General features: G+C 39.0%; 1 protein-coding gene across 1 annotated transcript; it reads left to right on the top strand.

The window, feature by feature from the left end:
- Positions 1 to 26,006: 26,006 nt before the first annotated feature.
- Positions 26,007 to 105,957, top strand: pcdh1a (protocadherin 1a). Its single transcript, XM_078266752.1, has 4 exons — positions 26,007 to 26,765; positions 27,704 to 29,890; positions 86,937 to 87,156; positions 105,587 to 105,957. Exons 1-4 carry the CDS (start codon positions 26,007 to 26,009, stop codon positions 105,955 to 105,957), a joined length of 3,537 nt encoding a protein of 1,178 aa, XP_078122878.1.
- The last annotated feature ends 38,222 nt before the right edge of the window (positions 105,958 to 144,179 follow it).

Genomic DNA, 144,179 nt, shown 5'->3' with positions numbered 1-144,179 from the left:
GAATTAAAAAAGACATACAATAAATCCTGACGAGGGTTGTCTGAACGACATTTAATGACAATCCATCCAATAGTTGCTGTAAACGGATAGAACAAATATTACGGCCTACTTAATAAATAGTGCTGGCTGCTTCAGTCATATGGCACTGGACTTGAGCTGCTGTGTAACATTAACAACCAGGAAAAACAAGCAAGAGGGAAACAAAACAGTAAAGCCTTGGGAAGAACAACAGCTTTTGTCATGTGTTGCTGTGTTAAGTGGAGAGTTCCGGTAAAGTAGCCTAACTTTGCATCTTTTAACGTATCTCTGTTGCGTGCGTTCGGACAATAGTATCTCCCTGAGCATGTGTCTGATACAACTGTGCCTCACTTTTTACACCTTTTTTTCCCTGACGTAAAATGTCAGACACAATTTCCTCTGTCGCATTGCTCAGTTTGTGTTAATAAATTAGGTGGATTGGCTATTTGTATGTATTTCCATTCCCTCTTCCTATAGTTTTTGCTTCTTTACAGGAATGCCTTAGAGTACATATTGCATCTGACCAAACACCCAATTTTCTTTGGTGCCGCCTTCCCTCTATTTCACCAGCGCAAACCCTTGGTGGTCCTTTGGTAAATAATTATAATAATAAAAACAAGACAAACACAATTTGACTGTTTATTGCCAAAATACTGTATGGGCCACACATCCTTAGAATATCTCCACATTAGTCTTGATTTTTAACTGCTTGTGGGGTTTTCATTTAATAATGTTACCGGCAATAATTATTAACCATTAAAACTTCTGTTGAAGATGGATCTTAGTCAGACCTATAATCAGTCAACCAACCATAAAGGCTGCGGAAAGGGATCTTCAGTTTCAGCTGTTACATGAGGTACTCTCAGTTTAAAGATGATTGTTGTCCAATGATATGAATATATGGCCAATGATAGAACTTGTAACACATTTTATAGTAAAATATGAAAACATAAGCATTTGTAGAATAGATGGGGAAAGGAGAATTTTATCCTCATAAAAGTGAATGTTTTGAACAGGTTCAAGCATTAAATGGGCATGTCTGATTCAATTATATTGTACATCAAGTGCTTAAAAGGGATGCTCTGGGTTGTTTTGAACGGGCATGTAGTGAATACGAGACTCTTAAAGAAAGGTTCTCATTTTATCAGTCCTTATGAGACTGGTCCTGTTAGGCAAACCTTGCTGCTCTTTCATGCCTTGCTCAAATCACCATGGCAACACACCACCCCTGCAGGCATCTGCCAAATTGACAGTGTAAAACAGAGTGCACACATCCACCCATTCATCCAACCCCCTCTTTTTTTTTAGCAGAGACACACCGGTTATATAGTTAATTAGTTTATGTATACAGATCATTTATCAATTGGTATAAACTGTCATATGTAAGCTATACAATCAATGATTGCTTTGTTCCCTTTCAAGGATTAATTTGTTGGAATTCAAGAGAAATAAATGGCAATAGATGTTACTGACCAAAAGCCTTGCAGGTTGAGATAGAATCAGGCGTAGGAGCAGGATCACAGTGTAGGAGGATTTAATAGACCCTTACCTGCAGGGTATACAGGCATTTTCAACAATTTAGCTGTGATGTTAGTAAGCTGTTAGAAAGCTGGAGATGACACACACTGTGACAGTTCACCACTGTCTCTACATAAAGACCATCCATGCACTTTCAGCACACAGCATGCGTCAATAGATATGCTTTTTACCATAACAAATCTATTATTTTTTGACATTTTTCATTTAGATGAAAGAGCAGAAAACCAAATGTGGGTAATTGACATGACTAACATACAGAATTGCATGCAAAAATACATGTCTGAAAATGTACTTTTGGATGTAATTCAGTGAACACTAAATGAAAAGTGCAAGCTTGTTTGAAGATATTTTTTTCCAGACCTGTGAACTGATAGCCTGCGACTGTGAGGTCTTTTTAATAGACACTCCCAAAGGATTATAGAAAGCCCAAATGTCCTGAGGCTATGTATGATGCACTTGTCAGTCTCGACTTGTTTTCACTGCAGCAAATGTAAGTCATTACAATAAAATGTGTTAGGCACCTATTTTAACGATCTAAGCACACGGCGTGAAGCGCATGGCGCAGGTGCGTTTAGGGCGTGTCCAAATCCACTTTTGCTAGTTTGACAGTGGAAAAAACGGTCCGTGCGCCAGGCGCATGGTTCAAAAAGATTATACTTAGTGTCTTCAGTAATTCATAGTTTTGGGCGTAACATGCAATAAACCTATCAGAGTGTCATCTCCCATTCCCTTTAAAAGCCAGGCACTTTTGTACCTTGGCACATTGCTTTTATGATGGCGGATTTGCACCGTAATATTTTTATTTGTAATTTTTTGCATGTTTGTGTGCTGCCGTGCTTCCCTGTGTGTGTGTAACAAGCAATGTGTGCGCACGCTGTGCATAAGCCTAGCCGCATTTTACTAATTTGCTGTTAAAATAACAATGAAATGCTGCGCTATTGACTTTAGACCAGGTTTTTTTGGTCAATGATGCAATCACATCCCGCTGCCTCAAGATAGCAATACGCCAAGAATGCACCTTAACACACCTTCCTGTAAGACCAGCACACCCATGGGTGCAAAGATGGGCGCAGGTGCATTTGCTATTTAAACGACGTCGGCGCTGGACGGGAAATTGACAACTGCCTCGGTCTTAAACTAGCAAAAGACACTTGTGTCGGGCTTTGCGTCGGGCTTTGCGTCGGCTTTGCGTCAGGCTTTGCACTGCGCAGCGCCGGGTACAAGATAGGGCCCGAAGATTACAAAAGATTTTCAAACTAATTTGGAATCTGACCTAAAAATTACACAGTTGAACGGCAGTTTTCTTCAAACTTCAAGTTTCATTAATCAGTCTTCTCTCCTGCATACTAAAACAGCCAGAAAATGAAATTTGACTTTAGATTTGGAATACGAAATGAACTCTCAATTCATTTAAAGTATTTGATAAAAAATAATGTGGCAAAATTAGGTTTATTGCATGTGTTTATGCACATTATTATTCTTCATAACAATTTCAATAGAAATAATCAATGACTCAACAGTGATCTATAACACATGTTCCAGTGAATAATAACAGTAGCCCAGATAGATTTCCAAATATTATTGCACACAAGGAACAAGTCATACCTTACCCAGTATACATACATATGAAAATGAGATTTCCACATATATGGTCATAAGCGGTTGGTGGGGGCCCTGCTGTGCTAAAGATTGAAATGATCTATGCTCATTAACAGTCCCTAGTGCAGTCTAATTAGCATGTAATAGGACACCAAATCCAGCACAGGAGGCTTGTTATTTAAGGATAAAGCTCATCTTTCATTTGAATGCATTTTTCATAAGCTGCTCTAATTAAGTTTCATTAGCATTATTAATTAAACATGAAAAGCTTCTCATTTCCTCTGTGCTGTCTACTTCAAAACAGCACATTGACATTTCTCATGGTAATAGCAATCTCCATCATGATATCTTATGCCTCAAAATATGATCTTGTCCAATTCTTGAATACTTGAATAGAAAAACCCTACAAAATGTTTTTTTCCAAAATACTGTATAACATCCAAAATAAGTCAATGTGTGAACTCCTTGCCGAGTGTGACTGGTGCTTGAAAACATCCTGGTATAAAGTATTACAATGGTTAGTTGAGGACTACAACAATGGATTACAAAAGCCTTCTGCTCAAAAAACTGCTAATCTGTATCCCCTAGATTCACCCAGGATAGCTCTGTGTGTTACAATTATTCATTCTTACTCAAAACCTTTTCAAAGAAGCCTCTTGAAACCATCTTAATTCTGTTTCTCTGTCGCCTGTAAATCATGTAGAGTAGAGCCCATCTGGCATACTGGTGGTAGCTGGACTTGGTTTCAGCAGGCAAACTTTTTTCTTTGCCACTTTAAATATGACTCATTTCGCAGATGATGTCAATCTTTTTTTTTATATGTCAATCTTTAATTTATATGCAAACTGTATTTTCAATTTGGCAACCAATTTGTCAAAATTATCTTAAAAGATGACATAAATCCAACATACACAAAAGTAAACGTCTGTGAAAAGTCAGAATTTTGATAATCATAATCAAAATTGAAGTATACTCTGCATTGATATCCACAAGTTATGTGCACAGTTCCACTGGTGTCATCATAAGTCGAAAGTTTCACTTTCATTTTTATGTATCGTGTCATGTATAGTATAGTATGTGTCGACGACATTTCATTTACGGGATTGCTCCGGTGCCGCCGGAGGTTCCGCCCGATGTCCCTCACCTTCCGCTTTCTTTGTGTTGGCATTCTAAACTCCGGTCGATTCGGGGAAAAAAAACATCAATGGTTTTTGGACTTGCCAGACCTTCCTCCACAGCGCTGTGGAGATAGGTCTGGCAACGCAAGACTATGTCATGTATAACAATCCTGATTCCAATAAATATGGTCTGGGCTGTTTTCATTGAGGTTCAGTGATCAAAAGCACAGTTTTTCTTCCTAATCCATTCTTTAACGTTTACAAAATGAGGCACATTCTGTATGCCCCAGTTTAGTCCTGTCAGGCTAAACTTGAGGTCAGTTTCTAGTCTAATGCCCTGGAAGTTTGGAAAATGCATTTTTTCTTTTAAAAAGCCTTTGCACAGCATTTTCAATTAAGACAGTCGGGAAGAGACAAAGGTGCTGCATTGAAATTGTAGGGGCAAATTATGAACAAGCAAGAAATGGGTAACAACATGCAAGAAGAGTAAAGAAACAGATCATTTTTCTGATTAACCGGCAACATGCTTGCATTAAGCATGTTAGCATTTTCTTTAATAAGAATGTTCTGTTAGGGATGTGAAGTATAACAGTATTTATGAGTGAAAATGTTGGAGCATTTTTTGCATGTCTATACCGTGAATGTGATAGACCAGAAATTTCCGTCACTTTACCTAAAACGAATAGGGGATTGTCACTGCCCAGTGGAAGGTAAACATGTTTAAAGTTTTAGTCCCCTTCAGTTTCAAAAAAGATGACGAGTTCATCTTCATCGCTCTTGCTCCACTTGTTTGACACAAGCAGAAATTTTTTGTTTAAATACATTTCGCATGAATACCCTGCACTGTATCGAAACAAAAATGTACTGCTTGTGTCAAACAAGTGAAGCAAGAGTGATGAACTTTTCATCTTTGTTGAAACTGAAGGGGACTAAAACTTTAAACATGTTTACCTTCCACTGGGCTGGGACAAACCTCTATTCAATTTCGGTGAAGTGACCGCAATTTCTGTTCTATCACATAGATAATCCAATAATTGTCACTTATAAATACTGTTATACTCTACTCCACATGTCTGCTAACATTAAGCTGTAATTCTTTCTTCACAAATATTTTCTCAAGTCGTCCTGGCACAATTATAAGCACTAATTACACAAACATTCCAAATCTACAATTTAATGCCTCATCTGTATTCACTGCTTTATTGCTATATCACAAATTGTGAGTGTTAAGTAAACTTACAGCTAGCATAAAGAGTATTTTTTGAAATGACGTTAAGCTATTTAGTTCAGAAAGACGTTAAAAGTTGTACGTCACAACTGTTGTTAGTTAATAGTTATTTTATCCATCTATGGATCCTTCCCATCCTGCATTTCAGAATTAATGAGGTATTGAAGAAGACTACACAGACCATACTACCTTTATTTTAGCTTCTCTGGGCTGGTTGTCTGTTTAAGTTATGTGTCTTTTGTCTCTCAGTTGGAGTTGCCGATTTTAGGTTGTACTTGCTTTAGGTTGACTTTTTAACACTCTGGTATGTCTGAGTGAAGCTGTCTCTAATCTTTTAACCTACGCTAGTGTGTATCCTGACAACCTCAGGACCCCCTTGGCCATTCTGTAGTCTAGACTAAAGACCAAAAGCATTTCAGTCTTTGCTTTCCAGGCCCTCAGGCTTTTAGAAGATCCTACCTGGGTAGCTTAAATTGGTGAGGGCAGTGCATCTTATGGTTTCTTAGTTAAATGTCTATGCAGGGAGAAAACCCCTTTATATATTATAATAATTCTTCTGTAATCTTGTCTGTTCAAAAGTGCTGTACAAAATCATCAATTTACAAATTACTCCAATCTTTAATTATTGCATTTACAGACATTCTAAAAAAAAAAACTCAAATAACGAAGCATACTATTACGTTGCAGAAAATAAAACACACACTTTGTGCACAGCTTATAAAAGAAAACATCTGATACATATAATAAGAAATGCAACTCCACTGTGTGTAATTGTATTTTATTCACATAACCTTTATTTAACCTGGTAACTTGGTCCAACTAAGATCTTCAGTCTCTTTTCAAAGAGAGACCTGCAAGGTTAATGGCAGAACATTAACAATGAAAGAGAACAATGAGACTGCAAAAAGGAACTCTCATAAATAGGAAAATAAAAATGCCTGATTATTATAGTCCGACTAAAATTGGAATTCACCTCATTTTTTGTGTAAAGAAATATGAAATACAATCATACTGCAGCTGCACCTTTTTCCATTTTTCAAAAGAAGAATTGTACGTGTTCAAATTTCTACACATTTGTGGAAACAGAGCATATTTGAGCAACCCCTACCAACCCTGCGTTGCTAAGAGACGTGCTATCCGCTCCAGTGGTCCCCTACTGACTGGAACTCGTCATCTCCCTGAATAGCCTACGAACTTTAACACCGATTCCCACTACATGTTGCTTTTCGGGTCCAGATGTGGTCACCAAAACTGACTATTACGAATAGTACTAAAACTCAACACACAATAATTAACCAATGAATTATGACATGGAGTAATGCCGGGAGTGCTCAAATCACTGATGGGAATAGCAACGGATAGCAACGTCGGCCCCCCAGCTGGTTAACTGCCTGTTGGAAATGAAGTGATATTACAAACTATTTTTAGTGCCTGCCCATAATTTTGACACCAATCAAATAACCAGTAGAAACATTTTCAGTCTAAACCAAAAATTCACTGCAATCTATGGAGATCAGAAATATAAGGGTGGATACCCCTTCAAATTAATACAATGTATATTTATTTTATTGCAATTACAATTTTGACCAAATAAGTACACAAGTCAAAATAAACAGGATATATGCTGATTTTTATATAATGATTTTTAATTTAACTTTGACTTTAAAAGTTCAGCCCATTAAGGCATCTTTAATACTTTCATGATTCACAGTCCTAATAACTGCTTTACTAAAACTTAAGTTTCAAGTCTTTCAGCAGGCTATGACACAGGGAACAGAGATAATGAAGATTTTTTTTACTGCATGTCCAAGCTTAAGTCAGCAGAAAAAAAACTCACAGGACTTTGCACTACTGAGCCGCACCATTATAACCTAAGTAGTAATGCTTACCAAGTACTTCCCTTTTAAAAAATTAAGGTATGACCTACTATGCAAGGGATCGGCTGGACAGTCTTGAAATACAATGTACAATGGTGACTGAGTGACAGCCCAACTCTTTACCCATTCAGAGCAGTGATGCAGCAGCTTTTCTCTCTGTGTGATATAAACTGACTCTAGGGTATTTGCTATAGATAACAGTGCACTTTCTGCTTGAGTTGCACTTCAGTTGAACTAGCCTTATTTGAGCATTTAAAGTCTCAAATCAAACAAACAAACTGACCAAATAACTTTGCTTGTTTATAGTGTAGCTTCAGACATCATGACAATGCCCCAAGTCCTTGTCTGTGGTTTTGGAGCAACATAGTGGACTAAAATCATTGCAACATGCATAACTGTAGCATCTGGATAATCTTTTAGAATTGCTGTATTAGATTGTTCTTGACAGTCAAAAAAGAGTTGCATGCATGGACATGAATTCCTAAGTAAATTGTCTTCCACTTTAAATGAATAGTTTATATTTTATTATTTCATTTCACATCATGTAGTCAAGTTTTCCTCAAGGAAAAGAAATACCCCAGTACATAAACTGAAAAGAAATCCCAATGGTAAGTCTAATTAAAATTTTGAGGCCAGATGTTTTGCCTTTCTCTTTTCCCCAAAGTATTCTATTGGCAGCCTCTAGCCTCTGTATTTTTCAAGAAGCTATTTGGATGCACAATAAAGCAAGAACAATTTCTTTCATTTTTAGCCAGTGGATATTCTAATACGTAGATGTCATTTGCTGAATGTTTTTCATCCAAAATGCCACATAAGACCATAGGGGTATACAGGCCTGCTCTTATATTATTTCTTTCTGCTTTATTACTACCAACATGGTCGACACAAATGAAAACACTGGATTTGTGTCTCTTCTTTTGGATATCGGCCATATTGGCTCACATTAAGGAGGGGAGAGGAAAACAGTTTCTTTAAATGGTTTAACCATTAGTGACACAAGATAGCGAAACAAGGCTTTTGTCCATTGAGCTATGGTGTTTAGCAATTAGTGAGTGAGCTGTTATGGTTCACCCATTCACAATCATAAAGATTTTAACAGCATAACGGTAAGCTCTGATTGAGCTTCTCTTCCACTTTGGAAAACAAGTGCCTAAAAAATGCCCATAGAGTCTAATCACCACCTTTCTTTAACAGGACTATATTATACCAAGATAGTGTGTGTTGCAAGGTAATTGGATTGCATTCAATTGTTACTGTTACTGTTATTGTGTCCAGCCTGAAGTTTGTGCTATAAATCAGCCATTCACAATTTGTACCAAATTATAACCTGAAACAACTAAACACATAAAGTACAACACGGGTTTAGGTAATGTATAACACTAGACTATGATGGTCTTATTTTACTGCAGGAATTACAAGCAAAATGTATTTTAAATTCCACTGAGAACTGTAATTTCCTTTTACATTGAGAAAAACTCAACACATCAGGACTTTACACAGTACTTGAATGGCATTGACAATTATGGTGGATTTGCCCCATATGGCTTCTGACAGATGGAAAAACTGTAGATGTACACCTCTTGAACTATCAGAATAAAGTACAAATAATGATTAGTTGCTAAAAGCCCTTGCACTTTGCTCTGTGTAGACATCAACTGAAGCAGTGTAGCATTGAATTTGAAAATTAATAGCAAATACAACTGAATATGTTATACCAATGACATGTTTTTTTTTTCCATTTAGAACAGATTATTTAACAAAGGTTTGGGTATCTATGGTGATACTATATGTAAGGTGTCCTTTAGACTGTCATACAATTTTAAGATTGCAGGTGATAGAATTAGGAAATAAATTAAAGGTTTTATTTTGAGGCATATTGTCTGTGGGTGTGATGTATTTTGATTGTACTTTGAATGATTAATTATAAATTGACTGTGTTGGATTTCAGTTTCAGAAAGTATGCTTCATACATTTGACTAACAATCGTTCTCATATGCACAACTGAATTTGTTTTAAAAGGCTTAAAGAAATACAAATATAAACTGAGCCTAATAATCTAACTGCTGCATTTTTGTTTAGTTCTGTGGTAGTTCATGAGTGCATGCAAATATTGCTTTTCAAGGACTACAGTGTTATCAACAAGACCTGTGGGTTTAATATTATTAAAGAAGTGAATTAAAATTCACAACTAACCTAAGTTAGCGTAAAAAAAACAGTTAGATATGAGGTGGCTTGATACAGTACACAGTACAATACTGTAAATCAAGATCAAGTTTTGAAAACCTCAAAAAATGGAAGAAAAGAAGTAATGCTGCCTTTACCTGGCTACATTGCCTTTGAATCAAGTTGCGTGGGTGAGCTTCAGAAGTCAGATAATTTATTCTCACCTCGGCCAGTATCTCGAGCTAACTAAGGCAATTAGTAGTTGTAGCATTTTTAAAACCAATGAACCAGTGAATGGGTCAACTTCTTTCATTGATGGGTGAGATCTAAGGCTGCTGTTCCTAAGGAAACACCTCATCTATTTCAGTTTTACTGCAAGCAACAGGGTATGTGTGACAGGCTGACTTTTGCACACGCACAGACGCTGCCATTTTGTTGTTATGTATCAAAATGGGAAAACATATTTCATATGTTCATTAAGTTGACTTGGGAAAAAAAAAAAAAGAGTCATTTCCTGCTTTAGCCCTTGCCCAAAGTTGTTTTGAGGCCTGAATCTGATTTTGAACATTATTAAACTCATGGAAAAGAGATCCCATTTTAACAACATCTAATAATGAAAATAACAATACTGTTAATACAGAGAAATTGTATATGTCCACTGGAGTCTTTCGCCTTCAAACCCTTTTATTTCCCAGACATTTTACATGGAATAATGGAATGGCACTTTTACACATCACATTTTCATTGTTATACTTGATTTGATGCCAGGACATGTGGAAATCCTTAATATGAAAAGCATATCATTCATATATTACTCACTTTACTCTAAAATGAAATGCATTTACCTACCTGTCTCTTGGTCGATTTTTATCATTTGGGTTGGACCAGGAATAGAAATCTGAAGGAAGATGTCAAGTCTGTTAACCCCGTGTCATACACTTGAACCTTTTTTCTTTATTCAATCGTCTTTTTAGGTTCTGCAGTTACCCGGGGAGAATCTAGCCAAGTGGATGATATTGCACTTAAAGCTCATAGCCAAAAGCTTTGAGAACTCTATTATTTTCCTACAACTACATCAACTGGGGGATACAAATCTTTAAACTTTCCCACTGCCATTACTGTAGAGTGAGTCTGTAATCAGCAGAATGGTTTGGCACAATACACAGTAAATAAAATATTAAATAAAAAAAGTAAATAAAAATGGAAAATGAGACAAAAGAACTTCGTATTCCACAGATCAATTTGGCCCCCGATACAGACTGCAAATCTAAATAAATGCTACGATTTGCTAATCCATTCCAATCTATAGAATACATATATGATTTTGTACATAATTTAATCTTTTTTAAAAGCTAGACAAAAATGCTAAGTAGCTTAATTTCTTTTTTTCTCTCTCTCACACACTCTCATTCCTGCTTTCTTTATATGGTGTACGGGTTGCAGCTTTGCTGTGCAGCAAATGACTGCAGGAGTGTTTAAAGCCTACTGTTTCACTATCAGACATGTTATTGTTGCTGCTATTGCTGCCTAACTGTCACGATCATGTGGATATAATCCCAACCCAGTGGCAAACATAAACAATGAAGAAAAAAAAGAAATGCTAAGTACTGTAGCTCCTGGCATGTTTAAACACACTGCGACCCCCCCCCCCCCCCAACCCTTTAAGAGAAATAGTGACATTCAGCTGCTGCGTATATTCTGGAATTCACTGAATATATGATAAGGAGGCATGAGTATAAGACATAGAGACATCTTTACATGGCAGTAACAGGATTACCTACCCCTACATTGCAATAAACCCATCCCGTTAGAATATTAATTTGTTTTTAAATGTTCATGGGTTGCTCATTTGAAGTCCAGTTTTGTGAAGATGAAGGATCTATTTCCACAGCACTTTATTTTCCCAAGTTCAGATATTGCATTTCCTACAAGAGATGCAGATCCTCCCACCTCTAAATACTATCTGCTTCCTGGAGAACCCATTCTGTTAATTAGCCAAACCACATGGGGCCCAACGTAAGTCCAAATGCTCTTGAGTTTTGATTTAAGTTCATTGTATACTCTCCCAGTGAGAGCATAAAGCAGTAAGAGCATAAAGCAGAGGCTGCACATAGAATAAATGCCTACATATACCTGTGTGTGGGATGCTAAGGGGAGTTGAGGGTCAGACCTTATACAGAAAGAATTATGCCAGTCTAAGTATAGCTTACCATTGTCTTCCTACTCATGCTGACGTGGTCACCTTACTGACTGTCTTCTTCTTCTCTTTTTTATTATACATATCAGTGCCTGTCTTACTTCTAAGCTCTCCACCGTCGTCATGCATAATATTGTTTGGAAAGGGTCAACAAGTGTGCATGAGGCGAAGTGATAACCGAACGGACAGTTGCTGGTGGAAATATTAGCGGGAAATTGTTCAGCCTTTGTAGCTGCCAATCAGAAACAAACACACACACACATACACACACACCGAGCTAAATCATGACAGAAATGACAGTGAGCTGTTCATGTGGTGCTGACAGCTTTATAAACACACCTCTTTTAAATCTCCTCAGATGCCAGCGCCATTAGGAAATTAGTTGTCCATTAAGACGTCTCAGCCGTAACATCATGTCAACCTTCAGAGAATGATGATTTTTCTTTTTTCTTTTTCTATTTTTCAGTGTTTTCTTATTGCCATGAAAAATGTCAGAAGATTTGTGATATTACAACGTGCAAACTTATTCTACATCTGAAACATGTTCACATCCAAAATAATAATGCAACATGAGAATAAAAGCAGGCGTTTGGTGTACTGTTAAGTATTTGAGTCTAGCACATGTCCTGTTTAAGACAATGTGATTTGTATTGTCTTCTTACTTTAGGACCTCTACAATGATAAATCAACATGTTCATTTAGAAGGTAGTCTAATGAATTTGTGATACCAAAATAAAATAGTTTCATTGTTGTATCATGCAACCATTTGCTCAGCTAATTTAAAAAAAGAGTTTTGATTATCCCATGCACAATCACATTATTAGGAAGTTACATATTGTGCACCACAAAATAGCTAAAGCAGAAGTTGGTCACATGGGCAATCCTTCTGAAATTGGGCAGTGTACAAAAGAGAGTTTGCTTTTATGATCAAACTGTTGCTGCCGATAACATAAAGTGCTAATAAATGAATTTGGCAATTAAATCTAGAAATTAAAATGGAGGAATGATGATTGGATGTGCGTCCAACAGTTCTGAAGTTTTCCTTTGTAGCATATTACCACCGGGATTGGCAGAAACTGGAGATTATAACGTTACTTTTAGCTTTTTAACAGTTAATTGCTGATGTGTGGATATTTATTTCTAATAATGTCTCATTTAAGTGTATCCATAAACTTCTTACATTTTAAGATCTGAATTTAGCATTTATGTTGCAAATTACTAGTGTTTATGGATACGGTTGTTTATGCTGCTGCACAGTATTCCCAGACTGCCATTTTAAGATAGTCTTTTAAATTTGTACTGTAACGTATTCTAACGTACTGTAATTTCAGTAGTGATTAAAACTATTCACCAAGAATATTTACAGTACATCAGTTGAAACTTTGCTTTATAAACTGCTGACTCTGTTTTGCTGTGCTTTGTCTCAGGGCTGAACAGTTCAAGAATCATAAAGTTTCCTTTCCGCTTCACTGCTCCTTCTATCCCTCTGTTGACCCATCTGTAACAGCTCCTGCTCCACAAGTGGATGTGCTACAAATTTGAATGCGCCATGTTCTTCATCTCAGTGTCTGTTTCTTTTCATAGCTGAGGATTCAGCGGACTCAGTTTTTTTTTGTTTTTTGTGGTGACATATAAAGAGTAAATCCACACCAAATATGGCAGAAAGATGATGCTGCACTGAGTGATGTCTGTGGGCTTATGCTGTTTTACGTCTAGCCACAGCCCGTGATGTCACAGTGGGTGTTTTTAAATCAGCTGTCAAAGGCAAAACCTGCTGTGACATCACTGACTGGGATGAGACCAGACATACAGCATTCACTAACATTTGTACCTATAGAAAGCAGTGCAGCAGCGTGTTGCTCCAGGTGTGGTATGTGATAAGAGAATAGATGTAAATGTATACGGATCACATTCACACGCTGTGTTGTGTGCTGCAATAGCAAACAAACCATGAGCTTAGAATTAAAACATTCTTTCTGCCTACGGAGTATTCAAGCATGCCAAGCTTCAACATTTTCACCATCGATTGACGTAAATGGAGTTGGGTCTCATAAACATATTCTTTGAGAGAAACTTGCCAAATGCTTAAGTGATGGTTGTTGAATGTGTTTATACGACTGAATCAGATTTGGAAAAATCAGTTCCTTATCAAAGTATGAGGCTGTAATATTCAGGGCACTGGCTACAGACAATGTGCTGGCCAGATACTGCATGGTGGACTCTTTTGGGGAATTTGGGAGAGTTTGAGGGCATTCTCTGCTTTTGTTCTGATGCACCGAATACCCTTGCCTTTTTCTCGTTTTACCTCTTCTTTTTTTTCAAATATGGCCACAAGGAAAAGGTGAGCGGGAATCAAAGAGGCCTGCACTCTTTAAACTGACTAATAACATCAAATGAAGCAGTATTTCAGCCCACGCAGTTAAACCTGAAACGGACAACACACTGTTGAAACATTATGGCCTCAGTCTGTCTCTACTGTTTGGTTTAAGAAATGCACAAATTTCAAAAAATGAATTCAATGCACAAATTTCAATGGGTGAAATCCATGAATGCCATGTACCTTTAACATTATTATGTTGACAATATATGTAGTCAATTTTGGTGTAATTATCTTAAAACTCGGCCTTACATTTGTCGTTTTTTGATTTGTGAGATTAACATGTTAGAAAAATGTATTAAATGACAAAAGATCTTCAAACTGCATTTCTGTTAACTGACAAGATACTTGGATTTACAGTGTTTGCAATCACATAAACCAGGCTTTAAAACATGTAACTGAAATATAATGATGGACATTGACTCACTCACTTTCCTAATTAACTGATTTTGTCTTTCATTGGTATAGATTCTGTAGAAAGTTCTGTTCCCCTTAACATTTTGTTCCCTCTCTTTCTACCTGCTCTCTTCTCATGCGACTTATGGGCCACCTGTGAAAATACTTAAACATTATTAGTATGACTGGTGAAGAGCAGCATAGGTGGCAGTGCGTGGGCGGGAGCTCTAATATGATTGGCTCAGGGACACTGTGAGCCTGAGTGGCAGCCCTTAATGGGAGCCCTGGAGAGGTAAGCCAACAGCTGTGTTTGCAGCTAATGAGAGATGGGGGAGGAGTATAGGATCACAGACTGGAAACACTCTGATAAACTCTTGCCTCAGAATGGCTGGGGAAGATAGGAAATAAGTTTTCTCCGGAGGACATTGCTTAAGGGTTTCCTTTGTGACAAAACCCAGCGTTTGACTCATTACTCCTGGAACATTGCTTATGCTTACACTATGCCTATGTAGTTATGATGGCTAGCATCAGTGTTGTGGAAGAAAGAAGAAGAATACCTGGCGTGGGATGGATTTCACTCCCTGCTGAGCCATGCTGATTTATAGCCCAGAGCAAAAGCATTGAATTTTTTTTTTTTTTTACTCTTGTGTTGACTTCGGGTCACATTGGCCCGTTTTAAATGTTTGTTTTATATCAGAAAATATTGGACGTAGAAATAAACGCTGAAAATGTGTAGAAGAAAAATGTAAAAATGTAAAACGTTGGAAAAAGCAAAAACAAATTGTGAAAAAAAAGGCGTCACAAATGTCAGAAAAAAAAGTGTTTTTTTCAAGGTTGAAGGGAATTACACTGCTGCAGTTTTAACAAATGATGTTAGACATAACTCGTTTATTCCAATGTACTCCAACAACACTTGCTTTGTCTTTACTGGCCAAAAAAAGCAACATTATGTGTATTACAACAACATCAAGCAATGTTAACATTCAATTCCCTTAATTTCCTCAGCTGATGAGGACTGTATTTCCCTTCCTTATTATAACCGCCTGAGGGTGGCGCCAAATGAATAAATAGTGGCCAACCAGCTTTCATTTTAGGCCATTCATTTTTGCTACTTGGAATGCATATCAACAAGTAAACTGTCACTGCAGGCTACCTGTTACATCAAATTTAGACAATTTGTACAATCAGTGCATTTTACATCAACAGAGGAAGCGGCCGTTTGGCAACAGGAGTGCAACACACGCACAGTAACTGCATGATACGCTTCTTCTATAAGGTGCATTCCCCCATTTGAGGTGACCCAGTTTGATGAGATCTTCTTATACTGTAGGAATCGACCAATTTCCTGGTAGGCAGCCCGGGCATAATGTGATGTTGAGTGTGAAGTTGCTGTGTGCTGCGGTGGGTTGGAGCCCCACCTCCCCCCACGCTCTGATGAGTAGAGAGAGGGAGGGAGAGAGGGGAGCAACTAACCTGCCCACAGTATCTCACCACTTGCTCTCTGGAAATGCTTCAGATGGGCTCCTTGTTAAGGACCGGTTAGCTATTCCGATTTTTACGTTGCAAAAATGACATTTATGTTGCTCTCGTTTAGACATCCAGCGCGTCATTAGAGTGCGTTCTAGGCTACTTCTATCAGGGGACGCGCTCGGGAAACTTGGACCAAAGGGATGCGCCAACGAGTGCATATCTTGGCAGGGATCAGTGATTGAGGATCGGAAATGGCACACTGTAGGCTCTCCCTATGGAATGAGACTCTTCATTTTCCAGCACTATCGTAAAACTAATTGAACACAAACAGCTCATAACTTCTAATATTTCCACGGACATACATCTGTATCTGCTCTACAAGACTGCGGGACGACGGTGGACACCGAAGCCTGCATTTTGATGCGGAAAGTTGCAAATGCTGTGAATGGATTGTGTGGCCGCTGAAGTGATTTTGATGTCAGCACTGTGGCGGAGGTTTGAGGGTTAGACGCCTGCCTCTGGGATCACCGGTGGACATATACCGTTGTCAGCTGCGGACGGATCGGCGACGCGACAAGCGCTCATAGAGAAGTCTCTGGCACAGGTATTGAAATTACTGCGAAATTACCCAAGAAAGTTGCTTTGAGTGGTCGACGATGTTGGAGATTTGCGTAGCGAAGTTTTAATTTGGAAAATATGTTTGATGTGAAGTGGTAGGCCATGGTCCAAACAGACTGTGTATAGGCTATACAACAAGTTGTCCTCGGTGCACTTAATAATAGACAAGCCGATAAAGCAGCGGCTCGGTGTTACAGGTTGATGGGACACGGTGATAGAAAGGTAACATTGCAGATATGTCACCCACAATAATGATGCGCTGCGTGATTGAAAAGAGGATGGATCGCAATTAAGACATATCCGAGTAGAGTTCTAGCCTCCGTGAGTAATGGTAGCCTATTAAGTGTTTAAGTCTGCATATCACTTCATTGCACTTCACTTACAATATAAAGTGCATACGCTATAATCTAATGTGTAGGCTACTGGCAATCCGCTAATTGCATTTTATATCATTATGATTCTGTGAAGTAGAAAATGCGATCCATCACCCCGTCCTCGTCATTTATTTTATACTAGCTGCAAACATCATACTGATTGCCTTCATTAGTGGATTTTTACTCAGGAGTAACGATGCTTTTTAAGCAAATCATTCTGACGTATATAGCCTGCCATGGTAAGAACTAATCTGCAGTTTCCCTATGGAGAGATTCGCGCATCTAATTGGAGGAGGGAAAAAAAAAAATCTTTGATCACCGCATCCGCACGGGGCATTCTCCCCAGCTCTCCAGAAAGAGTCTGGGGTGTTGTTTCTCGCCACTCCGCCGACCACCAGGCACATTTTAATAGTCTGCACTACGTAGTGATGTCGGTCTAAGTTCTCACACATACTGTAGGCTACAAGGCCGTCAAAACAGTGCAGATCAAAACAGGCCTATAACCCAGTTCTGACAAACGGTCTATAAGACATAAACCTGATGAATGTGACGATCTAAGTCAGTCGATTACGAAGCAGTTGTGAGAAATGGGACATTGGAAAAAGACAGACTTAATTATTAGTTCTACCAATAATTCTATCTATCTATCTATCTATCTATCTATCTATCTATCTATCTATCTATCTATCTATCTATCTATCTATCTATCTATCTATCTTCATATAAAGTGATGAATGAGGGGCAAAAGGACAGGCTGTTAAGTTCAATTCCCTCAATATTTTCCTTTTCATAATTTCATTTACTTGCCATAGTTGATCAATATTAAACCCATACTACACATTGTATCCACTGTACTCTGAATACTGTACAATTACATGCATATTGTCATGTAATAGAGTTGCTGAAGGAAGGGTACCTGTTTGCCATATGGTAAACATATTATATCACTGAAAGGGCGCAAGTAGGGTTTCTGACATGACTGACTTAACCAGCTATTTGAACTTGATAGTGAGAAGCTGTACAAAATAATACAAAAATGTCAAATACTTCTGCCTGGGAAATGTAGTTTTAGTCACATGCACAGACCCATCACCGTGTTTGTAATGGGATTTAATGTTGTAGGAGTGACTCTCCATCAGTGTTTTTGTGTGGGGCAGCATACATAAATAGCTGAACGCTCCTGCCCTTAGAAAGTGTTTCTAACCAAAGGCCATTGCTTTCTCATGACCAATGGCCAGAGTTTACTGTCTCTAAAAGTGTGTAGAGTAACATTTTGCAGTAAATTCCATTGGTAGATCAGCTGTAAGGAGACCTAAGTGGTGATACTAGCCATCATAAATCATGCTGGTGGGAGGGTAATGGCTTTTACCTGTTATACTATCTAAAGGTGCAGAGTCAGCCAATATATCAAATCCCCTCAGTTGAGAAAATCATTAAATCATCCGTTATCTTTCCACTCTCTAGCAAAGCAGGCAGGGGATCACATCTTATGGTAGAAATTCACAAGCTTGATTTGTACCAAGTAACAGGTGACAATTCAGGAACATAAGAACTGGTGATGCTGCTGGATCATAATCTTCATTCCTATACTCTAATGATTTTTTCCCCCGGACACAACCCTAACCCTTTGACATATTATTAATTTACAATTATACCTCGGTTGATTCTACTCATGAGTCATTTCTGCTGGACCTGTGGAGAAGGGCCAACTTAAAGAGCAAATGTCAGTCACTGAGTTGACTCAGTCAGTAGAAAATCTGTCTCTATGGTAACCAGGAAAGGCGCACATGCTCCACAAATTAAATTGTTAATTAAAATTCTTTTTTTTTTTTACTTACCTTTTTTTTTAATGTATTATGACATCCTCACATGTATGCAGCCACACACACCTTTATCTTTTCTTTTACTTCTGCTACTTCGAGCCAAATATCTGATACATCTTGTATAAAAAGCAGCTTTTAAAAGAATAAAAGAAATAATTGCAATTTATTTTACTTTACAAATAAATGGTCAAATGTTCATGTCACATGCAGGAAACAGATGATGATAGATTGATGATCTTATTCACTTTCTCCATGAATAACTGACACAGGATGGTCATTACAGACTTACACACTTTTTACCATTTGTGACTGAAGTATTGCTTTTTTTTACCAACTTTTCTTATAGTGTTCAAATGTATCTCATGCACATGATTTATGTTCATTCAAAGTCAGTCCTTTTACATCAATATTTACCATCTTATACGTTTCCTTATTAGGGCTTGGCCGATATGAAGAAAATCAGATCATATTCAATATTCTTGACCAAATACATCAATATCGATATTGCGACGATATTGTTGGGTTGACAATTGATGTATTCACAAAATATTTTTCAAGATGAAATTTTAGATAAATAATCATCAATAATGTGGTAAACAGTGTCAAGTGAAATTATAAAGAAAAAAAAATCACAATGAAAGAATTGAGTATGTGCGTAATTGTATATCACGATATCTCGATATATGATTTCATCACGTATGATTCCATACAGGGACGATAAATTATCATATTGAATTATTGCACAGCCCTATTCCTTATGATCATTAACATTACTAATTGATATAATATCAAAACAGGATCTACTGGTCTTGATTACTAATATGTGTGGCATGATAACCACACAGCTATTCATGCAAATAATATGAATGTGTTGTGCCCAGCAACTTGTTCTTCTCAAAATGAAATTCATGACACTAAGCTTAGAATGCACCAGTTAACCTTATATCCAACTTTACAGCCAACTATGAGATGTCAACATTCCCAAAGACAGTTTGATAACTACCTGTGGTGCAAAAGGTTTTTTGGCAAAACACATGTGGAGCAATTTTAGGATGATGGTTTGGATGTCAGAGCGAGTGAACAGAGGAGATTTCTGCAGTGCCCACTGACCAACAGGCAGACCGACTCCTGGTGGTGGAGGAGTGGGTTTGCTGTGTTTGTAAGCTAGGATGGTACCAATTTTTCAGAGGTCATTGTCATGGCTGGGTTCAGCACCCATGGCCTCATTAAGGCAGAGGACTGTATCCCTCTTGGGAATGAGACCAACTGTGTAGGGTCAGTGATTGTGGACATGTAGAAGTTGAACTGTTCGCTTCAACAGTGGGGTCAGCTGGGTGGTGTACTGTGTGAGGGCTCCAGGTGAGACTCAATCAGACCTTGCAGTTTGACGGATGTTTAGCGGCCAGAGAAGTCTTTCCCCTTCTCTTCTGTGAGGAGCAGAGCAGCAGCACTGGCACTGAGCCTTTAGGGAGAGGTGGAAGGATGGAGGATTGTCGGCAGTTGCTTGGAGGAATTTGGGAGTTCACTGTCATTCAAAATGGCGTTGGAGGAAATGGGTAGATCCATGAGGGGAGGGAGAGATCAGACGGAAGGCAGCCACAATATGAAGAGACATTCCCTTATTTCTGCGATGGTGAAATTCAAGTCTTCTCTCTGTTGCTTTGGTTTTTGTTGTTGAAACTATTCCAATATTCTGATTGTGAATGTTTTTTGCTCCTTGCTTTGTCCTCTTTTGCATATTTAGTTTTTTACCCAAAAAAAATCCTCTTTTCTTTCATTATTTAAAGGCTTTGGTTGTATAAACAAAGAAAATATGTATCCCTGCACTTTTTTAATGAGAGATTTGTGTATTTGTAGTGGAGAGAGGTGTGCACTGAATATACTGTATATATGTAAACATATTTTGCCTCTTTGGTATATACCTGGTTGTAAACATATATTATTTACCCTTAGGTAGAACAGTTATGTCGTCTTATGTCAATCACAACACTTGTACACTTCAGTGAAACTTTCACAGAAGCGACAACAGACTACCAGGTGACACAGTGGGCACAAGTGAGTGCACATCACTTTCCTGCTCTCAGAACCACTCGTATCTACAGTGGGGAGAACAAGTATTTGATACACTGCCGATTTTGCAGGTTTTCCCACTTACAAAGCATGTAGAGGTCTGTAATTGTTATCATAGGTACACTTCAACTGTGAGAGACGGAATCTAAAACAAAAATCCAGAAAATCACATTGTATGATTTTAAAATAATTAATTAGCATTTTATTGCATGACATAAGTATTTGATCACCTACCAACCAGTAAGAATTCCGGCTCTCACAGACCTGTTAGTTTTTCTTTAAGAAGCCCTCCTGTTCTCCACTCATTATCTGTATTAACTGCACCTGTTTGAACTCGTTACCTGTATAAAAGACACCTGTCCACACACTCAATCAAACAGACTCCAACCTCTCCACAATGGCCAAGACCAGAGAGCTGTGTAAGGACATCAGGGATAAAATTGTAGACCTGCACAAGGCTGGGAAGGGCTACAGGACAATAGGCAAGCAGCTTGGTGAGAAGGCAACAACTGTTGGTGCAATTATTAGAAAATGGAAGAAGTTCAACATGACGGTCAATCTCCCTCGGTCTGGGGCTCCATGCAAGCTCTCAAAGAAAACCATTAGTAACACACTACGCTGTCATGGATTAAAATTCTGCAGCGCACGCAAGGTCCCCCTGCTCAAGACAGCGCATGTCCAGACCCGTCTGAAGTTTGCCAATGACCATCTGGATGATCCAGAGGAGGAATGGGAGAAGGTCATGTGGTCTGATGAGACAAAAATAGAGCTTTTTGGTTTTTCTTTTCTCGCCGTTTGGAGGAAGAAGAAGGATGAGTACAACCCCAAGAACACCATCCCAACCGTGAAGCATGGAGGTGGAAACATCATTCTTTGGGGATGCTGTTCTGCGAAGGGGACAGGAGGACTGCACCGTATTGAGGGGAGGATGGATGGGGCCATGTATCACGAGATATTGGCCAACACCCTCCTTGCCTCAGTAAGAGCACTAAAGATGGGTTGTGGCTGGGTCTTCCAGCATGACAACAACCTGAAACACACAGCCAGGGCAACTAAGGAGTGGCTCCGTAAGAAGCATCTCAAGGTCCTGGAGTGACCTAGCCAGTCTCCAGACCTGAAACCAATAGAAAATCTTTGGAGGGAGTTGAAAGAACGTATTGCCCAGCGACAGCCCCGAAACCTGAAGGATCTGGAGAAGGTCTGTATGGAGGAGTGGGTCAAAATCCCTGCTGCAGTGTGTGCAAACCTGGTCAAGAACTACAGGAAACGTATGATCTCTGTAATTGCAAACAAAGGTTTCTGTACCAAATATTAAGTTCTGCTTTTCTGATGTATCAAATACTTATGTCATGCAATAAAATGCAAATTAATTACTTAAAAATCATACAATGTGATTTTCTGGATTTTTGTTTTAGATTCCGTCACTCACAGTTGAAGAGTACTTATGATAAAAATTACAGACTTCTACATGCTTTGTAAGTGGGAAATCCTGCAAAATCGACAGTGTATCAAATACTTGTTCTCCCCACTGTATATAGGTCATTGGCAGGTGAAGGGGTATGCTTGGGTGAGTTTCGCCTGCAGCTTGTGAATCTGTGGGGTGAGGGCCATGCTGAGACTGAGTCATGATACACTGACTCTGTAGTCCGGTCTGGTTCTTAGATTTGGCACCCCTACTCTGTAATGTTCCTAGGGGTCTTAAACTCCTTTGCTGAGCAGATTTGCTTCAACTATATACTTTGTTGCAACATCTTCACAGGAGATGTAGCAAATAGTAGACCTATCAGGCAGTCTTCGAAAGTCCACCACCATACTGTGGTACAGGCTGCCTATAGTTTTTCTTTATGCTAGAACCATCTGGACCATTGAATGATCACAGCGTGTGGCAATGTGCTGAATGCTGCTTCACTGGTAGAGTTAAAGTTCTCTCCCCGGTAAGACAATGGATTCCTTGTATTTGGAAAGATATTTCTTCTGATTATTTGTTGCTTCTCCATATGTATCTGTTGGTTTGTCTGTTTGTTTAGGATGCTTTTTGCAGCACACTGCACAGAATTACAGTATGAGCCCTTTAGGCCATGCAAAACCCCCTAATAGCTCTGTGTAAAGAGCTAAAGTACTGTGTGTACTGCACTCATACAACTTGTAGAACAGTAGAGGTCAGTTATAAGTTGTCCTGTGGTGTAGCTATCACAAAGTAGCTGCAGTTTTGTAGTTATAATGGGTTCTGCAGTGATTCTCTCAGTTAAATAGCACTGTGCTTCCACAGGTTTTGGGTGTTGACAGGGTAAGTTTTAATAGACAACAAGATTTCACTTTCCCAGCCTAGCACTTGCTGATGATTTAAGTATTGCGTCGCCTGATCCAGTTCTAGTATCTGCCCCACACTGGCATTGTTATTGTAGAACGCCAGCGTGATTGTAGTCCTTACAGAAGCAGTGGTTAGAGTGGTCGACCAGGATTGTAATATGACACATTTGAACACAACCCCCCCCCAATGCTGAGTTATGTATTGCGATCTGCTTGAAACAGCTCGTAGTCTTGTGGGTCTACCACACCATCTGGGATGGCAGATGATAACCAAGTTTTTTAGAGAAAAATCGCTGAGGTGCTGGAAATGTCACTCCTAGTTGTGTTCAGCAGTTCTAATTCATCCATTTTGATGCTCAGGTAGGGAACTTTGGTGAGACATGCAGTAGTCCAGTAGTGAATAATCTCAGCACAAGTTCCCCCTCGCCACCACCTCAGAGTGCTTATAGATAATAATAAAAAAAAAGATGCTGTCAAGCTTTTGATAAAATATTTGGGAGATAGCTGCGAATGTGAGATAGAAGCCCAAAGGCATGGTGTCAATAATATTCAACCGATAAGAGATTCTCACTGAGTGATGGCAAAACGCACATTTCACAAACAACATGAATTTTAATGTCAGTGTAAACAAAGAAAAAAAGAGCACCAATTCGCTGTGGCTGCTAGGCACGGTGCCATCTGGAAGACAGGCATGAGGCCAACTGGAAGACATTAAGTCATGAGTGTCATCAACCATAACAATCATGTCACTATCAAAGCACGCCTATTCACTCTACAAGGGGCTGCAATGGCAAAAGGACAGTTACAGCTAAACAAAACATTATGACATTAATTATGGTTTTCATTTTTAAACAACCATTTTTGTAAAAAGAAAGAATAAAGACGTGGGAAAAAAATGATGTCCAGAAGGCTAAACATATATCATGTGACTGTAACATTCTGGACCTGTGCGTCATATAAGGAGTCATTTTATAAGAGTATGATCATGTTATATCAAATGACTTGACATAAAAACCCAAGTGTCTTTATTTAACATGCAAGCTTTTGGGTTTAATGTAAGCAGGGACAACAGTGAAATTAAGTAATTACAATTAGTTTAGGATGGCCGTTACTTTATAAATATTTCATAAACGACGATGTTTTGATGTTAAGTCATTTGTAGGTATGAAAAATGCGTTTGGGAATGTATCCGCTGGTTATGTTTTTACTGCTGCCTGCCTTTTTTCTCCCTGTACACATGAACACACAGAATGCACACTAACCGTTCACGCCACATTGACTCGAGGCTCCCCCTGCAAATGTAAAAAGGGACACATCAATAACTGAGCAATTAGTGCATCAATAACCTGCACTTCCAGTTTTAATGTATTCAAAAGGAATTGGATTTCTCATTGGATTTCTGTATATTTGTGTGTTGCTGTCTTGCTTAATACACATTTGCTTTGCTCCTTTCTGGATCATTGTTTCATGGGAGAAGATGCAGAATGTAGTGCTTTGAACTCAGAATAACAAGATTTGACCATATTGTATATTTCTATCTTTCTTACAACCACACGAATGAAGGCTGCACTGATCTCACTTATTTTTCCCAGAGGGTTCCTCAGGGTACCAGCCGATATTGTATCCAGTACCTGTACTCTTTTTTTTCTTTTTGAAGTTATTACTATGTGTAAGGTAACAAGCTTCAATTACACATCACTTTTTAGCTGAAAGTTGATTTTGTAGACACTCACAGATGTGTCATATATACAAACATGGTAAAATGTCGCCACTACTAAGTTTTCCAGAGCACTGGACCTTGCTACTTAACCTCAACGTATACTCTCATTTCAGTTACCAATAGAAATCTACACACGCATTCGCAGAGGAAATAATTATAGTCTAAAATCATTGTAGCATGAAAAAAGCCAGTATTTTTTAGCCAGAGGGAAAACAGATCAAAGAAGACACTAAAATAATGGGTCATAATTACTGAGTTGAAAGGTTCAAAATCAAACAATGATTACAGTGTTTGAGCTAGCCAGTAGCAATGGAGCGTGGATGGAAATTTCTGCATTATGCATTGTTTCAAACTGCATGTGATAATAATGCCAAGTTGCATATTCTGCATGAGAACAAATGTCCCCATTGGCTCCACAGCCCATAGTATGCAAGCGCTTGTTGTAAGAGGCCTCTCTGGTAATGTAATAGATTAGTTTGACTTTGTCAATGGATACTATATTGGTAGATTTGTAAGGATTTATGTTTGAGGGTATATTTTATACCATATGTTACTTTTTTCAGCTACATTGCTTCACCACTCAATGTCTAGTAGTGCAATGCCCAAATAATGAGTCTCTAAGGCAATCTAATTTTGTATTACACTTTTATTTGATTACGCAGCTGGAACAATCCAATTCACACTAGCCCTCAAGTTTGTTTTGTGTGTAAGCTCACAAGATAAAATTTCTTGTTCCTACATTCTACATTATATATGGAAAGCTGAGATATTCATTGAAGCTACTGGAGTGCTGGGACAGAAAAGAAACCAAGCTAGGAAATGGTTATAATTGCACTTTAAAAAAATGCCTTTTCCCCTTTGTTGTTATTGTTTTCTAATTATTATATTGTGCTTCTTCTTGTGGATGTGAGTTCTGTTTTTTCCCTTTATTATAAGAGTTAAGCATTATTGCCTAAGGTGTTTGGTACATCTAACTGGTGTTTTATACCTAAATCTTTAAACATGATTTCCAAAAGGAAACAACATTGACACAGATACTCTGTCATTTTGCAGGCAGATCTTCTGATGACCTAATGGAACTGAAGTTACAATTAGTGCTGTTCTGGGTCATGGTGCTGCACTGTGGCTCTGCTGAAGGCAGTATCCTGTACCGGGTCCAGGAGGAGCAGCCTCCCAACACTCTTATTGGTAGCCTGGCATCAGACCAGGGCCTGCCAGACTCGGGTCATCTCTACAAGCTGGAGGTGGGTGCCCCTTACCTCCGTGTCGATGGAAAGACGGGAGACATTTTCACCACAGAGATTCCCATAGACAGAGAGACACTGAGGGACTGTCGATCCCTGGCTAAGGGTAAGCCCTGCTACCTGGAATTTGAAGTATCGGTGACAGATCTGATACAAAACCAGAGCCCACGACTCATTGAAGGACGCATTGAGGTACAGGACATCAATGACAACACTCCACAGTTTCCCTCTTCTGTGCTCACCATCTCTGTCCCAGAGAACACGATCATGGGGGCGCTGTTCTCCATACCTCTAGCTACAGACAGGGATTCAGACAGGAATGGGGTGGCGGATTATGCTCTTACTGCAGGGCCAGACGCAGCAACCCTATTTGGTTTACAGGTGGCTGACGACAGGGGGGGGAAACTCCCACAGCTCATTGTCCTGGGCAACCTAGATCGTGAGTTAAAGGATTCCTATGACCTCACCATCAAGGCAGTAGATGGAGGGAACCCACAGCGCTACAGCAGTGCTCTGCTGAGAGTGGTAGTCACTGATGCCAATGACAACTCTCCCAAGTTTGAAAGGTCCACGTATGAGGCAGAAGTGTCGGAAAACAGTCCAGTGGGGCACTCTGTGTTGCAGGTAAGATTGTGATACAAATATACTTGCTCATAAAAACTTATTTTAAATCAAATTGCAGCCGTAGCAGTAAACGGTTACATTGCAACCAATAGTTTGTGCTGCTTGATGTACTGTTTTGAATTTTATATTCAGCAACTAAGAAACACAGACTAAAAAAAAACTATTATCAAGATGTTTTTGAAAAATTAGTCTGTGCGACATGTTTGTGCAGTGCTTATTCCTTAGATAAGGTCTTAACGTGAAATCCAACTCAAACATAGATATATTTTTTTAATATTTAAAAATAGCCTTATAACTCAAAATGTAACCTCTAATGCAGAACTTTTGGGAAACCAAGGCCCCAATGTCAACTCACTTATCTTATCTTTTAAGTTTTTAAAAATTTGTTTAACAGCTGTTTAACTCCTTTTACCCTAATGTGCTTTTTCAAATTGTACTAGAATTATTCCAGCATTCTCATTTTATGCTTATGCAGGTAATTAAGCCGCTTACTGCTTTTGTTGTGCTATTGTACTTGCAGACATAGAATTAGAGGTACACAATGTCATTGTGTATAATATATATATATATATATATATATGTATATATATATATATATATATATATATATATATATATATATGTATATATATATATATATAATGTAGGATTTTCTCTGCAAACTGCTGTGAAATTGTAACGACTCTGGGGGTGGGAGAAAAAAAGGCTAGTGACATAACTATCAAAGGCAGAGAGGAAGGGCAATAATGAAATATGCCTATATAAGCTATTCACTTGCTGTGCTTTGAAGTGATCAGACATGTTGATTAATTTATTAATTCATTGATGTACCAATGGCTAGTAGAGAAAATCCTACACTGGTATCCTTTACTGTAATTATAACTCCAATTCGTTGTGCATAAATCACGCCTTTAACCACAGAATTCCTTTCATTTTAGGTCAAAGCAAATGACTCTGACATGGGCCCTAACGGAGAAATTGAGTATACCCTTCACCAAGCAGTCGACCCAGTGCCGAAACTCTTACGAATTGATCGGTCCACTGGCATTATCTATGTCAAAGGATCCCTGGACAGGGAGGAAATCAGCAGCTTGTCCTTCTATGTAGTGGCGAGAGATAAGGGTCCTCAACCTAAAAGCTCCAAGACATTTGTAACTATTGAGGTGACTGACCAGAATGACAACGCTCCTGCTGTGGAGATTCGTGGAATTGGTCTTGTGACACACAGTGAAGGAGTGGCTAACATTTCAGAGGACATGCCCGTTGGAACAGCAGTTGCTTTGGTGCAAGTGTCTGACAAGGATGAGGGAGAGAATGCTGTGGTCACTTGTGTGGTCGCAGGAGATGTGCCCTTCCAGCTCCGCCCTGCCAGCGACTCATCCAGTGACAACAAGAGGAAGTATTTCCTACAGACCACCACTCCCCTCGACTACGAAAGGATTAGGGATTACAGAGTAGAGATTGTGGCTGTGGATTCTGGAAATCCGGCACTTTCTAGTACAAATTCTCTGAAGGTGCAGGTGACTGATGTGAACGACAACTCTCCAATATTCTCGCCAACCGTGTTTGAGGTAGATTTTGCTGAAGAAAACCAACCAGGTGAGAAGGTTTTGGATGTTATAGCGTCGGATGCTGACAGTGGCACTAACGCAGAACTCCTCTATAATATTGTGGCGGACTCATCTATCAAAGGTCTGTTTGAGATTGACCCAAATACGGGCGAAGTAAGAGCCCGAAGCCCGCTTGACCGTGAGCATAAAGAACGCTACGAGTTCCGGGTCACTGCAGCAGATAAAGGGTCACCTGTTCATAAAGGTACAGCAACTGTTGTAATAAAAGTTCTTGACCGCAATGACAATGACCCCAAGTTCATGCTTAGTGGCTACAGCTTTTCAGTTTTGGAAAACATGCCTCCCCTCAGTCCAGTTGGCATGGTGACGGTCCTGGATGTAGACAAAGGTGAGAACGCCCATGTTCACCTCTCTGTAGAGCCTGATGGAGGGAAGTTTATTGTTCAAAATGGAACAGGCACCATTCTTTCAAGCATCTCATTTGACAGGGAGAAAGAGAGCAGCTATACTTTCCGTCTAAAAGCAGTGGATGAAGGAGAGCCACCTCGGTCTTCATATGTGGGCGTTACCATCAATGTACTGGATGAAAATGACAATGACCCTGTGGTCACAAAGCCCTCCAATTCCTCTTTCAGGCGATTGTCACCTCTAGCTTCCCCAGATAGCCATGTTGAGGTAGTGGAAGCTGAAGACATGGATAGTGGGCCTAACGCAGAGCTGGTCTTCAGTATTACTGGTGGAAACCCTTACCAGTTATTTCGCATTTCCCCCTCCAGTGGGGAGATCACTCTAGCAAAAGAGATGACCCGCAAACATGGTGGACTTCATCGCCTAGTGGTGCGTGTGAGTGACAGGGGGAAGCCTGCACGTCATGCCATTGCCCTGGTCCACATTTATGTCAATGAAACCATTTCAAATGTCAGCTTAGTGGAGGCCCTAGTAGGACACAGTCTTTACACTCCACTGGACAGGGACATTGCTGGTGATCCTAACAATGGTTTTGCTGCACAGCGTAGCAACATTTTGTTTGGAAGCCTTGCAGGTATGGCAGGTGTTGTCATGTTGATCTTGGTGGTGGTATTTATTCGACACCGCATCCAGAGAGAAACGAAGAGTGGGTATCAGGCTGGCAAGAAGGAAACTAAGGACTTATATGCACCCAAACAGGCACCAAAGAATGCCAAAGGCAAACGAGGAAGAAAAGGAAAACCCCAAAAGTCCCCAAAACCACTCGGTGAAGACGAGAAAGTCAGCCTTCAAAAGAGCCTCAAGTTCAACCCTGATGGAGTCAATGATAGCCCCAGGATACACCTGCCCTTAACGTATTCACCAGGAAGTCCTGATATAGGCAGACACTACCGCTCCAACTCCCCCTTACCCTCCATCCAGCTGCAGGCCCAATCCCCTTCAGCCTCTCAGAAGCATCAGGCTGTCCAGGACCTTCCTGCCGCCAACACCTTTGTAGGAACGGGAGGAGATGACAACTCTACCGGCTCAGATCAGTACTCAGATTACAGCTACAAGACCAGCCAACTCAAGTACAGCAACAAACAGGTAAAGTCGTGCCTTACAAAATGTAACTGTTGTCTAGATGGTCTGTTAGAGAGAAGTGGGTGGTTGGTGTATCGCATTATTATAGGGTATTGAAGAGAGATAATTGAATTTTAGAACTCCTATATATTATTGTTATTGTGTGCAACAGTTTAAAAACTGATCTGATGGATTAAACAACTCTCGAAGGTTTATGTTTTCAGCTACAGTAATACTTCATGATCTACTTAAAAGACAATAACTATAACTGTGATATCTAATTTTGCTGGCTTTTGTTATCTTTGTGCTATTCCTTCAAATTTTAAAAATGTAAAAAAAATGATTGCATATTTCTTACTATCAGTTCTTTGTTATTTACAATTTAATTCTATGTAGAACAATACATCATGTGTAAGATGGCATATTAAGGAGAGACAAAATGTCTACTTCCATTTGAAAAGCATATGCAAATGACATGATATTCCCCTTAATTATTGTTGCCATTAAAACAGTTCTCTAGTGACACGGACAACATCATTATGCTTTGGGAATAATGTAATTATGATATGTACAGTTTTTTGGACTCCAGTTATAGATAGAATATAGTATAAATTATTTCCCTTAATACTAAGTGCAGTGACATGCTGCTGTACTATTTGTTTTTCTCCCATGTAACTTCTCTGGAGAGTGAAATTAGATACACAAAGGAAGTTGCTGTAAAAATGATTAACTCTGAGTGTGCGTTTAAAGATTGCACTACTAGAAAACTTAGACGGCCCTTCATATCTAGTTTTTTGATGGGGTTGGCAGTAGAGTTGAGAAGGTAAGGTCCATTTCTCAGTGACTTACTTTTGCTCTTCTGCCTGACCTCTAGTGCTCTGATCTCTGCAGGTCACTTGCTCTTATCTCCCTGCTCCTTATGCTCTTATCTCCTCTTATCTGTACAACATTTGGCAAGGCTCAAATCGCCATGGAAACAGAAATATTAATAGACTCAGAGGGGATTACAAAAGGAGAAATTGTCGAGTCTAGGGATACAAAGCTATTGTGTCTCTAGGTTTCTGTGTCATGTACAAGTGTGTGAATGTGTGTCTTGGACTAGACAAGTGTTGGTGTGTGTGTGTGTGTGTGTTCAGGCGGGATCAGGCAGACTAGCATTATCCTTAAATAATATAACATTCTTATCCTATCAGTTTATTAAGATAGCTATACACAGACTATTAAAATACATCTTCCTTTTTCCAGTAATTACTGTACTGAACTTTCATTCTACGTGAGGAAAAAAAATCATCCAGGAGGTTAAAAATCGCATAACTTCAAAGAGCATCCAAATCCAAAGACTGCCTACTACAGGGGCATTTATTTTCAAACAAACGCATTGTACCCGTGAACAGCAACCTAACATGACTGATAGTTTTCGCCACCTCTGAATTAATAACTTTGTTTGTGAATCACACAATAATGACTAGCTCTATCAATGCAATATTCATGTGGTATTAAAAAATGGGCTTCATTTTCTTTATCGAAAATATTTGACAGTGATGTATACAATATTTTTTCTATCAAAGACGAGTTGACATCAACCTTAAAGACGCTTTCATATACGTATATCAAATCACAGTGTCATACATACAAAACAGTTTGACATTCTCCAAGGCTTTGCAGATAAAGTTTGACACATACAAATTAGCAAAAAATAGAAGTGGAAAATATGCCGCTGAGTTCTGAACATGTGTAGGTGACACATTTTCTGTGGAGATATCTACAGAGCCAGAATCACAGTTGGCTGGTTGGTAGTTTCAGCAGATGCTAGCTGACAGTTTAGGTGATCACAAAGCTTTGTGGGTGGAGTCAGTTTAGAGAACAGTCACCACTGTCTCCTTGATAGACAACATAAGGGACCAAAATGACTGCAAGCCACAGGGTTTGTCTGGGTATTTGTGTGTTGTGCCAATCTCTGTGGTTGTGTGTAGATTTGCTGCTTGGTAAAAAGCGTGTTAATTGTAACTGCTGCACAGATGTGAGCTCACAGCACTTGACAGTGTTTGTGGTTCTGCAATATGATAACATAAATGCGTATGAGACATTACTCAAGTGATTGACAGGTTGTGTAAAAACATGGACAGATGTTGATGCTCATGTGACATACCTCAGATGTTGTCTCATGTATGGCATCCCCTCTCACATCAGGAAGGACAGATTGACCAAAATATATAATTAAAGTAACTGCCAAGTGATGTGACAAATGTAGAGTGGTGTCCTAGCTTTAATTAACTGTGCTACACTCAACAATGGCTTTAATATTGGCAATGTGGTCAGGTGTCTAGGTTTGTACTGAACATCTTGATGTGATGTCTGAAAGTTACAGCCTGCGTGTTTACAGATTATGAGCACACTAATTAGCATTTTTAGTCAAACTGTTTTCAAAATTTCTTTTTAGAGTTTATCTCTGTAACTATCTGCAGCATTATCATTTCATTTTCTCCGCAATCATTGTTGGGTGAAATCTGTGTCATTATGTTCAACAAACTAAAGCAGCCTGATCAGGAAACTGTAAAAAGTGTGTGTGGCTCTTGTATTCATGTATTTGTGAGCACTAGTTTTAGTTTAAAGTGCTCATATTATGCTCATTTTCAGGTTCATAATTGTATTTAGAGGTTATATCAGAATAGGTTTACATGGTTTAATTTTCAAAACCATATTTTTGTTGTACTGCACATTGGTGCAGCTCCTCTTTTCACCCTGTGTGTTGAGCTCTCTGTTTTAGCAACAGAGTGAGACATCTCACTTCTGTTCCATCTTTGTTGGGAGTCGCACATGCGCAGTAGCTAGGTAAGGACTACTACCCAATCAGAAGCAGAGTATGAGGGCTAGCAGCTAGGCGAGCATTATAACGTGTGTTACAAAGTGACGAGTGTTCGTCACGGAAGTAAAGGATGGACTACAATAGAGCTGTTTGGAGCAGTTTGTGAACAGTGTTTTCTGTTGGAGCTGGTAAGTCCCTTTGGGGTGGACTTTGGGCTTTTTCACTTTTACATCCACAAAAAAGATATATAACACAATAAAGGAAAGGGGAAAAGCCAAAAAGCACTTTAAGACATTGTTAGTGAGTACATATTGGATATACATACACATATGAGGATATTTTGCCTAGTCCCAACTTCTTTAAATTACTTGTTTTTTTTAAAGTTTATGTGGAATTAGATCAGTGTGAAGGGTTGGGGTTAGACAGGAAGTCATTGGGGCTCAGGTTAAGATTAGGGACTATAAAATGCACCCACAAAGCCCACATAGAGGACCCTCTTTGATATATATGTTTGCAAATGTATGCATGTGCAAAGGTGTTAGATTTGGTAGGTTAGTGATGGATATAGATATTATTTCACTACAAATAGACATAGTAATAATAGAGACAGTGTTGTGTGGGTGTATCAATGCCCTAAAATGTATTTAGATGTACTATGTAGCCTGTTTGCTGCACCTTTTTAACTCTAGATACTGTATATTACACACATGAATAGATTTGTCTAGACAATAATAATTATTATTATATTATTCATCAGATGATATTTTCATTTTATAGAAACATTTACACCTTAAGAACAGCCTGGCAAAATAGCAGACTATTTAAATACTGTATACTCTGTGGGTGCCAAAATCCAAACAGATGTCCTAATTTGATCACAGCATTATTTAAGTTTGTGCCAGCTTTATGTGGAAAACAATATTTGCTTTGTTTTCTTCACTAGAAGCTGGTACTGCTATCAATTCAGAAACATTTTAATATTTTCCCAAGACTCTGTAGAGCATTGTCAGCCCTCTAATTGCTTTAGATTAACCCAATTTTGCACAGAATTCTTGAAATGCAGTTTCCGGGATAGCATATTACAACAGACATACTGCCTCTAAACACTTATGGGAAAAAATACCCATTGCCTCATAGCAAATTCAAAATAAATCTTTTTCTAAAATGTTTGTTCCAAAAGCAAAATGAACCAGTATAATACCAGGAATAGATGGAGACATCCGAAACCTGTAACCAACAGTTTTCATGTACTGTATGTGTCTAGAGCCAATGAAATTCAGAACCATGGACAGTGCTTTTTGCTTCTAAGTGTTCCAAAGCCTCTGTGCAGATGGAGTACCGCTGCATCATGAGTGGATAGAAAGATGGCAGGCCCGTGTGAGGCAGATATAGACATACTCCTGTCATCAGTGGTCCTTTGTCAACGCTAATTAAATGTTGATGAAGCTGTTGATGAAGATGCTAAATATATAAAAAAGCATACCAACACCTAGAAAAAAAGACCTGAGCCATTTTCTCAACTGTCTGATAAGAAAAAAACAGACCAAGAAAAAGCCTTAACAAGTGCAAATATACAAACAAACAAACCCAAAATGTTTCTACACTAGATTTAAACAAACGGAAGAGCTCTCTACATGAATGCTGGAGCTTCCCTGTGCTGAACTGAGATCCTTACAATTGCTTTCATACTGCATGCACCTGTTTGGGTAATATTATAATTAAAGTGGGGACACTGGGAATTTCCCTCAGGGTCTTGGCAAGTTAAACTACTCTCAGGTGTATGTCACACTTTTGTTATTGAGCCTGCTAGGCATTTACATACAGGAAAGTATGGATAGCTAAAAGGAATAATTATAAATATGGGAATAGTATAAATGCATGATGCACATCATGGCATGTGTAGTGTAGACAATTCCAGTAATCATTGCAGATAATAGCTATTCCTGAATTATGATTGAAATCTAACACCATTATATGAACATTACAATATATGAAAATGAAGATGCACACAAACATGCACACTCCTTTACTCATTCAAAGTTGCTGTTTGGGGATTATATTGTTTTAGAAATGTATATTTGATAATGCCTACAGGTTCAAACCTGTAAGCGATCTCTTCAAATAAATTCATATGATGTCAAGTTAATATACAGTTCTAATCATCATGGAAGATGAATGTCTCACCAAGTTGCCATCCTGCTGCACCATTGTGTATCTAGAAATGCCATTGTAAGCTTTACATTTCTAAAGCAAGGAAGCTGGATGTTTATGCGCCTTTACAAAAAAAAAACTTTGTAGTTTGTAGTTCCCCCCCTTCATCACCTTTGGATGTGTGATATTGCATAATGCTTGCTGGATAAACCAGGGACTCACATAGCCATTAAGGCTGGTAATTAGCCCTTTTGGGTAAAAGAGCTGGCACCTTTTTTCACACTTCACTTAATGAGAATCCTGCATTTGAACAAAACACAATGTTAGTGGTATGACACACTGAGAATTCTGGGTTAACTAGAAATCGTGACTTCCTACAAAGCTGTAAATTCATCCTTTATATACATCACACTAATGCTTTATTTCTAAAAAAAAAAAAAGAATTGGAGTTTTGTCTCCCTGTGGGTTACTCGTTCATCTCCTGTCTGCAGTTACCTAAAGCCAAGTGGATTCTTAGAGCAGTAAAGGGGGTAGAGTGAGTCACTGTGAGTCTTAATTAGGGGGAACCTATTGTTGTTGTTTTTTGCCTATATTATGGGGGCCAAGCAGCGAAGCTGCAAGGCACCATTAGTGATTCTACGTTTTCTTATTATTACACATCTTCCTCTGCCATGGGAGTCTATGGCAGAACCGTACAGTAAAAAGTTGTGAAATTTGGCACATTGATTCGGGACAGTCCCATAATTCATTTCACCAAGTTTTAGGTCTGCATCACAGGCAGTCTAGAGCCACCAATTGGTCATAGTTGGCGTTGCATCCATGCGATTAACTTTTGAACCGTATGCTCGCTTTTGAACATTGAGATATAGTTGGAATCCTTGGATGATGCCAAACTAAACGCACCCCATGATGTCAATATCCGCCATGTTGGACCTTCCGCCATATTGGATTTGATCAAAAACACTAAAACTTTTTCACAGGTCACAAAATTGGTCAGATTTTCACGAAACTTGGCACAGATGATCTTCAGACCATGCCTCACAAAATTTATTCCATTGCGTATTGATATTCGAAAGTGTTTGCCCGTCACAGCCAATCGAAATCGACGGTGAAGCCGCCACAGGAAGTGAACTCATATCTCGGCAAGTCTTTCACATATCAACACCAATCTTAGTATATAGGTACAGGGCCCAATTAGGAAGAGGCTCAATAAATTTGGTGACCTTAGACCTATAGAGGGCACTGTAATTAGCAAAATTACCTTTTGGCCTTAAAACGTTTGATGTGTTTGGAATTAAAACTTACTAGCAGTGTCTGTTAATACTGTGCCAATTTGTGACGTCAACCTTTTTGATCCGGCCGCCATATTGGGTTTCATCAAATACACTAAAAAGTTTTCACAAGTCACAAAATGTCTCAGATTTTCACGAAACTTGGCACATATGATCTTCAGACCAAGCCGCACAAAAGTTATTCCATTGCGTATTGATATTAAAAAGCGTTTGCCCAACACAGCTAATTGAAATCAACGGCGAAGCCGCTAAATAGGAAGTGAACTCATTCTCGGGGAGGCTTTCAAGTATCAAAACCAATCTCAATACTTGGGCTCATGACCCAGTTAGGAGGAGGCTCATGAAATGTGGTTACTTTCGACCACTATGGGGGCGCTATAATCACAGGAAGTAGGCTTATATCTCAGCAACATTTTAACGTATCGAAACCAAACTTGGTACATGGACTTGGGACCCTGTCCTGAGGAAGCACCATACATTTGGAGTCTTTTGACCACTAGGGGGGCGCTATAATCACAGGAAGTAGGCTCATAGCTCAGCAATGCTTTTACATATAGAAACCAAACTTAGTATATGGACTTGGGACTCCATTCTGAGGACACACAATACATTTGGTGACCTTCGACCACTAAGGGGGCGCTAGAGTTACAGGAAGTGAGCTCATATCTCAGCAACGTTTTGATGTATGAAGTCCAAACTTGGTACAGGGACATGGTAGCTGATTGTGAGGACGTGCAAGGAAAGTGGTGTCATTTGGCCTCTAGGGGCGCTGTAATAAAGAAAGTGAGCTCATATCTCAACAATGTTTTGATGTATGAAGTCCAAACTTGGTACAGGGACATGGTAGCTGATTGTGAGAACGCACAAGGACATTGGTGTAATTTGGCCTCTTGGGGCACTGTAACAAAGTAAATGAGCTGATATATCAGCCATTCTTTATCCAATTGCCATCAAAGTTGCTGTGAGTGCTTGCTCATGCCATGGCAACGCCATTCCTGATAGTGTACTGCTTGGCCCCCTCATTGCTGCTTGCAGCTATATTTCTTCTTCTTCTTCCTAAGAAATCCATGTTCCCATGCACGAAAACTCAACAAACTTTGCACATAAGTCCAGTCCTATGCTAAACTTAATTAGCGCAAATTGTGTGCTAATTGTCCTGATGGTGGCGCTACAACAGCCATCTCAAATTCTAAACTTTAAAAATCCATAACAAATCAGCTGTGCATGGTACAACATCACAACTTATGCCAAACTGTAGCCCCAATAGAGCAGAAACTATGCTCTGCTGTTACCTTGTAGCCATTTTAAAGTCCATTACTCTACTTTTTGCAAAAACTGCAAAACTTCTTAAACCTATCTCCTCCCACATGTTTGTTTCAATTGACACCAAATTTGGGCAACTTCATCGTCAGACTGTTCTCCACAAATGAAGGTCTTTGGTGTTTTTTGCCCCCAACGTCTCCTCCCAGGCAGCGCGGCAATGGTTATGTTTAGGGTTAGGCTTAGCTGCCTGGGAGGCGCCGTTGGAGGCAATAAACACCATCGAGCACAAATTTACCATTCAAATGTATTTATTTTTATCAAAAATTGAGCCCACAGTGCTTTAAAACATTTTACTGCATACAGTAGTATAAACAAATCCTGCAATGTCTTCCAAATTAAATGTTTGATGTTCATGGAAAAAAATCACAACATTGGAAATGTAGATTGTACAAAATTGTTGGTGTGCAAAATTTTTGAATTTTGTCTCAAAAAGTGAATTTTAATTTTTTTTTGTTGAATTGTGTCCTCATCTACGCATTGCAGTCAATAGAGCATCTTTAAACATCAGTTTCACATTTATCAATTTTTGTGAAAATAAATGACAGGCATGTCTATGTTGTCTTACCCAAGTACACAAATTCTCAGAATTTTCTAATGAGAAAATAATTTTTTACAGCAGTTAAAAATTCTGCATTTTCACACAGTCCTGCTCCTTGTCTACTAGATGTTGCGATGCCACTCTTGACATCACCCAGATAATAGCTCCCTGAGATCAGAAACTGCCTACGGCCTCAATGGTTCTGAGTTTGAGCACCTGGTGTTGCAAGATGATCATACATATATTTAATCAGGCATTGTGCTGTGGATAACCGCCCTGCATATTTTCAATGTGTGTCTGCATTAACACACCTGATTCTGATTAATAATTAGTCCAGTTCCAGTTAAGGAAAGTCATATTATTGAGTCAACCCAGGCTGACTCAATAAAATATAACCCAAATAGCTAGATGAGTCATCACCTAAATAATATCTCACTGAGATCAATGTTTTCCTTTGGAAGATTGCGAGTTCAAAGCTCAACAGTCACAATGTCACATCTTATTCAAAATCAGCCATTGTACTGGACACCTTCCCTACGAGTTTAAAATGCTCGGCCCCGACCATCACTGCAGAGCAGCTATAATTAACCTTCTTCTTTGTTAAGCAGGGCCGACACTTTGTGAACTTTAGGCATCCCTTTGAGCTTGGATTAGCCCAATTTAGCCCAGTACTGCTGTTTGAACACAGCAGTGGTGTATTACAGACGAGGCCGGAGGCAAAATTTGCAATTGTTCTGTGCAAGACTGTAACACATTATTCTCTCTTACCTGTACTCAAGACCAGTGAAACCTAGAATTCATCGAAAATATGTCATCTGCATTTCAGTGAATAGTTGAGAAGGCAAGGAGTGCAGCTGACTTATGTTCCTGATGTTTTCCTATCTCAGTTTCCAATCTGCCTTCCAGTATTTTTCAAACAGGCACGGCACACAGATACACACACACACACAGAGACACACACACACACACACACACACACACACACACACACACACACACACACACACACACACACACACACACACACTGGCTGATTACCCAGAGAAGGGAGGTAAAAAGCATTGTAGATGCTGGAATATAATAATAATTTACCCTGCCTGTACTGCCTGTGTTGCTTACTGTTTTATAGCATTAAAGTGTGAGTCAATACATTGTGGTGTACGCTGCGTTGTATTGAAAGTATTTCATATTGTTTAGTCACCAATAATGCTGCTATTTCACTTCTAAACAACACTATTTCCAAATGTTTGCCCATACTGTAGTGTGTTTGTTGGCTTGCCAAACCTACTATAATAAAAGACTGGTGACCTTCGTTCACAATACAGTATATCTAGTACTTGATGCATTTTTATAATTACAAAATATTATGTCTGAGAAATGTTGCTAGTACAGTTATATAACCTTCCTAGGAAACAATGTGTTGTAATATGTGTATATATATATATATATATATATATATATATATATATATATATATATATATATATATATATATATATATACACACCTACATACCATCAGGGTATGTTTTGTCCACAACTCAAAGACATTCAGTTTACTGTCACAGAGGCGTGAAGAAACTGGAACATATTCACATTAAGAAGCTGGAATCAGATAATGTTTTACTTTTTTTCTCCATATAACAATGACTCAAACTGATTAATCTATCAAAATAGTTGGCAATCAATTTAATGACAACTAATCTAATAATCAATTCATCTTTGCAGCTCTAGAAACAAGTACACTAGGTTGCATGAGTACAATAACCATAATGCCATAATTGATTTATTTTAACTTTAACTTTGATAAGGGGAAATTTCTGTAAACTGGAAAAACTGGAAACAAATACTGAGAGGCTGTTATAAGAGCAGAAGGCTGTAATGAATGTATGGTTCTTTAATCCAAACTTGATGGAGCCAATGCATTGCTGGATCAAACATAGTCATGAAGATGACAGGAATCGATTCTCTGGAGGATTTTAATTGGGAATCTTGCACTATTGGAGAAAGCACATAACGCAAGGGTACAACATAGTAAGTGGACTTGTTAATAACTGTCCTTCATACATATCTCTTTCCCCCCCCTTCCATAGTAAATACTGCTAGGTCTATAGTTTGGCCAAATTATACTGTCATCATTAAGTTAACTGACACATAAAGTTGGACTCAATTGCAGACACCAATGTACAGCAGAGTGGTTGAAGGGTAATTTAAGTAGAACTGGCAGATAGGCAGGGTATCAACAACTGGAAGTCAGGCGTTCAGGTTACAAGAGACATGGCTAGACTGAGGTAACATAAGCTGGCAGTGAGAAGCCCTCTAAAGTACAAATACTGGGACTAATTGCTGACGAGGAGCAGCTTGGTAGACAGGTGATAGGGTTAGTCTATCTACAGTGGAGAGGAACAGTGGGCAGGGGAGGACTGACAGATAAAGGAAGATTCCTGAATACACTGAGACAAGAGAGAGACACTGTGAGGCTGTGCCTGAACCGGAGCCTGAAAGAGAGCGACATGATGCAGGGAGCGCCAGGACTCTTGGTAAATGTGATGTCATGTGTGTGTACTCCGTGTGCTGAGCTGATATTGCAGTCTGCATAAAAAAAGTGTTTGTGAATGAGAATCAGACTCTATGAGAGATACATATTAGAAAGTGTGTATGTATGTTTAAAGGACTCAGCTGCAGGTCATATATGACAAAGTATAACATAATGTACCTTTGACTGAACAAGACATTGGTGCTTATATTGTCAGTACAACAATAAGCCGAGTGTCATCCACGTGTCTGTAAGAAAACACAAAATACAAAATTCCCTGCATACACTGTTGAATTACACTGGTATACTTTTAGGTTGTTAGTGTTTGAGCTGCTCCCATCCAGTCTTACTTTCTTTACCATTAGAAAATGAAGCCAAAGACTCCAGAGACTTTATTATTTTCTGCTGAAACATCACCTTAAAATACTGTGTGCTTCTAATTTCATTTTGTTTAGAATGGCTGAACGGGAAGACTGAACTGGCAACTTCCCCTTGGGTCTTTAATTAAGTTAAAGCATAATAAAATATACTTTACACATCCTGAAATGATGTGGGCTATTCACACACAGAAATATTCACATCAACTTTAAACACTAAATAAAATAATGAATTGATTTAAAATGTATGGCAACAACTTCTCTGTCTTTCGATTCCATGATGGCGACAGTTGCCAGCCGCGGTTGGATTCCAGAGCTGATGGCAGCCACTCTAGACAATGCTTGTACTTCTTGTGTAGAGCAGATCGAGCCGGCCAGGCTCTGTATGTGAAATATAGATATGAAATTGTTATGAGGATGAATGCATTTTTAACAACTAAAACACACCCAAAATCTTTGATCCATGTTCGTCATAACTAGACTTTTAACTTTGTCTGTAGGCTACAGCCCAACAAAGTGAGAAATAACAATACAAAAAATCAAAAATGCCACAATGCTGATTTGGACGTCGATTACCATGGCAATGCTAGAAGCTTCGAAGCATTAGGGTTAGTCCTTTCTGCTACTTTCACATTTTTATTGAGGAGGGAAGGAGGTGCACAATATGTGTTCTAAATATTGAGGGGGGACTACTATGCCTTTAATATTATATACACATACAATTATTTCAGGCTGTAATATTACGAAGACTATCGTGCATTCACACATATTTCGTTTTTTTTATTTTCACATAGGCTTACGTTATGACAGGCTTACCACAAAATGACTTGGCGATGCAGATTCCCGTAACCATAGTAACTCACTGCTGCCTGCGTGCGCATGGCGAGAGAGGAGAGGGAGGGAGAGACGATGTGCTGCTCCAATCCACTGAGCCCAAAGGGGGTGGGGTTTAAATATGTGATTGGGTCAGCCAAGTGTCAGTTCAGAAAATGCTATGCTTGTGTCAGCCCAAAAGGCATGTCGGCCCACCAGGAAAGTGCTCGGTCTGCCAGATGGCTAGTCCAGCCTCGACAAGAGTGTTTTCGCTAAATCTTTGTGGTAGTGTTCTATAGATTAGGCTTTGGGTTAGTGGCGCAGATGTCTCTAAAACAGCCTTCAATCTCCAATTGCTAAGTTGGTAAACCACACATTAATTTACAGACTGTTTATTCTACAACAATATATATTTAGCATGTCAAATAGATTTCTGTTGTTCATTTTCACAAGGTCCCTGACCTGCCCGTTGGAACTGCTGCCATAGCTGCCAAGCTGCAATACAGACAGACATGCATCTTGTTTAGACATTTAGCTCATTGACAGAAATAGCTAGCCAAGATAACAGCGGCAGAAGCAACACTGCGAAAAAAAAGTAATCCAAAACCTAGATGTACTGTATTCATTTTTTTGCAAACTCACACCCCTACCTCTGGAAATGAAACTGTCCCCTAAAATGAATGAGGAAAAAGAGTAAATGTGTATTTGAAACGTGGGAGTCTGGGAAATAATAGGTTTACAATATCAAATGATCTCCTTCTTTGTTTCTGCATAATATATACACAAGTCAAACTTACAACAGACGAGAAAGAACCAATGTGTAAGCCAAGGACCACAATGACCACATTTTAACTGACAAAATGAATACAGCCACAACAAACTGATCTGCCTTGAATATTACTTTAATTTTACTGCTCTAGTAATTCCACTGCATAAGTCGAGTGGGCACAAGCATAAAATCCTTAAACTCCACCCCTTCATATCTTCTTTGGTGTGTCTGCTCATTGCTATTAAAAACCGAGCTAGGCAGGTGGAGATTGAGGCCAAAAATATTCCCATAACATCCTCAGACATCCTTTGAAGTATCTTGCCAGGGTAGAGAGGGTGTGTGTTACCTTGAGTTACAGTAGACGGATGTCAGCTGTACGATCTGGCTCTGCACAATATAAAAGATGGCACAGCTCAATAATCAAGGCTTATGCGGAAACGCTGGGTGCACAGGCTGCCTGCTATACTCAGTCAGCACATTTACAATTTCTTGGCACCCACCTTGTATCCTTTTGATGCTGTCTTGTTTCATGTTCACTTAAAGACTAGAGTGCCTAAATATCGGGATACATCCTAATTATTCAGAGGCCAATCAGCTGTCCAATCTTGGGAGGGACAGCGTTTCATTAAGTCTTGTGACTTAACAAGTCAAATCCTACAGTATTCGATGTATGTGATGCTCATTAGCATGACGATTTATAGACCACAGGGGAAGTGCCAGACTTATTGGTGGGTTCCAGGTAGTTAAGGAGAGAAGATTAAACATTGACTTAACTCAAAGTCAGAATCCATGGAACATGATGTGAAGTTGGACACGCCAGGGTTTATGTATTCAGCACCTCAAGTACCCTCACTTATCATAGGGCTTAAAAGTGTAAATTGGGCTTGTACTAAAAATGGATTCAACACAGAAATTACTATACAAATTACTGAGATATTGAAATTACAGTAGAAATAACATTTTATGTCCCTGATTGACAATTACAATACTGGAAAGGATGGTCTGTATATATGCTGCATGTAGTTACTTACTGTTCATTCATTGTTTATTGTAGTCGTTTAAATATACAGTACTCCATGTTAAGGATTTTTTAATTTGTTTAACTCTCTTGAAGGCACAAAAGCCTTTCCAGTTTGTGTGTGGGAATGTGAGATAGGATTCCCAGACACCAAGTAACATTAGTAGCAGACTAGTACTTGAAGTAGTTGTAACAAAATACAGTAAGTCTCCTATGTAATGTCAGGTCTTTCTTATTTTTTTTAATCAATTTGAAATAAATGAACTAAAATAACAACAATTAGAAAAACAATTGTATTGTCAGAACATGTTGGAGATGAGTTGCAAACACTTGCACAGAGACACAGCAGATGATATTTAGAGATTTCCCACCACCCTAGGTAACAGAGTAGGTATTGATTCAGAATGCTCAGGATAGGAAAAGCCTCTAACGAGAGGGATGATCAACATGGTAAGGGCAAGAGAGACAGCAGAGAGGCAAATGACTTCAATTAACAGGCTTGCCCTAATGAGAGAACCATCCCTTGAACTAGGACAGAAGGATTGATTCCATTTGCACCTCACTCTTAGATCGAATGATTAGAATTGGCTCTCTGAGATTGGCTGACCCAGCCTGTGGCAGGACTGACAGGTGTAGATAACAGGCTAAGACAGGAGGGAGTAGTATTTTTCTTAGGATATAAAGCATAATTAGCATACACGTCTACTGTTATCTGTAGTCTTTTCACTCTGTTATCTGCAAAAAGCTGAAATGTGTAACTTTTTGTTCTCTGCAGTGGCAGATGTTATTTCTTCCTTTTTTTTTTAACAAAACATTGCAACACTTGGAAAAGGAAGTGTGATACCACTGTCCTTATGCTGTTGATTTTGGTGCATGAAAATATAACATAGTGTAAAACGTGTTACTTCCAGTTGGTTTGAACACCTTTTAGTTGCAACACACATCAGAAGTGTTGCGACATGGCAAGGTGATGAACATTTCAACAGCAGGGTACAGAGAGTGTCTCCAACTAAGAATTTTATCGAATCTGAATCCAGAATTAAATCCACTTGTCAAATCCAAATTCTTTAAAATCCCTCCTCAATATTAATATCAATATCATTACGTTTGGCTTACATAATTTGCAAGTAACTACATTTTCACCGATCACTGTGTGATCACCTGTTTTTGGGCTAGAAAGTTTTCATTATTAATTAATTAATCAACATTAGCATGAATTAGGCTAGCCTACACTTCCACAACCTGTAGCTGTACAACCTGAGCAGCAGAAGATATGAAATGTTGATTGTTGATTCATATTGACTGATATTGATCTGACTTGTACACCAGATCTTTCACAAGCTACTTGATCTAAATAATAGAGGAACTATAAGGTGAATTTGTGCAACATATACATATAGAATAAACGTTTACCTGGGACTCCTCTGTTTATAAAGTACAGCTATCAGCTACATTATTTCTCTAGAGAAGAGTCACCTCCACAAAAAAACGGTTCACACTGTGATGTGTTTTTTTGCTCACAAACAATCTTTGGCAGAGTACAGTCGGCGGTTGGAGAGAGCTCATTAACCAACAGACAAAAGCAACGGGCAGTGCCGGCTGTAAATGAGAAGTCTGAGAAATGCGTTACCTGCACGTTTTCAACTCCGGTCTTTGCTAATAAAGAATGACGAGGCGAGATAAAAGGGTCGCTAAGAGATTCGTTAGCATCGGAGATCGGAGTGTCTGGGTACTGTGCCAGTCGGGAACCAGATCCGAAACGCAACCCTAAACCAAGATAAATTTCCCAGTTATGTTGCCAATGACACTCCAATATACAAACCATTCCAAATATTAGCTAAAATAGGATTCCTGGTACCCATGTGAGGTTCCAGTGGTAGATTTTATTTGCCCCAACCACGATTTTTAACAGGTAATAGTCACTTTTGATGAATACTGTTTCATGTATCATGTCAGCTTTAATGTAGTGAATCTGCATTAAACATTTTTTTAATGTAACAACATATTGATTTAAGGGCTAAGGACACGTACTAAAGTCTTTCTGATGAATGGCAACTCTAACTGAACTTTCTGTGCAGCTCGCCCTGACTGCCAACCATGAGCCCCCTTGATGTCATCAAAATGCCCGGCAATGCTGACTTGCTCTTTGATGTAGAGGCAAAATAATTAAAGTGATGCTAGTGATCTATATAGGTATTAAAAAGTGATGGGCTCTCCCTATCGATCAATTCTGATGAAATGTCTGATGAAAAGCCAGTGGTTCACAATGATCTGCTCTCATTTTTCCTCAGGCGCATACGTGGTTCTGCGAGTGGCACATGGTAAGATTCCGTCTTTTATGTAAAAAAATAAAATAAAGTGAGTAACTCCTTTAGGTAAAGCTGTGTGGAGGCTCAGCTCCCTGATGGCATTGCCTTTAGCTGAGATATTATATCACCACACACCCCAGCCTCCTTACCTTCTGCCAGGCAGATTAGTGCTTTTATCAATAAGCAGCTTAGCACCAAAGTGTCCCTCAATAATATGCCATGCTATTTTTTTCTCCCGCTGCTTTAACTTCTGGGCTTCTCTTTCCGTGTCTTTTGCTCTTGCACATTCTCATAGCCTCACATTTCCCTGTTTTCACCCCCCAAAAGTCTCCACTTTCTTTAACTCTGGGTATTAACATCTGACTTAGAGAGACAGTGATACATTATGTATTCTTCTCTTCAGGTCACATTAGGAACGTAGACAGGGCCCAGGAGGACCAGAGTGCAGCATCCCCATCAGACATGCTACCCCATTAGAAGCCTGCAGTGCACCATAAAACCCATTAAGGTCCATTAGGGAAGTACTCTGGCCCGCAGACACCTTTAAGGCCAGTCAGCCACAAAGGTGCACAGTTACAGATGGTTTAAAACGTATTTGATATGTCATTCAGAGCCATGTGTCACATATTCCAACACAAAAAGCATTGGTTCATGTGTCAGGCATTTTTGCTACGTACATGGTATGACATAGCTTCAGAAATGTAATTGCAATAGCCACATGTCAGTGTTACGCATCTTTGAATTCAGTAATGTTTGGTGACAGCTGTTTGAACTGTACAGTTATCATATTATTTTTCTAGTTAGCAGATCAGCGCATAATGCAAATGACCACAATAAATATGAATTGGCATAAACGTTATTGAGCTAATTCAGATCCCAGCTGAGATTTCACTCAGTCTTTTGTAGCTGCCTGAACTCGCTCTTCAGCAAATGGCAGCTCTTTCACCCTCCTTCGATTGGAACAATTGCCTACAGCTGAGAGGTTTCGGCAAACTGCCTCTCATGCGATCAGAGCACTGCCTATTACGTTTGATTAGTCTGACCCAAATCTTCCAGTGGCAGACACATTTTTCAAAGCGAGTTTGAAATTCTAAATCCTAGATCAAGTCGAAGGTGAATCCCTGACTTGGCCATAAATTGCATTTCTGTGGGACTGTAACTTCCCATCAACCATTTGGTATTTTGGGACATTTAATAAACATCACGTCAACAGCTACAAATGTGTATACCAGGTTTTAAAGCAATACGATGTGTCACAACCACACACTCCCATCAAACCAAAGGTTTGCAACACACAGTTTGGGAACACTGCATAATGATTGTTTTTTAATTAGCTTTGGGGAAACATTTCTCTTTGTGACAAACTGTTGTGGGGTTATGATTAATTCCATGTGTGCCATGCTTTTTTTTTCTTAGTTAACAGAAGCAAGTGGGGCACTTGTATATCATTTTTTCCTGCAGCCTCACTCACAAGGACATGTTTTTGTTGTATTGCTTTATCTTAATTGCTTATAAAAGAGCCCATGATAGATGAACACATGAAAATACAATACATTTTTTGAATTGTAATCATGTACTTTACACACATGATACAACAGTGTATAACTTCTATTGCTTTAGTTTTCCATTGCATGACATCAGCTCTGAATAGAGATATAAATTTGCCGTGTAGGATTATGCTCTATATGCAGGCAGGGACCAATATATTGTGTAAAGTTCCCCCCCTGAAGAGTTACATCCAATAAATCCATTCATAATATCATATCATATATTCTGGTATTTATATGAACATTATTATTAAAAAAAAAAAAAAACAATGTGTTGAACTTCCTGACAAAATAAAGCATTTGAAACACATTGCCTGAAGTGTTCCAAGGTGCAAAAAAAATTCCACTTCAAAATACAAGTGGTAAGGCTCTCTTCAGTTCTCTTGTATTTTGCTTTCTTTTATCAATTGATCCTCTTCACACCAAATATGTCACTTACAGTATCATTTCCAGACAAAAGGTATAACTCTTGAACCTTTAAACTGCATGAATATTCATATTATAAAATAAATTATGCACATTCAAATTAATATTGATCGGCAATATTGCATTTCTAGCATTTTACAAAGGTCTTTCACAGTATGTATTATGTAACATGTAATACATAGTTGATTGGCCAAGAGCTTAAAATCCACAATGATGTGGTCTGAGACCAAGTGTGTTTGCCTTGACAATCAAAGTAAGACTAAGAATAATGAGGAATGGCTCTAAAAGGGTGTTGACAGGTTTGACTTCATAACATCTAATTCAAAAAGATCAGTACCTAAGTGTTATTATTAAGATTTTGAAATGTATTGTAAGCTAGTGAAAGCCAAATGAATGAGGCTAAGACAACAGTAGTGTGTCCCTGCCATTTATTAGAGAGCTCACTGCTCTTATGCTTTTTAACTGAAGGGACAAATACACAGGAAGAAAAAGAAAATTGTCAAAAGGAAATAATCTCATTAAGTTGGATGTGCTCAACATTTTAAATGTGACTCAAAAGGTTGCATCAAAATTTCTCACAAAAGGTTTTACTTTATTAGCGGAACAGCCAAGGTTTTCATTAACATTTCTGACATTGTAAGATAATTATAATTACGTAGAATTCTTTTAACTAGAGAACGTTTTGACACATACAACACTTACAACAGCTTTTAGGCAATCACAATCAGTTCATTTTACGTTTAAATACAACTGTAAGTGGTTCCAATCTCCTTGAGTAAATTGTAATCAGTTTTTCGCTAACAAGAACCGCCACTGCCCCTTTAAACATGCTAACAGGCTACAGCTTCTCAACTGGGAAAAGAAAAGTGTCACTTCATAACAGAGGAGGCTCTCTGAGGAATAGAAAATCGTGGTTTGTTGAGCAGCTCCGGAACGCTAGAACTATTTAATGACCTAGTAGTTACCAAAGTTATTCACATTAAGGACGCCTAAACTGACACAAGTTAGACCATGGACCCCCATTTTATATGATTTGCTTTACTTTTAGATGCTTTATTACAGAAAGTGTATGAAACCCATGACTAAAATAGTCATACATTCTGTCATTGTGTTACTTATGGATAGAGTAAACGATTCCCCTTTTTGCTGGGGACCCCCTGGAACAAGGACCGACGAACAGCTGCACAGACCACATCTATAAAAATGGGATGCATTGCAGTGTGGGATTGTAAGCAGAATGTAGCGTACACAGCGTGTACAACACTATTGCAGTATTGATCACAAAGAGAAATACACGTATGTTGATCTCCTAATCTGACTCTCGATAACCGAGCAAATATCTCAAAATTCTGTAGTACAAATTCTGTTAAATATATTTAAAATGTTGTCATTGACAAGTATATATATATATACACATATATATATATATATATATATAGCTGCAGTAAGTGTAACAGTAATTTCTTTTCAAGATTGTTAAAATAGACAGAAATGTCCGTACAGTGGAAAAATTATGAAAACAAAAAATCAAAATAACAAATGAAGGAAATGGGCAGATGATATGCAGCAGGAAAAAAAGTAATGAATAGCTTTCGTAAGACCAAGCGGGCCGGAAGGAAATACCTCTAGTAAAAGAAAAGAAAGAAATTGTATCCTTATGGAAACACTCATGACCACTGTTATCATTTGAAAACTGAATTGCTTGTCAGATAACTGCATGAGCAGCAGAAACATCCCACATTTAAGTGCGGTAATTGCAGACGTACCTACACCCCACAGACAATTCAGGTTAATTACACCCCGTGACGGATGCATAGACACATTGCCCACCGGGGACTGAACCTGCAATATGATTCCCAACTACACCACGCTTCCTGAGCCAAAGAAAGTGTTTTTTAACCTCCAACTGAGCGATTTTTACTGAGGAAGCGCCGCCACAGTACTCATTACAGGGCTCAGATTGGGGTAGACAATCAGCCAATAAAAGTTTGTTGAATTCTGCCTGTGATTCATCCAGGAGCGCTCGATCAGCATGCTGCCTCTGCTTCATTGCAGGAGGTACATACAGAGAAGACAGAGGGACCATGGTCAAACTGAGCTATACACAGCTGTTCTCTATTCCTATGTGTTCAGGCTAAATCAAACATTCATCTTCTATTTAGAATGTGAGCTTTGTAAAATACTACAATTGCATGGATATGACTGATTATTTTAGCTTTTAAAATAAATGCTAATATCATTCAGACATGCCTTTGGATCAATGATTTTACTCCAGGCTATAGGTTGCTACTGTTACTGGGACACACATTTGATTAAGCTTAGTGAGCATGTCCACGCAGGCAGACAAAATTGTGTGTGTGTGTGTGTGTGTGTGTGTGTGTGTGTGTGTGTGTGTGTGTGTGTGTGTGTGTGTGTGTGTGTGTGTGTGTGTGTGTACAGAGTGCACTGTAGCATGGGTTGCATCCTCATCTCCAGCGATTGGAGAGAGGGCAGGTGCTGGCAGAGGTTGGAGGATAGATGGTGATGGGTGGTTGGCTTAAGAATGAGGAGGATCGGGGGCTGGGTTGTGGGCCAGATCTCGTCCTTGCAGTTATGAAGGAGAAACAAACTGATCTGACAGTGACAAATGAACCATCTCCTCTTCCCCAACTGCCAGTTTTGTTCCTCTTAAACTCCTCTCTCACCGTCAGTCTCTCCCCCACTCCCCCACTAGTTTCTTTTCAAGCGCCCTCAACCCCTATCTTCTTCATTTTCACCTACCAAGCTCTTTTTTCAGCCTCACTTTCCCCCGTCCTACATTTTTTATTTTACTTTTGTTCTCCCTGTGATGCTCTTTCACTTCTCTGCCTCTCACTATTCTCTTTCTTGCTCTGCTGCTTGAGAAGTGTTGGAGGTTTTTGCGTCTGAAGAGGTCTATTATGTAGTCATATTAGTGGATTATTTAGCCTCTTTAATAGATAGACTGATTCTCGCACACGATAATTACTTCCCTGCTTCTGTTTCATGTCACCGATGCGACTAACATGCCATTTAAATACTATAAATTGCCTTGCATGTATCAGCATTTTATTGCTTTTGAGTGGAATTGTCATAACCGGGTGCCATTAAACAGGAGACATTGAAGTAGCACGAAGGATGAAGGCATAGCTCAGCAATGATTATTGTTGAGGTTTAATGACTGTCTTGCTCCTGTAATAGACCTTCTGGGGTGTTGAAATGAGATACCAGGCAGAGAAGACAATTAATTGCTTGGCTTCCTTTTGTCCCCGCCCCTGTCCCCCTGTGTATTGGACTAAAACCTGATAAGATAAAGGCTTAGGGCCACCTTAATACCTTAAGAGACTCGTGTGACAATAATGCATTTATTGTGGGTGCATTGTATAAGATAACTTGCCTTGTGTGTATTATGTGTGTTTAAGGTGTACTTTCAGGTGTAGTTTTCATTGATAACAAGCCACAAAAGGCAATAAAAAATGAAAATGCATTGAATAGTGAAAGTATACTTTCATGGACATGTTTATGGAAATATATTTTAACTTAAGCTACAGTGACATTTGCTTTAACAACAGGCTCCAATATGAATTGTTGGTTTATGTGTTTTTTCTGCTTTTCTTTCACAGTGCCCAACATAAATTATGCTCTGAATATTAATGTAGGAAGTAGCACACAAAGTGCAGGATGAATGTGTCATGCATGCTCTGTCCTTCCTTCCTTTTGCAATCTTTAAAAATGTACTTCAGTGACAGGTTATTAATACATGAATAATCAAATGGCAAGCAAAGCACCCTCTTTGGGCCATCTGTCTACATTTAAAAATGCTCAAATGCCAATTGACGTGCGACATTTTCAGTTGTATCAAAAATATTGTGCATGTCCATCCTTGAGCTTATCAGTATAATTAGAAAATGCCAAAACAATCCCTCAAGTTTTGTGCTGATTAGTATCAAAACATCAGGTCTCCAAAAATATGATAATTCACATTCTATTAATTAGAATTTTCTCTTAAAGGCAAGCTTACCACCAGATCACAGTTGCTTCATAGCTATGACCGAAGTGAGTGCAATTTAATTGCTGCAGCTCAAATTCTGGTTAAATGTATTCAGCTGATACACATTTTCATCATGATTAGTCCCATACAAAAGCAGGAGCAATTTCATACCAAGGAGTTGCTACAAATGTCACGACCATACACAGTTAAATGGTGGAGTAAACATATTCTGTGGAAGAAAATGCTACAGTACACACTCTTGTTTATGAGCATTAAAAATGCATTGGTGTTCTAAATCATTATAATGCAAATTCTGAGTCTGTAAAGCAACAATACACTGCGCACATTTGATGAGTGCAAATCCATCAGGCAGAGCTAAAAAATACTGTGTGCCAAATGTAATTGGAATAACAAATAGTAGGCTATATTATTCAACATATGGTCAATACCATACAGATTGGAGTCGAGAGTGAAATAAAAGCAAAATGTGCATGTTTGCCACACCATTTCCTTTAGGCAGGCACAATATACAGTGCCATTAAGAGAATAGTTGCCACGGGTAATGGAAAGTGTGATAAATTATACAACCTCAAATAAATACTGTCAATCAGTTAGAGGTAAAGATTAATACAAAACAAGGCCACTCTTAATGGCTTTATAGAATTTCTGTATTTTGTTTACATAGTTATATAATATGTGCATATTTAACTCGAGAAAATCCTGCAAACAACATTGATTAAAAAATCTGATTTCGGTCTCCTCCTCTTCTTCCAAGTGTCAGTACAAACAAAGCACTTAGACTGAGGACTAAAGCATTGCAGTGTGGAATTTCAGCTCTCAACATAATGACTCTCAGAGGCTGCATCAGCTCATACAGGAAAGAATTGTTTCTGGTTTGCAGTCATATGAAATGTCATCTGGAATTTGACAAGATATGAAGAAGCAATCCCCTTTGAGAGCTCCACTGAACCGCACATTTTCTTATATTGTTCTCTTGTTATAATCAAGCCCTTACGGGTGACCCGTGTCATTGTGTGATAAAACTAATTATTTGCCACAAGAATTATTGTGGGCTCTGCTGTCTCGAGGTCAGAATAACTGGCACCCTTCGTATACTATTAAACTGATTATACTGTCACCTGCCAGGAATTTGCACTGTTGTAACAGAGTTGATATCACATAGCCAACCAGATGCCATTCTCTTTTTCCTTTTTTTAACCAGGAAAAATTATATTATCATAGTTAAATATTAAGACAAACATTTTGTTACGTGTATTTGTATGATTATCCTCTGGTGTGTTTATTAATGTACATTGGCAACAAATAATTACCAAGATTATAATAACATGTTTGCAAAAAAAGCAAAGACGTTTTGTAACTGTTCGAACATGTAAATGTCATAACATAAAAATGTCAGCATAAAACATTCTTCCACTTACTTTGGGTAGACACTTTTGTTGTTGTACATCTGCACATTTGTTTACTTACATTTATCATGGGTTTGCACACATCTGGCTCATGTTTTGGATGTGCGTATTTTTAGAGCACTCCCTTAGGCGCTCCAGTGTGAATGTGGCTTTGAAAAACATAACGCAAAGTAAAAAAACTCTACAGTTTTCCGGTTACGTTAACTTTAGCTACATTCTGTATTTTGAAATTAGTTTGCCAAACCCTTTTCAAAAGAATCAGTATCTTTCACCTGTCCATTTTTATTTCTAACTTATTATCCCCTTTGTTACTGCAGGTTAGCAACAGTAAGTAGTTCAATCTAATTGGAGTTAGCTAGCAACCAGCATGGTGAGACGTATTTTTTTTTTCCCTTTGAAGTCTTGCTCACAGTTGTGCTTTACATTTGAGCATGAGCTTGAGCCCTGATTAGATCATCTCGCTCTTGCTTTGATAAATGCATCTGTAGCATTCTCTTCATAGTTCATAGACCACAGATCAATATTTTTTATTGTTCAAACCATTTCTTTGCTTTGCTTTGCTTTGTCTTTTTTTTTATTTATAATTTGTATTTAATGCATTCAAAAACTATGTTGGCTGTGCCTGAGAACACCCTGTACATACTGTACAGCACATTGGCCGGCCAAGGCTTGATTGTTGGGTTACAGCTGTTAAGAGGTTCTGTGGCACAGCTGGATTGGGTTTGCTTCTAAGGCTTCTTTTGCCCAGCACATTGATATTTCCATGGTTACACAGTTTGAGCTCCAGGGCATCCTACAGCAGGACGATTGTCCAGCTTCCACTTCAAACAATATGCATCCACTGCAGCTGCAGTCACTGTTGCGTACTAAAAGATACATTTGTGAATACTTCCATTCTAGTCATATAATTATGCATCTCATAATGTCAAATTGAGATTCTACTCACATTTCAAGCCTGTGTAGCCTGTGTTGTGTGTGTGTTTGTGTTTGTGTGTCTGGCAAATGGTTAACATGTTACTGTTTTTAACTTCAGAAGTGCAGCAAAATGTGTGAATTTACATTCCCCAAATTCAAGTTATATTGAGACTCACCAGGAGGTTCTACCAGTAAACAGCTTGCTACATCAGCAGTTGTCTGCTTCTTTCGTAATGTGCTGCAAACAATGTCCCTTTAAGCCCACACCACTCATCAGGTGAATTGAACTGAAACGCTTACCACATTTTAGGTGTTGTTTAAAACCTAGTATAGTGACTCAGTGTCAAAACATTTTTTCTCCACAATCAAGATCAATTTGATAATCACAGTCAGACAGTACTTTTGGCACATTGCATACTTGGCAATACTTTAAACACATGCATATTTTACTGTCAAGTGATATGTTTAATACTGTATCTGCCAGCATAAAGAGTGTATATTATGTTCCTATTAAAAAAGTTTACTTTTCTTTCCCCTCTGTTGCAGAATATTTATGGCCCTTGTCTCTCCCTGAACTCAGCCTATCTGGCAGTGTTTACTTTCTGTTTTGCAGATTTAACAATCTGAAAGCATCTTTTTAAGAATTAAGAACACTTGTAAAACATGTTTTTATGGGCACGGTTAAAATGCAAAACCTTTTATTATTATTATGATTTAGCTTATTTTCACTTCTACATAGTGTGTTGCATCCAGAATGCATACAATTGGGACATACCGCTTCTTCATAACACCGCGCCTTGAACTTTGACTCTTATTCATATATCAGTCGCAGTCCATATCGTGAAATTTGAAGTAAAAAGGAAAAGTATACGATTTGGAATGGGTGCTGCATTACTTAACGTTACCTTGGGGAAACAACAAAACGCAACTCACCAAGCTTGTCAGAGATGGAGGTCAACCCAGAGAGCTGTTGTTACTTTGCAATGTATGTAGTTTTATCTAAGTTATAACTGCATACATTGTAGATTTGAGCATGCAGTGGTATATTCCCGAAAGTAAAATTACATATGCAGTTTTCTTAAATTGTTATTTTCATAGTTATGTCCTTGTTGTTATTGGTTATCTTTATGATTGTTTTGGTCACTTAAACAATTCCTATTCCTATAATTACTATCTATTCGACTGGTCACCAGTAAGGCAAGGCCAGGCAGTTTAACATTTAGTTAAAAGTGCTCTAGAACAATAAGGGTTTTTAGTTTGGATTTAAAAACTGCAATGGTCGGGGCGTTCCTAAGAATGCCCCGAGTAGACATGTTACTCTGTTTCACATAAATCGTCCTGTTTCTGGCAGATGGTTTTTTGTTGTTGAATATACATTTTCCTGCAGAGATACAGCTGCTGGTAGGTTGTGTTTGTAAATAGTCACTCTTAGCGCCAGAGAGCAGAAACGTGCCTGTTCGTAAATTTGGGCGCTGTTGGAATATACCATTCGTTTATTCAGAGCACCACACTTTTAGAGTGACAGAGCGTACTCTGGGCACTCTGTCTGAGACTCGCCACTGAGACTGACGCAACTGAATTGCTAGAAACCATCCTAGCAGAATGGAACAACTGTGGACTGATTGGGTGAATTCAATGAAATAATTCAACACTCAGTCTATATCATGTTTCAGCATAATGATCTCTGACATTGTCATCCTCACTTTCAACAAGCTCTTGAGCAAGAGGCACTACATTTTGTATTATATAAATCAATAGAAACGTTTTTCTTTCATCTATTTTAACTTCACCGTTCGTTAATACATATAGAAATAGAAGACTCTTTTTCTTCGAACAACAGCGCTCTCATTTTAGTGTAGAGCGTCAGTAGATGCACCTTATGTTCTGTCTACATGTAAAGAAGCCTTACATTTAACTTAATTTTATTTGTAGTGTGACATAGACCTACTGGCCAATTCTGTTGGTCTGTAAACAGATCATTGCAGTCCTAATATGTAGTGACTTTGTAACTCAAACTGAAAATAAACCATGTATGAAATGAAGTGTACAGTAGGTGCTCTAGCACTGCCCTAACAGTGTTGGCAGGATTGAGAATAATTATGGAATATAAAACAACTAAAAGCTTACAGGCAGAATAGGATTTTACAAGAATTCAAATGAGGCTTTTGCATTACTTTGGATGCCTTTAGTTCTCATTTTCATAATCATACGTCCATGAGCTGTCAATGAGCTGTAAACAGGCTGTCATCTGTCTGTGCTTTCTCAGCATGTCAGTCAATGTGATGCATTTTCCGCTGCACAGAGGATCATGGGTCAGAATAGCCAGAAATCTGTCCTGGCTTGCATGCTGCAAAATGCAACCGGATGCAGTAATAGGACATCCTGGTATTTTTTGGCATACTGCATTTGACATACTATGTATTGGGACATACTAAGGCTGTGTCCGAAATTCACTACTCCCTATATCAGGACTTCTATGTACTATCGGACACTACAAGACTCACTTTCTTTGCACCTATAGTTAGGTCATTGCTGTCGCACAAATTAAACATCCAATACCGTGGCTATGGCAGTATATACTGTATGGCCTATAATAGTTTCCCATTTCCTTATTCTTCCAAAACAACAATCCAGCAAGAGCCAGCTACCATGCCTACAAAATGATTAATTTGCAATTGTATTTATTGATGTTCATGAATTTATGTTACTTGTTGGTTGCTTAGTGACAGAAATTTCCAATGCATTGTGATATACTGTAGTTTAAATATTGTAGTGAGCATCAATATTCTAGATATTACAGTGCATTGTAGGAAACAATAAGTGCCCTAAAATGAATGCAACAATATTGCATTACAATTCAGACACTATAGAAAAAATGTCTGACCACTTAATAGCGCCTGAAAACGTGAATAGTGACTCATTCTGGACACAGCTTAAATCTTTTCTGGCATACTAAATAGTCCGGTTGTATGGGTTTTCGAATGCACTCATAGTCTACTCAAAATGCAGTGTGCAGAGGGAGTGGCAACATTTTGTTATTTTTGTGGCTTGGGGCATGCAGCACCCCAGTATGCACATGGAAGTAGGGTTGGATTTGAGTAAATCAATTTTAATACATAATAGGTGTCTGTGTAACGGTTGTTTAGTGGCTGTAACAACTGTGGCCAATCACATTGGCTCCTTTATCCCCTTTAAAAGCAGTGCTCTCCCACCATGACTTACTGACAGTGGCAATGGAGTGGAGAGTGGGAAGCACCTTCACTTATTGTTCTCTTATAAAGGATGCAGAGTTCCAAGGGCACATACACAGCAGTCAGAATATGCTGCCAAGGGCAGATAATCCGTCTTTTTTAAGTTGAATTCACATGTGTGAACATACTGAATGCTGGCAGTCACCAGTGTTTTCATGAGTAATGACGCACTTGTATGTGGGTTGACAGTAGCTCAGGTGGTAGCGCAAGCCAACACCTGGCAAGGCAGCGCCAGCACCATTGCATGAATGCTTGTGTCTGTGGGTGCATGTAATGTAGTGCAAAGTACTGTGGGCCACTTTCTGGTTAAAGCCGCTACATTTTTACATAACTGTACCTTATTTTCCTCAAAATTGCAGTAAATAACACGGCAAAAACAATATTATATATATTTATAAATATCAAAGTCTTATTTGATGTTAAAATTCGAAAGGGTCAAATTTCACACAGGTCATATGCCCTTTGTTTAAATACAACCTTAACAATTACTTAAATAATTAAATTCGGTATTGTCTAAATGAAGGTTAAACAAGCAACAAAACAAGCCTTTACATGATTGCAATTTTTTGTTATTATTGTTTTCCAATTACACCATTATGGAACTAAGCCAATACAATCTGAACAAATATGATTGTCTTTCATGCCTGCTACAGGTCAACTTCTTCTACAGTTAAAAATGTGATGCTTAAGGTGCCCATATATCCCAAAGAAAATAGTAGAGATTGTAAAATTGAGACATGCCATGAAAAAACAAAGAAGAAAAAACAAAACTGACATGTAAAACAGAAAGCCAGGTCCTCATTTCACCAATTGCAGATGTGCAACCATTCATGTCGACTGCACTCAGACCAAACAGTAGTTATACTGAACCATTGACGGTATCACCAGTCATCAGGTATTAAGTTACAGTACCCCACCAAGGGCAGTTTCAGCACTTTGATGATTACAAAAAGTTATTGAAAGGTTCTACTACCCCTAGGAGAACACAGAAGCAGGTATTGCCGTTCTCCCCATGCGGCTTGTTGAAGCCAGAAATGCATGATAGGAGTAAATAATCTACTTTTGCCTAGAGTTGAATAAAAAAAACAAACAAGATCCATGATTACTTGGTTTGCACAGGTGATATACCCTACGTCAATAATACACACTCACCACAGCATATTTGTTATCTGACAGAAGCTCCTTATATTCTCTCTCAGTTGTGTGCTTCATTTGACTATTTCCACCTTGTTAACTGGGTAGCAGACAGTCTGCAGAGATGGATAAGCTTGAATACAATATATCAGAAACCTGAATATTTCAGGGTTTGTTTGAGAAAGCCCCAACCCAAGAATATGTTCGAAGGAGTCCATGCATTTAATAGTGTTTCTGTATCTGCTTGATAAGCATCCGTCTTGAAATCAATGTGCTGCAAGTGTGTGATAAGCCTTACATTTGACTATAGACCTCTATGAAGCCTGTGCCTTTGATCTTGTGTAAGTAAGTTGTGTATGTTTTTGATCCTTACTCTGTGTAAATGTCTTTAAGCTTATGGATTATTGTTTGTAGCAGAGTATCATGACTTTGTTTGGCACTGTGGAGGGACTTGGTTGCATTATAGACAGTACAGTTTTGTACCCTGAACCAGTCCTTGTGGTATAATATTATATCTGACCAAAGTTTTGTGAAGCAGGAAAATACTGCATCCGTATGTACTTATAATAACTGTACCTTAATTCCTAAATATTGCAGTATATGCAGTGAATAACATGGCAAAACAATACAATATCAAATATCAAATGTTTAATTTAATATTAAAATTCTGTGGCATAATATTTTATCTAACCAAAGTATTGTAAAGCAGGAAAAAACTGCATCTGTATGTACTCAGTGTGACACCTGCAATGCCTCAGAGACGATCTCTAATTGAAGGTTTTCCCATGTGAGCCATACCTTTGGCTCAGCATTGTAAACTGAATATTTTATTCTCTCAGGGGAAAGGCTAAGGTCATGATAATAACTGTTCCTTTTCCATTCTTTGTGTATTTACATCTGGTTAAGCCAAAATGTCAACTTGCTGCACAGGTGTACAAGATGTTTGGATGTGATAATAGGGTCTGGATTATTTCATTTGGTTTATGGTTAGATATTAAAAAAAAAAGTCTGATAAAAGCACAGAGATAGTTGGAGCTCAGCATGGTTTTAATGCTGTCAGGGTATGCATTTGATTATAGCCATTTGCAATTTGCTTGACTGTGAATTTGTGCATGTATCTCTCCAGCTGAGAGCTTGTTTGTGTCTTTCAGCTTGTCTGCCTCAGTGTTGGAAACAGTCATTGACTCAGAAACAATTACCCTTATGACTTGAATATAATTCAATTAATTTCCTTCATTTCACAAGTAATAACGCATAACGGAGTTACTATGAAAGACATAAGGTTCTCGCAAGAGAATATAATTTGCCGTTGGCTTCTATTTTTCTGCTTTCTTTGAGACGCAGTTCCGTGAAAGTCCTTAATCTTCTCTACTCAGATGAGATGATTTATGGGTACGTAGTGGGACCTTATTTTGTTTATCAAAATGTCCAGTAAAGAGCAGGATGACAAAAAGAGAGTCTGAGTCTTTGCGTGTGTTCGTCTTCTTCCTGCGTCTCCCCCTTTTTAAAGTGATTTTCTCCTGCCAGTCACAATAGTGATGATTGAATAGGTTGGGAAAGAGAATGTGCCTCACATATTCAGTTTAAATTTGACATGTATTTAATAATATGCCACAACCCCATTGCAGACAACTTGACACCTCTAATCTACATCTTGATGACATTTGCATTTGAACAGTCTATAAAACACTGCTATTCAGGGCTTTGTGACAGTATTTGATGTAATGCAAAAATTTCATCTGCTTTTTCTTTCCCCCTCCCTAAAATCAGCCATTTCGTCTTATCAAAATGGTACTTTGGTATGTCATTTTTTTCCTCCAGGATACAATCAGAGCTTAGGTAATGTCAGTATAATGCCCCCCAGTTTTTACAGTTTGGGTATTAAGCGTGTCGTCTTGCAGAGGATTCTGGTCTTAATTGCTCCCCTTCCTTGAGCATTGCAGGACTGATTCCAGCACTTCCTTGAGGGCTAGGCGATGTAGGGTTCTCTCACAAACATATGGATCAAGAAAGAATTACCCAAAAGTTGATCTCCCCATTTTTTTCTTAGTTGAAAGTAAAGACTTTTAGCTTCAGAGTAATATTTGACTGACTCTGGCTCAGTCTGGAAGTAGCATCTCTTTTTCCTGGATTTGATGTATGGCTGCTTCTCGTTGCCGAGCACCGAGTGCCTGCTGTATCAACACTCTTAGATGGGTCAAAGAGATATAATCTAACTAAGCTTTTCTCTGAGTACCAATTAACTGTGTATTTGCATTATTGATCAAATCTATAAAAGAGCTTTTTGGATTAAAATTGTCCTTGTTAAATCTATAATTAGTACAAGTATAATTAGACCTGGTGATTAAATTATACATCTTAATATGTAATGTTTTAATTCTTGAAACAGTCTCATTAAGGATACATAGGCTGTATTTTATGTGTGTCAGGACTGAAATGTGAGTTTATAATGACAATATCATCATATTTTAGCATTACAAATTCTTTTTGGAAGCAAAAAGTATTAGTTGTCAATTATAATAAATAATTTAAAACAACTATTGTAGGGTTTGTATAATATCCCATAGACTTAATCCATATAGCCATTTAAACCATTGTATGGCATTGACAATACATTAACCATAGTACAAACATGGCTCAGCTACCATAGAACCATCTTAATCAAATGAATAGTTTGGCATCTCCATCTATAACTTTGCCCCATACCTTCACCCCATGGTGTACAAGTTTTCAATTTGTCTTTCATTTCCACAGCACATACATTATACTCTCCCTTGAACTCCTATAGTGAGTAGATTCTCCTATAAACCAGTATTTTCCATGCATCATTCATCTGATTTATAAACAGGGTGGACACATTGAAAGAAAAGAATGCTTGTTTCCTCTCAAGGTTCACTGTAGCATGGACAGCACACTTTGTCGCTGTGGCGTTGCTGTTACCTCCACTCATAAATGTTTTTGTAACTTTAAAGCATTAAATCTTCAAAAGATACGGTCATGCGACACAACAATTGAAAGCTGAGCCTCTCATGATTCAATTAAGCCCACACACAAAAAAATAAGATGATTTATAACAGTTATACAACTGTTATAAAGTTAAAGAAAATAAAGAAATATAGCCGTAGACTGCGCAGCTGGTGTCTAGAGTCGAGAGTGCATCCATACCTTTGTCCATTTATCCACAGCGGTGAAATTTCCCCAAAAACCTTTTTTTCATACCTCGCCAACAATCCAAGGAAATGGAATATCCAAGCCATTTTATCCAAAACGAGCTGTTCGCTTCACAATCTTGAAGTTTCTGGCCGAATCACAATGGAAAAAACGGTGAACTGTTTGTCATTTCCGGATTTGATTCACGTCTCTCTCCTCACGTGAGACGTATAACGCTAAATATCGGTATCAGCGTTATTCTCTAAAGTCTAAGGAATCCAAAGAGCCATGGTATGAGCCAATACGTTCACGGGAAGCAGAGCCAGCCCTGTCTAAAGCCGAGGATCCCTCTGACGCGATCTCAGGGCCACGCGGTTTCGATCGACAGCTGCTCGGACCAGTAACACTTTGATTTTCTGTGTACTGAATTGTTTACCTAAAATAAACTTCTTTGACTTTTATGCACATCATGTCTCTTTTTAAATATTAGTTTTTCTAAAATTATACTTTAAAAAAATCCCAACATATCACCTTACGCACAGTTTCGAAATATATTGCAATATATTGAATCGTGACCCACGTATCGTGATACGTATCGTGATACGTATCGTATCGCCAGATTCTTGCCAATACACAGCCCTAGTATACATGTGTCAAAGTGTGAACAACACATAGATGCACAACCATACAGTTCATGTATAAAGCACAGTTAAAGACGAGTGCAAGAAAAAAGCAGCTGGGCAGTGAGGTTCTGTGTTTTACTATTTTATGTGTCCCTGCAAGACAAAAGGCGCAGCAATGAGTGGGTTGGGGTAAAGGTTAGGAACAAGTCTAGTTGGGGATTGGCGGTAGCTGCTCACCTGGGATTTGGGTCAGGTGCAGAGAGCAGAGACAGAGGCCAGGGAGAGGTATGTGTGAATGTTACTGTAGCCTTTGAAGTGGAGGGGGTTGCTAGGATACGTAAGATGAGATAAGATCTGGACAGAGCACACAATTTGTCAACTGGATTTGGCATTAAGAAAATTAGAGCCAGCTAGTGATTATTACTTGTTTAAGAAAAAAACTCCCAAACGTTAGCAATTTTGTGATCACAATGCCCACTGCAAAATCAGCAGTTTATCACCCAAAAACATGTACTGCATATTGTAAAGCCTTGCAAATTTGACCATCCCTGCACTTTTCACACAGAAGAATACCCCTGCAGAATACAAGTTTTAGGCCACCAACACTTGTGAATACAAGCTACAGCTATCCAATGTGACTGTAAAATCCAAGTGAATAGGTGGGTGAATGAAACAAATACAGTATTTAGCGTCTGACACAGCAGAACACTGCAATGTGTCAAAAGGAGAAATCACTACACAACCTTATCAGCTCTGTGTATGCATAATTTAAACGGGAGATGTTCAGTAATTGGCAAGGTTTAAATATCTTGAGCTATGGTAATTGAATAGTCTCCCCACTAATGGAAATGTGTCAGACATGCTCTTACACCCAGCAGACCGCAGACATTGAGTGACGGCGCACCAGGGCAAGAGAGTGAGACATGGAAAGAAGAGGAAAGGAAATTCTGTCTTATTATTTGCTTGGCTGTAGAGAAGATGTCATGATGAGAAAGAGTTGCTGGGTCATGTTGTTCGGCTACCATCAAGCTGCATGGAATTATCCCATCTCTAATATTTATCTTGTGATAAACCCACTGTTAGCTCCAGGGCTTTCTGAGTCTTGTTGGAAATGTTCTCATCATAACCCTCCTGGCTATTTAGTTAGGTCTGACTGCAGACTGAGGAAAGCCACTCGTATTCTTTCCAGTGGGAGTCATCTTTCTCAAATGAAAAGCCATTTTTTAAAGATACTTGGCTCATCTGACAGAGCTACGTGTCAATCCCCATCTAAGGCTGTGTTTTGGGAACTACAACATTGTATAATGTAGTGCTATAACTGGCAAACAAAAGCTTTGACTTAACCCCATTAGAGTCCCTCCCTCTCTTCATCATCAGCAAAATATCATAATTAATACTTTCTGTGTTCAAGTCTAGAAACGTATCATATAACATTGGTTGTCTAGCGACTGTTTGACACTGCTATTATCTGCTGCATCATATCTACAAAACAGCAGCCATACTAATCATATCTATTAAAAGAAACAAGAATTTGGAAGTAACATTGCATTTCAGAATACTTTTTTATGGTGTCTAAATCTGTTAGCAATATAGTCCATGTATTTATTTATTATATAACATAGTACAGGCCAGACTATTTTCACTATGTAAGAAAAGAGGCACAGAATGCATTGTTCTGATGGTTGTTAGCTCCAGTTTCCTGTAAGCCTTATCTCTTAAGTTTCAAATGTTAACAATGCCAGAAATGATAATGTGTAGCACGGGTGAACAACCTTGATCTTCTAAAATTTGAGATAGACTCGTGATTTGTCATGCTCTTGAGTCAAAATAGCGAGACTTGACACTGACTGTTGAACTATAAAAGGACTATGAGAGAAGAGATTATGCCACAAAATGGGATTAGAATTTAAGGGATGTGCACAGATCTGCATCTGTTTTCCTACAGATCAAAGCTACACTGTGGCACAGAATGGGTTTTCGTGAGTGTGCATGGAGCTTCACTGCAGTCATTTTGTACAACCCTTAGTAATTGCTAAATTCAATACATCTTGTTCTCTATAAATCAAATTAACACATTGATCAGCCAGGAAGCTGTCTGATAACAACAAAGATGTGGGCAAGTAGAAAATAGTGTCATCAGTCGTTAGAAGTCTGCAGCACTTACTCCTTTTATGGTTAATGAATTAGTTTTTTGGCCCTTTAGAAATCTTTTGTATTGGTAGATCTCATTGGTTAAATCCAGCATAACATACCGTAGATACCTGTATGCGTAACTGTGGGAAAATACAGGCAAAAGTAATCATAAAGTCGTACTTCTATGACAGATTTATTTACGAACAAACAAATAATCTGGTGTTGCACAAACCCACTGCACTTAAAATTTGCAGAGCTATATTAACAGATCGAGCAGAACCCTTGTTGTTATTTCTGAATATCATAAGTTGCCTAAGTATGAACTAGGGCTGGGACGATTCGTCGACGTAGTCCACATCATTGATTACGTAAATGCGTCGATGTGTCACGCATAGAAATCAAAAAAATAACATGGCTGCCTCCAGCAACAGCTCAAGTATGGCTACCTCGCAAGTTCAACAACACGTTGAGAAAAAGGCTCGCACACAGTCTTCTAAAGTGTGGGAGTATTTTACTCTTAATGCCAACAACAACGTGGTAGTCTGTAGACTTTGTAAAATGATCCCTGAGTCAGGATAACAGCTGCAAAACACCGTAAGTTCTGCTCACCTATGCCTCTCCAGCTTCTCCCGTAGCTCACCCGTATGTCCTGCACTGACTTGAGTGTGAGGTAAACTGTGCTAAAATTGTGTCTCCCCCATCTGTAGCACTGTCTTCAATAATTGCACAACCAGGCCAGATTGTTTCAGATATCTCACGAGTCCTTTATAACGTCAGTTATAACGACCCACGTATTAAAAAATTGTCGGGTTTAAATCGGGCTCTGGCTCATAATTCCCTTAGAAAGGAGAGAGAAAAATTGCACTTTTTTTACTAGGTTTTTTACTTTTACTTAAAGTTTTTTATTTGTGTATTGCTCCTGAAAGTGACTTGAAATGTTAATTTGTTATATTGTTGGATTTATTTGATACATCTGATGTGTTGCTAAAATTGCACTTTTTTACTGTAAGATTAAAGGGAGCTTGGATGTTAAACAAGAGCTTATTTTTTATTTTACCTAGTACTGTTAAAAAAAAGCAAATACAGGCTACTCTTTTTGCGCTTTTGTTGTTGGATGAACAGTGCAGTGTTAAACAATTTTAATAAATAGAGACTTGAACCTAAATTGTTAATAATTGAGCAATGGGAAAATAATCGCTAATTGAAAAATTAATCGTTAGATTAGTCGACTAATCAAAAAAATAATCGCTAGATTAAACGTTTAAAAAATAATCATTTGGGACAGCCCTAGTATGAACCAAAGATAAAATAATTCTAGTTAGAGGTCTTTGTAGAGCAATTTTTCTTTGGTGAGGTGAAATGCAAAATGTCAGCCATCTCTCCTGTCAGACTGCAGGAGTTTGCTTCAGAATCAATGTCGTAGGGACGGTTCAAACTATTTCTGTTGTGATTGACTGGCATGTCAGCAGCTAAGCAACCATCAACAGCTGCAGAAATAACCCCTCATGGGGTTATAGTTGTTTGTTTTATGGTTGGATTTTTGTGGGTCAGGATGCAGAAGGAGCATTACATAGAAAGAAATATTTAACAATCTGCCAAAACTGAATATCTGGAGACACATACTGAAACCAGGACATACTCATCTATTTCAATGATTCCTCTGGACACCTACTGTGTCACTGAAACTGGAGACATGGGCTGCATTTCAAGTTAACTGTCTACCGGTTCCAACTGTGACAAGATGTGGCATGATATTTGTCATGTAAGCCAATCAAACGAATGGGCATTCCCCATTTGATCACAAGGACAATGAAGTTTAGACAGTGAGCAAGAAAATGCCCAGATCCTGCTATACCTGGGACAAAATTAAACTTAGCCACATGAGCACCGCCAGATATTCTGTTTCATTCACTCTTTGAACCTTCAATTGCAGGACTCTGCAATAATAGGCCCACTGTTCTTTTGCCTTAGTCCTATATACGCAAGTAATGAAAGCCTATATGTGCTTAGAAAAAAAGCTAGAATTGACCGGCGGTGTCTAAATAATTACCACCAACACAAACATAATATATACTACAGTATATCATAGCTTTGCTCTACCGTAATATTCAGACCATTTGTCAGGCAGTGGACAAATAATTGTGCTTTACTCTATTAAACTAAGAAATCGGAAAGTCATTGTAGATCGAGAGCAAGAGAGAAAGGGATTTGATGGGGGTTGGGAATAACAGTCACGAAAGGAATTAATCCTCAATATCCACTGCTCCCAATGCACCTCCACAATTGCAGGCTCAGGCTGTCTAGTCCATTCATGAATCACTGGGCCTAGGAGACGCGCAGGAGAAAACCACTAGCTCTCATAAATAAAGCAAGAACCTACTACTGTAGTGCCAATGAGTCATCCAGATCTGTTCTCATTCAGTTTTGGAAGGGGGAAAGCATGACAAACCACCTCCAACACTGGTGAAAACCTGCTATGACTGTATTTACTCTAAAACTTAACCTCCCCGCCACTGCTTCCATCAGCACAGGAGCAGCGTTACCTACCGGCACAATGTGAAAACACACTTTAGTTATGAGAGAAACGCTATGAAGATTAGATAAAGAACACACATTTAATTTCCTCTTATTGATTCAGGGTGGTCATCTGGATTTTGGCTTCAGCGATCGATCTGATAGATGATACAAGGTGGTTATCGGGCGCAGAAAATTCTTTATTTGAATATATGTGCTACATTTTTTCCAACTCACCAGAGACGCTTCACATTAAAATGTCACTAGAATGCCACCAGGGAAATAGAGCTATTTTTTTCTCATATGCCTCTAATGTCTGAAGGAAGAAAACACATCTGAATTCCTGGAGTGGTTGTTCATTATCTCCATCAAATAACACGGCTATCAACCCAGCCCTATATGATGATCCACAGTGTTTGAATTCCCAAGGCAGTAAATCAGTTTAGAATCAAAGGAAAATGCAGCTTTTATTGTCTGTGTAGCTGAAGCTTTTTATAAGTAGCAGAAGTATCATGTTGCATACTATTGTGGCAGCTTCTGAGACCTATAGCAGCATGATTTGAAAACTCATATCTACCACTTAACACCAAGATAACTGTAGAGAAGCTTTTTATCCAGGGGTTGGTCCTCGTCTGATATCAAAAAGTAAAACTTGTCTGTGAAATGATCTACAAAACAGGTTTTTGTAAAGTTAAATGTCTTGGTGTTATGTTAGATTGTTATTCAGAAACATAAATGTTGAACAAGGTTGCAAAAGATAATTTAAGCACATTTATGGCCCTGTCTTGCACCCGGCACAGCGCAGTGCAAAGCCCGACGCATGTTTCTTTGCTAGTTTAAGACCGACGCAATTGTCAATTTCCCGTCCAGCGCCCGTGTCGTTTAAATAGCAAATGAACCTGTGCCCATCTTTGTGCCCATGGGCATGCTGGTCTTACAGGGAGGTGTGTTCAGGTGCATTCTTGGCGTATTGCTATCTTGAGGCAGCGGGAAGTGATCGCGCCACTGACCAACAAAAACCTGGTCTAAAGTCAATAGCGCAGCATTTCATTGTTATTTTAACAGCAAATTAGTAAAATGTGCCTAGGTTTACGCACAGCGCACGCACACTATGCTTGTTACACACACACAGGGAAGCACCGGCAGCACACAAACATGCAAAAGATTACAAATAAAAATATTACGGTGCAAATCCGCCGTCATAATATCAATGCGCCATGGTGCAAATGCGCCTGGCTTTTAAAGGGAATGGGAGATGACACTCTGATTGGTTTATTGCATGTTACGCCTCAAAACACACTTATGAATCGATGAAGACACTAAGTACAACCCTTTTAAACCATGCGCCCAATGAACGGACCCTTTTTTCTGCCGTCAAACTAGTTAAAGTGGATTTGGACACGCCCTAAACGCACCTGCGCCATGCCTTCACGCCGTGCACTTAGATCGTTGAAATAGGGCCCTCAGACTTCATCAGAAAATTTTATTAATTTTATGTTAACAGTCTTATGCATTCAATGGCTTTCCTTGCATTTCATTTAGTGTGCAAGTCAATTGTTTCAAGCATCTTCTACAATAATCAAGACTCTTAACACAATCTGTAGTCAGCAGATCACATACTATAAAGATTTCGGATGGCAAGCCAATAAGACCTCATTATTCCCATGTCCTCAAGACATTAAGCATGACACCTTCATTGACTTTGCAATGCTAAACGCACTGTATCTATAAATGTTTATGTAACTGCTCTGTGTGCTTGGCGACATGTTGCCGAGAACACAGGGTTTCTCAGGTTACTCTGGGAATTTTCTTTATTCACCGGGTAAATATATGGAACTCCTTACTACCAGGGACCATTTTAAAGCTAATTTGAAACTGTTTCTGAAGCGTGATCAGGGAACCTTCCTTAGAATTGTATGTGTTTTTCTGCTACTTTCATTGTTGTTTGTATTTTCAGTTTATAGTTTGTGTTCTGCACTGATGCATGTATTTTTCATTGCACTGTATATGCATTACTTTTTCATATAAAAGTCAAAAGAGTTGCAAGCTAGAGCCTAAAAAAATGCTACAGTGTGTGACCATACTCTTTTTAGTGAATTTTTTGTGTTCTGTATTTGTCGCATAAAAAGATAAATAAACATGAGATGGCAGCTCATGTATGGTTTCCCATCCAATTTTTTTTTTTTTTCAAAATGTAATTACCTCCTGACAAGCTAATGTGAATCTATTAAATGAACCCATAGAAATGCAGCTTTGAGCTGTGTCACTGCGTACAGTATTTATGAAGGCATATATGGAAAGATTTGTGAAGTATTTCCTGTATTCAGGCCAGATCATTTTATTTTGAAAATGCTTAAACAGGCAGTATTTTTCTGCTGTTTTGTCAAAATCAGATATATTAATGTGCATGGTGACCTGGTAGACAGCCAGTTAGGAGCCAATCCACAGTATATCTTCCCATTAGATTGTGGGGACAATAAAATAATTCTAATCAATGAAACTTCAAGGCTGATAAAACAAAAACCCACCCTTAAAAATCACTTCCATATCCATTAATTATATTCATTACAGCATTGAGAGTGTTTTCCCTCCAAGAAAACAGAACAATGACTTTAGCTCTCTGTAGGGATAAATGTCAATAAATATAAAATACTATCTTCTGCCAGATTTTATTAAACTGCAGGTTGTTTTTCTGTGCAAAAACATCTAATCTACACAGTTTATTTCTTGTTTGTATTAGTAACTTAAAAGCCTAGTGTGACACATTGGCCCAATAAAGGTCACAGGTTTCATATTACCTCAGACATACTGTAGGTTATTGGTTTCAGCACAAACAAAACGTCCATGACTAAAGGAGTGAGATCCATGCTCCTGCAATTTCTGTAATCTTGTGAAGTTAATTCCTTTCAGGTAGTACAGAAAATGTCTAGCAGATGGTGATCAGTATTGACATTTAAGGTTGTTGTTGAATGTTATGAGGGAACAGATATGGCATGCTGGCTTTTAGGATTCCTATCGATCTGTGTGAAGTACACAGATACTTCAACATATTTCAACAACAGGCTCTGCATTCTGGCTTTTTCAAACAAAAGTCTGAGAGGTAAAATCAAGGCCATGATTTTCATTTAACGGATCTAATAAAAGGTCAAATAACTGAGCGGAATTCTGGAAAACACAGGAGTCATAGTTGACTTGCCCTCAGTTGTTCCCTAGGTCTCAACAGCTGCTGCTATTATTTAGAGTCATCAATGTGTTGCACTGTGTGTGTTAGTGACAAAGCCTGGTTTGTGACTCTATGGTGTAGAAGCCATGAGCCTTTCAATGTGCTGATGGACAGGGTCAAATACCATGATCTGTATTTATCTGCGGGATGCTGCTCCTGTGCTGTAAATGTGATTTTAAAGCCTCTTTATCCTCTTTTTGAGGATTTGCAGTATAGCGGACCACATGTGAGTCTCCCTGCACTTAAGCTACACTATCAGCAGCCCAGTAGGCTCTCCATAACACACACAATCTTTCTCTTTTCATTTAGTTTTTCCTGTATTTATCAAGGAGCTACAGTATACTCATTGGATACCATTTAAAATCCTGAAGCAATCTGCTTAAGTGCATTAACGTTACTACTTAAAGATAATATCAGTGCTGTCTTTGGTGCCTACGAAGCTCATGCGTAAATCACTTGTTCACTCTAAGAAAGAGATAAGATAAGCACACCCATTTATTGATAACATTATGGTGTAGTTTGTATTGGGATAAGGTAAATATTGGGCTTTATTTTGCAAGGCTTTCAAAAAATTGTAGGCCTGCTGTAGTGTTTTATGATAATACACAGTGAGTGTGCAGTCCATTGAAAACAGATGGAGATTGCGTAGAGGGTACAGCATGTTTATTCATTTGATGTTAAAGCATCACAAAAATGGACAGTTTGTCGATAATATAAGGGGAGAACAATACTTCCTTTTTGTGGTTGTGGGTCATTAGAGTCGAAGAATTTTTCTTATTAATTTACGACTAGAAAGACTACAGCTTGGATCTCTCAAATAAAGTTAAAATCAGTATGCTGAAAGCACCGTAAAATCAAATGGAGCTCATATGCAGCACTGCGTTCTAAAGATACAGGCCTCGCATGGTAATTACAGAGCACTTTATGCTAAAGATATACTAATGAGTGTCCATTTTATTAGACCATGATCCAGTAGACCACCTGCTCATTGATGTTACAGAATGGCTTGCCAAAAAAACAAAAACATCTTTGAATTGTAAAGGTTAGATTTGAATGCATTTGATGGCGTGTTGGTTTTATGCTGATCTGGGACTCTTCATTTCAATGCCCATGAACCGGTGGTACAAAAGCAAACCTTGGATACATGTGGTTATAAATACCTGCTTATGTCAGAAGAATATGGAAATCTTATGAAATAAAGAGTTTGTTGATCAGGGCTTGTGGTTATTATTGTTACGTCTCCCAAGCCTCTAAAGCTCCTCAATAGTGTCATCTTATTGTAGAGATGGCTTTCTAACATGACATTATACAGGCTTACAAAAAGCAAAGGTAATATGTAAGTGAATCTATTTTGGCAGCATGTTCTGTTACCACCCTAACAGACTTCATAGGGAATAAAGAAAGTGGGGAAGCTGGAGGGGGAGGCAGCCAGTGAGGAATCATGGGCTGTCAGAACCGTGTCTGTCTAAGCTTCAAGAATCCAGGAAGCTAATGCTGTTTGATGTATTAACCACGATGGAGGGGGCAGTGTCTGTGTGTTCATGCACAGTCCTGTAAGGATTTGGGTACATTCTGCCTGTGTGTGCACGTGGGTGTATGCACATGTGTGTATGTATGCAAGTCTGTCTTTGTATTGTGTGTGTGTGTGTGTGTGTGTGTGTGTGTGTGTGTGTGCGTGCGTGCGTGCGTGCGTGCATGCGTGCGTGATCATTGACAAGTGGAAGAGGAAGGAAAATTGATGTTGTTTAAAGTATTAATCATGCATATGTGGGATTGAGAGGCTCTTTGGTGGGTTGCTTGGGCATTGATTCCATCTTCAATCAGAGGCTCATTTGGGTCCCTTTGTGTAAATGCTTAACATTGTTTAGCAGAAAATAAGCAGCCTGCTTATAAAACATTTGCATTTATTTATTTGTGTGTGTGTGTGTGTGTGGGGGGGGGGGGCGTTTGAGACACAGAGGAGGGGACTTGGGAGAGATTGCAAGAGTGTTTTCATACATAAAGCATACTGGAAGCATTGTTTTCCATGAAGCCATTTTTTAATGAGGTATTTATTTATCAACCAGCTTTTAGTGGTCGAATTCAGTACAAACAGGAAATGTGTTTTCAAACAGCAGCTCTGCATGTGAGTTAATCAATAATTCAGAGGAAAAAAGGTACGACACTGATCTATATGCTATCATGATTTATCAGTCTCACGTCCACCCTTGTGATATTTCATGGATTCCTGTTGAAGGCAGATGAATAACGGCGTCCATTAAGACAGACCATTTTTAAAACCTTCACAGTTAATTAGTTGTGCGTATTTTGTGCTCATTCAACCATCCATATTCAGGTACGAGGCAGTGTCGTGAAAGCTATTAAGTTGCAGAAAATTATTTGCCTTCTATCCAATTCACTTTGCCCACCTTAGCTATTGAAATCTTGTCCAAGAGGCACTCCTACTGTCTAAAATGTAATCCATGTTGCCTTTGGATTACAAATGTATTTCGTTTGACACTTAAATTCACTGCAGAGCTCTAGTTCTGTTGCCAGGCAACTCTGTTAAGGTGCACACAAAGGATCATTATAGATTTCTTGGGTGAAACTGTTAACTTGTACTTCTTTAAAAATATATTGTACCATTCTGTATCCAGATAAGGCTCATGTTTGTTGTATTTTCCTATGCTTCCAGTATCTCTGCCCCTCATGCATTCAATTCAATATGAAGCTGTCATTTTTTTAGTCAGCTAAATAGACATTCTTGCAAAATCATTCCTGCCAGTAAATTCACCAAGTCTGGGCTCAAGCTTCTGTGCAGCACTATGAAAGAATCCAGTCGATTGCCTCTTCTTATGCATCTATCAGACTCTATGTTGCTAACAGGAGACGACAGCATGGCCCACAGTATTTAAATGGTTCATGGTGCTTGTACTCTGATGGCTACGATATGACATGATGAGCCATAAATATGTCAGATATGACTCAAATGAGCTCTGAAAGGATATGGCAATAGAGTATTCATACAAGATTTTTTGCTTTGGGGCTCTGTCTAAAGCCCATTGTGGAGTACTCGCACCAAAATTTCATCAGTAGATTAATCAAATCTGTCATCAATATCATACCATATCTGTATCAACTGTGTCTAGTGTAGTGTACTCCCCCACAGTAATACAAAAGTTGCAGTGGGACTGTGACAAACATATCAAATCTGCTCATATGTTTTAAGATTTCAAAATGAGAATTCCCTACAGTATGTTTGTTTTTGTTTGTTTTTAACTGTGTGACGTTGATTGAGCTTTAGAGATATGTGCTGCAAATACATGCATGTACTGTATGCATGTTGAAGATTTAAAAGCAGCAGGGCCTCTATTATTTCTGGATGGAACTTGTAAGTCGTCTTTTGTTTGAAGCCTGCAGGAAGAACATTGCTCAGTTGCAGACTGCTGTTGCAGGAAGGGGAAAGCAGGGTGGCGGGATGCAAAAGGAGAAGCGAGTGGAGGTAGGATCTGGGAATGAGAAAGGCAGTAGGATTATGTGTGCATGTCTGGCAAATGGGCCATGAAGCAGAGGGCAGGGACTTGATACTTGTGTGTGAGTTTGTTTGCACTATGATTGAGATGCAGTAGGTGGATTACAGAGCTCTTCTCACAAAAACACGCTCACTCCTAAAAAAGCCTCAACACAGCGCAGCTCACTCAAACCGAGTAATCTCTTCATCTGATGATTTTTTATATGTTGTTTTTCTGCCTCGTTTCACTGCGCCGGGCTCTGCTCAATCCTCGGGTCTGCGGAAAGATCAATGTTGAGAACACATCCTGCTTTGGCAGTGACTGGGCGCTTGTAGCCAGAGATGAAAAAGGTCACTATGAATCTAATTAAGCATGATTTTTCAGTTCCTTGATAAGATGGAGGATCATGAGGGCTCCCCATCCAGTTGCATCGTAAGGATTACTTTGAGTGCAAGAATGAGATGCAGACACACTTCCCAAATCATCCAGCTCTCGCAGTGTATTGCCAATCGGGACATCTTGGATGCAGGGTAACAAATCAAGACAAGCGAGACCATAAGAGATGCTATTAATAGCAATGCATACATGTACATGCACACGCACACTCACGGTTAAACACTGCATCGCACCCTTTCGTGCACATATAAGAGGATGACCGGAAAACAAGTTTTAAGTATGGTTGAAGGCTTTTCCATCCCTCTCCCCAATCCAATTATGTTCCAGTTCAAACAAATGGGAGTAAATGCATGCTTCTAAGCCACATGCTACAGCAAAAGAGATATTAACTCTGAAGATGGGAAGTTTGAGAGGCAATAAAGGTACACAGCAGGGAGTAGATATTGAGGATTAATTTTTCTCATGTCTGATTCTTTACACCCCCCCACACACACACACACACACACACACACACACACACACACACAATCAACCCATCTTCTTCTCCATCTATATTTCCCTTCTGGTGTTATATACTCCTGATATGTCTTTCAGAGAGACAGTTTGATAGATGCTCTTTTTACAGTATATTACAGGAAATGGAGAAAAAAGATATATGAACAAAAAGCTAATTGGCTACAATCTTCTATGGGTATGTGATTAGAACATTTAAGTGGGAATGTGAGGTGAACCTTGTTCAATTGAGCTTACCACTCCTTGCTGACATGAGCACACTGACAAAGTGAATACTGGCCCACAGACAGCTATTAAGGTGTGGTGACTGTGCAACTTCTGCTCTGGGCTTAAAAACAGTAAATATTGATTGGTTTCACAGAACTTGAAGCAACTACTTGCAGAGTAAAACAAATGTATTGTGCACTGCAAATATCAGCCATAATGAAATTTGATAATGATTTCAGTAGACCAAATAAGTTTCTTTGACCTCTTTCTCCTTACCATCAGCATGGTGGGAAGTCTGTTGACCATACTCTTTCTTTCTGTAAAGTATTGGCATTAAATTATGCTCATCTTTACTTCAGTTTTGTTTAGGAGTGCATCTGTTGGAAATTGAATTGAAAACGTGCCCCTGGGACATTATTCATATATAACATATAGTTGCAATTGACCACTGATGCTCAGAACCCATACAGGATAAACACACACATAGATATCACAATTTGCAAAGCTGCCAAAACGTCTGCTCAGCAGCATTATAGAGCATGACCAGATGTGATCTGACTAACTTTAGGGCCAATTCCAGACATGTATCTAATATTTGATTCCTCTTGCTTTTGGCAAAATCAGGGACTTCCAACTTCAAGCCCAGATGCTGGCTCAAATTAGCAGTAGAGCTGCAAAGATTAATCGATTAATCGATTAGTTGTCAACTCTTAAATTAATCGCCAACTATTTTGCTAATCAATTAGTCGGTTTGAGTCATTTTTTTAAGACAAAAGTAAAAGATTCTTTGATTCCAACTTCTTAAATGTGAATATTTTCTAGTTTCTTCTCTCCTCTGTGACAGTAAACTGAATATCTTTGAGTTGTGGACAAAACAAGACATTTGAGGACGTCACCTTGGGCTTTTGGGACACACTGATCCACATTTTTCACCATTTTCTGACATTTTATAGACCAAACGCCCAAATAATCGAGAAAATAATCAACAGATTAATCGACTATGAAAATAATTAATTGCAGCCCTAGTTAGCAGCGTTAGATCATTTGGTTTTGACCAAAACATTTTTTAGCTGCAATAGCTGCATTACTGCAGTAATAGGGGGCCAGATTAGGATAAATTACATATCATAGTCGTGGTTAGAGCTGGCTGTTATCATAGTCAATTAAATCAACTCCTTTCACTCCTGTTAGAAGCAGTGAACTCTACACCAGTGCAGCAGTGACTGTTACTCACCAGAGGAGCTTGTGATGTTCTTGTTTTAGAGTCACACGGTGCAAATATATGCCACCTAAAATATCCTGCTGAGGTCAGACGGTGTCAGGTTTTAAGCTGAAACCACATTTCTGGAAGTATTAAAATCACTGTCACCATGTTTTTTGTATGTCGTGATGTGAATCCATAGTTATTGTGGGAGACATTGATTCTCACAACTACCTGAAATAACTTAACTACTGCTATCTTGGTAGTGTTTCCATTGTGAACGCAGTTTACAGATGTGTATCTATATATCAGTGAAACAGGCAAACATAACACGCATAAAGGAGACTGTTGCCTGTATCCTTCTACACAGAACCACAGCCCTGCCCTCACCATAACACGGACAAAGACTAGTCTGTCTACGGTAAATAGTACAGGGTTATAATCATCTATCCACTTCCTAGGGTCTTTCCTGCTTTTCACTTTCCCTGCACCCTGCTCCAAGCTAGACACTCTAATTCACAGCAGTTCTCCTCTAAATGCAACTGTTGTTATCGTTGCTGGAAATTATGCTGCAAATATACTTTTGCCTCCTAGGGAGTGATAATGTCTGGGTCTAAGGAGCAACTACAATGAACTGAGTTTTATAGAGCTTAATCACTCAAAGAGAAGCTGAGGAAACTGTAAATCTGAATGAGTCGACCCGAACATTAACCCTTTTCATTGGGGAAATAAAGCAATACACTTAACTAATATAGTGCTTCATACAGACTATTAGAGAACAAAAAAACACAGACAACAAAGAACAATTGTATAAATGTAAATTTAAGGTCACAATCCCACGACTCATCAATCAGATTTTTGTGATGAAAAAAAAACAGTATTTCAATAAATGCCGATTTGATATTTAAAACTCAAAAAGCCTGATGGTACGGAAGAGGATTAGGGCAGAATTCTGAGATTAAAGTCACAATTCTGACTTTAAAAAAAAAAATAGACTTTAAAAAAAAGTCAGAATTCTTTAAACTTTAAACTCAGAACTCAAATACATTTTTCACATGTGGTCCTAATCCTCTTCTGTATGATGGGGAGTGGATAAACATGGTTAAATATAACAGCGATTCAGTGTTTAAAAACCAAAGTTGATATTATAAAACGTTTGTTGTGCATTATTAAAACTATGTTACATTCAAGAGTCAAAAGGTGTGACTCTTGAAAGTAAAAAACAAACAAAAAACATCTTCAGTTATTTCGGACTTGCACCAAGAATAACCACCAATAAAGTTCTTCCCCAATAAAGTTCCTCCTCTGTCAAATTAATCTTATTATTTTTGTGGAATTTCACTCTACTGCTGTCTTAACTTATTTATCTGGCTATCTTCATAACATCTTTGTCTTTGGTAAAGCCTTTTCTAACTTCACCATCTAGTAGTCTTTCAGTTCTTTTCTTTTTCCTTTCTGTTATGGCAAAGAATAGCTTCTGCAGTTCCTTTCCATCTTTACTGTATGATCCTCTGACTCCCTTTTTTTCTGTTTTTCTCGACAGCATATTGTGTCTTCCATTTTTCCAATGTACTTTTTGTTTTTCTGTTGGGAGCATGTATTCCTTTCCACAGTGTCTAGAAGAATATCGCTTGTAAACCCCAAACTCTCAAAATCCTCTTCATTCTTTTGACCCTGTGAGCTCATATTAGAATATTTAGTCCCAACAGTTTAAGACAATGAGAGTGTCGGTAGAAAGACATCACCATCTAAACCCTAAACCAATCACATTTGTAATCCTGTGCCCTTCCCAATTAAGTTCTGCCACTGATCCTTTCTCTGGCTTTCCCCAAAGCTCATCCCTTCCCTCCAAATCTCTCTTGACACCAAAAGAATATTACATTTGTGTTTCCATCATTCTTCCATCAACTTATTTCATTATGTCAGAAAAAAATACCAATTAACCAAAATATATTGTGAAGTATTAATCAACTCTGGCTCACTATTTGTATTACCTTTTACATAACACCCACACAAACGTAAAGAAATGACTTTGATGGATTAATAGTAATTCAACACAAGCACACAGAAAGTGATTTGATAATGTTTAACAGTGTTAAAATAACTGCTGCGCAGTCACTATAATTAGAATGGCAGGTATTTTTTTTTTTATTTTCTTAATCTGTGTGTGTACTATCCACACACTTCATCACATCAGCTCACTGTGGCTAAAAAACGGCAGTCAAGATACCACTTTTTGGACTCGTTCATGCGGTTTGGGGTTTTGTGGTTATGTTCGTCTTCACTATGTGATGCCGTTAAACCAGCACAGAACATCTGCACATGGCGTGTGTAGACAGAGGTGATGAAAGTTCAACAATTTGTGATGCATAGACACAACTCTCACTCTCATACTCACACTGTCAGAATAAAAGATGTCATGGCATTCCCCCAAATTACCAAATGGATGCAGGCAGGGGGAACACTTTTGTTCACAACTACCCATCTTTCACAATAACCACATTTTTCAAGAAGAGTTGTGCAGTGAGAGGAAGATTACTTTTTGGACTTTGATTTGTTATTGGCACTGTGTGTTAGAAGCATTTTACGCTCTCATCATACACTAAATGAGTAATTTAGTTCAAACCAGGTCAGTGATAGTGGGAGGTTTGTGTGTAGTAGCTGTGGCAGTGGGGCAGGATCATTGCTGGATGATGCTCCGCAGCTGACAGCAGTGAACCGACCAGAATCAGTTTCATACACTGGCTTGAAATGTGTTCTATAGTGAGAGGTGTTCTTGTAATGGAAAAAAAAGACATCCATAGCTCATTGTGGGACAGAGGGGCTGACGGAGAGCTTTTTGTCGGCGGGTGATGCATTCACACCAGCACTCCCACATCCTGTCATATGGAATGGCGTGAACAGTCAGATTTGTCATTAGATGTGGCAGCTATATTCACACATGGTGGGTCTTGCAGCAGTAATACTTGGTTTTACTGTGACAACATTATGGTATTTCAAGGCCAATGCTCCCATTGAAATGAAATCCTCTATGTAGGAAAAAAGAAAACTCCAGAATAGGCGACGGCACAGACAGTGAAGAATGCGAATTCAGTCTTGCCTATCAAGACCATTAAGGCCTATGTGATTGTTTTTTAATGTATTCACTCCAGTCTTTTTTCCTCTCCATTTGCAGTATGCGGACAAAGGGACTTCTGGTCTTATCCACCCCTCACCCCCACCACTCCCCTGTCTGATCACTTTATTCTCCACGCAAACCCATGCTGACTCCTCTGCACTCTTTCCCCCTCCCCGCCTCCCGCTTATGTTCCTCCCTCCCCCTCTCTAGCGTGTCCCCTAGTTTTCTGGTAGCTGTGTCTCTTTGATAATCCAAGACTCTTTGAAGACTCCAATTCCACGCTGCTTGCCTTGGAGCTATTGCACCTACAAAAACAACTGTGTGTGTGTGTGTGTGTGTGTGTGTGTGTGTGTGTGTGTGTGTGTGTGTGTGTGTGTGTGTGTGTGTTTGTGTGCGTGTGCTTGTAGAGAAAGAGGGAGAGAAGACAGAAAGAAGACAGAAAGAAGAGAGAGCCGTAGATGGGATGAGAATGGAGGACATAATGGTGGGATGGAAAATAAAAACAGTTCCATATGCATTTCCTTTGCAACTACTTCAGTCTTTATGGTTGTATGCTTGCTGCATACACTGAGAGGTGTACTTCTTCATTGTCATATTTGTTGGTGCAGCTCATTTTTTCTCTGCCTTCAGAGGCAGCAGCTCATTGATTCCTGCATACACGCCCAAAATGCCAGAGCCAGGATGTACTCACAAAGATTGTAACTAAATGGAAATTCTAGGTCCAACTCTCGGGGAACTCTCACGGGCTATCGAAGAGTTTAGATGCACATTTTGTACCTAATGCTACATTTATAATAACATTATTTAGGTTACTAACTATATACTTAACTATATAATCTACCAGTCCGAACACTTCTTCAAAAAAAGCCGTCCATCTCAACAACAAAAAAAGCAACAATGTTTTTCTCTGCTTTTATCAGATGCTACAGAGAGGTAATTAAAGAAAATTAGTTGGCTATACATGATCAAAATGAATTATTACTGAAATTTTTTTTTCCTAACCACATCCCCTCTGCTTTGTGTTGCTGTCTTCTCACCTTTCAGAAAGTCTGGCTGCTCTCTGCGACTCTGTCTCTATTACTCCATTGTTTCAGTCTCAATCTTTAGTCCCTCTTCTTCCATCTTAGTCTCTAGCCCTACCTTTTTGTCTCTGTCGCTCTGCCTTTCTGGCAGAGGAGCTTGCCATTGGGATTCAGATGAAATTGAATTGAATTATGAAGGAATTTCTCTGCAGTACGATTGGCATCATTTCCTCCACACAACGGAACATCATTCTCATATCTTTCAATGTGGGGGAATGAAAATAGGCCGTGCACCATTCTTTCTCTCATCCTTTTAAATTGAATTTTTCATATCACAGGGGCACTGAGACATCAGCCATTTCCTTTAACATGGGCAGAAAACCCATTTTATAATATCTGAGAGACACATAGCTGTGATTCAATAGGAGAAGTCTGGCTTCCAGCTCCAGTATACACATACGATATACCTTAACTCAGGAGTGATAAACAGGGCCACATAGGTTCTCAGCAGCTTGAAATGTTGAGGGTATTCCAGTTGAGTGTACCATAGTTGTTTGGCTTCACAACCTGTTAAAAGAACTCATATTCAACATACTCAACATATTCCTCTCTCTCCACCTGTCTCTGTGTGGAACATATAGACATGCTTTAACTTCTGGCGCCTCCCATTTTACCAGTTTACCTTTATTACAAGAAAAGATACTGCAGTCAGTAACAAGGTATTTTATTTAGAGACAGTGTTGAGGGGACTCCGTTGTTTGTTTCAGCTTTTGGAAAAAAGATTTTGAAAAGATTTTCTCTTCATAGCAATTAAATATAGAGGGGCACATATATTACTGCAAATAGCACATCATCTATTTTGTTCTACTCTACAGTAGCACATGTTGTTATTTATCACCGGAGGAAAATAGATAACTGGATTGATTAAAAAAAGATTTTTCATGATTAATTCATAAAATATAATTGAATATTTGACTTTGATCCAGATCTGTTTTAGCAAGCAGTCAGAGTAGCATAAATGAAGATACAATCAAAGTGTTATAAATGGGGTATCAACCACTTTGGTTAATGCCTCTAAGATTAGATGCTTCCTCAAGCTTCAAATCTCAGGTTAGATATTAAAGGATGAACTGCTATTAAAATGCATATCAAATAGTGGTAATTTTGTAGAAGAACCATCAGAGAATTTCATCTATAATAATAATAATAATAATAATAATAATAATATTGTCTTTTGTGTGAGATGCATTAAATGTGCTTTATTATTATGTTAATATCTGGTTTTCCCACTACACTCTGGATTGTAGTCCCACCATATGTACCAACCATTAAGCCGCCACTTGCTGTAAAATACAGTACGCCAGGGAATACTTTCTACAAGGTAGTTAAATTACAGACAATGCAGGCGCCAGCTTGATCACCAAATGTTCACATCCAGATCAGTTAAAATACAAATGCAAACTTGGAAGCATGAGACAGAGATCCAAACCCTAAATCTAACTCACCGGCGACTTTGCTGGAAGTCTGCTCAAAAAGTGTCAGAGACGATGGAAAAGCTTTCCCATTTGCATAAGTACCAGCAGCCCTGTGCACTGGCAATCAGTGAGGCTTGGCTTTATGACAGGGCACCTGACAGTGGAGTGGTGTCAGGTTGCTCTAGGGCATTTCATTGGACTCTGTGCTATGGGAGAGCACAACAGCAGTGGGGTCTGCTGTCCCATCAGGGATCAGTGGTGCAAATCAGCAATGGCAATATTTGATGCTCCACAGTCACCAGAATGCTATCCTTGTTGCTTAGGCACAGCCATTTGCCCCAGGAATCCCTTTTTATTCCTCCATTCAAGCTGCAGGCAAATCATTTATTTTTTATTTCAAATCCAATCTTTAGGACAGGCTGTCCAGACTGTTATTTGCAAGTGATTAGATAGAACCGTTTACAATAACCCATCTGTGTCAGTTGCTGTGGAAACGACATAGGCGTGAGTACATTCACAAACTGGTGGTGCATTTATTCCAATACAGACACAAAACAGCAAGCTGCAGGCTGAGTGAATAATGGAGATGCATCCTCTCACTCTTCACACCATTGCAATACGTAGTCTCAGTGCAGAAGTCCTCCATCACACCACACAACATTGTGTGACATTAGTGACAGAGGTGGTTGATAAATGTTTTTTTCCCAGCAGTCACAGCTAGCTGTTAGGGCTGACAGCTCTCTGACGTCACTGTTATGTGTGATATTGCAGGTGATGTAAAGGGCAATTTTAAATTGGATATCAAACCGCCCATAAATGTGTTTTAAATCAGATTTGATGAATGAAATATTTATTTTGATGTCTCAGCCAAAAAATCTGATATGGGCTGCCAGTCCCAGCATAACTGAAAATTCCTCAAGCTTATGATTTAATGCATACAGATCATCAGTTATGAATATCTGCTACAGAATTTCACTCATAATCAGTTTAACCATAATCAGTTGTGCCATATTGTGTTGCGGTATCCAATTGTTTTCAATCATCAGATGCAACTCAGAAGTTGTAAAATTCACCAATAACTGAAGGTGGTCTTTATAATTCACCCTACTAGATGAATTCTATATGTGTGCGCCCAACTGTAGGCACACACATAGAGCCCTATAGCCCCTATACTTTATTTTGGCTTGTACAAATCAATTGGAGGATGAGAGGGAGAACTGTCTTTTCTTGTATAGGTTTGTATATTACATCAATAGTTCTGTTAATTAACAATGTGTAACCGCAGCTTACATAACCACAAACACAAGCACATCAAAAGACTTTCAATGTACCATTTCACTTCTTTTTTTAACCACTATTGTGTACCCCTGAGGTTGCAGTCAGTGTAGGTGTAGAGTGTGCTGTTTTTTTCATGTGCATTATGTACAAGACTGTGAAGCAACACAATTCTAGCTCCAAGGTGAAAGGGTAGTTGGTGTGTAGATAAATGTAAGATATATGGCATTGAATAGCATGAGGAAAAAAGGCAGACATACAGCTGCTGCCATTGTATAAAGTGAAAGTTGATGCACTTTATATGACAAAACAGTGTTCTTGATCACTTTTTATTTTACACATGACCATTACATACCTCGTCATATCATGCATACCATAATGGATCCAAGCAACAACGACATTGTTTACTAACCTGCAGCTTCTCATTCTGGCTTTTGGGCATATCACTGTATCTGTGGAGATATTCAGTATCCATGTGCGACTTGGAATTATTCTGTGGCAGTAGGTTGTATATAATATTTCTGGCAGTCTGACAGAAAAGAAAGTGTCTCCAAAGGGCTACAGGACCTCTAGGTAAGGAGTAGATGATTGCTGTTTATTGCTACTTTAAAATGTGTCTAGGTCCCCTCGTAAAGAAAGAATCCTGCTGTATCTTTCCATCTGCGTTGGGAAGGTAATACTAGGCATATAAATGAGGCCATTTTAGCCCAAACTAAATGGGGTTATGAATTCAGATGTCATCGTAAATGTCCCCCCTTTCATTCTCAGCCCCATAGCTTCTTACTCGTACCACAATGCCCAAACAATCCCCCTCTCCCGCCTCCAGTCTCCTAGAATCTAATCCTTCTGCTTGTCCCCTCCAGCCAAAGCGCCGTTTGTGTCTGCCTGACCAACTCCCAACTCCTGCTCAGCCTCCCCTTCCATCCTTCCGTCTTGCCGCATCCCTGCAGCCCCCAAGGCCTGGCAAAGGATTTGTGCTCTGACTAAAAGGAGAATCTATTTCCTATCTCTGCAGCCTTAGCTAGTTATCATACCCAGGAAACACATTGTCTCTCTGGAGTGATGCCTTAAGGAGAAGTTTAAGCAAGAATCCATATTTAAACAACTAAATGCCCCCTATCATTTAAATAGTTGTGGAGCCTCAGCGACCTCCAATCATATTTTAAGAATGCACTATTGAAGAATAGCATGTCTGGTCCAGCCATATGAGTCAATAGCAAGTTTATTGAAGTATCCCAGAAACAATAGTAGAATAACTCACTATTGTCTGGTGCGATTTCTCTATTGACACTCCCTGTTAAATAGATTCTAATTTTACACTCTGTACTGTTGTATTGTATCATCTTTGTGAGTAAGGATAAACATTGTGTTCTTACTTACTTACTGTGTATAGATGCACCAATCAAAGAGCATGTTTAATAGAAAAAAAAACAAATGTAATTTTTTGATCCCCCTTTTCAAAGAAACACTTCGCACATCCAACAATTCTTTTGTGCAGGTACGTTGAAGAAAATATCACTGACATGTAAAAAGGAAAATCCCGCACTCTGCTCTTGCTACAGCATCACCATTTATTAAAGAAACTAAGTTTCGGTCCTTCTGGACCTTCGTCAAGAGTATTTATTGTTTATTTACATTTATTTGTATCCCCCCCCCCAAACCTCTCTGCTCTTGCTTTCTTTCTCTCAGTTGCGCACCAACCATACAAATCACTATCACAAACAAAGATATTAAAAGTTGTTTTGTTTCAACAATCGTGGGGTGGATGATGCAACCCAGAACTCAAAAAAATCATCATTTAGATGAAAGACCGAAATACCTGTGAAGTGAGGAAAATGTGACTGGTTGAGATGATGGGGAGATGAACAGGTTTCTGGAAACATTTTGAAGCCCACTAACGGTATTAAGAACACAGTGTTGATAGCACTTACCTAAGCTCTAAAAGCATTTCTCAATAGCTGGTGTGTATGTACTAAAAGGCTGATGGTTCAAATGATTTCTAGCATGGATTTGTTTGCCAGAAAAGTGCCTGAATAGTAGAAAGCACAGACCCGTGGTATTGATCTGGGCTGACTCGTGCAGCAGAGTCAGGCCTGTTCTGCTGTATCAGTGCTTTCCTGACTTTTACGAGAGGTGCTCATGTGTGGGGGTGGGGGAAGAGCACAATTGCATGTGCACCGTCAAGGAGTCATCTTTCGGTTGTGGATCGGTGGTAAGTAGCCATTAGTAAACTGATCTTTGGAAGAGGAAATTTAATGGTCTCCTAACTGTATTTACAAGCCATTCAATTTGATAAAGGGTGTGATGTTGAATGAATTAGTGTGCCGCTCTGCTCCTCTTCAAGCTATCAAATTTAGGATTTCATCGGTATTTTCATTCATTCATATATTTACTCTTTCATCAAATCTCATCAGTATCTAAAAGCGAAAAGCAGATCTTATGATATATTCTAATGCACGCAAACTAGTGTCTGTCACAAACTGTATTTCCAGTGCTCTGTTTTGTTCTTTTTGTTAGCCTTATTTAGATCTTCTTGGGATTCCTTTTTAGTTAAACTGCAGAAATATTGTCTCACTTTCCACTCGGTTAAACATCAAAAGCTGTGGAAACGGGAAATATTAAAATATGGAGATAGGAAGTAGCTCACTGGGGCTACTGATTAGTGTACCAATCATTGTCATCACAATTAATTTGGCAGTGGAAGATTTAGAAAATTCAACTTTTGTCTGACTAATAATGATAACAGCAACCATAATACTTTTCACATTCTCAATGTCTGTGACACCCTCTGACACTTATTTATAATGATGGCTTTCAAGTCTGCACAAATGTATAAACATTGTTTCCAAACATAGCATTCTCGTTATATATCTCTCTACATAGACTACCTCTATCCAGTTGTATGTTCTGGGTATAATTGTATAGATTACTGACAATAATACACACTTGGAACCTGTACTTGGATATTCTTTCTGTACATCCTGTACTCCACCTCTATCTGGAGCCCTTAATAAGCTGGACAACGAATAACGGATATAAATGCACAATTCTTTACAATCTGTACCCTGGATTTATACCTATGATATTTAATATAATACTCTATGAGGTGTACATCAGTTTTATATCACATATAGTATCAACATTCCAGAAGTCTTTATTTCGTTCTTGAACCGTACATCCTCTTAATCATTATTTATGGCGCACACAAATATTTTAATCATTCTTTACATATACAGGACAGTATCATTCAGCATATTTAAACACATGCCCCATAATTGTGTATTTAAATGTTGTGGTATAGTATGGGAAATGTGTCTGTATTTTACGTCCGAAGTTATTCAGTTTCTTCTGTTGCTGCTAATTTGCACTCTCATTATTGAAGTCTGTCCACATATTTCTTCCTTATATAATCTGCAGAATAATAACAGTGCAAAAGACTGTTTAATATTTAAAAGTGTTTAATATTTAATACTATTTTCTGACTTTTGAAGAGTGAACTTTATAAGTCCAGCGCAATTCAGACGATAGTCTTGAATGTGCGAGTGTTGAGCTGGAGCTGTTACCATACAACCCTGATTAGAGCTGTAATCGGGCCTTAAAAGTTAGGCCCGACATGGCCCGAGCCCGACAGAATTCGGCCCAAGCCCGACAAGTACATTTTGATTGACAGCTTTTTAAAAGCCCGAACCCTTTTACAGTCTAACATTATTCAAATGTGCGCACGCACACAGCTCTTTTGCCTTTTGTCAAAAATGAGTCATTTATACATTTTTTAACATAATTTATTCATGACTAACGTAGGCTATAGGCCACTTGGAAGTTGGAACAAAAAAATAAAATAAGTCCTCCAGAGGCCAGCCTCCGTTTCACCTCAGCATCCATTTTCATGCTAATCGAAACGCATCACCTGACCGCTCATTTACCACGCAACCTGGAGCGCAAGCCTGAGCCCGCCCCGAGCCCGTATAAAATGATAGAAATTAAGAAAAGAGCTTCAGCTCTAACCCTGATGGGTGTCTACATGGAACCATCAAACAGGAGGAAAAGTGTAGTTGAAAAATAACTTCCTTGTTTTGAAGATGTTCATTTGTTGTATCTCTGTTTTTTCAGCATCCCCATCGGCGAGTGACCTTCTCCACCACCAACCCTGTGCAGGACCTGCAGGACGCCTCTCAGCACAGCTACTATGACAGCGGCTTGGAGGAATCTGAGACTCCCAGCAGTAAGTCATCATCTGGTCCTCGCATCGGACCCCTGACCCTGCCTGAGGACCACTATGAGAGAACCACTCCAGATGGCAGCATTGGAGAGACCGAGCACCCTGAAAACGGTATGGTGACAATGTATCTATGAATATGTATTTGAATGTAAATTACTCTAATAGGCTCTTTCATTCACATTATGCCTGTGTGTCCATGTGGGTGTATGCACATGTGTGTATGTGTGCAAGTCTGTCTGTCTTTGTGTATGTGTGTGTGTGTGTGTGTGTGTGTGTGTGTGTGTGTGTGTGTGTGTGTGTGTGCGTGCGTGCGTGCGTGCATGTGTGTGGCGTTTTATGCGATGGAGACATTTGTGGGTGATTTTTTTATTGTGCTCTGTGGCCATTTTAGAGTTGAAATGTTGTGGCACCTGTGACATTGACTCGCTGTGTTTGTCGATGACAGTGTGAAATGTTATTGGTTTTTAAGCAGATCTGTGCTTGTGTGGGAGGGTGTGTGGGCATATATAAATGTGTGTGTGTGTGTGTGTGTGTGTGTGTGTGTGTGTGTGTGTGTGTGTGTGTGTGATCAGGGCTGGAGTTAGCCGCGTCTCCATCCTACTCATCAGCAGGTCCTCTGTCAGACTTCCTTAATGACCCTCTCTCACAAGTGTGCTAATTAAAAAGCCCAACTAATGGAGCATTTGCCCTCTAAATAAATTTAAACCATGACATCTGTGCAGACAACACTGTGTTTACTCTAAGCATTTCCTTGCCGCTAGCTGGCCCCAAATTACACTGCAGCTTAGGTGTGCAGGAGGAGCCATAATTTCTAGGCACAGTAATCAATACACACACTCAACAGTGATGGTCTCAGCATAGGTCCATGTTTAAAAAAATCATAGCCACAGCTGTAACTGCTATTCTGTGAAGTGTGTATCATAATAATAATTTTGCTACTTTAAGCTGCCAAACATAATCCATTACCTGTCTTGTAACACAGTATGATAAGTGATTCCCATGGTGCATTTCCAGTCATTATAGTATTTTGCATTGCACCGCTCTCTGGATTAGACACTTTAAATGGTGATAGTTCAGCGCTCACCAAGAACATCTCGCCCTTCTCCTTATATGTGTTGTGCATATCATTAGTTTGTTGTGTTAATGTATGGTTTTATCTCAAGAGCATGTGTGGCTCTGCTTTTTTGCACAGAGTATTCATTTAAAGACAAGTAATACGTCTTTAATGCCCCATACAAAATGGGGAATGTGTCAGCAAGGACTTGATAGAGTTGTTGATCAGCATTGGCAGTCACTTTGTCACAGTGTCAGTGAAAAAGACACAGGCGTACCTTTTGTCAATGGGGCTGCATATCCTGAGTGCGGAGAGAGATTTCTGGTTTTTGTTTTGTTTTTTTTAACAAGGAAAATAAACTATTTAAATCTCAAGCACTCCCAGTTGCACAACGTTGCAGGATCAAAGGCTAAAATGTGTCACCGTCACGCCAAAACAACAGATAACAAAGTTCTATTATTAGTAGGGTAGTGATGCATTGCCTCTTCACTAGACAACCGTGTTGGATCTCATTAGCTAGCTTATTTATCTGTATTGGAAATGTTAATTGTTTATATATTTATGTCGATTAGTGACACCATTATTCAAGGGTGGGAGGGGGTGGTGGATGTGCATGAGAGGAAAAGTCCGGCCAATACCGCAGTTCCCTCTGGCCCTATAGAGATCAGAGATTGCCTAACATCCCATTTAATAGATAGATTTAGTCATATACAGGCTGGCTGTTTACAGCCCAGGAGCCAACAGTTGACTATTTTTATTGGATCTTTGCTCCTAGGATGTGTAATATGTGCATTTTCTTTTTGTTTATTGTTGTAGCTGATTATTTTGTTTCTCCCATCTGCAGAAAACACGGTTTTGTCAGACAGGGCGTTCTTTGTTGTCAGCAGCAGAAGAGCAAGATTGTGAGTGGAGATGGAGCAGTTAAAGGATGAAAAGATGGCACAAGCTGGGGCAGATGTTAGATTGTGACAGGGAGCGGGGTCTCCGGCAACGAAGCAAAGCCCATAGGCTGACCCCATAGGACAGGGGGATGCGAAGATGAAAATGCTAACCAAGGAATAGACCTAATTAAAATGTGATTCCCACTTCAGGGAGATAACAAAGAGCCCACATAAAATGAAGGATTAGACAGAAAAATCAAACGAGACAGAGGAATTCCTCCCCAGCTCCACCTGAATAGTGACGTGAAGTCTTTTTTTAAGCATCTGTGTGGCAGAGTGACAGGTTGTACTGGTGCAAAGCTTTTTTTTTCATTGCAGTCGAGATGACTGACAGGCAAAAAAATGAGGAGGTGAGCATGATGTGTCTTTCCATTTAAGTTAGATAAAACGCAATATATAAACTCTCAACTGTCAGCCTTTGCATCATTGGGCCCCGGAAATATCAACACGGATGTGTGTTTTGTTTTACATGTTCAACTTTGACAGTGGATAATCTACATTGTGAGAGAGTGTCAGGGGTCTACAGTGGAGAATGATGTAGTTCATGATCTATTTTAGAGCCACTTTTGGAAATGATGGTGTCAGTCACACCTTTACTGTCTTTGACTGGTACTAACCTGAGCTTGGTGGGCATTCCAGTGTGATTACATCCCAGTCTATACAATTTCTTTATTCAAGACATGCTCATATTAGGGATATTGATGCCAGTGATGGCTATTAGCAATAATACATTATTGAGTTTATATTAGTTGGTGAATTTTGTGTTAACGGTTCTAATGATTTATGGTTGGCGCCTTTTAAAGATTCTTGCAGACTAAAGTAATATGACCTCGGCTTATAAGGGTGGCAGATAGGAAGGAGAGTGTGTGGTCTGTAACAGTCTCTGCTTCACTGAAGTAGACATCAACATATTCCCTTATGGTTCTTGGCTTTGGAATTATGAGTAGATTCAAGTACAGTAATAACATTTCTGATATATGACATGTATGCTGCCTGATCTGCAGCAATTAATTTCTGGAGTTCCTTTTTTCGTATGCCTGAGCAGCTGCTCCCTCCTCCCATTTTTTTTCTCCAATTCTTGTCTTCAGGCTGTGTTAGAGTGCACTCCATTTCAGTTTCCCCATGTGTATTTTCCACTCTCATGTTCACGCGTGCAGCGTGCACATCGCTCAGCTTGTTGGTTATTCTAATCAAAAATGTTTATCCATCTGTTGCACGTGTGTGTGCGTGTGCACCTACAGTACATGCATGTATTTGTTTGCATTGGAGATTGTTGCATCACACCCCGTATCTCTAAATCGCTTTGATTACAGTACTGTTTTACTTGAATAGACTCTCATCATAATCACTGAGCTCTTTTATTTTCTCTTTAAATTGATCGCTTCAGACAGCATGAAAACTGCTTGTCTTGTATGTCTGGTTGCTTTCAGGATCCATTATTTGTCCTCCACAATGAAATCAGAGGAAGGCAGAGGACTGGTCTCTGTCTGTCCCATCTGTCCATCCACCGTGTCTCAGACACTGCGGATCAGATTTTGATTAGTGGTAAAATCAAAGTGATTTACAGAATTTATTACTGATTGCCTAACAGGGAGGATGCATTACTGTGGGAGTTTTCCATTTACATGACATGCATGTTTAAGTCACAATAATCAATAACTACGAATTGTATAAAATAACAAGTTACACAAGATGACATTACATTCAGTTAGCTGACGCTGATGACATCAGTCAACATTGGTTATCTTTAGTCCTTGAGCTGCTTTTGATTTTTCAATCCATGAGTTATTACAGACTATATACAGACATAACTGAAATTGTTTAACTTCCTATTGCCCAAGAAACCTGGGTATGAGTCATCTGAGAACTGTGATAGGCCTCTTCGCTCTTCTTGGGACACAAGTTTGACCAGCACTCCGGTCATGTCCAGTCCAACCTAGACTATAATCACTCTTCCGGGGATCAGTGGTTAGGCATCTTAGCTGGGATATGAGGGCTAGCACCAATAGGACACAAGTGGGTTGAAAACTGGTATCAACGTGCACACAATACACACACACACACACACACACACACACACACACACACACACACACACACACACACACACACACACACACACACACACAAACTCAATTGACCACAGATGGAGGAATTTTGATGTGGCCGGTTGCCCAGCATGAGGTCTCCCTGTGTCTTCCTCTTCCATATGGGCTATTGAGAAGGGTGAGATAAAATAGAATACATGACATTTGCATAATAATGAGGTTATTTAGTAATGCTATCTGATTTTCCTGCCTTAGATCTCTCAGATGATGCGTGGAGCGTCGTATATCCTGTCAGGGATTTTCCTCTGCTTTCAGTGCTTGCCATATCAGTATCAACCAGGGTACTACAGTTTTAGCCATTACTGCTTAAACATTCTGAGTACCCTGTGAATATCTGGTTTGTGGCTTGTTTGTGTATAAAGCATGAGTAACACTTTAAGAAAATAAAGATGTGGAGGAAGAAGTTGTGCAGACAGAGAGGCAGCTCGTCAGCCTGATGGGGCTTGTTTGTCTTATGACTGCCAGCTTGGGCCCCTTCCTGGGTGCCAATATAGCGTGCTGATGCAGGAGTGTGGGTTTCCTCCATGGATGTAACTAAGACCTGGATACAGCATTTGAGGTGGAGCCCTGTTCATTCCTATGAGAGTTGTTCAGTGGCGCATGAAGTCAAAAAAGTTAAATGTCCGTGTAAAAGACTACTGGGATGATCGGCGCTGCTTCCACACTATGTGGCTCACAGAGCAGGCCGATAGAGACCTCCACCGGCCGAGCTGGCTACTCCTGGTTTAGCCCTCCGCTAACTTGAATGGGGATTAAATGATTTAATCATACAGTTCTTCTAGACTTTCCAAATGATATCGGACCGAATGGATCAACTTCTGATAGTGAAACAAGTCATTTTGCAGGGGTTGTGACTCTAAAAAAAATGCATCCACTGATTTACAGATGTCCCTTTCGCCATGTAAGTCTATGGGAAAACGTATTTTTGGGCCCCATGGCATCACATGACGAGCACGAAAGTTGTAATTCCACTGTTTGGCCACTATGTCCAATTGGCTTCAAAGCCCAGCACACTTTCTGAGGGCCTGGTTTCCTCAGATAGATGTCATTGTGCCTTGTCAGAGTCCCTGCCTGTTAGCCAGCCACTGCTGGAACTACCACCACCCGACCAGGAACAGGTCATGGGACTGGCAGTTTTGTGGAAGCTTCTGTGGAAAAAAAGTACTTACAAGTGGTCCCCTGAGGCAAGTTGTCATGAGTAATACGCTTATAATCCCGAGCTCATTCTAGCACACGCATTATGCTCTGCTCACATCAGCTGCTGCTGTTTGTTATCCCCCAATTGTTTGTAATATTATTTTGGAGCAAATAGGTCACTGGAAGAGCCTAACTGGAGCAGAATTAAATTATCTAACCTGGATTAGGCTTTGACACCATGGACAATGGTTAACTATAGCTCTTTTACAAATGACTTAACGGGAGAATGCAGCTGAATCCAGAATGGAACTGATGATGCGTCAACATGTCATAGTTTTGAATGTGTCTAGATTTCCCTTCGCCCAATTTGAATCTGAATATGTGCTTTCGCTTGTGTGATCACTAACAATGGGACCTACACACTCATCCCAAACTTTGGCCACAGACATTACAGTGTTTGTCAAATGACCGCAGACAGGCCAGACCTTTGAACAGGGCCATGTGAGAGAAAGGACATGGTATCACAGCTCAGATCATTAACTGTAACAGAGTATGTAATTGGCTCAGTATCTTTTAAAGTGAACTGACGTATTATTTAGTGACAAAGATTGCAGCCACTTGTGAAATCTAAATGGAACCAGAAAGTCCCATTATTCCAATAAATCCCTTGCATTCAATTTCATATTGCCTTCTTTTACACATAAAAGTGATTTCTCTGTAGTTTCATCATTGTGTCCAGCTCACGGGAAGATTATATATAGTGATTTTTGTATTTGGGTATTGGCTACTGCATGTTCTAGGAAATAGAGGAGAAAGTACTGAAAAAACTGAAAAATTGTTATCTAAATGTTGTTTAAATAATAAAAAGTAGGAAAGTAAAACTCATAAGTGATTTAGTAGAAGATTTCTGGAACATTTGCTAGGGACAGAGTCCCAGTCCTCTTCATTTTAATTGAGATATGCACAAACTACTCAGCTCTTATCCACATGTATATAACATGGATGAAAACCCAGATGAGTGTTCTGAATTATGCGCAGAAAGAAAAGGACACAGATATAAGCACACATTAGGTTCCATAAATAGTGCTTTTAACACCATGCTGTCACTGAAAATGTCCGGTTTTAGCACTAAGCTTGTAAAATGAATGAGTGAGCCAGTATGCCTAAGCCAGTATCCCTAAGCTTTAGATGTGCTCATGTATTACTCTAACAAAAGTGGATGGCGCTCTGTACTTAGGCAAAAATTGGATAGCACGCTGCCTGCTCTTGCTATGCCAGTGAGTCTGGGCAACAGCATGCTGAAGCAGCAGGTTTGGAGGTGGTTATGTGTGTATGTAAACGCGGGCTTGGAAGTAGAATTTTATAAAGACACATGAAGAGATTGTTCTTAATTAGCCTGGTGTAGCTTGTGGCTATAAGAGATGCTCTTTTCAGCTGCGTGTCCACTGGCAGGTCCATGGGACACCTGAGTTGAAACTTTAAGAATACTTATGGAGGCAGAAATAGAAAGTCGTGGTAGACCTCTGTTGCTCTCAGTGGGTCTTACCCAGTCTCACCCCAGATGTGAATCATAGAGCAGGTAGAGCTTTGTGCAACAGGGAGGGGATGCTGGCTAGGGGCCAGATCCACTTCAACCTCAGTTGGTTGGGCAGCTCAAACCGGCATCAGAGAAAAGGCCCCGGGGGTCATCTCTCCATCATAGTGTGATGGGGACAGAGAGCCGCTGAACCTCCCTCTAACTAGTGTTCTGCCCTTCAATGATGGATGGCACTTGAGGGACTGGAATTGTACTGTATGGGTCTGACATGCATTTCCTTATTTCCAGGGAGTTACAGAGGAATGGAGCCGCTCTCGCTTTAAGGCTTTCTCATAGTCAGTTGAGGATATCTCAGAATTCACTGCAGTTCAAGGACCTTACAAACTCAATGAGGACTACATCCAGTAAAACTGAAAATGTCTTCTCAACACTAAATGGAAAGCAGCATTGTATATATATAATTATTTTAAAAATTGAAATATCCTCCTGGTGAAAGGATCAATTCTTAATTTGCGGGTTTGTGTTAACATGGTATATCATGCAGTCAATATTCTACATGCCTTAAGCTAAATAGAAATAACTTGAATTTGTCTTGGTTAACCTCATGACCAAGCTTGTCATTGTGTTATGCATTGTATGTGATGTAACTAACATTTCACTGCGCTATTACACAATATCATCAGAATATTTCTTCATAGATTTTCTGGCTTTCAACACTTACTTTAAAACTGGCTCGTGCTCTCACTAAGGAGCCCTTGTTCTCAAGCCAAAAGTAGAGTCATTCTGACAGAATTTTGCATGATGATGTAACTTGTTTCTGGCATTTCTGCTGGATCTCTGCTCTAATTAGAGAGTGTACTTTACTTCATTGTAAGATTGTGACAGATTTTTGCTAGTTCCAAACTACAGAGCTGTGACAGAGACACATATATATATATATTAGGGCTGTCAGCGTTAACGCGTTAATCACGATGCGATTAAGGGCTGACGCGATGCGATTAATTTTTTTAATCGCATGCCAGCATTTATTAGCTTTGCGTCGTGCCTAACAGGCTACTATTTTGACCCTTTGCAGCACCGTTACTTATCATCAAGCTGCCACTTCCTCGTAACACATCCTGCTGCTGCAGGCTGCAGGCATGATGGAGAAAGACAGCAGCAATGAAATCCTGAATGGCGCTTTTTATTTTCTAAAACTCCCGGACGGCTCGTAGACGAAGTCGAAAGCCATATGCACATTGTGTAAAGCCAAATTAAAATATCACCGAAGAACGTCAAGCTTGAGCTACCACCTACGGAGCTAAGCATAGTAGTGCAGTTAACGTGATGCTAACGCTAGCATGCTACCCACTCAGGCAAAGCACTATTTTGGAGAGTGCTACTTGCCGACCTGTGGATGAAACCAAATCCCGAAAGATTACTACAGCTCTTGCGAAAAGGGTGGCAACTAACTGCAGACCTGTCAGCATCGTAGATGACTCGGGTCTTAAAGACGTACTACGGTTGGCATGTTCTGACCCGTCTCATTGCTGTCGAGGAGGACAGTAGTTTCACGCATACACAGCCTGTATGACACGGAGAAAGCAGCCACAGTGGAACAGCTGCAAGGTGCTGCAAACGCTGTCTCATTAACCGGTGATCACTGGACGTCAGTGATCATCATTATTTAGGAGTTACTAAACACTATATTGACTCTAGTAAGGATAGAGATTTTTAGTTTTTTAGTTAGGTACTTGGAGGAATTGTGCAATAATGACAGATTCACACATTTTTCTTTTGTTTACAGTAAAAAAATAATTACAAATCTTAAAATCAAGTTAGTTAATCAAGTAACTTTCTTTGCATTCATTTGATTCCCAATCAAGATACACTGGTAAAAAATGCTTTCGATTCTTAATATGTACTTAAAAACTGTTCTGAAATGCAAAATAATAGAATTTTAATCAAGCCCCATCACATAAAATATGCGATTAATCGCGATTAACTATAGAAATTCAGCGATTAATCGTGATTAAAATAAAATAATCGTTTGACAGCCCTATATATATATATATATATATATATATATATATATATATATATATATATATATATATATATATATATATTCATGCAATTCCTTTGTCACTACCAAAGGTCCATTTTACTTAAAGAAATTATACAATATTGTTAACTTTCCCTTTGGCTAGCTCCCTCTCAGATGGTCATGTTGCAAGGTCCCAACAGTTGTCACTCATCTTGATGAGCTGTCTACTTTGAAACAGTATCTAGCCTGGAGATGAGGTACCCATCAAACATGCAGCCACAACAGGCACTGAAAAAACAGATGGCGAGTGCAGCCACTTTGATAAAAAAGCAACAGCGATGTTTACTCTTGTTGTGCATTTGCTGTATGTCTTTTTTTTCCCTTCTCTTCCTGCTTTCCCGCTTTATTGTTGTTATGGCTTCCTTGCACTTGATAGCCCCAATCTAGCCTAGCTTACCACATTATTAGAAAAAAATCTTATTGAAAAGTCTCCCCATTTCAGCCAAACATGGAGATTTAGCCAGGGTCACAAACAGACCCAGGCTAAATGACCCAATCTGCCCATCGGCTCATTACATTTTCATTTTATTATCTCATAATGTAGTGGATGTCCTGTCCATTTATGTTATTTTAATGTGACAAAACATGTATATAGCTGTTTTAATACCTCTTTAATACACAAGACAGCACTAAAGTGCAGGTGTGGTCTTTATTCAACAACCAAAATACTGGGCCTCCCAGATATGCCCAATTGTTCCTGCCTCTCCCCCACATTTACTCCCATATCTGAGCATATTAGGCCACCTATGTTATTGTGTTAGATTATTATTTTTGTTGATGGGGTCCAACAGCAAAGGACATGAACATTGGCCCTTCTTCACCATGCAGAAGCTTGTAAAAGTCAATCAAACACAAGCAGCTGAATGCAATGGATCAGTAAGGAACAACAGGGGAGGGTGGAATCCCGCTGGCCTTAAAAGCCAATATGATGACCCCCTGCTGCCTTCTGTGTTTTATGTTTTTCTGTAAGTCCATATTCCAAGATGGAAATTTGCGGTTTCCTTTAATGATTATGTCGTGTGATGTCATGTCTCTCCCCCCCTCCTTGCCTTAATCAAAGCCTTGTCAGAAAGCTATCACCTGGCAGAGGGTACAGCCGGGTAGAGCAGTATTGGGAGACTGCTGCTGTTCTTTTCTTTTTGCCTCTCTGCTACACAAAAGCCAATTTTTATATCTCATCATGTATGTGAATTGTCTTGCTTCAAACACATAGCTATATTGTTCAGACCACTGTGGGAGCAGAGCTTCCCATCTGACTGGATTAGTATTTTTGACTCTCCCAGAGAATTGTCAGTCATGCAGCAAATCTTGATCTACAGTAAACGGTCAAATAAAGCTTTACCTCTCCAGGGTTGCTATTTAGCCACTGTATGGACTGCTGACACGATTCTAAAGATCGGATTTTGTGAGATTATGTTGGTATTTGTCCATACTTGGCATTCAAATAATGCATCTCCTGTGACTGTGGTAATAATAAAAACAGATTTATGTTGATGGCCATAGGCAAGGCTATGTAGCCCACAATACATGGGAACATGTTGAGAATCACTACAGAGTAAAGACAAAAACTCTTTGAAACTGTGTTCTCTATTTCATTTCTATTTTCTATTAGCAGCTTACCTTAGCTCTCCCTAGTTAATCATGTCTTACATTGCAAAATGTGGAAATCAAAGGCAGAATTAGCAAAAAGAAAACATTTTGATCGAAAGGGGAAGGAAAACCACAAATGGATCATGGAAGACATCTGTTTTACAGGTCAATAAGATCAATGAGTGAAAGATAGTGAGCATGAAAGCGGTGCATAGGAATTAACTCCAGGGGAAAACCCTGAGAATACAATCATTCCCTCTCTGATGTTTAGAGCTGTAGATCCCATATAAGAAGGACTTTGATTTTCTCATTGATGACAAGAAAATTGCGGATGAGTTTTACCCACATTATTTGGTGTGATTTTAAACATAGAAACAGTAAAATCATGTCAACATATTGGGTGTGTGTTGGGACATGTTTCACCTCTCTCCTGGTCTAAACACAAAAGAAAGCATTTTCTACTGGAATCAAGAAAGTGAATCTGTAATGGGTTAAGTGGAGGCTCTTAGAGACAGGTTAGTATGTGGGCAGCAAACAAAGATAAAAGCACAAAAGTAACATTGTGACCTGAGTAGAAAAGCCCATTATAGAAAGTGTTCTAGAAAAATTCAGTTCAAGGAAATAAACAGCTTAAATGCATTTCAATTGTAAGACTGAATGTTTCCTTTTCTGCTATTGCCAAATCAAACATCTACCTGCCAGCATGAGGCCATGGAGCGATGCCACTGTGAAGGAAAAGGGCCATAGAGTACAAATGTGAAAGCCTAAAGCAGGAGAAAAAAAAACTTCAAAGGCATGGGACCAAGGAAGAGACATTCAGACAAGAAGAAGAAAGAACATTTGGGTGTGAGACAGGAATAGACAAGTGACTCTTCGAGTAAATGTCACACAGTAATCACAGAAGGGTTGGTCGATAAAACGGTCTGTCTAATTATCACGAGAATAGTTTTCACGAAATCATAAACTTCACAGAAACGCATTTTTGGTTTGTTTTTTTCTCAGCTCCATCTTCACTTCCAACCACAGTGCTGTCACCAATTATTAAACCAAATAAAGTCTTGGATGTTTGTTTTTGTATCAGCTATTCTGCACAAGAAACAGACTTCTGCTGCTTGTTGACACATCCACTCACAGCAGAGCTGAGCAAAGCGGAGTTCGATCAAGATGTTCAGCCAGAAATGTATTCTTAACATTGTTTAACCAATGGTTAAGCTTCCTTGACCTGTGCAGAATGAATGACGGAGTTACACTTTGTGGCACAAAAAAAGAAGCTTATTGAACATCCAGTCACAACCTCACACCACAGGGATTTAGTCTACATTTCTTTGAGCTTTTCTAATTTAATTGCACAGAAAACTGAATGGGAAATGTGAGGTTTCCTATTTCAGGAGGAAGTGGCAGAAGAAGGAGCAGTGTGGGCCTAAATGTAATTATGCAAGCAGGTTATCACTTAAATTTATGATAAGATTATACAATCTGGTAACCCTTTACAAAATCTCTTTCCCAATAAACATATGACAGCTAAAATGTCTATACAGGAATGTTCTTCCTTATTCAATCTTACATATTGTTATAATTTAAAAGTGATTATTACATTTGCATACCCATAGCTAAACGATTAATAGTGTCCATTTATGTTAAATTGTATTTACATCATACTGGACATGTATATGAAGAAGTGAGTCTGTATTTTAATCCTATTCATCATCCCTTTGTTTAGTATTATAGCCTATATCAACTGTGGCGGAGCCCTCAATAAGGATTTAAATGAGCAGCATTAATAAAATACCTGTATTGGCCTGAAGAACAAATGCAAATTTCTAAATTCAGGCACTGATGTCGAACTAATGCATTTCAAACTCAACATGCACATTCTAGTCTCCCTGTAGCCCTCTCTGCATGGATATGAGATTGAATACAGCATATTGAGTACAGCTGTTTATTATCCAACCTGACTGCACTGATAAAAGATTCAAGCAAAATGATGTAGGCATCTTTTCTCCCCAAGGCACCGTTAACTTGAGTAACAGTAGGTCTATGGTCAAGACATTCTGTGCTCTAGGTTGTGTAATGTCTAAATGTAAATGATTGGGTAGATTATCTGGACACCTCCTTTCAATTTGTTTGTTACCTTGCAGTTCCACTTACTGACTGCAAAAAACCAAACTGGTATTGTTTAAACTCAATCGAAGAATAGTCATGGAACTGGGAACTGGACTTGGACTGGATAATCATAAACCTGAATCTTTTTTGTGATAAATACTTTGTTTTTTGTTTTTGCATTGGCAGCTGCTGCAGATCAATATTGTGTTGTCAAGGTTCAGAATGCAATTTCCAGTCCGTAATTGGCCAGCAAGCCAAACATATTGTTGTGGGCAGAGGCATGAAGCTGTTCTCCTCACAAGCATTTCACAAACACCTCTGTGCACCAACAGAAAAACGATTATATTACTTACAAAACCAACTACATCATTATTTAGAACTGCTTCCTCCCTTTCCTCCAGCAATGTTTTGAATCTATTTTATCTGGAGATGCCTTGTGCGTGTCACAGTTTGACAAAGTCTTAGTATTGGTTGACATATCACACCGCAAATCAACTTCTCAATTGGAGGAGCTGGTGCATAGCGTGATCTGTCAGCAGGTGCTGAGGCTTTGTCAAATGCAGTGATACAAAAGGTAGTCTTCAAATACAGGAACTGCAAGACAAAATGGTGGATGGTGAGAGAACAGACAGGAGGTGCACCATCACCCACTGAACCAACTACAGCCGCTTCTCCTGACAGGCCTCTGGCCGACATGTCCACTCATCAGCCTTTGTCAGCAAGAGGCTCGCCGGCTGAGGAAGCCGAGGATTTAGAATCTGTGAAGGAGGCATGTGCCTAAAACTTCAACACCATTTCTTATCCTGGCATCACCATCTGTGGACAAAAGAACCAATTAAAACCAAAACATTGAATTTGTTTTTACTGAGAGACCGAACAGTGACAGAATGGTCTCCATGCCTGTGAAAAGTGACACATTCACATGCTTTTGCAATAGTTAAAAAAAATAATTTTTTCCAACAATACTGTCTACAAAAGCCGGTGATGCTGTGTACTGATTATGAACTGTTGCACACAAAGCATGCTGCAGAGTAAATGCGTACCACTCATCTACAGAATAACACCAAAGTACTAAATGGTTAACCACAGCCTTGTAACTTACTTTTTGTTTAAGTGAGGTGAAAAAAGCCTTCAAGCCTACACATTCTAATTTTGCTCGTGAGAAGTGGAAATGCATGTCTGAGGTTACAAGCTCCACCATTGTTCTTTTGTATTCCATTACAATGAGCAAGGAAAATGTGCACGTCAACACTATGTTTGTCTGCTTGTAGCAAGTTTCCCTGTTAAAAATGCTCCCCTCTGGAGGAAAACAAAAAAAGAGACTGTTTTGGTAGCTTCTGCTTACTGTGAGAAACTGTTCTGAACACCTGAATAACAAGACTTGACATGTCATAGCTAAAGAAATACAAAACCCCAGTTTTGTGTTGTTTTTCCTCACAGAGTATGACAACCACAGAATACATTCACACCCAGTTATTACACTGATAGCTAGCACCAGGCGCTAATGTCTGCTCAGATGTGGGACATTTCTTCTTTTTCCTTTTTTGTCTTGGAACTTTTCAGTCATTTACCATATAAACTGTTTGCAGGGACCACAAATATACCATTAATATCCCTCACGCACTCCCAAACAATAGTAGCTGTTTTTCCCCGTTATCCCTCCATGAGCTGTGGGTCTCTCATATTTGTTCACCATCGATCATAGCGGTGTAGCGCACACTCTGGAAAGCAGCCGGTGGGGAGAGGCAGCATTTGCAATCAAACAGAGAGTAGCAGTGTGAAATCTCAGGAAGAGGCAGCTTCCCCCATGCCCGTGGGCAGGGGATCAGACGATGAGGAAGCCTGCCTCAGACACTCCACACCTCCCACTGGCACCCTGATGCAAGCAGCATGCAAACCCACCCCTCACATGTATCTGTCAGCCGGGGGGTTAAGCTCTGTGTGTACCCCCACTCTGTAACTGCACTGTGGACTGCATGTTATGCCACTGCTGTGGAGGTGCTTTTAGAAGCTCTGCTGAGGTTGACTGTGAGTCGTTGGTGTGGTACTGAAGGTGGTAGACGGTGGAAATTACAGTTTTTCTTGTCTCTTTTTTTTCCACGATATTGCTTTAAGCAAGCAGATGGGACTGACCCAATATAAAAGGAGATGGCTACAGGTGCAATCTATCTCCAAGTCTAGAGGAAAAGAATTCTGCTGTGCAGGGAGTCAGCAATGTCATTGAGTCACTGCTCTTCAAAACCAAATCACAAGCTCTCTAAATCCAGTCAGCCAGTTCCAGCCACTGGCATAATCGCGCTGTGGTTTGCCCATCTGTCCTCCATTGTCCACCTTGGCTCTCCATCCATGACATACAAGACTATAAACTCTAAAGGGTTTATTCCAGACTGTGAGCAGATTTATTTCAGGTGTAGGTACAGGAGAAAACAGGCTTGAGTGGGTGGGAAAATTGGTATTTGGCTTTGGCCTTTGGCTGCTCCTTTCCCCCTATTGTTGACTTATGTGCTTCATCATATCCACCAAATATTCAAACAATGATCCCTTCAGCTGAGTGTGGGAGTGTGTTTTGATGTGCAGAGCAGACGGTATTCTGCCACACTGTTAGTGGGTACTACAGCTACAGATGGCTAATAGCCACAGCAAAAGGCACACGCAAAAGTATAATCATCAGTATTGATTTTTTTTTTGTAGAGATAGATTTGAGTGTGACAGAAAGGTCAGTGTAAACAAATATAAAAACTTGTGCTTTCACAGATGATACACCCTATCATAACACGCTGCCATAGCTACACCATAACCAATTCATTATTATTACATGTTTTTTGTGAGCTGACATGTGGGACTGGAAATGATATGCATTAAAGAACGCTAGCACACAGCAACAACTACTCCCAACACGACAGGTTACAGTTGAATATAGACCTCTCATGTGTTACATTTTGTATTAAGAACTGACAATGTCAGAGCTTTTTTTTATAAATAAAACCATACAACATTTTGATGAAACACTAACAGGCAGGGTAATGGCCTACTAAAATAACTGGCATTACAGCATGTATGTTCTCTGTTGATGATGTGTGATATGTGCTTTGGCACTGTTGGAAGAAAATGGCAGACTTTGGCAAGCCAGATGACACATTTAGCTGTCATTGCTGATTTTCCGCTCTTTGATGATGATGAGCACGGTTCAGAATGTGCTTTAATTCCTGTCATCGGTGTATGCCATGGTTTTACATGGCGTGTTTTCTTTTAGCTGCTTTCATTACATGAAGTCGAAATTATATTTTCTAAAAACACAGTCGACCTAAAGTCAATTACCAACCTGACAGTGGGTGAGATGTGGCAATCAGTGTTCACCTTTATGTCTTTTATCCCTTTTTTTGTGAGATTGAATAAGTTAAAAGAAAAATTATACATAAAATAAGCAAATGTGGGACATTTCTGACTTAACTGTGAGTCGGGGGCATATTTAGGATTTAAGAACATTGAGGGCTTAGCCTGGACCTCTGTAGGGGGATCACACCATAACCTCATGCAACGTGAGGTTTAGAAAATAAAATAAAACGCCACATATAATCATAGCACTTCATATTATAAATCAACAGGCAATTTCTAACTTCTTACTTTTCCTTCTGTTTTGGAAATATATATCCAAAATGGTTGAGTTGTTTTTTCCACCTGGACCTGTAGCTCTGGCATTTCTCCTCTACTCTTCCTGCTGTGACTTGTGTCACTCGGTGCTGACCGTCTTCCACCCGCACGCGCACACACTCACACACAGTTAGTTTAGAGACCTGCATTTATTTTGACATGACGCTGTTATGTTGCTAAGACTATCGCATATTCAAAAACATAAAGGTTTTTGTCGAGCTTCACAGGTGCGCTCTCTCTCTCTCTCATGTATGCATGAGCCCTTTCACATGCACACAAATGATGGCAATTTCTAATTCATAAAGAAAGGAACATGCTCAATTGTGGCATGTGAAGTGTTTTAGAAAACCTCTGTACATGTACCTTTTTCCCCCCTGCACACTGATGTTTAGTTGTGGAGCTGCACAGACTTTTACACAAGGGCCCTTGGTGTGGCATAAACCTCCTGGAAGCTGTGGAAACGTTTTAATCAAGTGTGAAATCCGTTTGGAGTAGATGCCTACACGACTGTGCTTGTGCTCAGAAGCAGAAGAATCTTTTTTTTTATCAAGAGTCCATTTCACTGCAGTGATGCATACAGACAACGCTCTTAGGGGAGCTGAGAAAATGAAACTCCAATCATCATGCATGAGGCAGCACATACACAGACGCACTCTTGCCTTGGCTGCCTTGTCTTTTCTTAGAGCTCCAAATTCAGTTTCTTCTTTCTTAATCAGGCATTAAAGTGTATTTCATTCATTTGAAAAGAACCATTGACATCGGCCTTGTAAACAGAGAGAAGAATTTGCCACTTAAGCATAATGATATAATTAAGAATGAATAAGGCAGACCGTTGCTCATTTGTAAAGTAAATGTATTAGATAGCCTAAACATCTAGCAATTTTGGATTATTGGAACAATGAGATTAGCGGCAACAATAGATGGAGCTATGCATTCTTTCGTAAACAATGGGACAATTGTATATGGATTACCCATGAGCAATGAATAATAGACATAAATAAGGTCAATGAAATGAGGAAAAATACCTTTCACTACTTTTTATGAAGCAGTTCAAAATTTAAAATCATTCACACAAGCGGTCTCACTCTGGCTCTTGATTGATTGACGCCGTGGTGGGCCAGATATTTCCAGCCTCAGAGGTATGACAATTTATAGAGTAATCATCTTGCAACTGGTCATGAGTACAATACTGAGGGTATGTCTCATAGGCTTACTGTCAAGGTGGCATGAAATACGAATACATTTACTCTCTTTCACACCCCATCCCGTAGCCACGAAACAAGACGTCCGTGATGGACATGTTCTTCCATGGTGTGGACAGCATCGAGGCATTACAGTAATGCATTTATCACGGCAATCAAAAGTTTACAGGAGGGTGAAGTCGCAGACTCACAGATATTGGTTGTCTGCTCTTCTCTTCACAGACATTGATTTGGTTGTCCTAGTGTCTGAGTCTGAAGGGATAACAAAGATAAATTGAGTGGTATTTCCATTAAATCTGGGCTGTGTGTTTAGCTTGTCAACAGGTGGGCTGCTTAATAAGTCTGTTAGCTGCCAGCTGCACATTTGTGGTAAACAAATACACAAGTTCTTCAGTGCAGTTTTCCTCTCAGAAACTGTGTCATACTGTTTGAGTGATAGCTGAAGCAAACTTTTTTTGGAGCTTTCACAGCTCGTACATTTAAATGAGGTCACTGGGTCATGGACCCATTTATTTAATTAGGAACAGTTGAATAAAAAATGGATGATAATCAAGGGCAGGGAACTCATTTCAGCACTGTCAATCAATAACTCTTTCAACAATGGTTTTGCCCAAAGGGATCCAGCCATCCTCTTTTTAACCAAACATTGTATGTCTCTAGTATGTGTGTCTAATATTGTGTCTGTTCTTGCTGTCTTTTTTTTATGTCGACACATATTTGGAGCACCATTTGCAGCATACAAATCACATGTAATAGAAATAAATACATTGCTGTATTGAACATGTTAACAATGCAGTGATATATTACAAACACACCAGACAAACTGCTGTCAGATACTTCTAAATGACATAGACACAGCATGCAATCCTCTGAATGTAACACATCAGCTAGTGGACTACACACAGTAGTGCTCATTACACAGTGCATAGCAACAGCTACATAGCAACTGCTGCTGACTGCTTAGCAACAGCTGCAGAGACATCAAGGAGGGGGTGGGCTCCATGGGGTGTTTCAGATGACACCATTTCTGTTCACAAAAGCCTTTTTGCAACTTTTTTTCATGAATGTTGTTCTGATGTTTGTCACCATAAAGCTCTCTCTGATGGTGCTGTTTTCTCTCTCCTGCCCACAGATATCCGCTCCCTCCCTGATGTGGCAATGACCGGAAACTGTACTACCGAGTGCAGTGAATTGGGCCACTCAGACGCCTGCTGGATGCCCGGGCATCCCTCCCCCGTACGCAAGACCAGGAACCCCCCGAAACTCTCCACCTTCGTGCCTTACCAGGAGAGAGGGAGCCTGGGACGCCTGGCTAACGGGAACGCCAGGCTGGGTGGCGAGGAGCACCGGTCGCGCCTTCCGCCCTCCCGCAGTGCCTATTCCAACAGTGGTCATGACGCCAGTCAGGACTGCCCCTTAGAGGAGATGCCCCTGAGCGTAGCCTCTGAGTTCCCACCCACCTCCCCCTCTGCCCACACTCCAAAAAGAGAAATTTACCTGTGAGGAATATCGTCATCTGATTGGTGCACAAATTAAGAAAAAGGTACACCCACTTCAGAAGGAAAAACAGGCTGTCCACATGCTAAAGCCAATGCCCGTTTTGTAGTTAACAGTAGGCTGTGACTCATTCAATCACTGGCATGAACACTTGTTTTTTGTCATTTCCTCCTTAAATTATTAATTTATTAGCATATTTATTAAGAATTCCACAAAGTTAATAGATGCACTCACTCATTTATTTATACGACATCGTGAATTATACAATTCTAACTGATCAAAAGGAAATGCAGATGGTAATGGCTACTTTAGTAGTAACTAATTATTGTTGTAGTTAGCCAAGTCCCATTCTGTGAAGTGATCTCTTGAATTTGAAAGTTGTGAACAGTGCTCTTGTGCCATTATTAGCTATCATTTCATAGACAGCCAGGCCCTTTCAGAAGGCATAACACTTTTGACTAACAATCAAATGAAACGGTCTCTCTTAATGTACAGAGCTGTAAATACATTTGAATGGTGTGTTCTACATATATTTTTGTCTGGCATAAGCTGAAAAAATTGCCTCAGAATTCTAGCATATTTAAGCTTTTCTTTGCTGCTGCTGTTTAAACTTGATTGAAACCATCTCCAGAAGTGGAGTTTGATATTGTGGAAAGGCATATATCCGCTCCTCACAATCACACACACCTTGGACCCCTAATCATAGTAGAATAGCCTTTACCTCTGCTCCCTGTAGTGCTCTGCCACTGGTGGAGAAGGCTGTGTGGCAACATTTAAACTGACATTATGTTCCACTGACTCTCAGCACTGTGACCTATCGTTCATTATGAAAACGGTTGACTTGGCCACAGTACCCTGGAGTCACAATGACCAAACGCAGAGTACTTACAAGAACCATTCTGATTGGCTTTTTATATAAAACCTTGTGACACACTCTGTTGATGAAATCATACCAGTGTTTTTTAAAAGCTCTTCTCTGTCGTTACATCTCCCCTTATGATCCATAAGAACTTCTGTAGATCGGATTAATGCATAAAGAGGTATTTACATAAAAGGGCACTTGAACATGGAGAACCACTGGAGAGATTGAGCACTTGGAAGTTACTACATGAGTGCTCTATGTTGAGAGTAAATTATTTGTGTTTTAAAGTAGCAGTTCTCTCTATATAAATACTTCTGCAGAGGTGAATTCAATACACAGTGCACACTGGAATAAGTGAATTCACAGACAGTGTGGACCTTGAAGTCTAATGAGTAGATAGGAAGATACCTTGGGAGTTATTGTCAATAACATGAGACATTTCTAAATACATTTTTGGTTTCATGTGAGTGAATAACATTTGCAAATGCAGAATATTGTTGAGCTTAAACATAGGTTTATAGTAGGAGTCTCGGCTCGATTTATTGCAATTCCTGTTAATTATGATTTTCCCTCTATTGAGGACAACATGCTAAACAAATTATGAGGCATTTTCCTCCCTCTGGCTATTAAAGATAGAATAAAAAATAGGGCATGTCCGTGGGCTTCATTTATCTTTACAAAGATTTTCCAAGTGAATCTGAAGGATATTTCTGAAGGACACTGTGTATTAGTCAGTAATTGGATGTTAATGTTGACAACACTAGGCTGCCTTACAACATTGTAGAGCGAGCCTGTGTCTTTGATTTAAACATTGATTTGATTAGATTTGTAGATACCTTTCACCTCTGCAGAGTATTTCCATAGTGAGATTGTGTGTCTGACTAAGGGTGGAGGAGCCTTCAATGGACATTTCCTAATTAGGGTGAGTAATGAGTCCTGAGCTGGGGCATGTGTGAGCACACCCCCAGGACACGGCACCCACCAGATAATGCAAATCCACCCGCAAAGCTACAATCAGTTAAAAGGGGTATTTTTATCAGCACTTACCTCATCATGTTGCCATCGAAAACTGCGTTTAGAATAATTAAACTGAAAACATATGGAAATAACTGGACATGGCCATGATTAAATAAGGTGGGCGATTATCCTGCCTTGAGGGGGAGAAAGCACATTATGCCGTTTTCAAAGCCATTTAGCGACTGAAATAAAAATTCAAACAACAGCCATGATACACTGTGATTAAACCCCCACGGCTCCCCCAAGCACCCCTCTCAGAGCTGCAAATAGCCCCTTCACGAACTCAAAGCCGTGGCTAAACCACTGACCTGGAATTAATGATAAGTGAGAAAGATAGCAATGAGTGATAAAACCAATGTCACATAGCCTCAATCACAACTTTTATCTATTGAAATGCTTGGACTTGATTCAGATTCACAACTGCTCTGCATCCAGATTTATCTCAGGGGATAAATCTTAACCTGATTCCAGCCTAAGTACACTTATTGCTTTCGTGAATCTGGAATCTTCAGATTTGTCTCTTCGATCGCATGAGATAAATGGGGCAGCTGTTAGCAGATAAGTCGTAATCATTGGACAGGAGTTTGATTTAAGTCCTCTGCAAAATAAAACAAAAAACAAGCCTGGGCCTATTTCCCCCCTCTCTTAAGGAGTTGGACCCTTTCACTCCAGCTGATAATGACCTCCTGCTACTCAGCCCTGGAACAATGTATCACCAGGTTTGAACTTTCTTTTGAACTCATGCTGAATGAACTGTGTTTACTTCTCTCTCAAACACAGAATGGTTCTCCTTTATTAAAGTAAGAGGACATCATGAAGCACCTAAATACACTCAAAAGTATGTATGAAATATGTTTACTTTGTACTTAACATTGATTTAATGTTGAATTCACTTGAGTATATTTTGCCTCTCTGTAGTGTGTATCGTATGGTGGTCATTTCTGTGGACAGATGGACAAATTGCTGTACTGAAATTGGCAAAGGATTTTTTTTTCTTACTGATCAAAGACTCTTGGAAAAGTGGTTGTGTGAAAAAAATATTGAAATCTTTTGGTGGTGTAGTGTACATAGATCTCCACAACCCTGCGTCTGCTGTCAAGCAGGCGGTGATTTAAGCATGAATTCCAAAGATAATTGGTAGAAACTGTTTACTCTTTTCCTTTACTTTCTGAAATGTCAGTGCTGGTTCATATTCAAAAGGCCCTCTCCCAAAACAACCTGAAATTAACTGAACATTTCATCTTTTTCACAGTTCATCTAGAACAAAGACAATTGCCTTGAAAATATGTCTTTGCGAGAGAGAATCTAGTTGTTATCCTAATTGTTGGTATATTTATATAGGATAAAATGCTTGTGATGCCATGTTTTTGTACAGTTTTATGTACATACAAGTGAAGCTTTCTAAAAGTTCTGAGAAAAGCCGATGGCATATAAAAATTGTAACATGTTTTCTTGAGATGTGCACATCTTGCCTTGGTTGGATTGACCTTTGCTGAGTCAGTGTGAATGTGGCCGTTCTATGCCTGCACTGTAGTCATTCACCGGCTCCCACCTCCTGAGGACTTAATCAGTTTTTATGTTTATTGTGAACAGTGGATCGTCTTATCTTACCAGTTTGTTAAACTCCTGTGTTCTGCTTTGTTCTGTTTTCGCATGTTGACAAATTCTCTTGTAATACTGTAAGTCCTCATGAACTTTGTAATAAAATCACTTCAGGGAAAATATAAATGCTGTCAGTGTTTTTTCTTTTTCCGTTTTCAATGATTATTCATCTCTTTTGAGTGTTGAACAAGGATTTGGCTGTTACATTTGTGCAAGAGGCTTTGCAGCCTTGGAGCTACATTGTGTAAAAATGTGCCTCACTCTAGGACCCAGGCTCATTAAGAAGAACTAGTATTCTTGTCATGTGGGGACCAGCGCCTCATTTCTAAGTCAGGAAGCCCCAGCATGTTGAGAGGGAAGCATTCCAGGGATTGAAGTAGGAGAGTCCCAGGACCTATGTTCACTACTTCAACTAGAAAAACAATGTGCCCGAAGTACACAGCCCCCATTCCGCACTCAGCTTAATACAGAACATTTCTTTAAAGCATTGATGAGCTGCCCATTGCTGCACACAAGTCTTACAAGACTGCTGTATGGTGATGTTAATTTTGATATGCCTTTTCTTAACGGGAGAATAGAATTGTTTTAACAGACAATGATCCACGGTTGAAAGCATTCAGTAAATGGGGAACTATTTCTATGTTTGATGTTCACGCTTCTATTCATTTCTACTGTGTTTGATCATTAGCACATAAGCTGTGAACTTAATTGACTTAATCATTGTTGCACAGATAGCTACCATATTATTTAATAATGTGTGAACTACAGTAATGCTACATGAGTGATTAAGCAATTTTAGGCCTCTTTCACAAACGGTATCCATGACCAAGTCTTGAGACACTCTTTCGTAATGTAGGCCTATATTCTCTCTCACATGATTAGAGAGAATATAGCACTATACGCCACTTTTACTCCTCACTGCTTGCAGTTTCTGCGCTCAAGGAATTTTAAGACAGCACTCATTTTTTATTCACTCGGGGTATAAAAATGGGAAGAAAAATCTTGTCCTCCATAATTATTAAAATGGCATACAATGAATATATATATATTTTTTAAACACTACAAGATGTATAAGTCAAGGGGGGAAGTCAGAAAGGTGGACAGTACTCTGAGTAACTACATATCATGGTCACTTCCAAAATCCAAAGTGATACATAATAATAATAATAATAATAATAAGCAGAAAGGTCATCATGTTAAGTTACAGAGATGTAATGATATATCTAGTGTTATGTAAGCAAATATGTGAAAAATGAGCTAGAGAGATGTAATAAATAAGTGATGTATCATTTATATGGTAGTACAGTATGTCATTTCTGTGCACTTTATAATATCTAATATCAGTGTTTTCATTCATTGGTCATAAACCAAGTATTTTGACATGATGATAGTGCTAGATCAAAAGTTAGGAGATCACCAAGGTTCACAGGGCATTAATATCTTAAACAAATTGTATGGCAGCTGTGGCTCAGGAAGTAGAGCGGGACATCATTTAATAACAAGACTGACGGTTCATTTACCAGCTCGTCCTGCGCGCATGTCGAAGTTTCCTTGAGCAAGACACTGAACCCCAAGTTGCTCCTGATGGGCAGGGCAGCGCCTTGCATGGCAGCTCCGCCACCATCATGTTTGTGAATGGGTGTATGAGAGGCAAATTGTAAAGCGCTTTGTCCAGTAAGGTAGAAAGGCCCTTTATAAATGCAGTCCATTTACCATTTAAGGCAAATGCCATCCAATATTTGTAGAGACATTTGAAACACAAATGTCAACCGGCTGATGGCGCTAGAGGAAAAGTCAGCGAATCACAAAGTCTAGGTATAATAAAAAAAAAAAAAATCAAGTGCAGGTTATTCAGCACTTAGGCCCTTGAAATTGCCTTGCATTGCCCTGTAACAGTGGACCAGCTTTCTGAACCTATATTGTATTTACTTTACAGATCAAACATATGCTATATGCACACTGAGACGGCTAAACAACTGCCAACAGAACTGTTAACAAACAGTAATTATTCTGGAAAAAGATAAAGGCAGTAATCTCTTGCCTGTTAATCTACACTCATTAGGCACATCTTTCTCAGCCATAGCTGCCAGGGAGCATTATGGCTAAGACTCCAGCCAATGTATGGCTTTGTTGCATAAAGATTTCTGTGTAGTCAATAATTATATACTTGCTTTTTACACATTATCTCAGTGGCAAAAACTGAGATAATGTGGACTGGATCTTGCAGGTGTTAAGGCTCACTGTTTTTCTACAAAAAATTGTATTTCCCAAATACAATATTACATTCAGATCAACATTGGATCCAATCATGTATAAATGTGAGGATATGGGCCAGTAAACCGTATTTGCTTACTTTAACATATTCAATACATACAGACATACATTACATATAGAGAACAGTTCATAGGTTGCTCGAACCAGAGTTAAGTAGACCCAAAGAGAGACCTCTACACACCCAGCATATACACTAGAGGCAGGGTGCTGACCACAATCTCCCCCACACTGGACTTTGAAATACCATCGCCCAGCCTCTTTACCTCTTTCCCAGCCCCTCTGACAGCAGACAAAGAGCTGCTGTGCGTCTTAGTGCACCTGTTTCACATAACATACTTGACAAGCACAGGGCATAATTGTGATGCATTTTTTTTCTTCCTGTGAGATGGAGGATGAAAAGCATCCAAGTGGACAATCCTGGAGATGAGAGAACTCGAAATGCTACTAGGAATGAAGGATGGGTTCTGAAGATTTGTGACTTGGGTGGACCAAGAGAGCAAAGATCTCTCACCCTCTTAACTGATGTTAAGGCAAGCAGTAGCCGTGCCATAGACAGCAGCCCCTGGTAAGGGAGGCATCTCTAAACACTAACATGTACGTAAATGTGAGCAGATATAAGATATTATAGTAACCATAATATTTGGACATACATGATCTGCAATGGTGGACAATTATGGAGTTACTTAGCAGTTTTGTTTATAATGCCACTGATTACAGCCTAAGAAGAAATAGTTAAAGCCATACCTCTCTGACAAAGTGTATAGGAAGTATATTTGAATGCATTAGGTTGCACAGGTGCACCAACAAAACTGGTGCCTCATACCTCTAGATCTGTTGCATTACTCACACAAGTTCAGTTATGACACAGCCTAAAACCTTAGCTAATCAGATAAATCTTGAGAAGACATGGGACTGAGTCTTGCGAGACACACAGAGGTGAGATCCATCATGGTAGCACCCTGTCACTGGGTGAAAATAGGTTGACACTTTTAACTAATTATTCAACAATTAGACATTTCAGTGTTCAAATATGTCATCAACACTTTATAGGAAATAGCAGAATTGAAGCAGACGGCGTCTTTCATGGCCAACCTAGTCTGGACCACTGCCCGACCGGAGACCTCCGTCCCCGAGTAGACGTGCTCCCCGCAGCTTTGTCTGAGGGCTGACAGTGATGCTGTGTGGGTGCTGCCGCGGCGGGGATGTATGAGCCTCTGGTAACCTCTACTAGGCCTGGCCTTCGCGTGCCTCTGGGTACCCAACTCTCGGGGTGCAGATATGTCAGTAAATTTGAGTAAAAGCAAGCTTCACTTATCCCGTGCGAATGCCACATGAAACTCAGATATGGGGGGGGTTAATATCTAAATCACACAAGGTCCCTAGATGATAATAATCCTGTGGAAATAGAGTTTAGATCTGTCTCTCTCGCATGACACACCCTTTTATGTCTCTTGCAATTACTGCAGTTTAGTGGCCTCTAGTGGAGGATACATGTGTGCTGTCTCCTGTTCTTAAGTTTCCTGTGAATAAAGTTTTAGGTTGAATACGCCATTTTGTTGGAAAACCACAGTGGAGAAGGCTGCACATTATATCCACCTCCATCCTCTTTGATTACATCCTTGAGAAGGCATAATCTGTAAGTACTTCTGTTCTGAAATACATTGTACATGTTATACATTATCTCAGCAGTATTCAATATTCTTTTATTAGTTTATTTACATGCATTAATTTCATGTTCATAGAGATATATACGTTATATTGTAATTATGTGAAACTTACACATCTTTTGTACTGTTTCAGTTTCACACCACTTCCATTAAAAAAACCATCAAGTCAGCTCCTGTCTTGGACACTTTTTTGGGAGAGTGTTTAACATGCTGCATAGACGTACGTAAACATGTGGTGAGTCCAGAAGAAGACTACTGAAATCGAGGTCAGTGTCTTTACGTTTGTCATCAATAAACTCTAAATCTCCACAGTGTTGCAGAGTAAGGTCTGGCTACATCCATAGACTGTATGTTAATGGACAGCGCATGTGTGACGTCACCCATTGGTTTGTGGAGATCTGATATGAGTCGTTGAGTTTGCCGTTACGGGCACAGCCATCCTGGTTGCGGATGTGACGAATTTAGACGAGAGGGAGGAGTGAGGGAGGAGTGAGGGAGGAGCTGCTTACACTCTGCGTTACATCATAGCCCTAAAACACCCCCTGCTTTATTGACGATTTTAAAATCAACGAGACCATAATTCAAAAAATGAACATCATTCTGTGTTGCAGAAGACTTAAAACTAGCGATTGAGACCATAAACTCATTATGAAAATGTTTATTGAGGTAATAAATCAAGTGATAAGTGGGTCACTTTCTCATAGACTTCTACAGAAACTGACCTCCTTTTGCAACTGCACGTGTCGCCCCCTGCTGGAAGTCAGATAAAATGCAGGTTTAAGGCACTTCCGCATTTGCAGCACTTCGCTGAACCGGATGCGTCTTCCATTAATATTAACAGTCTATGGCTACATCACACATACATTCTGGGATAGCAGGACAAAATGTACTTTAACATTAACTTGTATGTTAACCATTACGGACCCAGATGGCAGGCTCATTATCACTAACCAGAGATGGGGACTCGAGTCTGAGACTCGGACTCGAGTCGCAATTAAGTCGCACAAACAGCTGACTTCAGACTTGACTTGCGCTTCGAGACTCGTCAACAACCTGTTTTCATGCAATTATTGCTTTTTAAATCTAAATCTTTTCATGAATTTCTATTTTCTTTTATTAGCGCATATACGTTGGGGAAACGTATGACGAGCTGCATGTCCCCTGCCCTTTGCCATATTGTGCAACGTAACGCATGCGCTATGCCTATGTGCGCACACTCACATATCAAAAAATGCATAGACGATGGTGACACTGAGTCCTCCCGGAGTTGTACCTTTTTTCATTAGTTTTGCTTTCAATAACTTTGTAAACAGTGACAGTAAGCAAACAGCTACATGCAAGGTGTGTGGCACCAAGATAAATGATGCTGGATCAACAACGTCGAACTTCATCAGGCATCTCAAAACGCACCCAGATAGGTCAGTCACTTGCTAATATGAAAGAGACGTTACATTTAGCAAATATCATCACAGATAAGCTAACCATCGCAAAGTGTTGTGCTAATGCTGGGAACAGGCACATTGTATCTTTATAGTTGTATCTATATGATGTGACAGACTTAGGTTAATATTTCACCAGGTTGTTGTTAAATAGCAATATGGAAAGTATCAGTTCTCACATGTTTGCACCATGGTTGGTGTATTAACTTTCAATACAGATGTTTCCCTCAAACTTCAAACAATGTAAAATGTAATGCATGATGAGGTTGGGCTTTACAGCCAGTTAGTAACACAGAAAAACATGTATTCTTTGGTGCAGATACCAAAATGTTGAAAAATACAGTTATGAAATTGAAACAGAGTTCTTAATTTGTGTTTCTTCAGATTGCATTGCAGTAGACCCCATACAGTTATCCTACAACTGATTTTAATACTGTACTGTCTGGATGGTAGCTACAGGACATGCTTTGAATTCATAAGATTTAACAATACAGTGTTAGGGACAGATCAGATGGCCAGAGACTTGAGACTTGACTTGGACTTGTTGCAAAAGACTTGAGACTTGACTTGAACTTGCCCCTCAACGACTTGGGACTTGACTTGGACTCAAGCTCAAAGACTTGAGACTCGACTTGGACTTCCAAAAAATGACTTGTGAACATCTAGCTAACTAACACATCAATTAACAACATATATCTAATCCATAATCTATAATTGCAAATATATTTCACATTCTTATATGATTTCACAGATTCTAAAATTATCATTGGATGATATTTTAACACAGTTCTTGAACCAACAATAGACTGATCAATAACAACTTGCAGGAAATGGCAATCCACGAGAAAATAATACAGTATTTAACAGAAAATTTATGTTCATATTTTTCACTGCCACATCACTCATTCTCCTGCACTGACTTTTCCCTCACTGGTAACTCAGTTATACAGGACATAACTGATCTATCCCTTCAATTGTAATAAGTGACCGTGCCTATATCTCCTTATTTTCCACAGTAAGCAATTTTACAAACAGCCTTCCAGATGGTACTTTAATGTTTCAGTCCTCAGAGATCCAGACTTTGACAGGTTCTTCAGGAGAGTGGGCTTCTAGATGGACACAAATTACTTTCTCAAACAGCTCTGGAAACGGCAAAAACAGTAATATGGAGGAAATAACCTCATACTTCATCTCACAAGAAGTAGAAAGAATATGAAAAATATGAAAACCTGGAACTGGAAATCAAACATTCAGAAAATACATGACATATAAACTGAAATATACATTGGAATTGACTGATATAACAAATAAAATAACTGAATTTCTACTTCAGCAACTACTGTATGACACAATCCCTTCGAAGAGAATAATAAATCAGTGACATATCTTGCGAAACAACTTAAAAATACCAGCTATAAAAAAAAAAAAAAAAAAGTCATTGGGGAGCCTGAGTTTTTTTACAACCCATATCATCCCTATTTTCAACCCAAGAATTTAAACTGGCTGAAACAAATAGTGGCCTCCTGAAATGCACAACAAGCTTAAGATCAAGTTCATTAGACGTTCCTTTTACAAGTTTAACTGGGCCAGAAGAGGCCTCGGCTAAATTGTGTAACAGGTCAAATGTCAACAAACTCAATTCAACAAACTGTTTCACTTGTCACTACTTCTCATTCTCTAACCCAGGGGTTCCCCTTAATCACAGGCAAGACCACAATTAAAATCAGAGACGTGGATTCAGGAATAAAAGAATGATTTATTTAAGAAATCAGTGTGTGTAAAACACATTTAAGATCAAAACAAATGTGTTAAACACTAATGCCTGGAAAATTAAAATGACCTCAAGTAGCTAAAACAATATATAGGCTATATAAAACAATCAAAGTGGAGGAACAATTAAATCAATGACCTGAAGAGGGGCTATAGCCAGATTTAAACTGGGGAGGCATCTTAGGCAAGTGGCCTAAAAGTTCACACACAGCAAAGGCACCCTTAAGGTAAATGCATGGAAATATGAAAAAAATGAGACACTTGCTACGCCATAGCCCCCTGTCCTAAAACAGTTGTAGCCACTATTATAAGAACATGCTTTTACACTCGTATAGGAGATCCTAAAATGAATAGTTCTCCAAACATGAAACTGAAGGCAAACTGAAAAACCAAAACTCTATATTAAATTTCAATAAAAAGCCAAGTAAAACAGCTGGAAGGCCGTGCAATAGAAACCATGTAAAAGTCAAATAAAACAAGACAGTAAAATGTGAGTGAGCTGACAGAATGAGTTACTGATAATTTAACCCAGACAAAGCAGCAGTGGAAGTCTCTGCTCTGTATTCAAAATATGAATTAAATTCAGCCAGTACTAACAAATAGGATACCTTGGATGTACACAACACAAAGCAAAGCTCTTGGCACCAAGGAGACAAGAATTCAGCGTCTTTCCACAGGCACCATTAGACACCTCGGTGTTGATTTCTCCCAAGCTGTCAGAGCTGGTAAACTTCAACTCACGTATCAAAACATTAGAAGACAACATCAACAGGTGGATGAAACTACCAACATCATTAATTGAAAGAATCACATTCACCAAGATGACATTATTACCAAAATAATTAAATAAAATTACCTTTTTAAATGTACCTTTTTTCAGCAATTTAATTGCAAAGTCAATCTGAAACAAAATAATCTCTAACCTTCTGTTCTAACCAAAAAAAGTAGTAAAGCTCATCACCTCCCTGTCGAAAGTTGTTAGACTGCACAACACTGAGCAGAAAACATCCCTCGCTATTAAAAAATCGGGAAAAACATCTCAATTCCTGGACCAAACACTATTTATATATGTATATGTATATACTATTTATATATTTATATGTATAAAATAATACATTCTTAATAAAAAATAAACCCAACCTACCACTATTTCAGTATAACATAAACCAATGAAGACATATTGCAGTCAAAAATAATGCACCAAATTGGTCTTTCGACATCATCTCTAATTCTACATTTTAATCAATACATCTTCCTTTTTTTATAGTGATCTTTCCCCTCCTTTACCATATAGGTCTACTTGTAACCACACATATGTCAGTCTTAACCTGTACAATTATACATAGGTCTAATGTTGTACACTGGAGTCCCTGTTTGTACGTTCTGTCCTGTGACAACTCCATCTATCATCCACTCTGTTATTATTTTACAATTGCCTGCTACAAGGTTCTCCAATGTGCTCCATGGAAAAGGATCTTGCATGAATAACTTTACTGAGTTTATTAGCTCTGATGCCATGCTTAACTTGCTGCTAATTTTAGCCTACCCTGCTGCCTAGGGAGTGAGAGGAAGCCAATATTATCAATAGCATAAAAACCTTATTGGCATGGGGCAGCTAGTTTGCTGTGCATAGACCATCATCTACTCCAGTGATACATACTGCATGCTGAACTACAGCACAGTGACTGGTAGACTAGGGATGCTCTTTTATAATTTCTACAAACCCAGTGTACCAAGTGTTGAAATAACAAGGCTTGAAGTCAAAACTGGTAGAGTACGATGGTATGTGTTGGACTACTTGCCCAAATGCTTAATTGTTATAATACAATAAGTTTTAGAGGCTTTTGTCAGAAGGGAGCTTTTTGTATTATTCATAGATATTTTGTGATCTCAGTAACACTACTTTAATTGTTACTGAGGTATTACAGCATTTCTACTCTCCACTGAATTTTAACTCAGGGTAAGGGGCTCCATTTTCTAATTTATTAGTCTATTAGACTTGCTCGGCATTTCACTTCACTGTTGTAGTGAAAGATGACATAACTGGCACCTTCAAGACCTATTTGCTGCTGGAAATTTCTCCTGTGGCAGGCACTGGGCTTCTCAGAATTGCCGTGTAGGCCTGGCTTTCTATCTATCAATTATTAATGTGTCTATGTTCTGCTGGAGACCCTCTTACTTGAGGGATGTGCTGTCTCAGTATTATGGTTATTATCTGCTTTTTGACTCATGGAAGTGTTTGCTATTCAGGAGAGTCACCTGGAATTGGGAGAGAGAGACTCAAGACCATGTGGTAATTGACAACACAATGAAGATGAGGCCAGGAAGATGATAAATTGAAGATGTTAAATTGAATCAATAACTCCATACATATCTCATGAGGAGCCTGACTGTGTAATTGAGTTTAACAGATCATATTCATTTTACAGTGTAGTAGGTTGGCATCAACTGTGATATCTATACTTTTCTTTAAAGTTTAAAAAGTGTGAATATCAAACTGAGGCATTTCAATAAATCTACCTACTTACTACCACATTTGAGACTGGAGGCTGGCCTAGCATTATGTTTTAGCTATTAATTGAATTAATTATTAATTAATTGAAGAACTATACTGTACCTACATGTAGTCTTGGAATGACTCAAATATACAGTACACTAAGACACGGGAAGTAGCTTATAGAAGCCAAGTATCAAGTTACTTGTATAGGGAAAATAACAAAACTTACATTGAGCTGACACATGAGCACATTAAAGCAGGGTTTTTTTTAAGCCAAGGACCCCTTAACTGAAAGAGAGACGGAGCAGGGACCCCCTACTACGTATTGCATAAAATTAAGTTGTATATAAAAGAGGGCCTACAATAACGTGTAGAGTGGCCTACAGCCTTTATACATACCTTTTTGCATACAATACAAAGTTATTAAAATAAGAATTGTTGGCACCATTGAACTCAAGAAAAATGACAACATGTTTTTTTCGTCAACAATTAAAAACTAAATGATAATGTGAAAGATGCATCTTAATCTCGGTAGCGTTCTGTTAACAGATTTATGAACTGTATTCATCTTAAATTCAACAACCAGTTTACGATTTTTATTTTTTATTTTGTGGACTCAGAAGTGCACTAAAGCTAACAAACATCAACCTTATACTAGTATATATTTTCATCAAATGACCAAGACTAAAACTTTGAGTGTCTTTCCCAGCTAAACTTGACAGTTCATATGCATAGTCATAATTGTGGATCATACAAGGTCACAATGGTCCTACAGTGAAGAAGCCATCCATGAATCATTGGAAATTTAGAGATGCTCCCTTTAGCAAGTTTTTGCTTTATTGCAGCCATTACTGACCGTTAGGCTAATGCAACACATCGGCTACGCTCTGCCTCTCTTTCTCTTTTCCTGCTGGGCATAGTGTGTCCTACTTGGAACACATGACACACATAGATGCAGACCATTGGCAACAAAAGAGAAAGTAATTTCTTTAGAAATTGTATTTGAAAATAACCAAACCTGAACGCGACTTGAGGCTCGAGCGTACCAAGAAAAACCCAAACCTGATACTTTGTTGAGGTCCATTGGGTCAGTTTGCAGAACTGCACTGCAGGGGTAATGATGATCCATTTTGGGCATCTGTGGATTCCAAAGATTTTGCATATATCTGTAAGATAAGCTTTCAAAGCTCTCCCCCTGCAGAGTTACTTTCAAGATGGTGCACTGTTGTACTTCACTAGTGACCTACACAAGTCTAATCCTGAGGTTTGGAGGAAAATTGTTCCTCTGGTGGATTGTAGAGGCCCTCACTCTACAGGTTTGCGTACATTTTTCAGGTTTCCCATATTTCCATGAATATATCTATTACTGTATAGATTTTCATCATAGAGCTGCAGGAAGCGCTGCAGGGAAACACTGCTCTTCTGTAGCCTTTTCCTCAAGATGAAAACACTACTCGGCTACCGCTGCTGTTGCCGTGGAAACCTGGTCACTCTCACTCTTTTACCCACACTCTTCACCACTCGCTTCATTAAGTGCGTTGCTGCTGGCAATTAGAATAAAACCAGCGGCAGGGATGGCTGTCTGGAAATGCAGTCTCCAATTACATACTTTCAAATAGCAATGTTTCTTCAAACTACATCTGCTCTCTATATAATAAACCATGCACCTGGGAGCTATGGTTTTAAAAGGCTGCACTATGGTTGCTATACTGATGAATGACTTCAAAATCCACGTTCTTTAGTACCGTGAATACAAATGTAACATGGATCAGACGCTGCCTTGTTACTTTTTTTTAAGCTTGCTCTGCGCTCAGAAAAGCAAAACAATGTTCCAGACAGTGTCACAGCTATTTCACAGGAGGAGAAAAAAGCCTGAGTGATCAATTCAAATCTGCATCCTTGTGTGTGCACTATAACTTCAAATACTTTTGAACACAGAGCAGTTCTTTTGCTCATTCTTTCAAGGCCATTTCTATATAAATGATTGATATCAGAAATATAAGTGGAACGAATGACGGCTACAAGTCTTTAAGTCTGATCACACTCATCCATTTATATTGCTGCCCGACATTTTTTACTTTGATTAACCGACGATGTTATTACAGCATTAAAATTGATGAAGTAAATTTAAGTGAATCACCATTACAGGACATTGGCTTTAAGTGAATAAGTACTCTTGAGGAGTGCACTTGGTATGTTTCATATGCAACATCATCATTAATTTCTTCTTGTCCGTCAGTTGCTCTCACACATACTAAAAAGTGTGTGTGTGTGTGTGTGTGTGTGGTGGGGGGGGGGGGTTGGTCACAACTGTATGTGTATCAGCCGGCACTGAAAGCAGTAAGTGCAAACTCTCCCTACTCAGCCGAGTCTGTGCAGCTTTGCATCACTCATTTAACACTCTATTACCTCCCACCTGAGCACACTCTCAGTCATTACTGAATTACCTACAAGCTATCCATTTGCATTGACAGACCTTTTGTAATCGTGCGACAAGCCCTCAGTCAGGTCAAACGTGATTGCTGATTCCAGAACAATTTAAGGTGCATGCAGTCAAATAGATAATACAATCAACAGTATCAGAACATCTATCTTAAAGATAATTAATTCAATCCATCTTTTGGTTATTTTGTATCATTTGAAGACTATGACTCCTGTAGCTATTAATTAGTTAAATTAATCTATCATAACCCACAATACAGATTCACTTCCTGCCAAATCTACTCCACAAATGTGAACCCTTTAACAGTCCTCAGACGTAGTTGTCACCCTCAGTTGCTCTATGAAAATCTCAGAAAATAAATTTCAGAGCTAATATTTTCACTTGAGTAAATATTTGTCTAAATAGTGCCAATGGATGGAATGTTTCAAAATGAATTCAAACAATGAGGCACACTGCCACCAAAACCAAGAGGGCTCGTTATTATGCGACGGCACTGAGTGAGATTGAATTTTACTTTGTTGCAGTGATTTGTTTTCACAAGGAAAAGACAGAATGACTGTAAGGTGAAAGGATAGACTGTTTACTTTAATCAACGATATCAATATAAAAGAAAACACTTCAGCACACAGTGGCTACATTCAATTATGCCAAAAGAAATTGGTCAGATAATAAGTCAGACATCTTCTTGTGCAATTACCCAGCTGTGAAACCCCAAGCGTGTTGCTTTTCAAAGAATTCTAATGGGAATTCATCTTTGACTTTTGCTCTGTTACTTGAAGGTGGTATGTAATATGTGGTGCTCGTCTGAAAGATTTTCTCCATCCAATCAACACTGAAGACTTTAAAAGAAACTAAGGTGATAACTTCCCAGGACACTAATTAGCCTTCTTAGTTTATAACCACACGTATGAAAGCTGTGCAATTGTTTGTTCGTTTTTAAAGTGTCAGTTCAGTTGTTATACATAAGAAAATCTCATCCTTTTAAATCATTAATATAGCAGCAAACAACTCTTTGCTGTGTCAAGATATAGTGCGTCTGTGTGTGTTGTAATCTGAGTTTCAATGTTTTTTATTTTGATAGCAGGTCCGCCTGTGCGTGCATGTGAGTGCCTTGTTGGTATCAGGCGCGGAGGGCCGTGACAAAATGTCGGTATTTGACGAGTTGGGGAACGGTCTGTGAGAGCCGTGTGTAGGCAATCCCAGACCACTTTCTATTTCAGTATTCCTTTAAATGAATATTTCCTCTAAATGACCCTTTGTACATCATTTACTCACCGAGTACTGCCTTGGATGCATGAAGAAAACTTTGTTATTGTTGCATGCCTCTACGGTAAACCGAGAATAAATAAACGATGCATTGGAGAAATAGAGGTCCAAGTTTAACAACAGCAAAACTATATTAAAACATCTGTTTACAAACTGTCACACAACTCATGCAGTATAAGTCAAGTCTCATTGCTAGATACTATACATGTATATAAAACCATTGGGATAGTAGTTTAAGTTGTATATATGATAAGTTTGATTTAATTGTTTAAGTTATGGAGAATGGGTAGGACCATATAAGTAAAAACGTCTTCCTACTCCTTTTAGGACATATAATATTTATGTTGCTTATTTATGTTGTTTATGATAATTTGTATATTGAGAGTTTGGTATACGTTTACTGTTCATTTTCGTGTTATTCTTATGTTCTTTTCTTTAATTAGTTGCCACATGCAGGGGCGCCGGCAGGAATTTTGGGCCCAATGACAAAAAATCAAATTGGTCCCCCTCTGCGTAGCTGTTGTCACCACATCTCTAGGACCTAACTGCCCCATCAAAAGCTTTACATAACTCTAATTAAAGGCTTGCAACTGTCTTGCTTCTTGTAGTTCAATACTAGTACTAGCACAATATTTACTGCTAGTGATTTATACATGCATGCAGGGTCAGGTAAGCTACTCACTGTTTCCAACTGTCCAGTATCCAGTACAGACAGTAGGTTGTTGTTTTTTAATTTTATTTCATAATGATCATTATGTGAGAAAATAATTATTATTAATGTGTTTGAATTTCTGCCATTAATAAATATTCCATTTTCTTTTTTGTAATGGTAAAAAAGAGCAAGAGAGAAATTCCCACAGACACTCTGCAATGATGCTAACTGGCGTGTCATTGAACACAATGTTGCTCACCCCAGGGAGGGGCACAGTTAGGTGGAGACTGGGCTGCTGCTGACTCTTCTGTTGTTAAGTCTGCTAAAAGGGGCAGGGACAATGATTTAATATGAATATCTTGCTAAACGTTTCCCTGCACTGATTAAATGGTGATTAAATGTAGGCTAACACTAGTCTGTAGCTAGCTAGCTTATTTCACTATGGACATTAAGCCAACAGGTTAATACCACTCACAGACTATAGGCTACCCACCTTTCTTGGTGAAAAACTGGGTTACAGTTTGACACCCTTTCCTTTGTCTTTCCTCTCTCTCTTTTCTCTCTTTCCTTTATTGAAAACCAGATTTTGATTTAGCGTTACTTGGCAACATTGTGGTCATTGTAGTTCTGGCGCATCTACTGACTGCAACTAAACACTGTCACTGAGTGCTAAGGCAGGACCAAACCATTTCATGCAGATACAGGGGGGTGGACGGTCAATATGGATGTTTACTTTTTGGTCAATGGGGATATTTAACTTTTACTGCCAAAAACAAGTAAAAACAAAGATATCATTAATTGTATTATTATATTTGAAATATATATACTGAATATATATAACTATATTAGTTTTTACCTATTTTTTGGGGCCCCTGTCAGTCATGGGCCCTTGAATTGTCTCTTATACCTTTTTATCATACCAAAGTTTAAAAGTATCATCCCCACAACAAGAAATACCTGGATTTCTCCAAATTGGGGAAAACGGGGAGAGAGTATTTTTATATCCTAACACTTTATGAGACCATTTTCAAATATTCAGTCAAGGCTATTCAGTATAACAGGATTTCTAATGATTTTAACCACTTCTTTAAGAGCCATATATGGTAAACATTCCAAGTTATATGGACCAATGTGCACAGATTCTATTCTTTTCCATGAACATGTTGTACCTAAAAACCATGATTTTATCTGTTTGAGCTGAGATGACAAAAAATAATAATAGAAATTGGGAAGCAACTATGCAACTTAATTTAACACAATATCTGTAGTAGGGGGTCCCTGCTCATCTCTCTTTCATGTTAGGGGTCCTTGGCCTAAAAACGTTAAAGACCCCTGGCTTCATTAAAGCATCAACTGTTTTAACAGTATATTTATCATATTCTTAAAAGCTGTAATGATAACCAAGGCTGCATTGTTTTGGATCATTCATTCATTGAAAAGTAGGGACCTGTAGCTCCATTCTTCACATAAAATCTGCAATTTCCACATGAAGGGAAGAAAAAGCTACACTACAAAAGATTAATAAAACAACTTGTATTTCTATTGACATGCGCCAAGCCTTGTTCACAGATACCAGCAGGCCCCCTGCACCCCTCCCTCATGCACCTGCTAGCTTTCAGGGTTGAGGCTGACGAGTTAAAGCGGCTCAGGTGTTGTAATTGAAGATTGCCACCAGCTGGTTGTGGTGTAGCTTGGCAGGGCAGAGCAAGCCGAGTTGGCGGTTGGGCTGAGCAGGTGAGCAGTGCTTCAGTGCTGCTGGCCTCTGTTCACAACAAGCCCCTTGTTCGTGGAGAGGCACTTGTATCTCCAGGCACCACATGCACATAATGGCTCTAACAGTGAAATAACAAAAAAGAAAATGAGCGCTTCATTGAATGTTAATTTGAATCTGAAGATACTCTAAAATGAATACCAACTAACCTCATTAGCATCATCTTGTTGAACATTTGAAGTAGGAAGAGAATGGAGCCATGATATCAAACAGTATTTCATTGTCCAAATAGTTTCTAGGCGGACTGTAGCACCAAATATTCACTTAGTTTAATGTAAACCCCCCCCACACGCTCAAAGGCATGTGGGCCAGTCGCGATCCGTATTAGATTAAATCAGACACAAATTCTCTCCCAAATTCTCTGATAGCCATGGAGAGCCTGCTCAGTACCTCTTAAAGGATCCATTTAATACTTTCCATTTACATCTTTAAACCTAACAAACATGACATTTAAGGAGTAATCTATTAAGCCACCACTACAGGTCCAAATGGAATTAAGACAGTTTGCATTCGCCTCAGATGTATTCAGCATATACGTAGATGTCCTCAGATGTCTAAAGTACATTAGCAGTTTCTTCCTACTCTCATACTCATTTCCATTAACAGCTTAAGCTGTGCATGTACAATATCTACTTCTCTCTGCAATAACTAATAAAGGTTCTCGACATTGGAGGTCATGACTGGACTTTCTTTTTTTCTCAAGTGCCCACTTGAATTTCAGTTAGTTTTACTTCGAGAACTCCAGCCAAATCTATTACAAGCACCCATATAATGTTATAAAAATCATGGGGTTTCATGAAAACCATTTCCTTTTAATATGAATAAGTGAAAACTATCCAAAAACAAAAAGAAGCATATTAATAACATGTCTTATGCAACTGGACTAATCTGGAGTAGGCAGGCACACAAGGGTACATGCTTGCACAACACAAATACAAATTTTTCTTCATCTTTTTATTAGACCTTTTTTTTGGCCGCTGCTGCCAGAGAGACATACTGTAGAATATGCAAGCAAAGAGAGAGCAAATAGTATCTTGCCCATTGAAAAGCTGCAGGGAGAAGAAGTTAGGATTATGTGGTTATGGGACAGTTTGTGTAACCACCAGCATTCCCTGAAGCTCTCAAAAAAATTTAAAAATCAATCATTACATTTACACACTGGCACTCGGGTGGGGATGGGTGTAAGCCAGCACCTTATGCCTCTCAAAGGATTACAGTGGCACTGCACAATGCGGAGCAGCAGCACTCTGTAGAGAGACAAGTCAATAAATAGTTACTTGGGCCAGCAGGCGTTTGTCAAGTGCAATTAGAGTTTAGATTCTGTGCCCGAGCCCGAACTGGACCTGACCCGGCCCGGCCCGTGTTCGTGTCGGGCCGATATTTCCCGCCACTATCTTCACTATCCGCGAGCTGCCGGTCCCCTAAACACACTGTACAAAAATGCGGTCTCTGTAGACAGCCTAGGGTCCACACATGCCAACAAAAACAAAGTGGTCCAACCTGGACCATGCAAACGTACACAAACCGAGCTAGTCTTTTTTTGTTTTGTTTGAAAATACTTTGAACGTCAACAAGAAGTAACGTCACCCAACATCGCTTAGAGCACCTTTAAGTGCAACATGGAGCTTGAAGATGTAAAGAAAAAATTAAAAACGGGAGAATTAGCCTGCTTTGAGCAAGTTTGGAGGAAAGTCGGAGGTATGGAACCATTTTAAACAAGTCGTGGGCAGTGACAACATATGTGTTGGCTTTGTCGAGTGCATTAAGTGCAGCACGCTGCTCGCCTATGACAGCAAAAAAAGGGGATGATGAACAGACACATGAAGTAGGCTTGCCATGGCAGAAAAGATGATAGTCAGCCTACGTGTAAGTCAGCATACCTTGTTATCTAATGAGCGGACACTTGCAAGCAGGATTGATGGAACAGGTAGCTCGGCTAGCATTAGCTTTACACCTAGCTAGGTCATACTCCAGCACTCGTTCCACATTTCACCACTGCTAGCGGCATCGAGCAACACCGCTGGCTGAGGTGCTGGTCTCCGTAGCAGGCGATGCTCGCACAGTGTGTCGAGTATTCCATCTGTAATAAAGTGTCCTGCATATTCTTCCATCTGTACCAATGTATCCCGGTGGTACACATGTGCGGTAGTTTGAATGCACATAATTGTTGTAAAAGTTTTCTGCTGAAAAGACGGAGACTGTTTAGCGAAGCTTCAAGATGGCTGACACTCGTTTTGCTTCGGCAAGCTTCGGGTAAAGACAACAGTCCAACCCGCTATGGGCGGGTTGAAAACATGCGGAAGTAGCTCCTACTACTGGCTGTAGTCCTTTGTTTCTGGGCAAAAAATCTTCCGATGACGCAAAAATCATCATTTTCCGTCATCGGGAGAATCATGGCCATTCGGAAATTCTACCGTGTTTCTACTGATACAAAGCTTAATGCTAAATCGGTGAAGTATCCCACAATAACACAATGTGCACGGGCTTGGGTAGGGTCGGGCTTGATTTTTTAGGCCCGATCTAAGCTTTAAGTGCAATTACAGGGAAAAAAAAAACATTTTTGAGACTGATGTTACCCAGTTCAAACCAGGTAGAGATTGGAATGGAAAGCCAACTTAAATGATTGAGGATGGATTGGAAGAGGTATGTGCTCCACTTAATACTTTCTATAATACGAGTTGCTGTAAAGAACCACAAAAAGGGCCAGAATAAGCTGTTCACAAAAGCAGGAGGTAAATGAAAACAGGGGCAGACAGGGACTGACAAGGGCCATGAAATATGCATGTTTGTCCTGAAATAGAAGAGATATAAAAAATATATAAACAAGATGCCAATAAAGACTAAAATAGGTAAATAAATGAATAAATACTATCCATGAAATATGCTAACGATTTGAAAGAATGATTGCTTATTGCTAAAAAAAAAAAAGAGCAAATAAATAGGTCACAGTATCAGAGCATGTTTAATTAAGATTCAAGATTTACTGTCAACGGAAATGGCAAAACACATCCAACGTCATCTGTAAGAACAGAAGAAATCTCACAGCAAATGAAATGTTAAACAAGAGCTATGTGTAGAATGCCTGAGGGCATTACAGTCTGTTGTTGGAAGATAATCTTGGCTTATTATGACTCACAGGCCGTGATTTGTAATTAAATATTAAGTCTAATTAGTAGAATCTTTCTTGGTGAGTAATTCGTAGCATCAGATAATCCTTCGGTAACTTCAAATGCTAGTTTTAGTGTAGATAAAGTGTTAAAAGTGTTAAAAAACCTCTAATGTCCAAATAAAAGTACGTAGTTCTCACACGTTATTCTGTCCATCATGCCTGCTGCAATGACTGCAATGTAAAAGGGTTTTCAGGTATATAACAGAGAAAGCCGTTTCAACAACGTTCATTATGTTTAAAAGCTTGTTAGGGAGTGTGTTATTAGCTTTCCTTCCTTTACTCCTTGTAATAGTTATTTAGGTGCAGAGTTCACAGCCCAATCATCTGACACTCAAAACCTCATCACCTGTCTCATATACTCTGTAAACCTTTGATAGAGGCCTATAGGTGATAGCATAATTGGTTGTGGTTCACTTTCTTCCAGGAGGGAGATGTTGAACCTTTTTGTTTTTTGTCTTTTGTCTTCTTCTTCTCTATGAGCGTATTTGACTTTGCTGAATGGTGAGAGCCAACTGTCACTCGAGCAGATCCAAATGTCTGATTGGCTCATTATCCTAACGCCACATTATCTCTGTGTGAGACGTTACTTTGTTTGGTTGCAGCAACCTTTTATTTCAACGGGGTTTTAATTGGCAAATTAATTTGTGAGTGCCTACAAATCTCATAACTAATACACTGCAGTGTTTAAACACTGTTGATTTTGTTCATAATCCAATGATGAGTTTAAAAGTGCCGGCTTTAAACATTATATTTAAGTAATAGTAGTTTTAGGTTGGATAAGATGTCCTGGAGCCTTTGCATTTTACAGTTTTTGAAGATTTTTCTAACTGCAGTCCAACTTTTATCGACCAGCACTATCTGTGCTGAGACGTCCTTTCAGTGGGGATCAATATTAGATGGTAGCAAATTGTATATCACCAATGTATTCAAAGCCTTTAAGATGCTATGTGCTTACTTAGTACACGTTTACCCCACAGAGCATTCAGTATAGAAACATATTTATGTTATTTCCAAATGATGCATATTACACTGTTACATGAAGTAAGTATTCCCACTCTGATCCCTATTCTATTCTATTGGTCTATCGCTCTCCACACACACATTCCTACTATACAATACAGTAATCACTAGTGGATTGTAACCCTAACAAATGGCTGACCCACTCTCCTGAAGTGACAGAATGTAACCTTTAGGAGGAACTGCCCCTTCTACTCAGGGACAGTCCGTGTAGACACCAAATTCACAGTGACCAAGTGTTTTATAAGGCATCCGAAAGGGCACCGGCTTGTTTTGGGGAATATGCACACAGCTCACAGATGTCAAACCCTGGGAGCTTTGCCTGTTCACCGCTTGATAATTGGTCATCTACAGTATCTACTCTCCTGTGATGACCAGTTTAGTTCCACCTCTGTGGGTCAGTCATTTATTTCTGTTCTCAATGCTGCTTGTTTGTTTCCAGTTGTGTAGTCAGCTGTTTACTTCTGGTCCTATGATCAGACATTTATTTCTGGTGCTGCAGTCAGTGGTTTATGACTGGTTTCAAGGACATTGCAGTAGATGTGTAATGCTGCAGCCATTTTCTGCCTGATTTTATTAATTGGCTTTAGACCTATTTAATGCAGTGGAAACATTGTGTTTTGGTCATGTATCCTAAACAGAGAGAGGCTAGAGAGTGCAATTTCTGAGAAAATGCATTGTTTTGGAAGCTGGACTGTATTGACTTATGTATAGCTGGGAGCTGGACAGCATTGCTTAATAAATGTCTGGGAGATAAACTGCATTGCTGGCTTAACTTTGTATGAGGGGGCAGCTGAAGGAGTGTGAAGAGTTGGAATGATAGGAAAGGGATAAAGGGGGCAAAATATAGTGCAAGTAATGAAAGGTGTTTAAATGAGACTTATTGTCTAAGGAAGTGTATGAGCTTCAGTGTGCATAGTTGATGTGTCATTTAAGGGTCTAGTTGGAACTTTTATATTGAAATTCCATCTTATTCCAGGGCTCCAGTAAGCTTGTGTTTGTGTCTGGGGGCTTTTATAAAATAAAAATAAAAACTCTCCTACCCCAGATCCCCCTATTAAAACCTTTGTCTAGGGGACACAAAACGTTAAAGCACTAAACATAATGATATATGTGTGTGTGAACTCTTAAAATTAGGTAATTGTTTAGAAGTTGTGTGTGTGTGTGTGTGTGTGTGTGTGTGTGTGTGTGTGTTACATGAATCCAGCTACTGCAGTCACATAATAGAGATTAAGATGAGAGGCAGGACTCCAGCTCCAGCTTGTTGTAGCAATGAAAGGAGCTGAAATAGAAGTTACAGTTAAAGATGTTCAAATGTAACACCTGTGTTGTCAGGTGGTTAGTACACACCACAGAGACAAGTCAAATTAGCAAATCTCAATCAGCTGTGTGTTCCCACCTGCAATTAAAGGTTGCCATGGTGATGGTAACCACTGAGTGACTCCTGGGTCAAACAGTTCATCTAATGGAGATTAAGCTGAGGGCCACTCTGTTTTATTATTCAAAGACCGTAATTCCTATCCCCTACTGAACACATTGCTGTAAAACGTGTTTGTGGTGTCAAAAATGTGGGAAATGGAGTTGGCGTCTGGTCTTGGTTAATATTGGAGTCAGTGGGGCGGTTGGATGGCACTCTTGTCACTTTGAGGATCATATGCAAAATGTGTAAGTCCTTAGATAGTTACATTGATTGAAAGAGGACAATTTGTGTCGATGAAAAAAGAAAATTGTAGAGGTATGCGTAAGATACATTTTGAAGAAGAGTTAAACAGCTTAACTCCACTCTGTGTGTAATGTCACCCCCTATAACTCTAAACATTGTGTCCATTCATTTGAATTGGGGAATTATTATCTATATATAAATATTTTGGAAACTATGAAAAATTAAAATACTTAAAGTGCTATATAGCTTGGTGATTTTCCAGTGTGTGCAAATACACATCTGTATGTGTCATTTTCTATTGCTTTCATGCCAGCAAATATGCTTGTCTATGTCCTCCTTTGAAAGTGTGGGCTCAAATACCTGCCCAGTTGAGACTGTGAAATGTAAATAGAAAAGTAGAATGTATAGAGAAGTTGTGTTGCAGTGAGCGAGCTGTGTGTGTGTGTGTGTGTGTGTGTGTGTGTGTGTGTGTGTGTGTGTGTGTGTGTGTGTGTGTGAAATGAGGTTGAGTGGGAGACCCTCATGCACAATGTTGAATGGAGCCATGGGAGCAGAGTGGGATTATACCAGGATGAGTCAACTCTGTAAATGCAGAGAGGGAAGTAGCTTATATATTGACTGGAAATGGGGTTGGTGTCTCTGGTCAAAAAAATATGAGATCTATATGGCAGCAATACCTTGAGGCCTTTTTGCTATATCAGTGATGGAGGTATCACCTAATTGGCAGTCTCCAAGGAAAATACATTTGGGGGGAGTGTTGCTCCTGCATGAGAACAAAATATTGATAATTTGGTATATTGCTCTCTTTTAGTAGGTACGTTTATTAAACCTACTGCTTTAAAATTGCTACGGGGATTCATTTACAGATCATCATTGGTTCAGCTTATAATAATTCCAAAATGATTTCTTATGGGGATAAAGACTACATCCATTCACTTTACGATCATTATCGAGTTCTATTGGGCTCCCTCCAAACTATTTAGACTCAATCTGAGAAGGAATCCCAAGTGAGGAAGGCACTTTGGCTCTTTGGCTCTGTGATAGTTCACTAGGATTTTAGCTACCCATTCAAGTTTGGTTTGAGAAGATTGTAGGTGTAAAATGCCCATACTCATCCAGTTTCTTTTTGTTAGATAACCAACCCCCTCAGTACTTTCACATGAGACAGCACAGGTCAGACAGCACTTATGGTCAGCTGGACATTAGTTAAAAGCGGCAATATCTTTATAAGAACAATAGACTATTGAATGTCAAACTTAAATTATGGTAATGATCATATATTAAGTTATTAATTACACATTGTGTATAAAATGCAAATGTAAATATTTGTTTTTTCCCTTAATAATATCCACATATTACATAATTTAATTAGAATCACGGAGACAAAATTTTATAAAGAAGATGAGCGGTAGTTTGATAGTTTATAGGGATTACATGACATAACATAATTACAATGTAAAAAACATGTTACTATTTGGGTGAATTTATAGAGAAATAGGTGAGGTTTTTTTTTTTGACTTTTAGTTATCTGTTGTGCCTTCCCAAGCTAAATAATAAAACAAAACAAAAAAGGCACAAAACGACAGCCATTGTGCCTGGCCATTTGAAAGCAGTGCGCAGCACAATATTCAATGCCAAATTGCCTCATTTTATTGTCATTTCCTTTAGCGTGCTCCCCCACACATATTGTTACAGCTGATGCCATGGAGAGCCATGAAATTACCAAATGGGTGCAGGCAGGAAAATACCTGCTTGTGCCCAATGAGTCTGTCACTTTACAAGGTCACTGAGCTTGATCTGCTCTGGTACAAAATGAGGGTCCACTGTATCATGAAAATGAAATTGACAGGAAATGAATTTGCTAATGAAACAGACAGAAGAACTAAGCGCTTGTTATCTAAAATGTCGCCCACAGTATTTAAAAAGTACATCGTCCATCTCTCGCTTTCCTTCAGCTATAATGAAGTCTCTCACTTTCGAGCGATCTTACTTTTAAAACCGTTTTTTCAAACACACCCAATTAGACATCACAACCTCTCACTGTCGATCTTGTCTAATTAAAAGTCTCTCATTCTTCCCCTCACCTCGTGTGTCTGCTACTTGTCAAGTAAAGGTCTCGCTCTTCCCCTTTTCTTTCTGCTCCCAACTAAATAAACTCACTTCCTCTTCTTTCCCCCTGCATTCACGTCTTTAGTAAATTAGAAAATCCGTAATTGAATATCGCTGTCTCCCTCCTTAGGCTGTAAGCATTCTATCTGCTCCTTCAACACACCTCTCAACTTGGTTCCCAGCCAAAAGGGTTTTGTCGCTTGTTTACTTCCTCCCTGCAACTCTAAAGCTCTTTTTTGAATTATAATTGAGCCCATTCTTTTAGATGTTTAAGATCTCAACATCTCATCTGTTTCCTGTATAACTCCAAAATGGGTGCCTGAAGGTTCTGGTTGCTCCTCAGTAGCCTCTCTTTTGTTGCTCTAGACATATAGGACACAAATCTGAAGCATCATATTTTATCTTCTCCATAGTTTTTCCCTGTTGTACAGCCTGCACAGCAATGTAAAATGCATTTTCTTCCAATAGTAGATGATGTGGAATTCTGTAATTGTAAACATTATGTTATACACAATCCAAGTTTCTCATAAGTGGTGTTGCAGTAAAGTCTGCACTAGATTTAGCTTTGCATGCCCTTATAATATGAAGAAATAACTGAATTACAAATCAATATTTCTCATATATGCTTCATTTTTCATACCATGTATTTATAAAAGGTTATGGAAAAACATTATACTGATGGTAACCATACAAATACAACTAGACATGATCAAGGTAATTGATTCTACTCTTATACACACAAAATAGTGCATAGTCTACCTTAAGATAGGGAAATATATCAAATATTATATGCTCAACTTGCCATTTTTGTAAATGATGTCCTCAAAGATGTGCTGCTCTTATAACTCCAACAACATTGTTGCACAATTGCATATTCCCAAAGCATACACATTATTTAAACTAAAAAGGCACAAGAGATTTAATATTGGGTTCATATGTCAGATGTTTGGGATTTATTTTTTTCCCCCTTAAGATTATTTGCATTAAATAAGTCATATCTTTAGTAACACTGTAAATGCATGTACACCTCTGACAAAGCCTTGAAACCAATACAAATCCTTTGCTGAGGCTTTAACTTTTACTTTGCTAGTTTTTTATTTGGAAGATGACATCAATCTCTTTTTGAGTTTTTGAAGTTTGTACTGCATGTTGTGGGGGTGTAGGGGGCATGGCAGGGGGTGGCTGTGGCTAGAGGAGTCAGGATGTAATGTGAGGCCGCTGCACCTGCTCACGTCCTCTAGCCTGGCTGTTTATCTCCTGCTGAGCAGCAAGTATCTCAGGAAAGTAATATAGTCTTTCTGGCTGCCAAGTGCAGATTTTACAGTAACTTCACATTTCCTCCAAAAAGGATTTATTGAACACTAAATAGCTTGATTTTGTGCTGCCTAATGAGTCACACTGGTTATGTATTTGTGCTGCCTATCTCACCAAGGATAACTTGGTGTGATAGAACTTTTTCTTTTTTTTTTCTTTTTTTTTTTGGAGTTTGTATGGTATATGACAAACTCACAAAAGGCAATATCAGCCACAGCTCTGAAAGTTGAACAGGTGGGGACATTGCTTGATAAATACTGAATGGCAGCAGCTAATCAGTTTTGAGAAATCAGGACTGATTACAAGTGTTTCTGGAAATGCAGACCAGAATTATGAAGTTGTGTGTGTGCTTGGCAACAGTGCAATCCAATGACGATAACTCATTACACAGTATTTAAGGAAATCTTCAAAACAGTGATGAAATGTGAGTTTAGAGATTGCACCACAATACCTGCTATTGTTTACTGGGATTACAGCTTGCTGTTTGGATTCACTTGTCTTCTTATCCGGCCTGAAAGTTAGTGAAATGAGCAAAATGTCTTTAAATGCAAACACATGCTTTCACAGCAACAGAGACACAGCTAGAAATTGGTTTTAAAGATGATAGAGTATTTGTCAATGTGCTGGAAAAAAAACCAAAGATTCTCAGCCTTGATCTGTAAACATTGACAATTGTATTGTTTTTTTCTTCTTCTTATAGTTATGGTGTGAAGCAATTTCTGCTCAAGTTGAGTTTTTATTTGATTTGAGTGTTTTTCTCAAAATAAACTATGAGGAACTCATTGTGAGAAATACATTTCTTAGTGAAGGGTTGTCAAATGCATTCTTGAGCCTCCAAGCTTCAACATTTCTGATATTGTATTAAACATGGCAGGACACTAGAATGCACACCAACACAAGCTAGTATGTTCCCTAGAATTCTAGGAAAAGCGAAAGGTATTTGTTTTTGTTTTTAATCCTGTTGTTTCACACACCAACACATGTACAATATGCTACAGTATTTATTAGGGGTGTAAAGATACACCGCTACGAATCGGTATCCGGTTGTATTATCACAGATACAACTACATCAATACACGTACCCCTGCATCGGTCTAAATGGACCAAGATTCGGCCGATGGCCTGTTCTGACGTTACGAATCGGTTGACTGAAGCTTAGCTGTCAATCCAATGAAACTTCTGCGGTGTGCGCGATGCTGTTGAAAGAGATGGGTGTGTGTTTATTTGTGAGGGAGACAAAAGCCCCACCATTTGTGTGATTAAGGACTTGGTCATTCATGTTCGGGATGGATGGCGGAGCTCAGCCAATCAGTGCCTTTTGTTTGGGTTTGCAGAACAAACGTGCCGAAGTTACGTTTTTTGAGTTAGTAGTGAAAGTGGCTGAGAGGAATACATCGTGGACATTGTAAATTGTACTAGCTGTGAGTCATCCATCCATCCATGGGTGTGTTCATAAGCATGTGAGTAGACTGGTATAAATATATATAGATATGTATTTGGGTGTGTTAAGTTTATATTGACGTTTATATATTCTAAGATGTCCAGTTACATTAGCACAAAAGTCCGCTAACGCTCACAACAGTATTATTGTGCTGACGTGTACTCACGTAATACTGTATATGATCATTATTGGAGCGCTCACAATGGCTGTGTACTATGTGTATTTGAGTTACTGTCTCTAAGATTACAGCAGCACAGAGGCAGTTTCATTTAATATGGAACTGATGTGGATGCTATTTGGTTATAAAAGGCTAGCTAATTAAGTTGAAGTTATACTATTAGCATGTCCTAGCTTTACTAATTCCTGGTCCCTTTTACAAAATATATATTTATTTGAAGGTAGGCAAAGCTTCTTTTATAGAATTGGTTTATTTTAATTAATAATTGGAAATGAATGTGTGTACATTAAACGAATAACTGTATCTATCAGATTGAATCGTATCTCATCGTATCAACATCAAATTGAATCGCACTGAATCGTTCCAGATTAAAATGTATCGTCCCTGAACCGTATCGTAGACCATGTATCTAGATACGTATCAAATTGTCTTATAAGGGAGAAATGCACACCCCTAGTATGTATATGGTATTGATGTAGGTTAGTTTGTGTTTTTGCACTGACCCTCCGATGGATCACTTAGAAATCAAACATTTACCTTTTGACTTCTCAAAACTATCTATGCTCTCCACCTTAGAACATTTCTATTGTGTTGTGTTATTTTCCTTTTTAAATCATTTTATTGAGTAGAAAACATGAATGTAGCTTACTACAGGTATTATTTCTACAGAGGTCATTGTGGTCATATCCCAAATCAGTGCAAACCATCTATGGCTGTCAGACCATATCACATCCTGCAACATCCATGCCACATGTGACAGGGGATTATTATCAAGAGCAATAGCAGGTGTGTAGGACAGCCAATATTGCAAATGCTAAAACTGTTATTGCCTGACAGGTTGTCATATCACACTATCTGTGATGGAGAGTTAGAAAATATCCAATTCTTCTTTGTTGCCACAAGTAGTGATATAAAAAGTTCACAATTGTTTAACAGTGTGGTGAATTGAAAAAAAATATTTTAAAAATGCCCAATTGGTAGCTGCCAATATGACATATTTCACTTTCATAACGAGATGTTTTTCACACATGACTAAACCTGTATCCCCCCCCACACACTCTTACGAGATGGAGGCCATTTTTACTCTCTTTGGCCATCACAGTAATAGTCAAGAAGATTTGACAAGCATGGCAGGTTTCTCCCTCTCAGCCTAGAAATGGAGGACGAGAAAGCTGCAACTTCTGAAGCCAATTACTTAAGTTTGGCCTGTTTTCTTATAATTCTCTCACGAGAAAGGATTGAATGAAAACGTCCTTCAGTCCTCTTATCATATGGTAATAATGTACCATGTTTTTATGTGCCAAGTCATCTTCACATCATTTATTCTCTTTATTTTGCAGTGCATTCTAATCTCCCTTCGTGTAAAAAAAAAGGTACTTAGGAGATCCTTTTGTAGAATAGCTGGTTTCTGTGCTGCTGAAGTGTGCCAACGGGGAACATTTACTCAGAGATGCTTCGCAGTGTTTAGATAAGACTTTGGATGCTGGTGACAAATCAAATGCATGTCTGTGGGAGTGTGAGAAGACAGCAATACAGCCAATCATGCAAAGCTGTGCTGCCTCTCTGCCAAAATGAGATTCATATCAGGAGTGAATAGCTGTTTTCTCAAAAGGCAGCACTGAATAGTACAAAACTATTCACTAAAATGTAAAAAAAACAAAAAAAATCCACACTGTATGTTCATGCCAAATTCTCTAACTGCGATCACAATAAAATAGAGAACATAACTAAAAAGAAAAAGATGTTCCATTTATCTTGGAAAAGTCACCTCATTTAACACAAACAAACAGTTAAAGCTTTAGTGCGTAACTTTTTGATATTAATGAACGTCTGTTACATTCAAGCCATTGCCAAATGAGTTGCTACAAGGCTAATTAAGACCTTCAGATCCCAAAAACTCTCTTTGTATTTCTCAGTATGGCTATGTTTAGAAGATGGTGTCATCCGGCCACTTTTGCGCGCAGAAACTTGTGCGAAGAAAATTACCTCTTCTGAAGAGTCCATCATGTTTTTTTTTTAATCCTCCGTGGTGGGTGCGCGATCACGTAAGGCTTGTATCATGTTGATGAGCCGACAGTTTTGTTGTCATTACCTAGAGTACCTCATGGGGGAGACGTAAACTACACATTATAGCTTTAAAACAAATTAAAACAAATTAAAATTTAGTACGTTCAAATGTTTAGGTGTAGTAAATAAAACACCCATCCATAATATATTTTGACAACATATTTAATGGTCCCATATTGCAAAAAGTGAGATTTGATTATGAAGTGGTTTGAGGTGCTATGATTGATATAAATACTGTTAAAGTATCAAAACACTCAATCCACAGAGAAATGCACACAGCCCGTATTTAGAAACTGTGCCTTTAAACGAACAGTGCTGTTACAGTCATTTCCCGGCAGCAATGACGGTACAGAGACTCCGAGAGAGCAGTTGCAGAACACCTGGAGACGCTGGACATTCAGAGCAGAGTGGGCTTTTTCGGCAGAGGGGGCTTAAAGAGACATGCTCCAAAACAGAGCGTTTCAGACAGAGGGTAAATACAGGTATATTCAGACAGACAATATGAGTAAAATAATGTTTTTTGAACATGAAAGCATGTAAACATGTTCTAGTAGAAACCCAAAATACAAGTATCAACCTGAAAATGAGCATGATATAGAACCTTTAAGCGATACTAAAGCTGATATACACTGCACAGCAGAAAGACATGTTTCTGGTTTTGCGTGCAGCGTGCTTGTCTACTTTTATTTATTTTAAATATTTACATGTAGTTTGAGGAAGAAATAAGATGTAGCTCCATAATGAAAGGTCTGTGACGTTGTTAAAATTTAAATTTAAAATGGCCCTTTCTCATTCTTGCGTGTTTGAAGTAGCCAGAGGGGATGCAGTGAAAAAACGGAGGAGGCAGAGCAGGTTGCATGCATATCATCTGTCCGTGTCTTCCAGCATTGTGACAAACAGTTCCTCATGGTTCTGTGAAAGTAGTTAAGAAAATTATAGCTGTGCCTCAAACAAATGACTTATGTCAGAGTGTTCCCAAGATAAAATTGTATTCTAAAAGTGAAACATTGTTTTGATCAGCACAAAGTAAATGATGGCGATGGCTGAGTGACAAACAGGCAACTTATACTTTGCAGATCATATATTTCATAATGTATGTATATATTTTGATATGACTTCTTTGAATATGACTGCTGACTTTATAGTGTGTAATTATTACTGGCAAGATTTGGAAAAATCGCACGGAAATGACTGAAGCTTTTGATCCTCACAACTTAAACCATATGTCAAGTGTGTTGCAATATTTGTCTTAACAGTTATTACTGTTAAGACTTAGATTTTTTATTCATTCGATAAACATGTATTTTGAATATGCCCTGAAAAATACTGAGTTGAAACATGTAGGCGCTAAGCACATTTATTTTAATTTTATTTTGCAAAGCAGTTTGCATTGGTATTTTGATCACAAAGCTAAGTACAAATCTAACCTCTCATGATATGTCCTTGGATCCAAAGAGCACCTGTTTCTGATACCTGTATTTGTGAAGTAGCAGTGCTGAGCCAATCTACTGGCATACACTCTATTTATACAACATGCTCTTTGTTCATGTTTTAACCTGTTACACTCACACTTGACAGGCACTTGATGGTGAGCTACACATATGAGTGTGGTCTTTCTCATTTGGACCACCAATGTCCGGCATTTACAATGTCTACAAATGTAAAAGCTGTTGAATTCATGCCTGTTCAGAACGGGCTGATTGCTTGGACTGTGGTTTTGCTGCTTGCAGCTTTCTCGAGAAGCCCTTAGCCAAACAAGTTCTCGACACTGCCCTTTCTTGGGTGCTGAGCAATACACCTGCCATGACATAGTTGGGTCCCCTGGCAATGCTATAGTATACATGTCTTTTGCTAACAGCTAGCTATGTAGGACCAGGCTATTTCCAGGAACAAAAGCGTTCATTCCAAAAGTTACATTACTGATGCTTGAAATGTTTGAGTTTGCTACAATGTCATACTGTATTTACGGCCTCTCTGTCTTTATATGTTTTTGAATGTACTGTAGCGACCGACGGAGAGCGAGATTTACCCAGCATGCCGTTTGGCGGTTTTAATAGGGGTCCATTCTCAATACACTTCACAGTGTGTTCATAACACACTACTACAAATATGTCCCATAGATTTCAAGAGCTTGCACTCTACATCTTGGGTCCTGACCAATTGTGAAGTCGATCGGATGAAGGTTTGTCGAGAAAATCGAAGGACAGACAGTCAGAAAGAGACTCCTTCCATTTTAGTTAGATTTGTGCTAAATAAATAAATTGCCAATAAATTGTCAATTCAATTTCAATTGATTAAGATATTGTTTGATTACTAATCTGACCTATTGAACTAGAGTTTGCAAAATGTTTCAGTTAATAAGTCATTGCTTAGAAGCAATTTGAGTGATACAGTAACCTCAAGACACAAAGAGATACAATGGCCAAAAAGTAATGCCAAAATTACTTTGGACAACTTTTCATGAATGCATATAGGCTAACAGACAATTACACATCACTGAAAAGGTGTTATTCCATACCATATGTGGGTTACAATCATGTTCTCAGCTCAATACGGGGAAACAACACTTCTACAAGTATATTAGCCCTGTGAGACATGCTAATTATAATACCCCACAGGATCAAATTGGTTTGAACTTGAACCTGTCAACCAATTGATGTCTTATATGTTAAGGTCTGATTACCTACCATCAATTGTGAGATTATTTAATTTATCCTACAACCCGGTCCTCTTAAACTTGAAGAACAATATATAAAATAACTATTTCTGAACTAATCTTTATTAGTTAACGGGCAAGATATTGCAATGAGACAGCTCCAAGTGTCCTGTACATGAAAAAGTCCAGCTGCATATAGTCCAATAAGTTTGATGAATCATCAAACTAAGATCATGTTCTCTCATAAAGATGTCTGTAATACTTTGCTCAAATTGATTGACGGGTGGCACTAATGAAGTTACAGTCTATTCTCTTTTCAATCAGCCTGTCACACAACTTGTCATTTTAATTTCTAGTTCTCCCCACTGGCCTGTCAAAGCTATGATCAAGTAGCAAAGCCCTCTTAAGCCATAAAAAGGGTGATCACTAAAACCCTCACTCTCATTAGTACATTTAACATGGCAATGCTCTCTTAAAACTTTACTAGATCAAAATACAGTATACATAAATGATCACAGTGGTTTAGCTCAGAAGGTAAGGCATTTGTCTATTAAGATCAGGATTGTGGATTTAATCATTTTGAAATCATAAACTACCAAAAAGGATGACCATGAACAGGCCAGCGAGGGTTTCAAAATGAAAAGAATCTGAGGTGTTGGAGTTAGAAAGGAGCGAGTTTACCAGACCTCTGTAGCCCACTCCTCATCCCAATCTTGGACTGAACTGGTGAAGATCGAGTTGCATTGTGGGTAATGTCAGGTTTTGCCAAAGGAAGAGGGTCTCTCAGGTTATGCCACATTGATTTTGATCCTCTCTTTTTTAACCGCCCATCGTGAGTCCGACAATATTATAGGAGTGCAGTGTTAAATCAGTGGAGTACACTTTTATTGCTAATGGTGAACACAAATAATTTGTCCACCAGTAACCTGCTTGAAGAAATAGGTTGTCATGGAGAATGATGACGTAAATCTGTATTTACATTTTATGCTGTGAGCTGTCACTTTGGTGTACTGTCATACTGTTGGTTTAAACAATGCATTCTGTTCGTTTTTTCTGTGCTTGACTGTGCTTCGGCGTGCTTTTTTTTTTCTTTTTTTTTTTAATTGTCATCTTGTGGTTATGCTTGTTTCTTTCTGGCTGCTTTGAGTGCTGATAGACACTTTCAGCCTGAATATTCAGAATCTTTTTTTGTCAGACTCAACTTAGATTGGTACACCAAACCAAAAGTTACTATCAATCTCAATATATCTATCTAGTCATGCATGCATGCATGCGTGTGTGTGTGTGTGTGTGTGTGTGTGTGTGTGTGTGTGTGTAAACATGGCACTGTATATCTTAGATTTACAGAGTGCACATTTTTTATCTCAGTGGGTAATAAAGCCTTTTTGTGACATTTCCAAATGGCCCAATTTTTTTTTTTTTATAGACTGACAGCCAGTAACAATTCTGACACAGTCACTAACCTTTTGTCGAACATGTACACCCAAATCATGTTTTTGACCTTTCTATCATTCAGACAGTCAGAGCCTCATACTGTCAATATTTAGTTTAATTTGAATACTTTTGTGTCTTTCTCTGCAAATGAAGCTGCACAAAGCCTCTCTGGTTGCACTGCATTATCCTATCTGTGTCAATTCATAACACTGTCTGCTTTTTTGTGATGATTTTCTACAATCTTTGTGTATGATACTCATCATTATGCAGCTGCCCTTCTAGTTTGATTGTGTAGACCTGACTGTGATTACTCATTTAAAAACAAAATCAGTGGAAATGTGAAAGCTGTTACTGTAATAATGCATTGTAGTCAGACAGCAGACACCTTTTGAAATAATAGATACCTCTTCTTGTCTATCAGTTGGGTCTGTGAGATAATTGTTGAACCTCATCACGGAGAGCATTTGTTTACATATGTAAATAAATGCTTCCAAACATACGTGGCACACAGACAGCCTTAAGGCGGAGTTGTAGCATTGTATCTGAGATGAAAGGGGCAAGAGATTCAAACTTGGTCTCAGTGGGCTGTTCCGCTGTAATAAATCCAGCTATATGGCTCAGTATTTTGGAAAACTCTCCCCATCAACTGCAAATGGATTTGTAAAACTTTAAAAAAAAAATGGTGTTTATGTGAATTAAGGTTAGTAAACCTCAACCTAAAGTTAGACTTTTCCTGTTGCGGTTTGGCTCTCCTAGTGAATGCAGTTTTGCTTGAATTGCCTTCTACTGCAGCATGAATATTCATGAATGCCTTGGTTGTGTCCTTCCAGTTTCACATTGAGGCATTCGGTGCACTGAAATGCTCCGTTACATCACACAGAAAAGACAAGTCACCTCGGTTTTTATCCTCAAGCTGCATAACAACATTTCTCTTGCTGCCCATGAAACTAAATTTCCTCACACATCTCGCAGAATCTGGGCTCTGCTTGTCATAGCAAACACAACTTCTCCATGCTTTCCTTTCTTATGCACTTTTCGAAATTATTAATCTTCAGCACCACATATAATTCTTTTTTTAATACTTTGTTTAGGTGAGATGTATTAGATTTCTTATTTAATAGTCTCCTACCATGGATTTGAAAGCTTGTTAGGTTGCACACGTGGCACAGAGGAAACACACTTGCCACCACTACACACCCAGGCTCAATCCCCAGTCATGGTACCTATGGTTTGGTTGTGCGACTACAACAACAAAACAGCCATGTTCACTGGTGGGAAAGTAAGGAGGTATCACGTCTTTGTTGTTTCAAAAGCGACTCCTTCCTGTTGGTCATGAGCGAGTACAATCTGGGGGTTCATATTAACTTTCTCTCGCATGTTATGGCTGCTCACTGGTAGGGGTTAGCGACACCATGTGTATCAGAGGATATTTGGCTGTGTACACCCTCTCCAGGCCAACAGCGGAGTGAGCAGAGACACGCACTGCTGGGAATTGGCCATACCAAACTGGGAAGCAAAAAGACAGGGAGAGTGAAAATTAATTAAATGTGTTGGACGGCGTGACAGCTCTGTGTGTTTTGTGTGCACCGTGCAATTATGTACTATACTCTATGTGTGAGACAAGTATTCCAACTAGATAGGCCAGAATAAACGGACAACACAGATCTGTGCCCTGTGCATGCCAAATCAAAATTTGTGATGGGCTGGATTCCACCTGTGCCTCCAGTATAGCATGCTTTGAATAATGGTCAGTCAAGGTTGAAAGTGATAATTATTATTCTACCAAACCAACTAAAAATGAAGGGGAAAAGACACTAATTTAATTTGAATGTCAAGGTGCAATTAAAAAAGACCAGAAATCTGGGCATGTGTACTGACTCTGAGTATGCAATGGTATGAATAGAATCACTAATTTATATT

This window comes from Sander vitreus, chromosome 13 (genome assembly GCF_031162955.1).
Source record: "Sander vitreus isolate 19-12246 chromosome 13, sanVit1, whole genome shotgun sequence".
NCBI lineage: Eukaryota > Metazoa > Chordata > Actinopteri > Perciformes > Percidae > Sander > Sander vitreus.
This window is presented reverse-complemented; position numbering and strand designations above follow the sequence as displayed.

Coding starts and splice junctions, on each gene's coding strand:
- pcdh1a (XM_078266752.1), top strand. CDS start 26,007: ATGGTGCTGCACTGTGGCTCTGCTGAAGGCAGTATCCTGTACCGGGTC. Junction 26,766..27,703: donor TGGGGCACTCTGTGTTGCAG/GTAAGATTGTGA, acceptor CTTTCATTTTAG/GTCAAAGCAAATGACTCTGA. Junction 29,891..86,936: donor TCAAGTACAGCAACAAACAG/GTAAAGTCGTGC, acceptor CTGTTTTTTCAG/CATCCCCATCGGCGAGTGAC.